Source organism: Lactuca serriola, chromosome 4 (assembly GCF_051521515.1).
Source record: "Lactuca serriola cultivar US96UC23 chromosome 4, Lser_US96UC23_V15, whole genome shotgun sequence".
In the NCBI taxonomy this organism is placed as follows: domain Eukaryota; kingdom Viridiplantae; phylum Streptophyta; class Magnoliopsida; order Asterales; family Asteraceae; genus Lactuca; species Lactuca serriola.
Window position 1 is genome coordinate 345,065,748 of NC_136411.1, and position 144,179 is coordinate 345,209,926.

Consider the following 144,179-nt stretch of genomic DNA (forward strand, 5'->3'; position numbering starts at 1 on the left):
TGTATGTTATGTGTTATATGTGCTACGTGCTTTTCAGTGCTATTATTCCGGGTTATTTTCCCGTGTTATTTTTATTCGCTATTTTTTTATAGCAAAGAAATACCTTTGACCATATGATCAGTGAAAGGACTTAGATTCACGTTGGTACTGGTATGTAGCCTTTGGCCATGTAGAATATGTCTCCGTTAGAGAATGATATCTATTCTATGGTATTGGCAGAAGGTTAGACAGGGCTATAAGCCTGAAATCTACCAAAATGTTAATCCGAAGTTGTATGTCTGTTGTGCCATTTGGGCCAAAGCTTTATTGATGTATATCAAGTATGGAAATTGTTATGTCTCATTGATTGCATATCTTTGAATCAAATCAATGATTGATATGGAAAGTTTGTGACATGATTCACATATGCCCTTGTTGTTCTTTGTTCCTCTTTGCTTCTGTCATATTGAAGTATATATATGGCATAACGTTATATTGTATCTATTATTGAACTCACTAAGCGTCACCGCTTACCCTCTCAATGTTTAACAAATTGCAGGAGATAAGCATCCAGTATAGTTATATACTGGTAGAAGATTTTTGAATAGTTTGAACTATTGTATTGATAGAAGCTTAAAAATAGTTTGAAACTATTGTATTTTGCACTCCCATATGTATAAAACTATATAATCCTGGGAAGTTATGTAATATATAGCACTTTAAAATAGTTGGTTTGTATCCAGTAGTTTGTAACCTCTTTAACAATGTAAAATATTGTTTTTTTTATGAATATGCAAGTAGCATGTTTTGGAGTAACTATATTTTCAAGTATGAAAGTTTGGGTCTTTCATAAGTATGAAAGTGAGCGTCTTTCAATCATGGTATCAGAGCAGTAGTTTGAGTGAAATAAATTCCACGGATTGGTATTTAGACTTTAACTATTGGAAGTTCAATATATGAACTCAATCATTGTAAGTATAAGGATACAAACCATAGGAAATATATAAGTAAAAGTATTAGGTAATAATAAACCCTAATATTCTAAAATACAATGTTACTCCGTATTGCAGAGCAATAGCTGAACAGGTTAGTAGCCATACCCCTGAGGTTGGTGGAGGTCCTCAACCCGAGGAAGTGAATACTCCATTATCACCTCGTGAGGAGCGACTTTTGGGTAAACTTACCGGTGTTATTCGACATACTCTCGAAGAACACAAAAATAATGGTGATAAGGGAAAAGAGAAGGCCACTAGAGAATCTTCAAAAGGAGAGGTGAAGCGTCCCTCGTTCAAAGATTTCAAGAGTAGTGGTGCTACAGAGTTTTCCGTTGTTCTCAATCCCATTATTGTTCTTAATTGGATCCAGAACACAGAGAAAGTGTTTCGTATTTCTCATGTGGATAATGAAGACAAGGCTAATTATGCTTCCGCAATGCTCATCGGAGAAGCCTTGGTCTGGTGAGAAGCAACATATGAAGCTCTTAACGGGTTTGACCAGGAGAATTTAGCCTGGGAAATGTTTAAAAATCGTTTACTAGAGAAGTATTTTCCTCTAGACATGAGGAGGAGATTGGAGAAGGAATTCCTCGAGCTTAAACAAGGAGGAATGACTGTGAATGAGTATGAAACTCCGTTTAATCAAAGAGCAAGGTTTGCTACAAAGTATATTCCAACTGAAGACGAGAAAATTCAGTTATTCATGGAGGGACTACGACACGAAATCCACAATGTCGTTGCTAATCGAGAAGTTCTATCATTTAATAAAGCCGTTGAGTATGCTCGAAGACGTGAGCGTGACATAGAAATACGTGGTGCCACTTTTACTGCTCCGAAGCATCCACGTACTGAAAGAACTGTTCTTGTTCCTTCTTTTCTACCAGCTCAATCCGTTCGGACTAAACCTGGTAATCAAGTTCAAACTCAAAATGCCTCTTGTGGACGCGGTAGATCACAATCTTTTTCTATGCAATCGCCTTCATGTCGTATTTGTGGAAGGAATCATCTGGGCCAATGCAAAATAGACAAGGAATCCATTGTCTGTTATGGATGTGGAGAAACGGGTCATATAAAGCCAGCTTGCCCAAGAAAGGATGTTACTTGCTATGCATGTGGTATTACTGGCCACAAGAAGCGTTTTTGCCCTACTCTTACTAGTCAGATGACGGGAAGTCAAGCTTCTGTTCAACAACCAGCGAGAAGTCAAGTCCCTGTTCAACAATCAAAGGGTACTCCAACTAAAAAGGAGGAGGTGCCAAAAGCTAAGGGTCGTGCATTCCAGATTACCTCAGAGGAGGCACGCGAGGACCCGAATGTTGTGACGGGTACATTTCTTGTCAACTCTAGACCTGCTCACATCTTATTTGATTCTGGTGCCTCAGATTCTTTTGTGTCTTATGAATTTGCGCATTCCTTTCAAATTTCTTGCTTTGTACTCGCACAACCATTTCACGTAGATACTGCGAGAAGTATATCATTACTTACTGATAAAGTCTATAGGGATTGTGTTATTGAAATTGAAGGCTATACTTTTCTTGCTAACCTAATCCCTATCTCCTTGCCCAACTTTGATATTATTCTCGACATGGATTGGTTATCAAAGAACCACGCAAAACTCATGCTATGAAAAGATAGTACACATTCCTATTGAAGGGGAGAATCCTATCTATGTCTACGGTGAACAAAGATTCTTAAAAATAATCTATTTCCTTAAAGCTCGTAAATTCATATCGAAAGGGTGTTCTATCTATCTGGCCTACACAGTTGATGTCTCAAAAGAGGAGAATAAAAATGTAAATGATGTTCTCATTGTTAACAAATATCCTGATGTTTTCCCTGATGACTTGCCTGGCCTTCCTCCGGATAGGCAAGTAGAATTCCGAATTGACCTTGTGCCTGGTGCTGCTCTGATTGCAAAGACTCCTTATCGTCTTGCGCCAGCTGAGATGAAAGAAATGATGATCCAACTGCAGGAATTACTTGACAAGGTTTTCATTCGACCGAGTACCTCTCCCTAAGGTGCTCCAATATTGTTTGTCAAGAAGAAATATGGATCGATGCGAATGTGCATTGATTATCGTGAGCTAAATAAGGTGACTATCAAGAACAAGTACCCACTACCTCGCATCGACGATTTGTTCGATCAACTTCAGGGTGTTAGCTATTTCTTAAAGATTGATCTAAGATCTGGCTATCATCAGTTGAAAGTTCACGAGCAGGATGTACCGAAGACTGCTTTTCGTACTCGATATGGGCATTATGAATTCCTTGTTATGCCATTTGGTTTAACAAATGCTCCTACTGTATTCATGGATATGATGAATCGGGTATGCCGTCCAATGCTCGATAAATCAGTCATCGTATTCATTCATGATATTCTAATCTATTCCAAGTCTGAAGCTGATCATGCCATTCATATTCGTGCGGTATTTGAGCTTCTTCGAAAGGAGAAACTATATGCTAAATTCTCGAAATGTGAATTTTGGCTTCGCCAAGTTCAAGTTCTCGTCCATGTTATTTCTAGTGACGGTGTATCCGTAGATCCTATTAAAATCGAATCTATTCAAAATTGGGAAGTGCCCCGTAATGCTTCCGAAATTCGTAGTTTCTTGGGTCTCGCGGGATATTACCGGAGATTCATTAAAGACTTTTCGCATATAGCCGTACCTCTCAGGAGTCTTACACGGAAGGAAGTGAAGTTCGAATGGGGTGAAGCCCAGGAAAAAGCTTTCTCAACTCTAAAAGATCTTTTGACTCATGCTCCAATCTTATCACTCCCAGAAGGTGATGATGATTTCTCCGTGTATAGAGATGCTTCAAGATTGGGACTCGGTTGTGTGTTGATGCAACATGGAAAAGTGATAGCCTATGCCTCAAGACAACTGAAAGATTATGAAAAGAATTATCTCACTCATGATCTCGAACTCGCTGCAATGGTATTTGTCTTAAAACTTTGGGGGCATTATCTTTTTGGTACAAAATGCCAATTATTTACTGACCACAAAAGTCTCAAGTACATATTCAGTCAGCAAACTTTGAATATGAGACAACAACGAGCCATGGAGCTGATCAAAGATTATGATTGTGAAATCCTATATCATCCTGGAAAAGCCAACGTAGTTGCCGATGCACTTAGCAGAAAGGTTTATCGCAATAGTATGTGTTATGCTATTCCTCAAACTACAGTAAAATTCACTATTTTAGATGAATTAGAGAAATGGCAAGAAGAGGCCCTAAAGCCAGAAAATGTGAAGAAAGAAGGGATAATACATTATAATGATGCTTTACTTGATGATCCGCAAGGATTAAAAGTATTCAAGAATCGGTTGTGGATTCCAAAGATTGGTGGATTGAGACAGAAGATTTTAGATGAAGCCCATAAATCTAAACTGTCAATCCATCCTGGTACAAGTAAAATGTACTATGATGTAAGAGCTGATTATTGGTGGCCTGGATTAAAGAGAGACATTGGAAGATATGTACAAGAATGCTTAGTATGCTTACAAGTCAAAGTAGAGCACCAAAAGCCTTATGGAACCCTAGAAAGTCTTAGTGTTCCTGTAGGGAAATGGGAAGAACTGCCCATGGATTTTATTACCAAATTGCCAAAGACTGCTAGACAACATGATAGCATTTGGGTAATCGTCGACCGCCTGACTAAAAGTGCTCATTTTCTTGCCATGCGTGAAACGGCTCCAATGGAGAAATACGCACAAGTATACTTGGATGAAATTGTTGCAAGACACGGTGTGCCACTAAAGATCATTTCCGATCATGATACTCGCTTCACTTCTCACTTTTGGGTGAGTATGCAATGTGAATTGGGATCTCGGGTTGCTCTCAGCACAACTTATCATCCCCAGACAGATGGTCAGACAAAGACAACAATCCAAACAGTTGAAGATATGATTCGTGCATGTGTCTTGGAGTTCGGTGGTAACTGGGATAAATACTTACCTCTTGTCGAATTCTCGTATAATAACAGTTACCATACTTCAATCAAAATGCCACCATATGAGGCATTATATGATCGCAAGTTTTGTACTCCATTATGTTGGCGAAACATAGGACAGAAGATCCTTGGAGGCCCTGAAATGATTCAAGACACCACCGACAAGATTCAAATTGTACGAGAAAGAATGAAAGCGGCCCAGGATCGACAGAAGTCCTATACAGAAAAGAGGAGACGACACATAGAATTCCAGGTGGGTGATTTCGTAATGCTAAAAGTATCCCCGTGGAAAGGCATTATGCGATTTGGGAAGGAAGGAAAACTAAGCCCTAGATTTGTTGGTCCATTCAAAATCATCCAGAGAATTGGAAAGCAAGCATACCGCTTAGAATTGCCTGAAGATTTGGCAAGTATTGATGATGTGTTTCATGTCATCTATCTGCGAAAATGCTTGAGCATCAATGATGAGACAGTTCCATTATCCGAGGTGAAATTGGATAATAAGTTAAGATATGTAGAAGAGCCGGAAGAGATCGTGAATGAAAGAACAACTAAACTACGTAATAAAGAAGTAGAATTGGTGCTTGTCAAATGGAAACACCACCGAGGCCCAAATTATACTTGGGAAAATAAGAATGAGATAAGAGCAAAATATCCCCATTTATTTTAATCGATGTAATTTCGGGGACGAAATCCTCAAAAGGAGGAGGTATTTGTAACATACACGTGTTGAAATCGTGTTTTAAGTAAATAATATTGTGAAATATTATGTGAATTTGAATGTTGAGTTCTAACAGATAGTTTTTACTATAAATGAAGTAAAACTATGTTTAGAATCACTCAGAAAATATTGGAAGTCTTATAATATTCCAATCAAAAACCAAATAGTGAAATTTAGCGAAAATATAAAATTTAAAATAAGTAAAATTTTATTATTGAAAGTTGTAAATAATCTCGTTAGAAACTTGTAGGCGAAAACATCATCGAAATCCGAGTTATAACGAAGAAATTATGACCAATTGAAGATTTGCGACAAAACCGGCACGACGCCGAATGACGTAAAAAGTGAGTTTTTGACAAACTACTTTTTAGCATTAGTAATCTAAATGAAAGTTTTAGTATTCGGTAAACCGAGAAGTTCGATAAACAGAACGCCAAAATCTGACTTCCTATGAGGAAGTTATGATTTTTCGAAATTTCAGCTTAACAGTAGACAGCTAAAAACTCGAATTTTAGATCGAGTGATTTTTAGCCGACACAACCTAAACGAGAATTGAAGGTCTCGTCATTAGTAGTACAACGGTAAAAAGTCTGACGAAAACAGATGTCTGATGAAGAAGTTATGAATTTTTAACGGATTTTCCTGTCCTGGTCTGTTAAAAATAATAATATTAAAAATAAAGTCAAAATTAGCCAACGAAGTTTAAATGAAAGTTAGAGCATAATTTTACCTACGCGTGCATATAAAGAACGTCAAAAATGGAGCCCGTATGTGAAAGTTATGAATTTTAGAAGATTTTGGCATAATTTTCGAGGAAATTCGCATGGATTGGAGCTGGTCACGTGATCCTCGCATGCCTGCCTCATGCCCGACTCGCGTGTCGCATGCTGATTCAATCGAGGGTGCGGTCCAATGGCTATTCGACGCGCCTCGCATCAGACTCCACCCCGCGTCCGAGCCGAAGACCCAGCCGATGACGCGCTTGAAGCCGATGACTCCTCGCATCCGAGCCTCACCGAAGCTGCCATCTGGTCCGAGCCTCGCAACCACCTGCCCTTCTCCCCTCGCTACGGATCCGAACCTCGGCCCTATATAAGGGGTGCGAGACCTCCCGGGTAAATGTTAGAAATTTGCCACTTTTTACCCCTAAACTTATATTTCTTCTACTTCCACTTCCCCCGAAGCCCCGGTACTAATTCCAAAGCCCGAAACACGCCCCGAGACTCCCGAGAAGCCCGAAAAAATTATCTTTTGGGTTTTGAAGCTCTACCTTCGCAGAGCCCGATTATCAAGAAAACTCCCGGTTTTCAGCGAAGAAAGTGATATTTAGAGCCGAAGTGCTGCCCGAATTAATATTTTAGCCCCCGGTTATTTCACGGTGAGTTTAATATATATATAAATAATTGTATGTTATGTGTTATATGTGCTACGTGCTTTTCAGTGCTATTATTCCGGGTTATTTTCCCGTGTTATTTTTATTCGCTATTTTTTATAGCAAAGAAATACCTTTGACCATGTGATCAGTGAAAGGACTTAGATTCACGTTGGTATTGGTATATAGCCTCTGGCCATGTAGAACATATCTCCGTAAGAGAATGATTTCTATTATATGGTATTGGTAGAAGGTTAGACAGGGCTATAAGCCTGAAATCTACCAAAATGTTAATCTGAAGTTGTATGTCTGTTGTGCCATTTGGGCCAAAGCTTTATTGATGTATATCAAGTATGGAAATTGTTATGTCTCATTGATTGCATATCTTTGAATCAAATCAATGATTGATATGGAAAGTTTGTCACATGATTCACATATGCCCTTGTTGTTCTTTGTTCCTCTTTGCTTCTGCCATATTGAAGTATATATATGGCATAACGTTATATTGTATCTATTATTGAACTCACTAAGCGTCACCGCTTACCCTCTCAATGTTTAACCAATTGCAGGAGATAAGCATCCAGTATAGTTATATACTGGTAGAAGATTTTTGAATAGTTTGAACTATTGTATAGATAGAAGCTTAAGAATAGTTTGAAACTATTGTATTTTGCACTCCCATATGTATAAAACTATAGAATCCCGGGAAGTTATGTAATATATAGCACTTTAAAATAGTCGGTTTGTATCCAGTAGTTTGTAACCTCTTTAACAATGTAAAATATTGTTTTTTTATGAATATGCAAGTAGCATGTTTTGGAGTAACTATAAGTTCAAGTATGAAAGTTTGCGTCTTTAATAAATACGAAAGTGAGGGTCTTTCGTTAAGACATATAAATACCCCATTATAGCCTCCCCTCTAGCCTCCTCACCAGCCCCTCACCATCAGAAAACCCTAATATGCCCTCATACTCCATTGTTGTATGTGTTTGACTTTTGAGCTCATTTTGGTGAAGAAAATCTTGGAAGAAGAGAAGAATAGTTAGAGAAGAAGAACTTGAGCATCTTGAGCTCAAGGATCTGATTTGCATCTTTTGGCACTCAAAGGAGGTATAAAGCTCCTATCTTTCCTCTTAGAAGATTAGATCCAGGGTTTTGAAGCTTTGGACCTTTTTAGGTCCAAAGAATGGATCTTGTTCATGCAACTTCGTTTTTGAGCTTAAGGTTGCCACCCTTGAAGCTCAAAGTGTGCCTTTAGCAGTAAAGTTTCAATATTTGAGGCTTTTATGTAGCCATGCATGAGATCTAGCCATTCTGCATGGAAGTGTATTGTTATTTTTAGAGTTGGGTTCATTTGGTGGGTTGCAAGCCACCAAGTGATCAACTTTATGGGTTAGGACGAAGTATTGGACTCAGATCTGTAGTTTGGAGTGTCTTAAGGGATTAAGTAGTTTTGAAGAAAGTAGTTTAACAGGGGAGTACGTTGGGTGTACACGCTAGTACGCGCAGCGTACAAGCCATTCAAGCAGTACATGCGGCCTATAGAAGGGTATACTAAGCGTACGCCTAGACGGTGGGCTTTATGTTATTGAGCCTCGGTTTGGGCCAAGCTTTGTACATAGCAGTAGTTAGGACGTGATGGGCCTTCAGGAGTTAGTCAAGGGCCTAAGGACTAATTGGGCTTGAAAGGAAATCCCACTTGAGGAGTTGGTCCCAATTTAGAAAATTGGGCCATTTGAGGAGTTTAATGGGCTTTAGTGGGTTTGGAAGGACTAGAAAGGATTGGGCCTAGGTCATGGCCTAAATTAGATCAAAGGGGTAAAATAGTCATTTTACTCATCGAAGGATTTTCAATTTTTGACTAAGTGGTTAATTGGTCATAATAGCCGAGGAGTAGTTGGAGTAGCGGACAGAGTTACCTTGCACGAGTTTCCGGCAACCAGATTGAGAGGTGAGTTTTCCTCCAGTAGAAACGGGTCGAAGGCACCAATGCCTACCCGTTTATGTATTTATAGTATGCCGGACTTCGGTCCGATGCCGGGGTTAGCCCGAGGTAGTTTATATGTTTCTGGACTTCGGTCTGATGTCGGGGCGGTCTTGAGAAGTTGTTATGTATGCTTGATGTCTCTGTGATTCATGCATGTTATGTGTTATGTGTTTCGGGCTTCGATCCGTTGTCGGGACAAGCCCGATGTATGCTAGTTTATATATTATATGTTATATGTTCCCGGCTTTGGTCCAATGCCAGGGCAAGCCCGATGTAGATTATGTGATTATGTTTTGTGTTTATGATATATGTTATGTTGTGTATGTGCCGGGGTGAGCCTGATGTTGGGGTGAGCCCGATGCCAGGCATTGTTTGATGCTGGGGTGAGCCCGATGTCGGGTAGGATTCCGATGCCAGACGTTGTTATTTATTAATAATCAAAATTACTCTAATAATTAATCAATTAGTAGTAACTTTCTATAAGGTGTGACCCTATAGTATCATATGTCATTAAAAATATCATTTTATAATGGCTCTTTGACAAAAAGATCTTTCACTGTTGAGTCCGTGGAAGCTTCACAATTTTTCACTCGTCTAGTCAACCTTATTCAATCATCAGTCTAATCCATCTTCATCAAGAGAGCTTATTGTCTCTTCACAATAACATGATTTTACTCCTTTAGCTTCCTTCCTTCAACACTACTTTGCGATGAGTAGTATTATCCTAGTAATGTTATTATACTTGTGTCCAGACTAAATCTTCAAAAACTATAAATGCATTCATCACAACACATTAAAACTTCATCAAAAGGAAATAATGCTTCTTCAACTACAAAATCATGAAAACTCGTCAGGAGTAATTGAAATTAAGCTTCAAGTGTATGTGTGTGTGTGTATACATACAGACACACACACACAAAATTTTACTCATGTAATTTTAAAATGTCGTATCTTTAGAATATGTACTAGAGTAACGGTAAAAATGGTACATGTTATAGGAAAAGCCTCAATGTTCTTAGGGATGAAGTAGTAGAGTGGTAAGGAGGATGAACGGGTAGAGTGGGTTTGACTAGAAAGGAATAGAAGATTAAGCAACTTGGGGGTATATTTTTCACATACCTCGCGTGTTGATATTGTTGGTGTGTCTTAGGGAAAATAGGCGATACATGTCAAGACTCATAACAAATCTTATGCCATTTGCCAAGTTCTGATGACCCATGTTAGGAAGTAATGCAAATAATTAGCAAAACTATGAGCACACAAGACACAATATTTATGTGGTTCGGTCAATGTGACCTACGTCCATGGGAAGGGGGAGTATTCTTTATTTCAGAGTTAGCAAATAGAGGTCACAAGTACAATTCACCAGAGATTCGTCCTACTCACTAAGGATACAAGATACCAGACACAAGACACTTGAAATGACTCTTCATACATCCTTATTTATACTTGAGGGATCAGACCTAAAACCCTAATGGGTCAAGCCCATTGGCCCATAGGCCCATGAATGTTGACAACCAATCATATTCCGTCATGCAACATCTTTTAAAACATTCTTCCATGACATACAACCCATGATGTAACGACCTAATTTTTCAAAGAAAATTTTCATTTTAGAATAAGCAAACACATTTCCATAATTTAAGAAATCCAATCGTAATTGTTTTCAAAACATATGTCAAATACAACTTTTATTCCAAACATCAGAGTGTCCATAAAAACGCATGGGAGAGAATGCACGTCGCGCCATCATGCCTTGCCTTTGCCCTTAGGATCTGAAGTACTTGAAACAAATCCACAACATGTAAGCTAATTGATTATTGAGTTCCCATAGCATACCACACATAATCCACATAACACATATCATATTAGCTATAAAAGCTACCTATATCACATACGTCATGCATACATAAACCTGTAAGGATGTCGTGGGCTCCCCCAGGGTCTTACACCATCGTACCATGGGCTACCCCACATGGTCTTTACCTGGGAAAGCCATGGGCTACCCCACATTGTCTTATATCCAATTGTCAGGGGCTACCCTCGAGGTCTTCCATGCAATAACATACATAATCAGATAACATATCATATATCACAGAAGCATCTACACATAACATATACATAAACCTATAAGGATGACGTGGGCTCCCCCCAGGGTCTTACACCATTGTGCCATCGGCTACCCCACCATGGTCTTTACCTAGGAATGTCATGGGCTACCCCACATGGTCTTATATCCAATTTCCACGGGCTACCCCCGGGGTCTTCCATGCAATAACATACATAATCATATAAAATGAGCCAGCCTTGGTGCCTTAGACTAATTGGTATGGTGAGAAGACTCACCTCTGTCCAAAGAATCCGAAACTGCTCTCCTAACTGTCAGTAACCTCTCGTGCTAAATAATAATATTAACCCATGTTAGGACATCACATAATCAAAGGGAAACCCAAACCCCAAGTCCTTCCATAAAGGCCAAAATATCCTTTCTTTGTTAATGGGCCCAAAGTCCATGTCCAAAATTATTAATGGGCCTCTTGGCCCAATAAGGCCCTACCATAACATCAATGGCCCAAAATAAATAAAATGGCCTACTATTCCCAAAATCCAACCAAGTCCAATAACCAAATGAGGCCCAACAATTCAAAGGCCCAAAACAGATTCAAGCCCATCTGTGGTGCGTACACTTAGCGTACCACCCTGGTATGCGCAACGTACTGGGGCTCTGGGACTTATGCACAGCGTACGCTAGGTTACGCCCAACGTACTAACAGATTGATCACTTTCTCCATTAAGTGCTTAATACTTGATTCCCTTATGTCCAAAAGTCAGATCTAAGCTTATTAAGACAACCTAGGGCATAAAGTTGGCAACTTTATGCCTTTGCATGTCTCATATGTTCCCCACACCCCCATTAAGACCTTTTTAAGGTTCTTAACCCATGCATGAGGTCAAAACACCCACCAAGACTCCATTTTTATGTTGCAAACGGACCAAAGGACCTCAGATCTGTCATTTCCATCCTCTAGAGTTGCTCCGCTCACATGAGGATATCCAAAATCAACAAAGGGTACAAAACTAGAAAACCCTAGCTAGATCTAGTGATTAAGGTGGAAAGGTCCAAGCTTTATACCTCCAGAAACTCCTCAAGGTCGACTATATGTAGATTCTTGAAGCCCAATGACACTCCAAGCTTCCTTGACAACTTCTCCTTCTTGAATGTTACTAAAAATGGCCACCAACATCCTTTTCTAAGCTCAAAATGGTTTCACAAGCTCTCTCTGGAGTAGAAGTACGTTCCAAGGCTATGGAGGCTGCTTAGGGTTAAGTCCAAGGGGCTTAAGGATGTTTAAATATGTCTCATGTCCAAAAATTAGGGTTTGTTCATCCGACACATACGCCCATCGTACTTCTAGTACGCCCAGCGTCCGTACGGCCCCTCCGCGATCATCCATGCATAGTACGCTAAGCATACTCATAAGTACACCCAATGTACTTAAGGGACTAGTATGCTAAAATTGGATTTCTTCAAGGGTTTCAAAGTAATACCTGATTGGGAGTGTTACAACTCTCCCCCACTTGAACTGGACTTCGTCCTCGAAGTCCATAGCTGTGAATAGATCTGGATAATGCTCCTGTATCTCATCCTCCAACTTCCAAGTCCATTTGGAGCCCCTACGGTGCTTCCATTGCACCTTCATCAGCTTCTCCTCCTTGTTCCAAAGCCCCTTTTTCTTCCTATCTAAGATGGAAATCGACCTCTCGATGTAGTTCAGGCTTTCATCCACCTGAATATCTTCCAACGAAATGACTGCGGACTCGTCAGTGACACAATTCTGAAGCTGAGACATGTGGAAGGTGTTGTGAATCTGGCTATGCTCCTCCGGCAGATCCAAGCGATATGCCACCTTGCCCACCCGGCCCGTGATCCTGAACGGGCCTATGTACCAAAGCCCCAACTTGCCTCTCTTTCGAAAACTGATAATCCCCTTCCAGGGAGACACCTTCAACAACACAAAACCCCCCACCTGAAACTCAAGACCTGATCGTCGTCAGTCAGCATAAATTTTCTGACGGCTCTACGTGACCCGCAGCCGGTCGCGCACCTGCTGAATCTGCCCAGTAGTCTTGAGCACTACCTCAGTGCTCCCCATGACTCGATGCCCAACCTCATCCCAACACACCAAGGTCCTACACCTCCGACCATATAACATCTCGAATGGAGCTCGGTCGATACTGGCATGATAACTATTATTGTATGAAAACTTTACCAGTGGGAGGTACATGTCCCAACTATTGGATTAGATGTCTAAGTCCATAACTATTATTGGTATGTACTCGATCCGAGAGTAGCATGGTCCATTTGGATTGCATATCATCAGGACAATTTGTTAGGATGGACTCTTGAGAGAAAGGTTATATATGATTTATTAATATATTATAATTTATAATATATTAATATGAAATCATATGTTTTAATTAGTATTGATCAAGACTTAATTTGGAATTAATTTAGTGATAAAAAGGGACTAATTAAATCTATGGGGACTAATTATGACAATTAGTTATATTTATATGTGTTGGGCTTATGATCCATGTAGGACCAAGTTTATGTATGGATACATAAAGAGTTGGGCCACATGAACCATGGATCATAAACCCATGGGTATGGATTTGGGTTATACCCATGACCCTTTAAATCCAACATATAAATACATGCTCTTAACCTAAAAAACGCCTACATGCTTGTTCTTGGAGTTCATGGGTGTTTTTGGGTGCATGGAATTCTCTCTCAAGTTCCACCTTTGTCCATGATGTGTTGTGATTCCATTTGAGGTGCAACACTTGGGGCACTAAGCTAAAGGCCAAAGTCTTTCAAGCAACACCAAATACATCAAGACTTCAAGCCACATAAAAGGTATGTTACTCTAACTAGTATCTTGTATTGTTTATGTCAATTGCATGATAGTTATAGGTTTATCCCTTTGAAACACCTTTGCATGTATAATTATTGAAAAATAGATCCAAGTTATTTAGGGTTGTATATGCACCATAAGATGTTGTAGTATACTAAAACCCAATAGTGGTATCAGAACCAAGGCTTGTTTTCAATTATACTTGATGCAAATTGCTGAAAAAAGCAGAAAAATTGAATTTTTTGCTATCTGGACAGGGGACTCGACGAGTCCATTGAGGGACTCGACGATTCCATGGATAAACTCATCCAACTCATCGAGTTGGTTCTTGCACTCGACGAGTTAGAGCCCTTGACAATATATATTCGAGTTTTTTTTGGCCTGTTTTGGATTAGAATCATTACCACAAAATGTTTTTGTTCATAAAATTTGATTTTGTTGTTATGGTAATGTTGATTCTCTTCCAATTCTAAGATAATTTTCATAATTTCAAGATTTGTATTAGTTTATATGTTCATGCTAATTTCTTGAAGATTGATGATTTGAATTATGTTGTTCTTATGAGTTAGTTTAAATTAATATAAAAATTATGTGATAATTTGTTTTCGATCCAAATTGATCTAAAAGTTGTTCATAATTTTTTTTGTAACTTATCCTCAAGTTATATGAAAAGTCTCATTTTTTTTTTAAAAACTCATACGATTTCCATAAGTTATGAACAATGAAGAGTCTCATTTTTAAATGTTTTAAAGTCTTCCATAACTTGTCCTCAAGTTATGGACTTGAAGAGTTTTTTCATTAAAACTACTTTAAACTCATAAGTTATGGAAACCAAAAGTTTTTGAATTATTCAAAACTTGCCCTCAAGTTTTGGAATTTGTATTTCCCCCTATGAATACTTTAATTCCAAGCTAAACCCTTAGAATTTTAAAAGTTAAAATCCAACCCTTATACTATTATAATATTAATAGTTAATAGTTGTATATATATATATATATATATATATATATATATATATATATATATATATATATATATATATATATATATATATATATATATATATATATGTATAAGAACAAAGTCAGTCTTACCGTTAGTAGGCCTCATTCACGAAGCCGGTCTATAAGGGGGTATAAGGTTACTGCCTATAAAATGGCAGTTTAATGGGTGTCCACTCTCATCCACCGCTTCCTTGACTGGTGGAGGGTCATTAGCCGAACGGGTTTGACAGGACATTAATTCTCCCTTCATTAAAAGTATAATGATAAATACTAAGTAACTAAACACTTATAAATTCTCAATCTTAGTTACTTAGGAAAATGTGAATTTGGTGCTAATCCATGAAATTACACTTTGTACCTTACCAAGTCGTTCGTGGAGCGTGTGTGGGTAACCGGTACACTAACATGGACTAGTAAGAGTGGCAAAGGGTGACTTAATATTTATCATAGATCGGTGGAGCGCGTGTGGGTAACTGGCACATTGATTAAGTGATAAAGATTAAGGGTACCAAGTTAATTTGCATGGTTATTCACACCTTGTTTGTGATCCTCGGCACCCCAGTCATAAACTTGAGAGGGCACAATCGAGATTTAAACATGCCAGTTAAAATTTCAATGAATCTCAAAAGATCTAGGAGTTTCAAACCAATTAAAACCTAATATTTATTTCGTTTTTCATGGTGGAAATTGGTGAATCGTCATTTGCCTACCTTCAAATATTTTATAGCTTGGATTACGGCATCCCTCTTCCAAGTTATAAAATATTGTGTTGGGTCCTAGCCTTAATATTTCATATTGGGTGTTATATTAAGGACTTAAATCAAATAACTTGAATATCTCCCATTTTAGATGTCTGTTTCAGACAACTATGATCTTCCCAAATCCTTTGGAACAAGCTTTCCTAATGAAGATGATATCATACTTCACTTCCTCCACCTCCTCCAATTATTCTCCCTAACCCACAAGTTCTTGAAAAAGTTCAAGGTCACTCAAGCTCTATTGCCAAGCAAGTCTATGTGTGCTCACATCTTGGAGATGAAGTCACATATTAACAAGCTGGGAGAGTTGGGTGTCAAATTCTTGAGGAAGTTGGTTGTTGACTAGGTTCTTCAATTACTTTCTAAGTCACATAGTGAGTTCCTTTAGGACTACTATATGACAGACCATGACATGAACCTTAATGATCTTACATATTTTCTTGATGCTGCTAAATTATCAATGATTTGGAGCACTGGTAAAGCAAATTTGATTGGAAGATCGACTTCCCAAACTTCCATGGACATTGACAATGGTAACATTGGAAATCCAGGAAAGCTTTCTCTTCCCAATGGAAAGGGATCGGCCATAGTCAACCCAGTTGACCAAATGGTAAAGAGAAAGGCTAAGTCTGAGATGGTCCCATGTACCATTACCAAAGAGTCCATATGTTTCTATTGCCAAAGGAAGGGGCATTGGTTGCGAAGCTGCCCTATTTACCTGAAAGATCATAAGGATGGTAAAGTCAAAAAGTTTGACTCTACTTCGGGTAAAGTCTACTATCTAACTCTATTAAGTTTCTATTTGTAGATTCTTATTACATGATGTGACTAGTTCGCATGTTGATGTATTAATAATCAAAGAAAAAAAGGAAGCTTAAAGGAAGAATATTTTAATTCTGATCGCAAAGATGAATTTCAATCGCATGGTTCGATGATCAGAATTTTGAGCTGTTGCTTAAGAGTTGCGATAGATTGTATAGGAATAAATAACAACATTGTTTTCATATGCATTTGCATTGTAAGGATATGCTTTTTCCGTAAGATTTAAAATAAAAGAATGTCACACCCCAAAACCGGAACGGCGGAAACGTTCTGGGGTGGATGACATCATGTCAAGTATCACAACACATGCATTATAGTAGTCAAAGTACAACAAAACATTGCATTAATAGTAATAATTTTACATGGTTACTTTACAATAATACAAAGTAATACAAGTAATAGAATAAATACAGCGTGGTACTAAGCTATCTTCATCAACAGCTCCGGGGGTGTACCTGTCTAATGCTAACCAGAGAATACAAGTTATTTGAAAAGCGAGTATCAGCATTTTTACAAATGCTGGTGAGTTCATAAGTATTTAGTGACATTTATTCAAATAAATTTATTAAGTAGTAGTTTAAGTGTTTACTGTGTATTAGAGTTCTTTCCAGAAAATCCTATATTTTCTTTAATAAAGCAGCCTTCTACCAAGACTGGTCAGTGTTATGTGGTAAAAAGTCATTTTCCCTAAATTGCTATCATTATCAAAATACTGAATTTGATTATTGAGGAAAGCAAACGACATCAGGGAATAACATATGCCTCAGCAGTGAGGACTGCTGACAAAGGCAAGGAATCATAGACTCCAGGAGAGTATCGAACAAACGACACGCCTGGTTCAGTCTAATAAGTAGAGACTCAGACCCCAGAAGGTACCAAATGAAAGGTACAACTGGTAAGGTCTAAAACAGTGAGAAACAGACCCCAGACAGTATCAAATGAAAGATACGTCTTGTAAGGTCAAAACAGAGTGACTCTGAAAATGAATTATCAGCATACACTGTAAATTGCCGGTGAAATACCGTTACCTTAAGGCCAAAGAATTATAAGGTAACCCGGGATACTCGTAACCGTACTGACTAGAGTACCAGACGCCCTACAAGCGTCCGAAATATGACATTTGTCACCCGTTGGCTTGGTAGGCCGAGACTGTAGCTAGCAGTCTAGGTGCGGGGTTGTCAATCCCGTATAGATCTATACACACAATGTCCGCTCTCCCTACAGGAGATTCTGGTTACCAATTAGACGACGGAGAAGGCCGTGTCCTGAAGATGCATCCCAAATAGTGGGTAGAGACTTCCAAATAGTGGGTAGTGTGTAAGTGTTGAACTAGAGGTAGAGACTTCCAAATAGTGGGTAGTGTGTTTCTAATGTAAGTGTAGACTAGAGGTAGAGACTCTTAACTGAACTGACTAGAGAATTCTTGTATGTCCATACTCATATACATAATATATAACTAATGAATCAAACGACCTTCGGACGGCCATCCGATCCCACCAGACCACATCTCAACGAAGAAAAGGAAATAGGGCGGACAAGCCTTCCTAATTCTTTCAATCATTACTTATATGTACCTATATAAGCACAGACATACATCTAACTACGACTGAGTGTGTATCAAGTAGAAGTGATTCTTGTGAAGTAGGAGTGTCTAACAAGTGAAGTGGGAGCGGTCACAAGTGAAGTAGGAGTGTCGAACAAGTATGAGCGTATCACGAAGTAGAGACGACATCAAGTGAAGTAGGAGCGTATCAAGTATAAGTGAAGTAGAAGCGATATCAAGTATAAGTGAGGTAGGAACGTATCACTAAGTAAGCGTGTGAACAAGTATAAGCAATATAGAGACAAGAACCGGTATAAGCACATCACGAAGGAAATGCATTATCAAGTAGGATTTTTAAATAAGTAAAAGCGAAGCAACAGTAACTAACAAGTAAAAGTATACGTCGTGAAAGGGAACTTTGATGAAGAACCTTTATACTCGGGGAAAATCACAATTTGTATTCTTTTGTAAAAACATGATTGAAAACCTTTGGAAATCTTTCATAAACTAGTTCAGAGTGAATTTAGATAAAACAATATAAGTAAGAGTTTTGAAACAAATGAAAACCTTTTAGAAAACCATTATATTGTCCTACTCGGTAAAACAGTGTAAAGTGTGGTAAAACCTTGTGCATGCGGGTTATCAATCACATGTGATTGATATGATAACTGGCATGTTTAACTTGTATTCCCCCCCCCCCCTATAAAACATGTAAAAACATTTAAAAGGTTCATTCAGGGGTATGAACTCACCTGGTATAAGTAGGTCCGACGAAGGTGCCGTTTGGGCGTTCGGTGTCATGTAAAGACTCGAACACACTCAATGACCTATTAAACATATGCTAACATATGTTCACATACAATTAGTATATTTAATACTAATTAAACACGTATACACGCTCAAAGGAGCGGAAAACACTTTGGTTAAGTGTTTGGGGTGTCCCGGGTAGCGTCTAAAGGTGTGTATGGCTTAGGAATGGAGTTTAATCTCCGAGAGTAAACTCCCAAAGCTTAGTTTATGGCCCAGGGACATCTCACCATGAGTTTATGGCCGTAAACTCATGGTGAGGGGATCTAGTGTGTTTTAAGGCTTCTAACTTGTTCATGGAATTATTCTAGGTCCAAAACTATATAGTATGAGTGGGTTTAAGGTCTTTAAGGGCATTTTAATGGAGTTTACGGCCCAGGGACAACTCCTAAGGGATTTTACGTCCGTAAACTCTCATTCCTTGAGTTTATTGATGTTTCAAGCCCCTAATACCTTGCTAGTAATTTATAATGATAGTCTAAGGCCATTTGAGGGGTAAAAACCAACATTTTAACTTGGTTTGGGGAGTTTACGGCCTTGACACATGTCTGGGCCGTAAACTCCTTTTCATCCTTCCATTCCTTGTGTTTAAATGGTCTAAACCCGAAAGGATAAGCCCCTAATTTATGTATTAAGTCCAAGGGTGTTTTAGGAGTGTTTTTGGGGCTTTTTGACATGTTTAAGAGGTGTTTACGGCCTTGGCATATGCCTGGGTCGTAAACTCTCTTTTACCCCCTAAAATCATGTGATTTAATGTTTAAACACTCCTAGGCCAAATCCCCAATTTATTTCCAAGCCTTTAGGGACTTTTGGGGGCCATTTTGGCCTTTATTTAGGGGTTTACAGCCTAAGGAGGAGCTTAGGCCATAAACTCCATTCTAACAGCTTCTAAGTCCGAATTTTAAGCTATACACATGAATCAATATGTTTAGAATCAGCTAGGGTAAGCGGACTTACGATTTGGAAGCGTTTGGTTGCGGATTCGGGGCGAAAACGAGTCTAGAGAGAGATTATAGAGAGAGAGTGGGTAAAAAGTCTCCAAATGGGGTTTACTCCCCTTTATATATGGGTAGGAGTCGGAGCTCAGTGGGATTCTACCCGATACTACCGTTAAACGGGGCTTTTGGTCGCACCCGATTTAGTGGTCGTAATAATAAAACTTAACATTTTCCAAATAAATGGAAATGTGTGTTATGTGTTTTTATTTCCTTTTTATCACGACTTAACGGCATATTAAATGTAAACAAATAAAACATTTAATTATTTGACGACCTCTAATTAACGGAATTTTTATAAACTGGAATATTCCGTTAACGGTAACGGGGAAGTGTAACGGAACAACTTGGGTTGTCACAAAGAAGAAGTTTTAATTTTATTTATTTTAAATAACCTTACAGTGGCATTTGTGAAAAATTGTTGTTTATATGATTCCATTGCTTATTTTACTGCCTCACAACCCTGTATTAACTAGTTTATGTGTTATGTTGTAGTGTTCTCTTGTATGTATATCCTTGTGGTGGAGTACTTTGTAGTGTAAAATAATTATACTCAAATAATTATTGTAGTAGTGTATACTTGTATCAATGTATTAGAGTAGTGTTTACCAAACTATACCTATTACTAGACGAATGTCCGCGCGTTGCGCAGAAGCATCTATATAGCTGGAATCTTTACAAATATATGTTTTTTTTTAAATATAACAATAATGTTGCTGTTAAATTTGATATAATAATTATATACTAAGTTGATATAATAGATTGATTATTTTGAATTATATGATAATATATATATATATATATATATATATATATATATATATATATATCTATTAAAACTACATAATCTAAATCTATTGATTGACCTCTACCCATAGGTTACTCATGAATAAAATTAAATATAATATATGGTTTAATGTTATTTATAGTTGTTGCTATTGTTAATTAATTTTTTTAAATTTCTTCGCTTAACGTTTTAATTTCTATCATTGTAATTATTTAAAACATCAAACAATTTTTTATTTTATTTTAAATGTAACATTATAATCATTTATATAGAGTTATTTTTAACTATTATTATTGTAAGTCATTTTAAGCTACTAATTATTTAAAAACTTTTAATGATTATAAAATATCTTTGGGAAATATTTTAGTTAAATTGATATTACAATTTAGTTTTTGCATTTAGCACTACAATTTATCACTTTTAACTATTCACAAAATATTCTTTGGGTTTTTTAAGTGGAAATGAAATCTATATTGAAATTTACCCTGTAATGTTATATTTAAATTAACAATTTAAGTATTTTGTCTAAACTATTCAAAAGTTGTAGCTTTAAACTAATAATGGTTTACATACAACAACATATTAAATCTAATAAATTAAGTATAATATGTTAAAACTTAAAGACAAAACTTTATAAGTAGAAGTAAAAATATTATTTTAATATTGAAACTTAGTTTATTTATGATTACACTTTAAGTTTGATATTTATTTAACCTTGTTAACCAACTTATAATCACTATTCGAAAGACACTACAATTTATTACTTTTAAATATTTACAAAATATTCTTTAGGTTGTTTAAATTGAACTAAAATTTATATTTAAGTTAATCCTGTAAGGTTATATTTAAATTGACAATTTAAGTTTTTTATACAAATTTTTCAAAAGTTGTAGTTTTAAAATGATAATTGTTTACATACAACATATTAGACCTAATAAATCAAGTATAATATGTTAAAAGTTAAAAACGTAACTTTATAAGTAGAAGAAAATATATTCTTTTAATATTGAAATTTTGTTTATTTATGATTACACTTTAGGTTTTATATTTATTTAACCTTATTAACCAACATATAATCATTATTAGAAAGAAATTGAAAAGTCATGGGAGTTTCAAATGAATGTGGTGAAAGGAAAAAATGAATGGTAGTTTCAAATGAATGTGGTGAAAGGAAAAATGCTTCCTTTATAAGTATATAATGATAATGATAGTTTGAATGAATGTTCTTATTCTGTGTATTGTACTTAGCAAAATAGTGTAGAGTTTTCCAAACTATACCAATTATAGTTTAATTGTAATGTACTGTAATGTACTGAACATGTTTGCAATCTAATTGTATGAAAGTAAAATACTCTTATGCCCGACATGTTAAAAAAGGGCTAAAAATATAAGAATATTTTTATGAATTGTATCGAATACTCGGTTTGAATCAATTGCAAAGGTTTTAAAAATTATTTGGAAAGGTTTGTATAAACACAAAAGTCCTTGTGTTTTACTTGTATCCCCCCACCTCCTAAAAACATTAAAAACATTGAAAATATAGGGTACGAACTCACCTCGTATATGTGTTCGTGTTTGAATAGCGAGCTGGTAGAGACGACCCTTGGACTGGCGTACATGCGAATAAAGTTATCCTAAAAATAATTATATTCGGCGTCATATTTAAATTAATAAGATATTAATTTAAATAATGTGTTAAATAATAAATTAATTATGCAAGGAAGACTTACAAAATTAATTGGAATTATTTGAAGCGTTGAAAGGTATTTTCGGTGGGGAAATAGGGTTTTCGGTGTGCTAGGAGGGGGGGGAGGTGTTTTCGGTGTGATGGTGTTAGTGGTGTATGTTCTTGGTGAATCACTTGAAGATATTAAGGGACTTATGAATGTTCTTTGGAAAAGTATGAAGATTTGAATATTGGATGAAGATCTAGGCGAGAATACTTGAAGATTGAAAGAATCTTTGGATGACTTTTGAGAGCAAAATGGGTGTGTATTCGGTGGGAAATGTGAGAAATGAATTGGGTATTCGGTTATATATATATATATATATATATATATATATATATATATATATATATATATATATATATATATATATATATATAAGGGAGGTGTTCTGTAACATCTGGACTTTCAGGTATATTATTTTGTGTTTAAATTTTGAAATTTATGGAGAGACTCGACGAGTTGTGAGTCCAACTCACCAAGTAGGGTCGAGTTGCCACCGTTGAATTAATGAGTGGACTCGACAAGTCAGAGAGCTGACTCGTTGAGTAGCTGGGAAGAGAAACCCTAATTTCCCGGGGTTGAGGCCTATATAAGGGAACTTATGCCCCTATTTCCGCCTCACCAGTTACCCTACACCCCTGAGAGAAAACCATAATCGCCATTAGAGCTAGAAAGTGAGTGAGGAGCTAAGTTGGTGGTTGTTGGTGCATTCTTTGAAGGAGAAGTGAAGAGTATTGAGGTTGGGGCAAGAGGAGGCTTTGGATCCACATGTTCGGCAGTGTTTGCTTGAGTTAAATATGTTGACTTTGCTCATTAAGCTTCGTGCTTACCGTGTTATGTGTTTCAGGTTTTTCTCAAGATCGCGGGAAGGCACCGGCTTGATTGTACACACTAGTGAAAGAGTTATGTTTTTGAGGATACTGAATTTTAATCAAACAATTATGGAGTTGCGATTTGTAAATTAAATAAATGAGATTTTTGTGAAATGTGTTATGAGAATTATGTGATTTTAAATGAAAATTTTGTTTTGAAAATTTTCGGCGTTACATGTTCGGAACTTAATGGGCCTCAAACTTGTGATTTCGGTCCTTAATTGGCCTCAAATTTGTGAACTCGGTCCTATATGACCGAAATCTCCTTGAATTCGGTCCTAAAGGTGTTTTCGGTGGGGAAATAGGGTTTTCGGTGTGCTCAGGGGTGTTTTCGGTGTAATGGTGTTAGTGGTGTGTGTTCTTGGTGAATCACTAGAAGATATGAAGGGACTTATGAATGTTCTTGGGAAAAGTATGAAGATTTGAATATTGGATGAAGATATGGGCCACAATACTTGAAGATTGAGAGGATCTTTAGATGAATTTTGAGAGCAAAATGGGTGTGTATTCAGTGAGAAATGTGAGAAATGAATTGGGTATTCGGTTATATATATATATATATATATATATATATATATATATATATATATATATATATATATATATATGAGGTGTTCGGTGCTTAATGGGCCTCAAACTTGTGAATTCGGTCCTTAATGGGCCTCAAATTTGTGTAGTCGGTCCTACATGACCGAATTCTCCTTGAATTCGGTCCTAAAGTGGGACACAAAGTGTGATTTCGGTTTCTTGGTCAAAGGAAGTGATGGTATTCAGTCCAAACTTTTCCAAATGGGGTGAATTCGGTTTCTTGGTCAAAAGGGAAAAAGGGAATTCGGTCAAAATGCTTCACACTTTAGGGTGTTCGGTCTTGGTTTTTAATTAGGATTCCTTGGACCGAACACAAAATTTACACTTTATATTTTCATAATTCACACTAAGTATTAGGCTCTAGAGTGAAGGATTTCAATCCTTATTTAAACTAGTGTAAGCTTTGATTTGAACTAGTGTGAATTTCATTGATTTTTATTGACTTGAAAGAATGGGTTGTTACAACGATGACCTTTCCCCCTAGATGCATATCCTAGAAATATGCACTTTATTTCTCTCCGCTGCAGTTTACCATCATTCAGATGAGCATAAGTAGAGCATCCAAAAATTCATAAACCAATGTTTTTAGAGGGTTTCCCAGACCAAACCTCTTGAGGAGTTTTACAATCAATTGCAGTTGATGGATATCTATTCGCCAGATAGAAAGTAGTATTGACTGCTTCAGCTCATAATTGTTCCGATAAATCAGTAGATAATCGCATGTACCGAACATGCTCCACCAGTTTTTGGTTCTTCTGTTCCGCCACTCTGCTTTGCTGTGGAATTAGCTATACATTGTGATGCCTCGATGTACCTTCTGATTCTGAAAGAATACAAGTAATAATGGTTAACAATTACATTTATTCTTAAAGAATAAAAATATGAATGGTTAAACATCAAATAAAAACATTGAAATCTAAGTAAAACACTAATACATTTTGATAGAATATTGTTGTTAATCCATTCTGATAGAAAAAAAAATGCTAATCTATTCTGAACGAATATTGAAGTGCTTCTTCACAATAGAAACATTTGTTTCCTATCAAACTTATTCTTTAACAATGCATAACCAATCTAACACTGCAACAACCAACGACGTGTTAGTAAAAAAATTCAAAACAAAAAAAAATCCCAAAACATATTACACCTTTTATGATTCGAAAAAGAACCTACCAATGAAAACCCTAAATGATACATTCTAACAACCTTGCTACATTCTGAGTGGTCCTTGGTGTATGTATGTGTGTATCATACTAACTTATAACCACTAACTGGCCATTCAAAAAACATATTATAAAATACCCTTACAAACATTAGTGATTACCATATAGTCATAATCAAAGAATTTTGTATGAGAATCAAAAAAGTAATATTGCTCTTCCTTATTTTGAAAGAATATTGGTCTTTGTCATTATAAAGTCTTAGCCATTTTAAAAGAATATTTGCAGGTTTTAAATAAAATTTATTAAGTAAATCAAATAAATTTCATTTAATTTACCAACAAAACGAATTCTTTTTACAAGAGCCTATAAAAGAAATGTAGAATAAACCAATGAAAAACTATTTTAAAATATTACGATCAACAATCATCCAAATACATATTCTTCTAAAGATATTACAATCAACTCTTCACAATTACATTAAGATAAACAACAAAGCACTTAAACTCCTTGAATGCATAATCAGTATCAACAAGTTGCTAGTTTGTTGGTGTTAGGCGTTAATGTTTCTAATAAGCTTCTCACCGAAGAAGCTTATAAACAAATAAAATAATTAAATTAATGCTAAAACTAAAGTTTTTGATATCGTTCCTATTAGTTCAAGGATATATTCAAAGGAATAACAGTTCCTGATTATTTTACTTAAAAAAAGATTGGACAATAAAGCTATTAAAAAGAATTATTTTTAGTTGAATATAAAAATCATTATTGATAGCTTGAAACATCATACATACGTTTCTTTATAAACCAATAAAAAAACTATAATCTATTTAATTTATAAACACGAAAATGTTATTGGATTTGAGCAATTTCATTAATTCATTTTCCAAAAAAAAAACGATAAATAACTCATATCTTGATATTCTAAACATACGCCGGCCAAAAGCAGAAAAAATAAAGAACTTACTAAACGTTTAGTGGCGTTTAGCTGTAAAATCCAAAATAGGTATGGTTTCGAAGACTCGGTTGTGGTGGCAATTGAGAAACCAGTGGTGGCTGATGGTTGTGCGACGAAATTAGGGTTTTTGTGGTGATGGAAGTGATGAACAAGGGATCGGTAGTGGTTTACGGTGATTAATTTTGCCACCATAGTGATAACGTGGTGAAGGTTTTGTTCCTTATTATAGGGTTTTGATTTGATTTCCCTTGTTTAAAAGCATAATAAATATTTCAATTATCTACCATAATTTTTTTTAGAACTTCATTAGGTCTTAAAAATATTATAGTTCAATACATATCGATTAAAGGCAAACGGACAACAAGCTGCGCCGTTAGCCCTTTCTGGATGGCAAAATCAATTCTTTTGAAAACAACATTTGTGGATCTAGGAGATATGACATTAGAATGCATGACCCGTTGGACTCTATTAAGGAGCTCCACTGCCTCTGGTGCGAGAAAACCAAATGTATCGAATGCAAAAGGAACAAACACATGTTGATTTTCTCTACATGCATTCTCGTGCTTTACCACTTTGCACGCAGCGGCTTTGAAAGCGGCATGCCCAGCTGTGAAACCCCCGCTCCCCAAACCAATGAGAGGAGAAACCCTAGTAAGATCCACACACACATGCTTCCCTCCTATCCATCCAAAGACCAAAATGTCAGCCAGTCTAAGTGTGGACCTACCATCTTGCGGGTCCGTCAAAAAGTTCACTTGCGCTTCTTTCTTCACAGAAATACCAGCACGCCGGCAAGCATCAAAGAGAACATCCCGAACCACATCATGTCTATACTTGAAACCAGGGAGCTCTCTACAATGAACCGCATGTTCCCCAAAGGTATCCAAACATGCCTTGCGACAAACTGGGCATATCTCGTCAATTGGGAATATGAGAATCATGAGGCGGTAACGAAGGATAGTTCGGTACTCCACATGAGACATATGTTGGCCAAGACCATTAATAGGGATAGTTAGCAGAAAATCCTGAGCATGAGGCACCCGCAGACACTCAAAGATTGCTTTCTGTCTGACAGTCATGTCGAAGTGAAACTGCTACAGTCAAAGCTTTTTGGGATTTAGGGGGGGGGGGGGTATCATTATTAGTGAAACTGCTACAGTCAAATCCCGAAATCGTATCGCGAAGACGAGTCATAGCACATAGGTAATCCGAGTCGATACCACATATGCCACTGTCACGTAAGATGTGGTCTTGTAATGCCCAAGATTGGGCCCTCGAGGCAAAAAATGCGTAGGAGGAAACCTCGTAGGGCGAGTACAAACCCAAACCACCGAAACGAATAGGTAAGGAAGCCAAGTGCCACTTAATGTATCCAAAGAAGGGGCCTCCACATACCACCATATCCTCGATAGACCTGCGCAATCCTTTGTCAAAGAATAAAGCTGCCTCTTCTATGTGTACCGGCTGGCATGTCCTTAAACCAAAGAAAAGTTTTGCAATGCCCATACATGATCGAAGCAAAAGAAGCTCACTCTGCAAGTCACATAGTTGTGGAAGAAGGCCCATCAAATCAACAACATTGACCGCTCTCTTCATGGCCAACCCGCTAATAAACCCCGTGTCTCTGCTAACAGCCCCCCCCCCCCCCCCCAAGGAGCTTCGCCCCCAAAGAAGGTCTCCCTATATCCGTTGGGAATAAATCGACACGAAGCCTCCTACCATCACATGAGGGCCAAAAAATATCCGTTTTCTTGATGTTCAACTCAAGACCCAAACCTGGACTATACAATCGAATTATGTTCAACACTCTAGCCACCTCCTCTGAATCCCCAATGACAGTCCCATCATCTAGATACCAAGCGTGGAGAAGGAGCTTACAATTGTCTCTAATCTTGTGCACAAGCGGGTGTAAAACGAGGGCAAAAAGAAGAGGGCCCAAGGGGTCACCTTGCTGCACCCCAAGTGGCAGACCATATATGTTGGTCTCCGATATAAAGTCTCGCTGCTTGCCCGTACAAGAAATTCACCCACAAAGAAATGGAAGGGCACATCTTCTTAACCTCGTGGAGCAATGCTGATCGATCCACCAGGTTAAAGGCATTCGAAAAATCCACATTCAGCATTACAAGAGACCCATCAGCATGGTGTTCACTCAACACCCTATGGGCACTGTGTAACACAGCCTCAGCACCGCCATATACACCAACCCCGAACTGAAAATCATTAAGGTACTTGGCCATTTCTTTACCCACACCTTTCATGGTGTGACAACCCAAAAATTTCCGTTAGTTTTAACGTCGAAATTAAGCACATCAAAAATTAGCCAAATTTATCCCAAAAATATTTTTGATCGGATTTAAACCCGTTGGAATATTTTAAATAATATTCGTCAAGCGAACCAAAATTTAGGAGGTATAATTTTAAAATTTGCCGTGTTTAACGGTAGTCGTGAAAAACCCCGTTCGCGGTTGGTGTCGGGTGAACCCCCAACCAGGCCATAAACTCCACCCTATATAAGGGTTGAGTGGGTTTCATCCCAACCTTTTTCCCACCTTAGAAACTTTCTCTCTCTACAAATCGGGTTTTGGTCAAAAATCGCCCCTTCGAGCTTCAAATCGGTAAGTTAACCTTCCTAGCTTGTTGTTTATCTCATCTAGCTTGCAAATTCGTGGCTTAAACATCCAAACCCCTTCTAATGCTTAGCAGTGACTTAGAGGCTTGCATGAAAGGACTTAGAACACCAAAATCGTAAAAAATGGGGAGTAAACATGAGTTTACGGTCTAAGAACATTCTTGGACCGTAAACCCATCTTCAAGGACCTTAAACACCTTTTTGGGTGTTAAACTACCCCTTAAACACCTCCAAAAGCTTCTATGAGCTTCCTTGAGTGCATAGAACCTTATATTCCTTCTTGAGATGCACCAAAACATACACAAGTGAGTCACACTTAAGTTTACAGCCCAAGAAGTTTCTTGGACCGTAAACACCCTTTCTTAGACCATAAACACCCCCAAAGGGTGTTAAAGTGCCCTTAACACTTTGTATGGCTTAGGATTGGACCTAGAACTTTATATGCTTAACCTACAACCACCAAAACACATGATTCATGGACTAACATGAGTTTACTGCCATAAACTCATGTGTTTAAGTTAGTAAACTCCCCAAGAACACCTTCATAGACCGTAAACACCTTTCCAAGGTGTTTAAGTGCCTTTAAGACCTTCCTATGCTCATATAAGTGACTAGAACCTTGCTTACATAGCCTAGAACCACCAAAGCACAAAAGAAATGGACTAACATGAGTTTACTACTGTAAAGTCATGTGTTTACGGCCGTAAACTCCTCAAGGAGTGGCCCATGGACCGTAAACTCCCTATTGTGTCCATTTTGAGCCCCAATCACTTCCTTAGCCCTTGATTCGACTCTAGCATGATTCTATGAGTGAGATAAGACCTTTAAACATCCAATGACACCACTACCATGAGTTTACGGCCGTAAACTCATGGGGGAAATGGTCTTGAAACCGTAAACACCCATAAGGGCCATCAGTTGAAGAGTAAACTCCAATGTGAGTCCATACACACCTTATATGAAACCCTTGGTACTCCTAACACTTGTAGCAAAGTGTTTTTATGTAATAGGACTTCATTACTTGCTTAATTGGTTATTAAATTACTAACTAGATACTTAAATGTACCATTACATGTTAAATAGGATTCACGTTTGTGGTCAAGTCCTCACTTGACACTTAGCATCCTATACCGTCTATTCATCCGAAACGCCAACAACAGGTGAGTTCATACCCCTGAATTAACCTTTTAAATGTTTTTACATGCTTTTATGGGGGGAATACAAGTTAAAATATGCTAGTTATCATATCAATCATATGTGATTGATAACCCGCATGCAAAAGGATTTATCACACTTTCAACTGTTTTACCAAGTATAATACTATAAGTGGTTTTCCAAAACGCCTTTACGTGTTTAAATCTTTTCTCAAATTATCTCTCGTGCTGTATGTCTTACTTCTAAACCAATTACATCAGTGTTTTAAACAAATGTTTTCGTTACTTATATTGTGTTATCAAATTATATTCAAAACGTGTTTATGAACGGTTTTCAAGCTTGTTTTACATAACTATATCAAGTCGTAAATTCTTATTTTTAAAGGTTTTCCAAAAGGTTTTACCAAAGTTTTCTTCTATACTTCTATACTTCTGTTTCGTTAAATGCATGCATGTACTTGTATAGTTATATAAATAATGTTTAAAAGACTTAGGAAGGCTAGTTCGCCCTATTTTCTTTTTCCTCGTTGGGATGTGGTCTGGTGGGTATCGGATATCCGTTCGAAGGTCGTTTAAACATTAATTATATATCATGTATACACGTATAGACATAAAGGTTTACATCGTCCAGTTCATTTCCCTTGGGTAGCAAGGGCATCCTTCCATTCATTATTCATAGATCAGAGACACTAGTAACTATTATAGGAATAGTTAGGAGGTTCGATTCACTCTTTCTAGTACGAGAATTCCATAGGAGTCAGTTCATACGCGATTCTATATCATTTCTCCAGCGCCTCTAATAGAATTCAGAATTCACTATACGATATGCATCTTCAGGACACGGATTTCCCCGTTGTCATGTTGGTAACCAGAGTCTTCTGTAAGGAGAGCGGACATTGTGTGTATAAATCTATACGGGACTGACACTCCCGCACCCTGACTGCTAGCTACAGTCCACGGCCTACCAAGCCAAGGGTGACAAATATCATATTTATTCCGACGCTTGCAGGGCGTCAAGTACTCTAGTGTCAATCAGTATGGTTACGAGTATCTCCATGTTTACCTTATAATTCATGGCCTTAAGGTAACGAGAATCTAACACTGTATTCTTGAAACAACCTACTTAGGATTTTCCCTTTGTTTTAGACCTTGCTAGCTGTATCTTTCATTTGATACTGTCTGGGGTCTGTGTTTCTTTGTTTTAGACCTTGCTAGCCGTATCGTACATTTGATACCGTCTGGGGTCTGTGTTTCCTTTTGTTAGACTGAGCCAGGCGTATCATTCATTCGATACTCTCCTGGAGTCTATGATTTCTTTTGCCTTAGTCAGCAGTACTTTCTGCTTAGGCAAATGTTATTTTCCCTAATGTTTTTACTAGTGATATTCTTCTACCTTCTTTAAAGTCAAATACCGTATTTTGGGTAATGATAGTATTTCAGGGAAAATTCTTTTTAAAACATAACACTGTCGAGTCTTGGTAGAAGACTGCTTTTAATTATAAAATATAGGATTTTCTGGAAAGGACGCTAATACACCGTAAATTCTAAACTACTACTTTTTATAAAGTTATTTTGAATAAAATGCTTACTTACACAAATGACACTAAATACTTATGAACTCACCAGCATTTATAAAAATGCTGATACTCGCTTTCAAAATAACTTGTATTCTCAGGTCAACGATAGACAGGTACATCCCAGGAGCTTTTGTGGAGACAACCTAGTACCAAGCTGCACCTATATTATTACTTGTATTACTTTGATGTTGCTATGAAATGTAACTTATGTAAAACTATTACTATTAATGCAATGGTTGTTGTGCTTTGATTACTATACTGCATATGTTGTGATACTTGACATGACGTCATCCACCCCAGAACGTTTCCGCCGTTCCGGTTTTGGGGTGTGACACATGGCAACCTTGGAAACCAGACGTCTCCATATAGTGCCTACTGCAATCGGACAGATCCCGTTGTCAGGTTTAAGTAGAGGCGTGAGAGGAGCGGATGCAACAAACTCTGCCAAAATGGTTGGACATCTTCCCGCTAACCATAAATTAACAACTGAAGTGATAACATGTATGAGATCTATGGAAATAGCAGACCCTTCTCCGCAAAGGGCGTCTAGTAAGTGTTGAATCCTCAAGCCATCTCTCTCGCAAGCAGTTCCTTTAGGGAAGGATTTGATGCAACCAAATACACAGTCAAAGTCTACTACAAGGGGAGGTTTAGAAATTATGGGGCTCGGCATGGATGGGGGTGGTCTGAAAGGGTGTTTGTCCTCCAAAGCTTTAATAGTATCATCATTATACGGTGCAACACCCGATGAGCATAACACTTTCACTGTTGCGGTAAAATGACCATCTGCAACCTTGTGGAGACACTGTCTGATGTTGGTGTTACTTGATGTAGCCTCCTTCTGAAGGATGCCTCCACCCTGTCTCATAACTCCAACCTCAAGATTGTCTAACATATTATGAACTAACTTCGTGATACCGCCCTCTTTCCCCCATGTATCCAAGGACTTCATGATGGAGCTTTGATGTATAGTAAAGATTACATCCACACAATAAATAGTTAGAACACATAAACTTCTTTCTCTCTCTCTCTCTATCTCTCTCCCTCCCTCCCTCTCTCTCTCTCTCTCTCTCTCCCTCTCTTTCTCTCTCTCCTGCCCAAAGCGGCGGCGACAATTATTACTTTTTCGACGAATGGTTTTTTTTTTTTCCAGAAAATGTTATTTGACTGTTTCAATAACTATAAATTTCCTAGCTAATATGTTGAAAAAATCCATGTCCAATCTTCGGACAAACATCATGCCTACATTAAAAAAGAAACAAAATTTAATTGATGTTTCTTCCTTAAATATTTTCATTGATTATTTTTTACCATAATTAGTTTTTGTTTATGAAAAGATAAATGGTTTGTGTATAACAGATTTGTACATTAAGTTATCAAACATGTATCTCTTAAATTTTTAAAATAAAATACAATATATATATATTCCCAAAGTTATATGTTGAAAGGCGGATCTTTTTCATGTCCTGTAGGATTACATATTAACAAGCATTAAAGAATCAAAAAGAAGGATTTAACATTTTGGTCTGTACATTGCCCTTTTAGGAAAAGAAAAATCGCATCTTTTAATAATCAGATATCAATGTATCCTTATTAAAAGATATCAAGATTTGCAAAAATAAATAAAGTGGATTGTGTTTGAGCATTTTTTTTTACATATCCACAAACGGATGACAACCAACCCTACAAAATCACTCGTGTCTACGTTTGCTTGCTCAAAAAAAAAATTTGGATTTCTAAATGAAATGAACATGTTTTATGTGTTATTCACAAATAATTGGAAGCTTTCGTCATAGGAATTATTTTACTAAAAACATACGTATTTTACTTCTATTGAACTTTGTCAATCAATTTTCAGAATTATTCTTAAAAATATATTTTTATTTTTTTATTAAACAATTATCTTTTCATATTATTTTATACATTTTAAAAGTTTCAAACAATTTTTACAAAACACTTAAAAATATTAAATAAAAACTACAGCAATTAGTTTTGCAAAAACACATATATTTTTAGTTATCATTGATTAAAATAAGCGTATAAATATAATAATCTACTTCTTGTGGAAAATTCACAATTATAAGTGGATACAATTATAAATGACACTTAGAAGCGTGTTAAAAATAAACTGTGTTTAATAATAATAATAATAATTATAATAAATATACTACTTTCCGCACCTTCATAATATTTCCAATTGTAATTATTTAATCAAATTCTCTATACTTTGTTGTTAATTAAAGGGTGTTAAGATCTTGATTACTTTTAGGTTTGACTTGTTAGAGCAAAAAGAAACAAATCTAGAAACACAAAAAATTCAAGTTTCTACAATAGAATTTATTTTCAAAAATAAATATAAAATACCATAAAATTACCGACAACTTTAGTAAACTGTTTTTTGATTACTTGATTTAATTTAACTTTTGCATATGATTTTAAACTTCATAAAGTATAACAACCACCTTGGAAATGCTAATATAAACTGGCAAAGAAGTAGTCAAAATTGCAATATTTTCTGCATGATGAAGGCAAAGATTTATTTTGAAGTACATGTAGATTCGATGAAGATATTCTCCATGGAAAAGTTCTGTGTTAGAAAGCTTTTTAATTCACATTTTGACCAACTCTGTTTTCGAATATGGGTGTTACTGTACGACCACCATAATAAATGTAATATAAATTTTTTATCATATTCATAAATATTAATACTAATTAATTAAATACTATAAAAGGTTAATAATGATACAAAAACCATTATAATTGGCTAAATATAAGAAAAGACATTGTTCATTTGATTTGGGGATTAATTAAAGCCCTTCCTGATTTAGGAAAATGACATAAAAGTGTTTTTAGTTAGAGCTAGTTGTTAAAAAAAAGTCATTTGTGATTTTTTTAAAGCTATATTAAGGCCCTAATGATGTTGGAAAATTACACATAAGTCATTGTTGTTAGAAGCATGTACATTGTATTGAAATGATTTTGTATTGACATATTACTTATGCTTCTTAATCTTATCTATCTTATGCTTATAAAAGTTTTTGAAATAATTTTGATAATTATAACTTGGGAATTAGGTAATAATTCCATTTTAAAGTCCACTTTTAGGTTACTCGGTTCCACAAGTCTAACATTACTATTATGAGATATACTAATGTTGAAGATTTAATGAAGATGATCGTAGAATTTGTCTTGAATATTCAAAACACCTGTAAAACTAGTTTTCAATGTTTGTCATCTTTTATATAAATTGTAGCTTTAATTCATTTGTTTCAAAATCGTATACCTTTGACTAAATTAAGATAAGCATACACATGTGTTTATCTTCACGATTTAATTAAAACAATGTTACATGCATATCCAACAAAACGGGTCGAAATATCACAGAATATAACATGAATCACAGCACATGGAATTGTAAATTTCATGAAATTGTAATAAATATATACTTTTTTATTTGATATATACGAGGTTCTGCCTCTATGACTGAAGCAATTTTAGAAATGAAGGAGACTTTGTGGCTTGTGCCACGTTCTATGCTATATTACATATGTGATTAATACTAAAAATGCATGCATGAACAAAAAAACTAAGAGAGTAGAGACCATACAATGGTCAATGGAGTCAACCCTCACGCATGTCTATCGTGTTTTATATAAACATCATATCAGACAAGATACGTAAAAATTCTATATAATTAAAGATTGATTCCTTCTCGTGAGCGCTTTCTCTTGTCCTCTACAACTCTAACTTGACCACACTCTAAGTTTGAAACGGCACCAAAGATTTTCTAACATATCTACGTTTGACTTTTCACAAATCTAAAGTCTTTGTCTCCTGTTTTATGAAATAGTATTCTTGTAACGACTTTGACAATGTAACGATTTTGACATGTACCAAACATCATACATACAAATAGTATCGTGTACAACTTAAAAATGCATCTTTTTATATTGAATAATATGCACTGTTGCATTTGTTAACTTCTAGAAATGCGTTATCTTACAACAAACCTTAAGCTACCACCATTCTCAAGAGCAATATGTGAGAAATAAATTACATATTGGCCTATAAGATGGCTAACATAATGTTCCTTTGAGAGGAGGCAAAATGGAGAGATATACAGGACTTAATTTTTTTTTATTATGTATTCTATATATTTTTATTTAAAAATAAAAACTTATAATAACATAATGTTTCTGTAACTCTTAACGAACCTGACTCGATTAGTGTCAGCCTCAACAAGACTCAGGGCCGTTTACATCTTTAATTAAAACTACAATTTCCACGTTGCAACTACCATTTGAAGATTATTTCGGTTAGACATTTTCTATAAATATATCATTTCGCAACCAACAATATTACTTGTTATAGGCTCATATTTTAGCTCCGAATAAATCCTCATAGCTACTTAGAATTGTACATTCTTGGTTTTATAGAAGTGGTATATTGGAAAAAGGAGTTGTTGGGTGCTTGAACAACTTGACCAAATACAGTACCAAAAGCAAGACACGTTAACTACATTTCAACCCTAACAAAGAAACACATTTGGTGCCATACAAATTCTCTGCTATAAAAAGTCGGCTAAGTTTTTTAAATTTGAATTCTAGATACATCGTATATCTTTAAAACTTTTGTCCATTATAAGATAAAGATACCATATACCTGTCGACATGTTTGTGAATAATAACTTCAAAATCTGGCATCAAAATTTGTACATCGTGATCATTATCCAGGGAAGAACCAACGTACAATGCCATGCATTAGTTCACTAGTGATAACGAAATATTATGATTAGATAATAGTTTACACCATTCACTTGTGCCTCATGCAATATTAGAACTAGTATACATTTACCTTTGTCAAGAAAAACCCGTTGTGTAATAGGGATAGGTGGCAGAAATATATGGCGTGATTGTTTAAACAGGAAACATTGGTCTTTTATTGGTTGTTACAGTATCTTTTAAGGGATAAGGGTAATTATAAGACTGACTCATTCCTCTGTAAAGGATGTGTGTCGTGGTGCAGGGCATTGTTGTCTTTATTAAGGTTGTTTGCAATAATGTTGTCAATTTTCACATAAATTCAAAACCTTTGAATTTTGTAGCCAAAAAAATAAAGTAAAGCAATTATAAATAAATTAACATCACTAACATGGTAGACTTGAAAATATACGATTTGAAATGATTCATTAATCTTTTATTTAAACTTTTTTTTAATGCATCATTACTTAAATCGATTATTAAAATAAAAATATGTTGTTATTTTTTCCATTTAGCTTGATACAAGAGAAAATGAGAAATATCCCAATTTACTTTTGTTTATTTCTCAAATTAGCATCTCATATATTTTTTTTAAAACATTTTTTGTATTTAAATTGTTTATTTTTATAGTAATTTACTTTTCAAATTGTTTGTTTTTATGGCAATTTATTGTATAGGAAATAGTTTAAAAAATTATTAAAAGTACACTACTATATTTTAATGTTAGAGGGGTCTTTCCTAATAAGACAATGATATTACCATGTATGACTAATTGTCTTTGTTATTTTTCAGTCTATTAAATTTTGGGCGTTTTTTGAAAAAATAGTTGTTAGCTGGAAACGGGTAGCAAATAGTGGAAAACGGTTAGCGGGTAACAAGTAATTGGTAACTTGATGCTATAACTTTTATTTGTTATTTTAATGTTTGGCAAAAATAGTTGGAAACTTCTAAAATACGTAAAATTACATGTAATATTTAAAATTACATAAAATGTCAATTATTTCAAAAGCTCAGTAGCGTTTTGTTAAACACTACATTAACTAGCATTTACATTTGGAACGTTTTTTTTTAAATTAAAAGCTAAACACTTATATTGTCAAACGAAATTTTTTGTTTAAAGATGAGTGTGTTATCAAAAACTAAAAGCTAGAAGCTCTCAAATATTTCGTGTCAAACACACCTTTTATATTTCATTATGTAACATGATGATTTTTATCATTAATCACGAGCTAAATAACATAGTTGATGTTTTGACTCCATTCTACATATTAATTAAAAATAACAAGGGTATACTTACGAACAAAATATCAAATGTTATAAAAATAATTGTTTGCAAAGTATGATTAATGATTACAATTTTTATATTATCTATGTTATTTAATTTTGTAAACTGTGTTCTACCATGTGACTAACCTAGTGTGTGTGTGTGTGTGTATATATATATATATATATATATATATATATATATATATATATATATATATATAGACACATAGACATACATACACACAGATAAGGGTTCAATCGAGAAAAAAAGTTTGAGAACGAATGGATGAATCCGAACCACTCATTTCAAATATGCCACTGAATTGTTCATGCGTACCGTACCGACGGAATAGATCATACTCATATATGAATACGAATATTCATATATAAAAAAGTGGGCCAACGGAACAGATCATATTCATATAAGAATACGAATATTCATATATAAAAAATTATATATATTCATATATGAATATGCATAACCATATACGAATAAACGTATTCATATGTGAATAAGTAATTATTCATATTTGAATATGACAGCGATGGTTGATGGTGGTAGTTGGTGTCGAAGGTAGTGGTCGTGGAGGAGGTGGTGGTTAGTGGTGACGACAGCATGGGTGGTGGTAGATGACAGATGGGAGGTGGTGGATTGATATATGAATATACTTTCATTTATATTCATATATGATTATTATCCATCCTCATTCGCGTCGTTTCGACGACGTGTTTTGCAGCAAAAATGAATGTTTGGCTGTGAATGATTCCCTCATTTTCAACATTTATTAATTTTTCATTTGAACTTATCTCTCTCTCTCTCTCTCTCTCGCTCTTTATATATATATATATATATATATATATATATATATATATATATATACACATATATACATATATACATATATACATATATATATATATATATATATATATATATATATATATATATATATATATATATATAAAGAGAGATAGAGAGAGAGAGAGAGAGTGAGTGAGTAACATCCCGATGATAAGGTACTTCTAATTTTAACCCTATAATTTTATTATGTTGCATTTTGGGTCCCTAAGTAGAAGGAAGTGTGCATAGGAAGCCCTAGTGGCATTTTCGTAATTTGGGAAGTTTGGGAGTACATCATGTGTATGTGTGTACGGTTAGCGTACTAAGGTGTGCCTTAGTACGCAGGACGTATGTGCCAGGTATACAAACCCTAATTTTTAGGGTTTGTCTCATATTAAAACCCCATTATAGCCTCATTTTCCCTCACCTTATCAGCCTCCAGCCTCTTGATACGTTTTTGCAACCCTAATCCCTCCTGTGAAGCATTTCTAAGCTTGAGTGTATGTGTTTTGTACTGTTGAAGAAGAAGGAAGGAAGAGGAGACCACCTTGAAGGAGTGAAGCTCTCTAGATCTAGGATCACACCACGATTTGGCATCATCTTGAGGTATCAAGTTCTTAACTTGGTGTTATTCTTGTAGATCTTGTTTTCGGTTTAGTTTTAGATTCTTTTGTCCCAAATGGGGTGTTTCATGAACAAAACATGTTCCTGACCAATTAAGTTGTCCTATCAGACCCTTGGGAGGGTCTTGGGTCATAAAAAAGGGTTTTAAATGGTTGGTTTTGCTCCATGCATCTTGTAGAATGTCTTAATGGATTAAGAAGTTGATTTAAGCACTTAATAGGCGTGTAAAATCATACAGTTGGAAACTTTATGACTCTTGATTGTATTTTAGCCATGGATCTGAAATATGGGCGTGAGTGCTTAAGTCATTAAGCACTTATTGAGTTTTGGAGCTTCTGGGAGTACGCCCCGCGTACTCGAAGTACGCCTTGCGTACGAGGTTAACCACCACAATGGTGGTCAACATGCGAGGATGTGAGTATGCCCAATGTACCTTCAGAGTATGCCCTGCGTACTCATTTTGAGTTGACTCGACTGGGTTGACTCAGTTGAGTCAGTAGGTTTGACCAAGTTTGACTTAAGGGTATTTTGGGATTTCGGTTATGATTGGTCATTTTGTTGGATAGGTGACAGTTTGAGCTGAGATTCGGAGTCGGGATCTCATCAGCTACCATTCAGTCTGTAAGGTGAGTTTCCTCACTGTATTTGCGGGTCGAAGGCACCAAGGCTGACCCATTGGATTAGATATACGATTATGTAATAGTATGTTTTATAATGTGGTGATTTGTTATAACGGTATCCTGGTATATAGGATGATACTATGCTTAGTCATTTGTAAGATCTGTTTGATTATTTGTTTACTGGTGATATGTATGCTTATCTGTTAGGTATATGTCAACATAGTTTATGTGTGTGGTTGGGTTAAGGCAAACCAGTGTAGACTAAAGGACAAGAGACCAAAGGCGTCCCGGATAAACTGCAGGCCCGAGGGACATACCATTCAGGGCGAAGGCCCAAAGAATGTTCTAGATAGGCTAATGGCCCAGTGTGGCGTACCAGTCATGCTGAAGGTTCTGTGAGCATACCAGATAGTCTGTAGGCTGGTGCGGCGTTCCAGTCAGGCTGAAGGCTTTGTATGCATGTTTTTTGTTATTATGCTTATGTTATGTGTTGGTACTCTAGGGTAACTCACTAAGCATTGACTTATAGTTTTGTGTTACGTTTCAGGTACATCGAATGACCGCAGGAATGCGAAGGCATGACCGTACACATCCTCTTGTTTTATGACTTATGATTTTTTGGGAGACTCTGATGTTTGAAAATGTTTTGAAAACAATGTTTATAAACAATTTATAATTTGGGTTGTTTTAAAAAGCGTAAATTTCTTGTGATTTTTATGTGTGTTATAGAGAGAGGGATAGAGGGGGAAAGAGAATGTGTTTAGGTTTACATGTGGATGGAAAAATATTGTATGCATGTAGAAACTGACTTAGACCAATAATTTCAAAACTTAATTAAGGGTAAAAGAGTAATATTACCTTTAACCCATAATATATCGAGGTAAAAATTGTTCCTATGTCCCCAAAATATCGTTTCGTGCAATCAATATGTAGAAATCAGTTGTATACTCATTAAACGACTTAGACCCTTTTTTAGATTCTATAAGCTTTAATATCAACCATTGAATGTTATAGGGGCAGAAAGTTCGACCACCGACACTTCTTCATCTTCCTCCAAGTGACAATCTTCAACTTCTTAAGTTTATCTCATGTTGGTTTTTATTATTTCCACCATGTAGATACCTTTCCATGTAGCTTAGTAGCGATCAATGATACTCATTTGGTTTTAGACATCCCTTTGAACTCAAACACCTCCTCAATTACAACCAACCAATCGATGAACTCCTCTTGATTAAAACTAACCCCATGAATTTATGGGATATCAATTCTCCTTCTGGATTCCCATCACCTATTTTTAGCCTCATAATCATGTCTTGGTTTCCCTTTCAGATTCTCATCGAAAGAAGAATTGTCACCATCCCCAAATGAAATACTAAACGCATCATCTTCTCTGTTGTTTGAATTTTTTTTTTGAAAACAGTACTTGTAGACAATTTATGAATTTGAGTTGTTTTTAAAAGATTAAATTTCTTATGATTTTTATGAGTGTTACAAGTTAGTATCAGAGCCTTGGTTTAAGTGAATTGGAGGAACACTCGTGTGAATCCAGTCTCAAACTAAGGAAAAAGATTTTAAAAATGAATTTTAAATTGCTTTCAAAATAATCAAAGGGGATGTGATGTGTACGATCAGCCGGAGATAGTAAGTAGACCCGAAATTACCAAACTGTTTATTTGATCTTGTGATATGTTAAAACAACATGCTAATGATAGGCTAGGGATTTTCAGGAATTTCTTGATAGAATTGCTTGATTATACGATTCCTGACAGCCTAGGGTTCTTCTTTATATGGAATTGACATCATTAGTGTAGTTGCTCAGTGTTTGCATCATAGTTGTACATAACTAAGATTCTATAGGTTGAGAATGTTCGGTTTGGCCTTATTTCGTGTTCTTGTTTGATGAAGTGCTTAGGGTAGAATCATGTATTTGACTATCTATAGGGTCCAGTGTTATGTATTATTAGCATACTCGAGGACCTTTCATTATTGGGACTTCGAAAATATGAAGCCCCCGACATTTGATGGAGTTCGGGATCTGATCATAGCCATGTGGTGGTTGTCCGATATCGAGATATGTTTCTTCAATTGCTCTTTCCCAGCTGATTAGGTAGTCAAGTGTGCTCTGAACCTTCTGCAGTTCGGAGCGAAGGATTGGTGAGACTTGTTGCTAGTTCGTATTCTTCTAAGCAGAGAGTTGTTGTGACTTGGGAGCAGAGTACTTGGATTTGAGACAAGGGGTTGATTCGGTGATGGAGATCACCAAGATGTTCACGGAGAGGGCCATGTTTTGCCCTGAGTTTCCTGCTTCTGAGCAAGCTCAGATGACCCATTACTTGAGCATGATCAAGACGGATATCAGGCATTTGTATCCACTCAGCGTTATGGTTCATTGTTGGAGTTTCAGGAGGCCGCCAGGCGGCGTGAGATTGAGATGGAGCTCCATTCACGAGAGAAGAGATTGGCCACGGCCCAGTCGTAGCCTCCCCTGAAGCGGTTCAGGGCCGTTAATTCTAGATATGGGTGTCAGAGTGGTTGTACTTGTAGGAAGTATGGTAAGGTTTATGAGGGGGCCTATCGATCAGGCGGTGTATGCCACAAATGTGGAAATGAGGGGCACTATGCGAGGTATTGACGCCAGTTGGACCTAGTTCCGAGTTCTAGGATTTTCTATCATTGTGATCAGGTTGGCCATATGAAGGTCAATTATCCATTGCTCGCCACCAAGTCGTCCCAGTCCTTGGCGCCAGCTACTTTGAGGATCAGCGATGGATGCCAGGGGAGGGCAGAGCCCAAGATGGCTTAGGTTCATGCTTTTCAGCTCACTGTCGAGAAGGCCAGATCAACTCTAGATGTTGTCATCGGTATGTTTCTATTTATTGTAGCGTTGATTATGTTTTATGTTGTGCTTATGTATATGCCGGAACAGATATGTTCTTAGTGAACTCTTTTCTCACTGTTGTGTTATTTGACTCGGGCGCGAGTTGGTCCTTTATATCTCAATCATTTAGTAAGGAGTTTGATATGCATATTGAGGAGTTAGAGTGTCCGTTGCGGGTTTCTATAGTCAACGAACACGTGGTTTCTACATTTCCGGTATATCAGGGTTGTGTATTAGAGATCTTCGAGGTGCCTTATCCGATCGATCTGATCCCTATCCCCATGGGGGATGTATGCATGATAGTGGGTATGGACTGGATGTGCAGGTTTGGAGCCATGATTGACTGTAAGGGCCAATGGGTGGTAGTTCGAACTCCATGTGGGGGAGAACTGGTTATCTATGGATAGGGAACCAGGTTTGGTTCAGGGTTTTATTCGGAAGTCAGGGCTCGACAGTATATATATAGTATGGGTGTGCAGGTTATTTGGCTTATGTAGCTGATCCTCGAGTTAGGGATCAGATTCCAGTTTCAGAGGTTCCATTTGTTAGGGAGTTTGCTGATGTGTTCCTGGAGGAGTTACCTGATGTGCTTCCTGAGAGTCAGGTTGACTTTAGGATTGATTTTGTGCCAGGTGTGGCCCCGATTGCCAAGGTACCATACCGCTTGGCACCGCCAGAGATGAAGGAGCTGTCATCTCAGCTGAAGGAGCTTCTAGGCAAGCATTTCATCAGACCGAGCAGTTTTCTGTGAGGATCATCGATATTATTCTTCAAGAAGAATGATAGTTTACACTAGATATACATTGATTATCGGGAGCTGAACAAGTTAACGGTGAAGAACTGTTATCCCCTTCTGCGGATTGATGACCTCCTTGATCAGTTGCAGGCTGCATCTTGGTTCTCCAAGATAAATATGAAGTTTGAGTATCATCAAGTGAGAGTGAGAGAGGAGGAAGTGGAGAAGACCGTGTTCCGGACTCGTTATGGGCATTACGAGTTCGTGGTGATGCCATTTGGGCTCACCAATGCGCCTGCTATGTTTATGGATTTGATGAATCGGGCATCCAGGCCGATGCTCGAACGATCAGTCATTGTGTTCATTGATGATATTTTGGTGTATTCCAAGACCAGAGAGTCGCATAAGGAGCACCTTCGAGAGATTTTGGGGGTTTTGAGGCGAGAACACCTTTATGCCAATTGAAGTGCGAGTTCTGGTTAGGAGAGGTTCAGTTCCTTGGTCACCTCGTTAACCAGGATGGGATTTTGGTCGATCCGGCCAAAATCGAGGCGGTGATGCAATGGGAGGTTCCAAAATCTCCCACAGAGATCAGTAGTTTCTTGGCTTTGGTCGGGTACTGTTGGAGATTCATTTTTGACTTCTCCAAAATTGCGATACACCTCACTCATCTGACGAGGAAGTGGTTGGATTTCCAGTGGGGCCCTAAGCAGCAGTCAGCATTTAAGACTCTTCGGTAGAGGTTATGCGAGGCCTCGGTGTTGACCCTCCTGGAGGCAGTTGAGGATTTTGTGGTATTCTGTGATGCATCCATCACTGGTTTTAGGGGCGGTCCTCATGCAGAGAGGACGAGTGATTGCTTATGCTTCGCGACAGTTGAAGCCAAATGAGACATGATATCCCTACACATGACTTGGAGTTGGGGGCAATGGTGTTTTCCCTCAAGATTTGGATACATTATCTATATAGGGTCCGTTTTACTGTCTACACAGGTCACAAGAGTTTGAGATATATGATGGACCAGCCAAACCTAAACATGAGACTGTTGGGTTTTGAGCATACTAACACTCCTATGGTGCATATGCAACCCTAGAAACATTGGATCTATGTTTTCTCTAAAATACATGCAAATTTGATTTCCAAGGTTTACAACCTAACTAGTATGTTATGGGGTACTTGTAATACAAAACTTTAAGTAGAATAACATACCTTTCTTTTGTGGTTGATTGCTTGGAATTTTAGAGCCTAGTACTAATAATGTGGATGCCTTATGTGGTGTCACAAATCACCAAAACAAGTTGGAAGCTATTGAGAGAATAAGAACACTATAGAAATCGGCTCACCCTTATGCTCACTAGTGCCAATTCTAGAACCAAGGGCCTCTTTATATACTATGGAGGATTAGGGTAAAACCCTAATACCCATGAGTCTTCATTTACCTAGGATCGATTGGTTAAAAGCTCCATGGACTATCCATGGACCTCATATACTCTTAGCCAATCCTAAATAAATCTTAGCCCAATCCATATATGTAAATAAGAGTCCATATTTAATTAGCTCCATTTTGATCACTAAATTAATTCTTGATCAATACTAATTAAATAATTACGACTTCATATTCATATATTATAACTAATAATATATTAATATATCATAACATCTTATTCTCAAAAGTATATCCATGCAAGTTGTTAGGTGAAGTGCAACCCAAATAGACCATGTTGGGTCGGGTCAAGTTGATACCAATTATAGTTACGGACTTAGACACCTTATCCAACAGAGGCAACACAGGTGGCTGGACATAGTCAAGGATTATGACTAGGAGATCCTTTACCATTCGGGTAAAACGAATGTGGTGGCAGATGCTTTAAGCCGCAAGTCAGTTGGGTCTTCAGTCGGGAAGATATGTATGAGGATATCTGTAGATTCTACACTTTTCTTATTGATCAGAGAGGCAAAAGTAGAGGGGGTTCAGAAAGAGAACTGGAAATAGGAAAGGATCAAATGTGAGATTGAACGATTTGTCATGGATAGTCGAGGGTTATTGACCTGGTGTGGTCGGGTCTGGGTTCCAGTTTCTAGTGGGGCCAGACAGATTGTGTTAGAGGAGTCTCATAAGTCTCGCTTTTCTATAAACTTGGGAGCCACCAAGATGTATCGGTATTTGAGATTGAGATATTGGTGGCCATATATGAAGATGGAGATAGCCTGGTATGTCGAGAGATGCTTGACCTGCAGGATGGTCAAGGCTGAGCATCAGAGGCTGCATGGCAAACTGCAGCCTCTGGAGGTTCCCATGTGGAAATGGGAGTAGATCACCATGGATTTTATAACCAATTTGCGAAAGATGGCAAGGGTTTTGATGCTATATGGGTCATCGTGGATCGATTGACCAAGAGTGACCACTTTTTGGCCATCTGGGAGAGCTCTTCAGCTGAAAAGTTGGCTGATGTTTATGTCTGAGAGATTGTTGCTCGCCATGGGGTTCCGGTTTCCATTGTTTCTAACTGAGATGTTCGGTTCACTTCCTAGTTCTGGCAGAAGTTCCATGAGGAACTGGGCACGAGGCTACATTTCAGTACTGTATATCATACGTAAACCGATGGCCAGAGTGAGCGGACGATATAAACCCATGAGGACATGTTGCGGGCCTGTGTTATTGATTTTGGTGGGAGTTGGGACTCCTACCTACCTCTTGCGGAGTTCTCCTACAACAATAGTTATCACTCCAACATTGTTACTCCACCTTTTGAGCTCTTGTATGGTCAGAGATGTCATACGCCAACTTGTTGGGGTGAGACTGGTCACAGGGTCATGGGAAGGACCAAAGTCGTCCTTCAGACCATAGAGCTTATTCAGCAGATCAGGTAGAGACTGAAGACAACACATAGTCGACATAAGAGTTATGCCCACCGACACAGATCGGAGTTGGAATTTCAAGTTGGCGATATGGTATTACTGAAGGTCTCACATTGGAAAGGTGTGATACGCTTCAAGAAGAGGGGGAAGTTGGGCCCCCAGTATATTGGGCCTTTTCGGGTGATTTCCAGTGTAACGCCCGTGTTTCTGGGCTTGCCATTTTTAGCAATGTAATAGTCTAGGTTAACCTTTGTAACCCCAATTTGAAATAATAAAAATGTATTATTTGTGAATTATGTGAATTATGTGATTTATGTGTGTGTTCTTAATTATTATAATTTAATGAATTAAGAATAAAATAAGCGTCAAAATTAAAGTATTAGATATGCCCGATATCTTTGCATAAAGTTGTAGTGGCCGAAACGAGGGTTCCGAATATATATAGAACGCCCAAATCTGACTTCGTATGAGGAAGTTACGAATTTCTGAAGTTTCGACTGGGCAGTATGCAGCCTGAATACTCGATTTGAGATCGAGCAGTTTTTAGCCGAAACAATCTAAACGAGAATTGAAGATCTCGTTGTTAGTAGCGAAACGATGAAAAGTTAGGCGAGAACGGACGTCGGACGAAGAAGTTATGAATTTATAACGAAATTTTCTATCCTGACCTCCTAAAAATAATTAATAAAAATAAAAGTCAAAATTAGCCGACGGAGTCTAAACGAAAGTTGTAGAGCGTAGTCTCACCTTCGCGTGGATATAAAGAACGTCGAAAACGGAGTTCGTACGAAGGAGATATGAATTTTTGAAGTTTATTAAATATTTAATATTTATTTTTTATTAAACCTCCGATATTATCCGAAGAGGAGTCAACCGGCCTATCTGAAGTACGCCCCGCGTAACCCCGAGGTCCAGCCTCTATAAATAGGATCCGAGGCAGCCTTAGTTCTATTGCAAATTTCTTCCTTCTTTCTCTAGCCTTTGCCTCGTTTTGCGTGCCGTTTGTACCCCGAAGCCCCGATAATATTCTCAAGCCCCGAAGCAAGTCCCGAGATCCCGAAGATCCCGAGAAGTGCGATTCCCGAGCCGAAGCTCTGCCCGTGAGGAGCCCGGTTTTTGTGAAGATCTTCCAGATCTACGGAGAAACACTACTTCTGCAAGCCGTAGTGCTGCCCGATCGTCTTCCGATCAAGTGAGTGTATAGTCCCTTTTCAATACGCGATATTAAACAAGTAATCGTTAAACATATTTAAGAATACGGGATGTGAGTGTGTAGTCATTTTCATTCCAACGCAATATTATGAAGTATTCTATATAAAATACGTGCTATGTGTATATATTTTGATGTCATATGTGTGAATGTATATTCACTCTCTTCTATCTCATAGATCTGATATATTCTCTATGAATTACGTGTTATGTGTGTATGCCTCATCTGTTATGTGGAGTATGTATTGATTAAAGCATGCTATACAGGTTTTTAAGCAATGTATAAAAATGTATATTTTTATCTACTAATATGTTGGGTAGAACATGGGTAGATAATTGGTGTGAAATAAACAGATGAGAGGCCTCGGTGTTATTGGTGTTATTCTAGTCATTCAGCAGAGTATGGATGACGACCACAAACTATTCTAGACTATCCTGTGGAACACTAGCAGGCTCATTACCTGTAGGTGTTGTGAACGACGTGTTCACCGGTGTACTCTATCCCCCACATGGTTGCCTTTAGGGCACTTATTGTTTAGGAAGCCCCTCTGCAGTAATGTCCGTCCCGATGAAAATCCTGAATTAGGTTCCTTATAATAGATGTTATTTTAGGGACGTAAAGTGAGGATAACGGGAATGGGTAATCGTGTTTATTGTGAGTTGTTGAAATTAAATATAATTATTGTGGGTTGAAAACCTATATGCTCACCAGGCTCCCAAGCCTGACCCACTCAGTTTATTTGTATTACAGGAAGTGGCGCAGGAGCTTAAGATGGGCGAATCATCAAGTTGTTTTGTTTACAAGTCTGTATATGTATATATTTATTGACTGACTTGTAATGTTATCGTTTATGTTTTATGATATGTATCGGAACATGACATCCCGACTTTTGATTATGAAATGAAATCATATTTCTATATGAAATGTTTTGATAAATATCTATTTTATCATGTTTTGTTTTTGGGAACAAATTCCGCATCTCTTTTAAAATTAAAAGGATTTACTCTGAAAATGTTTAAAAAGCATAAATGAAATCGGTCTTTTCTGGCCGAGATTTTGGGGATGTCATAGTTGGTATCAGAGCATTAGTTTAAGCAAACTAGGAATTTGTAGGATTTCTAGACTTAAAATTAAGATGCTAAGTGGAGATTGGGAGATGTGTGTCTGATAAATTTAGACACGAGCACTAGTTTATTTTAGGAGAGTTGCCTAAAATGCTTTTATGTGCTAAATGTTATATGTTGCCATACATGATATTAATTGTTCGGATCTACGGTTTGTTGCCAACCGGATCTGAAGGTTTTTGTGTTTAGGATTCTAAGCGTATGTATACGATATTAGAACTAGCATGTAATCGTTTGGAGTAATAAGGTGAAATTATTCGGTGTATAGATCCAAAATGGTGAGAACAAGAAGCGGGGTTGGAAATGCTGATGAAAACAGGAATCAACCGCTTGTAAATCAACAAGTACCTGTTGTAGCTGATGCACCTGAGCCGATAACAATGGCTGGTGTACAAATGATGATTCAAACCATGTTGGATCGTCAGATGGAAGAAACAAGACGCCTGCTTAGGCAGAATCGTGAAGAACCGTTAATTCAAGTGGAAGAGCCCGAGGAGAATGGAGGGCAGTCTGAAGGAGAAAACTTTAGTGGGATCATTGGTCAAGACGAACAACCAGTGGTTAGACGCAATAACCAGTATGGAGGAAATGATGGTCGTGGGTGCAAGTATAAGGATTTCATGGCATCCAAACCACCATGTCTATCCGTAAGCCCGACGCCGGTACAAGTTATGGACTGGGTATCCGAAATGGAGACTATGTTTGAAAGTTGCGAATGCAGCAACAGGCAGAAGACCGCTCTTGCGATCCCTCTGCTAAAATCTGGCGTGTTGAATTGGTGGAAGCTGTTAGCCGACTCTATGCCCAAGGGAGAAGCAAGCAAAATGTCTTGGGAAGACTTTGTGGAACAACTGAAACTGCAATACTGCTCCGAGCAGGACCTTCTGGAAATCAGTAATGAGTTTCAGAATTTGAAGAAAGGGAAATTGAGCGTTACTGAATACGCTTCAAGTTTCACAGAAAAGATGAAGTTTATCCCATATTTGGTTCCTACAGAACTCTCTAAGGTCAACAAGTTTGCCCTTGGACTACCAGCGGACTATGGTCCAATGGTTAAGCAAGCAACCACATTGAAAGCCGCCATCTGGGCTGCTAGAAATGTTGAGACCCAGATCAGGGAAAAGGGTCTGGAAAGGTCAGAGGTTGGTGAAAAGAGGAAAATCGATGGATTTTTAGGGTCCAGCAAGAAAAGTAAATTCTCGAAATCTGGTTCGAGAGGAAGTAGAGGAAAGGTAGAGGCGAAATGGTGCGACAAGTGTAAGAAGAAGCATCATGGGAAGTGTGGCGGGGAAACCACATGCTTCAAATGTGGAAAGCTAGGGCATTATGCCAATGACTGCACCTTCACCAAGAATGTTTGTTATAGTTGTGGTGAGGAGGGGCACATGTCAAGGGATTGTTCGAAAAAGAAGGAACCAGCAAGACCCAACATTCCGCCAAAGCCAAAGGCGAGAGCATTCCAGATCACACTGGAAGCTTCTAAAGATGAAGCTGATGTCGCTTCAGGTACCTTTCTCGTTAACAAATTGCCTGCCCAAATTTTATTTGATTCTGGAGCCAACTACTCCTTTATATCGCATGAGTTTGGTAGAAAACTAGCTTTGCCTGTTGATAGACTAGATAATGCCTTATTAGTCGAAGTTGCTAGTGGCAAGTTTGTACCTGTTAGCCATCGTATGAAAAACATCTTAATTGATCTGAATGGGAATAAGTTCCATGAGGAATTATTGCCTATTGAACTTAATGGTTTCGACATCGTTTTGGGAATGGATTGGCTTAGCGCCAATGATGCCGAAATTTTATGCAAGAAGAAAATAGTGAAAGTGAACCCTCCTGGAAAGGAATCATTTATGGTGTACGGAGATAAACGCAGAGTAAGTTCTGGAATCATTTCTCTAATGAAAGCCAGAAAATGTTTAACCAAGGGGTGTACATCATACTTAGCATTCGTGATCGACGCTAAGAAGGAAAAGAAGGTGATGCAAAATATTCCTGTTGTGTGTGATTATCCGGAAGTATTTCCAGAAGATCTTCCTGGATTACCACCCGATCGACAAGTAGAATTTCGTATCGACTTGTTGCCTGGAACAACGCCAATTGCAAAAGCACCTTATCGATTAGCACCGACGGAGATGAAGGAGCTAATGATGCAACTTCAGGAGTTATTGGACAAAGGTTTCATAAGACCTAGTTCATCACCCTGGGGAGCTCCGGTGTTATTCGTAAAGAAGAAAGATGGAAGCATGAGGATGTGCATTGATTACCAAGAGCTGAATAAGGCAACAATAAAGAATAGATATCCGTTGCCAAGGATTGATGACCTATTCGATCAACTACAAGGTTCAAGTTATTTTTCAAAGATCGACCTGAGGTCAGGATATCATCAGCTGAAAGTAAGAGAGCAGGATATAGAGAAGAATGCATTCAGAACGCGATATGGACACTACGAGTTTTTGGTTATGTCGTTTGGACTAACTAATGCTCTAGCAGCATTCATGGATTTAATGAACAGAGTTTGTAATCCGTTCCTAGATAAATTTGTGATGGTGTTCATAGATGACATTCTGATTTACTCGAAAATCCAAGAGGAGAATGGCAGACACTTGCGAGAAGTGTTAGAAGTCTTGAAGAAGGAGAAGTTGTATGCAAAGTTCTCTAAGTGTGATTTTTGGATTCGTGAAGTCCAATTCTTGGGTCACGTGGTCAACCAAGAAGGGATAATGGTTGATCCAGCAAAGATTGAAGCTGTAATGAAGTGGGAACAATCGAAAAGTCCCACGGAGATCCGAAGCTTTTTAGGATTAGCCGGATATTACCGAAGGTTTATCCAAGGCTTTTCTTCAATCGCTAGTCCATTAACAACTTTAACCCACAAAGGAGCTACTTATGCTTGGAGTGATAAGCATAAAGAAGCATTCGAGAAGCTAAAGAAGAAACTATGCGAGGCACCGATACTTTCTCTACCCGATGGAGTTGAAGACTTCGCTGTTTATAGCGATGCATCTGGGGTTGGATTGGGTTGCGTTTTGACCCAAAGGGATAAGGTGATCGCGTATGCATCTCGACAGCTAAAAGAGCATGAAAAGAACTACCCAACTCATGATTTGGAGTTGGCAGCGGTAGTTTTCGCACTGAAAATATGGAGGCATTACCTCTATGGCACGAAGTGCAAACTTTTCACTGATCATAAGAGTCTCCAATATCTCTTTAGTCAGAAAGAATTGAATATGAGGCAACGACGCTGGCTGGAATTACTTAAAGACTACGACTGTGAGATACTTTACCACCCCGGTAAAGCCAATGTTGTCGTTGATGCTCTCAGTCGGAAAGTCAATCTTGAAAGGAGAAGGCCAAGAGCGTTGAGAATTGAAGTTCTCTCGACTATTTTGGAAAGTATAAAGAAAGCTCAAAGCGAAGCTTCTGAGAAGAATGACCGGAAGGAGGAACGTTTGGGCAAAACGTTGGTGTTCGGTATAAACAGTCACGGACTAAAGGTGTTCCAAGATCGGATTTGGATACCTAAGACAGGAGGAGTCAGAGATCTTCTGATGGAAGAAGCTCACAAAACCATGTACTCGATTCATCCCGGTAGCACAAAAATGTATAGGGACCTGAAACCCTATTATTGGTGGCCAACGATGAAGCTCGACATTGCGAAGTATGTGGCCGAGTGTGTGACTTGTGCAAGAGTCACGGCACAACATCTGAAACCATACGGGAGTTTAAAACCATTAACTGTGCCTATGGATAAGTGGGAAGACATTGCTATGGATTTTGTCACTAAACTACCTAGAACAAAAAGTGGTCACAACATGATTTGGGTGGTCGTTGATCGATTCACTAAGAGTGCGCATCTCATAGCAGCCAATGAGAAATGGTCTATGGAGAAGCTTGCGAATTCTTACGTGAAGGAAATTGTGAGGCTTCACGGTGTTCCGTTAACGATTGTGTCGGACCGTGATAGTCGTTTCACCTCGAGGTTTTGGAAAAGTCTACAAGAGGAATTGGGTACCAAGTTGTGTTTAAGTACAGCTTACCATCCGCAGACTGATGGTCAGAGTGAACGGACGATACAAACACTTGAAGATATGTTGAGAGCATGTACCTTGGAATTCTTAGGTAATTGGGATGAACATTTACCTTTGGTAGAATTTTCCTATAATAATAATTTCATTCGAGCATAAAGATGGCACATTATCAAGCATTGTATGGACAGAAGTGTCGTACGCCGTCTTGTTGGCTTGAGGCTGGGGAAAAGCAGTTTATGGGGCCGGAGATAGTCCATCAAACTGCTGAAAAGTTGAGAATAATTAGGGAAAGAATGTTAGCAGCTCAGGACCGTCAAAAGAGCTATGCTGACAAAAAGCGAAGACCGATGACTTTTGAAGTTGGAGATTCGGTTTTGCTTAAAGTCTCGTCGTGGAAGGGACTTATAAGATTTGGTAAAAGGGGAAAGTTAAGTCCAAGGTTTATTGGACCGTTTAAAGTTCTTCAAAGAATTGGGAACCAAGCTTACAAGCTCGAACTACCAGAAGAACTGAATGGAATTCATAACACTTTTCATGTGTGTTACTTAAGGAAGTTCATGGGAGAAGTTCCCGACATAATTCCACTTTCGGAGTTGAGGATCGATGAGAACAAGAGGTTGATTGAGGAACCAAAGGCAATCGTTGACCGAAAGACTATGAAGTTGCGACGTAAGATGGTTGAGTTAGTGCTTGTCCGATGGAAACACGCGAATGGACCGAATCTCACCTGGGAGACGGAGAGTGACATGATGAGTCGCTATCCGCATTTGTTTGCTGGTGTGTGATTCCGTGGACGGAATCATTCTAAGGTGGAGAGAGTTGTAACGCCCGTGTTTCTGGGCTTGCCATTTTTAGCAATGTAATAGTCTAGGTTAACCTTTGTAACCCCAATTTGAAATAATAAAAATGTATTATTTGTGAATTATGTGATTTATGTGTGTGTTCTTAATTATTATAATTTAATGAATTAAGAATAAAATAAGCGTCAAAATTAAAGTATTAGATATGCCCGGTATCTTTGCATAAAGTTGTAGTGGCTGAAACGAGGGTTCCGAATATATATAGAACGCCCAAATCTGACTTCGTATGAGGAAGTTACGAATTTCTGAAGTTTCGAATGGGCAGTATGCAGCCCGAATACTCGATTTGAGATCGAGCGGTTTTTAGCCGAAACAATCTAAACGAGAAACGAAGATCTCGTTTTTAGTAGCGAAACGATGAAAAGTTAGGCGAGAACGGACGTCGGACGAAGAAGTTATGAATTTATAACGAAATTTTCTATCCTGACCTCCTAAAAATAATTAATAAAAATAAAAGTCAAAATTAGCCGACGGAGTCTAAACGAAAGTTGTAGAGCGTAGTCTCACCTTCGCGTGGATATAAAGAACGTCGAAAATGGAGTTCGTACGAAGGAGATATGAATTTTTGAAGTTTATTAAATATTTAATATTTATTTTTAATTAAACCTCCGATATTATCCGAAGAGGAGTCAGCCGGCCTATCCGAAGTACGTCCAGCGTACAGCGAAGGATGATGAAGTCAGCACTCGAGTACCTCCGATGATGCAAGCGCTTACGAACCGAGGCGTACGCCCCGCGTAGCCTCGTACGCCCCGCGTAACCCCGAGGTCCAGCCTCTATAAATAGGATCCGAGGCAGCCTTAGTTCTTTTGCAAATTTCTTCCTTCTCTCTCTAGCATTTGCCTCGTTTTGCGTGCCGTTTGTACCCCGAAGCCCCGGTAATATTCTCGAGCCCCGAAGCAAGTCCCAAGATCCCGAGAAGTGTGATTCCTGAGCCGAAGCTCTCCCCGCGAGGAGCCCTGTTTTTGTGAAGATCTTCCAGATCTACGGAGAAACACTACTTCTGCAAGCCGTAGTGCTGCCCGATCGTCTTCCGATCAAGTGAGTGTATAGTCCCTTTTCAATACGCGATATTAAACAAGTAATCGTTAAACGTATTTAAGAATACGGGATGTGAGTGTGTAGTCATTTTCATTCCAACGCAATATTATGAAGTATTCTATATAAAATACGTGCTATGTGTATATATTTTGATGTCATATGTGTGAATGTATATTCACTCTCTTCTATCTCATAGATCTGATATATTCTCTATGAATTACGTGTTATGTGTGTATGCCTCATCTGTTATGTGGAGTATGTATTGATTAAAGCATGCTATACAGGTTTTTAAGCAATGTATAAAAATGTATATTTTTATCTACTAATATGTTGGGTAGAACATGGGTAGATAATTGGTGTGAAATAAACAAATGAGAGGCCTCGGTGTTATTGGTGTTATTCTAGTCATTCAGCAGAGTATGGATGACGACCACGGACTATTCTAGACTGTCCTGTGGAACACTAGCAGGCTCATTACCTGTAGGTGTTGTGAACGACGTGTTCACCGGTGTACTCTATCCCCCACATGGTTGCCTTTAGGGCACTTATTGTTTAGGAAGCCCCTCTGCAGTAATGTCCGTCCCGATGAAAATCCTGAATTAGGTTCCTTATAATAGATGTTATTTTAGGGACATAAAGTGAGGATAACGGGAATAGGTAATCGGGTTTATTGTGAATTGTTGAAATTAAATATAATTATTGTGGGTTGAAAACCTATATGCTTACCAGGCCCCCAAGCCTGACCCACTCAGTTTATTTGTATTACAGGAAGTGGCGCAGGAGCTTAAGATGGGCGAATCATCAAGTTGTTTTGTTTACAAGTCTGTATATGTATATATTTGTTGACTGACTTGTAATGTTATCGTTTATGCTTTATGATCTGTATCGGAACATGACATACCGACTTTTGATTATGAAATGAAATCATATTTCTATATGAAATGTTTTGATAAATATCTATTTTATCATGTTTTGTTGTTGGGAACAAATTCCGCATCTCTTTTAAAATTAAAAGGATTTACTCTGAAAATGTTTAAAAAGCATAAATGAAATCGGTCTTTTCTGGCCGAGATTTTGGGGATGTCATATCCAGGGTTGGCAAGGTGGCTTCCACGTTGGACCTACCTAAGGAGCTCTGTCAGATTCACAACACTTTACTTGTTTCGCAGTTGCGAAAATGCGTATTGGATGATGAGGTAGTGGTTTCCTTGGATGATATTCAGGTCGATAGGCACCTTAACTACGATGAGATATTGGTGGCTATTCTAGAAAGGAGGATGAAGGTTCTACGCAACAAGGAGATACCTTGGGTAAAGGTACAATGACAGCATAAGAGAGGCTCCGAGTGGACTTGAGAGTCGGGGGCTGAGATTTGGGAGCATTATCCTGACTTATTTTCCACGGAAGACTTCGGGGACGAAGTCTAGTTCAAGTGGGGGTGAATTGTAACATCCAGATGATAAGGTACTTTTAATTTAAACCCTATAATTTTATTATGTTGCATTTTGGGTCCCTAAGTAGAAAGAAGTGTGCATGGGAAGTCCTAGTGGCATTTTCGTAATTTGAGAAGTTTAGGAGTATGACATGCATACATCTGTACGCTTAGGGTATTAAGGCGTGCCTTAGTACGCAGGTCGTACGTGCCAGACATGCAAACCTTAATTTTTAGGGTTTGCCTCATATTTAAACCCCATTATAGCCTCATTTCCCCCCACCTTATAAGCCTCCACCCTCTTGATATGTTTTTACAACCCTAATCCATATTGTGAAGCATTTCTAAGCTTGCGTGTGTGTGTTTTGTGCTCTTGAAGAAGAAGGAAGGAAGAAGAAACCACCTTGAAGGAGCGAAGCTCTGTAGATCGAGGATCACACCACCTTTTGGCACCATTTTGAGGTATCAAGTTCTGAACTTGGTGTTGTTTCTTATAGATCCTGTTTTGGGTTTAGTTTTTGGTTATTTTTCCAAAAATGTGGTGTTTCATGAACAAACCATGTTCTTGACCCATTAAGTTGTCCTTTCAGACCCTTGTGAGGGTCTTGAGTCTTAAAAATGGGTTTCAAATGGTTGGTTTTGCTTCATGCATCTTGTATAATGTCTTAATGGATTAATAAGTTGAGTTAAGCCCTTAATGGGCATGTAAAGTCATAAAGTTTGAAACTTTATGACTCTTGAGTGTATTTTAGCCATGGATCTGAAATATAGACATGAATGGTTAAGCCAATAAGCACTTCTTGAGTTTTTGAGCTTCTGGGAGTACATCCTGTGTACTTGGAGTACGCCCTACGTACGAGGTCAACCACCCTGATGGTGGTTAACATGCGAGGATACGAGTATGCCCAAAGTACCTTCGGATTATGCTCTACGTACTCATTCTGAGTTGACTCGGCTGGGTTGACTCAGATGACTTAGTGGGTTTGACCAAATTTCCTTTGACTTTGACCAAGTTTGACTTAAGGGTATTTTGGGTATGTCACAGTTTGGGCTGAGATTCAGTGTTGGGACCTCATCAGCTACTATTCAGTCTGTGAAGTGAGTTTCCTCACTATATTTGCGGGCCGAAGGCACCAAGGACGACCCATTGGATTAGATATTTGGTTTTGTGATATTATATTTTGTGTTGTGGTGATCTATTAGATCGGTATCCTGGCATATAGGATGATGTTATGCTTAGTGATCTGTAAGATCTGTCTGATTTTCTTTTGACTGGTTATATGTATATTTATCAGTTATATATATGTCGACATGGTTTATGTGTGTGGTTGGGTTGAGGCCGACCAATGTACACTGAAGGCTAAGAGACCCAAGGTGTCCTGAATAGAATGCAGGTCCGAGGGGTGTACAAGTCATGCCGAAGGCCCAGAGAACGTTCCAGATAGGCCTAAGGCTCGGTGAGGCGTACAAGTCATGATGAAGGTTCTGTGAGCGTACCAGATAGTCTGTAGGCCGGTGCGACGTTCCAATCATGCTAAATGCTCTATATGGATGTTGTTTGTTGTTGTGCTTATGTTATATGTTGGTACTATGCGGGAACTCACTAAGCGTTCGCTTACAGTTTTGGGTTATGTTTCAGGTACTTCGGATGATCGCGGGAAGGCGAAGACGTGACCGTACACATCCTCTTGTTTTTTTACTTATGATTTTTTGGGAGACACTGATGTTTGAAGATGTTTTGAAAACAATGATGGTAAACAATTTATAGTTTGGGTGGTTTTAAAAAGTGTAAATTTCTTGTGAGTTCTATGAGTGTTACAGAGAGAGGGAGAGAGGGGAAAAGAGAATGTGATTAGGTTTACATGTGGATGGACAAATATTGTATGCATGTACAAACAGTTGGATTAATGTCTAAGTCCATAACTAAAATTGGTAAGACTTGACCCGACCCGGCATGGTCCATTTGGGTTGCATGGCATCGGGACAATTGGATTGACAAAGATGAGGAAAAAGGATACTAGTGATTTATATTAATATATTTTAAGTTCTAATATATTAATATATAATCATATTATTTAATTAGTATTGATCAAGAATTAATTTATAATTAATTAAGTGATCAAAAGGAACTAATTAAGTATGGACTCTTAGATATATATATGTGTGGTGGGCCAAGTTCATTTAGGTTGTGCTAAGCTTCATGGATAGTCTATGGAGTGTTTAACCCATGGATCATATGAAATGAAAGGTCATGGGTTTAACCCTAGTCTCCACACTATATAAAGATGTCCTTGTTTGGTGAAATTGGCACTAGTGTGGGTACACTAAGAGGGCTAGCCCATTTTACTAGAGAGAACCAAGTATCTTTATTCTCAAGGTTATTCCAAGTGTTCATGGTGTTGTGTGATCCATTTGAGGTGTCACACTTGGGGCACTAGGTACTAAAGCTTCATTAAGACAAGCTACATCAACAAAGTATGTATTCTAACTTGTTTTATTACCCAAGTATCATAGATTGTATGCTAGATAGGGTAATACCTTGGAATATTCATATTTGCATGTATAATAGAGAAAACATAGATCCAAGGTATTTAGGGGTTGCATGTACACTTAGGAGTGTTAGAATGCTCAAAACCCAACAATGGTATCAGAGCCATGGGTTGTTTTCTGTTATATTGATGCAAATGTTTTTTTTTCAAAGTTGGAAAAAAAACATGATGTTTGTCAAATTTTAAGATAATTACTTGTTTTTGTGAAAAACTAATTATTTGTAAAATTTGAATCATTTTCTATATGAGTTAAATTAGGTTAAATTTAGTAAAAGATAAAATGATATGATTATTTTATTAGTTTTAAAAGTTTGATCTAAAGAGTTTTTTGAAACCTCCATAAGTTATGGTTATGAAAAGGTTTAAAAAAAATTAATTCAAACTTTTTTTATGGGGTTACAAAAATTGGTGTTAATGTTTTAAAGAATTCCATAACTTGTTCTTAAGTTATGGAACATGAAAAGTTTCATCATTAAACAAACATTAAACTCCATAAGTTATGGAATCCAAAAGTTTTTTTTTTGAATTATCTTGATCTTATGAGTTGATTTAGATTAATAGAAAATTATGTGATAATATGTTTTCAATCCATTTTAATCTAAGAGTTGATTCTAAAATGTGTTTTTGTAACTTGTCCTCAAGTTACATGAAAAGTCACATTTAAGTTTCTTAAAACTCATAAAAGTTGTCATAGGTTACAAAATGAAGAGTCTTGTCCTAATTAAATGGTTTTATGACTCCATAACTTGTCCTCAAGTTATGGCGGTTCAAGAGTCTCTTCATTAAATAAAAAAATGTGTAACCTTAATTAAATCCATAAGTTATTAATAAGGAAGTGTCACATTCTTTAATGGTTTAAAGTCTTTCATAACTTGTCCTCAAGTTATGGAACTTGAAGAGTTTTTTAGTTAAAACTACTTTAAACACATAAGTTATGAAATTAATTAGTTTTGAATAGTTTCAAAACTTGCCCTCAAGTTTTGGAATTTGAAAAGTTTTCACTTATGAATACTTTAATTCCAAGTTAGCCCTTAGAATTTTAAAAGTTAAAATTCAACCCTTATACTTTATAATATTATAAGTTAATAATATTTATATATATGTATAAGAGCAAGTCATCTTACCATTAATAGTCCTCATTCACGAAGCCGGTCTATAAGGGGGTATAAGGTTACTGCCTATAAAATGGCAGTTTAATGGGTGTCCACTCTCACCCACCGCTTCCTTGACTGGTGGAGGGTCGTTAGCCGAATGGGTAGGACAAGGACTATAATTCTCCCTTCATTAAAAGTATTAATGATAAATACTAAGTAACTAAACTCTTAGTAATACCCAATCTTAGTTACTTAGGAAAATGTGAATTTGGTGCTAATCCATGAAATTACACTTTGCACTTTGTTTAAGTCGGTTAGTGGAGCTGTGTGGTTAACCGGCACACTAACTCGTATTTAACAAGGTAGGCAAAGGGTAACTTAATTTTTATCATAGTATCGATGGAGCGTGTGTGGTTAACCGACACATCGATTGAGGGGTAAAAAATTAAGGGTACCAAGTATATTTGCATGGTTATTCACACCTTGTTTTGTGATCCTCGACATCCCAGTCACAAAACCTGAAGGGCACACTCGAGATTGAAACATGTCATTGAACAGTTCAATGAATCTCAAAAGATCTAGGAGTTTCAAATCCAATTAAAAAACTTAATAAATTTATTTCGTTTTTTCATGGTGGAAATTGGTGAATTGTCATTCACCTACCTTCAAATATTCTATAGCTTGGATTACGGCATCCCTCTTCCAAGTTATAAAATAATTTGTAGGGTCCTAGCCTTAATATTTCATATTGGGTATTATATTAAGGACTTTAAATCAACTATCTTGAATATCTCCCAAAATATGTCTAGTTCAGACATCTATGATCTTCCCAAATCTCTTGGAACTTCACTTCCTCCACCTCCTCTAATTATTCTCCCTAACCCACAAGTTCAAGGTCACTCAAGCCCTTATGGGAGGCAAGTTCTATGGGTGCTCACATCTTGGAGATGAAGTCACATATTGACAAGTCGGGAGAGTTGGGTGTCAAAGTCTTAAGAAAGTTGGATGTTCATTCACTTTCTAAGTCACATAGCGAGTTACATTTGGGACTACTTTGAAATAGACTATGACATGACCCTTAATGATCTTATCTATTTGCTTGGTACTTCTGAATCAGCAATGATTTGGAGCTTTGGTAAAGCAAATTTGATTAGTAGATCAACTTTCCAAACCTTCAATGGACATTGACAATGGTTGCATTGGATACCCAGTAAAAGCTTTCTCTTCCCAATTGAAAGGGATTGGCCATAGTCAACTCGGTTGACCAAATGGTAAAGAGAAAGGCTAAGTCTGAGATTGTCTCATGTACCATTCCCAAAGGGTCTATATGGTTCTATTGCCAAAAGGAAAGGGCATTGGTTGCGAAGCTACCATATTTACCTGAAAGATCATAAGGTTGATCAAGTCAATAAGATTGACTGTACTTCAGGTAAAGTCCACTATCTAACTCTGTTAAGTTTCTATTCTGAGATTCTTGTTACATGATGTGACTGGGTCACATGTTGATGTTGTATGAATCAAAGAAAAGTGAAGAAACTTAAAGAAAGAGTATGCTGAATCTGATCGCATAGATGGATTTCTAGCACATAGTTTGAGGATCGGATTCTTGAGCTACTTCTTAGGAGTTATGATATATTGCTTAGGAATAGATAACAACAAAGTTTTCATGTGCTTTTGCACTGTAAGGATAGTTTTTCCGCAAAGTTTTTAAAATAAAAGAAAAACATTTTGATTTTATTTATTTTAAATATCCTTACAATGACATTTGTGGAAAAAAATTGTTGGTTTTATGATTCCATTAATACAAGAGTGGAAATATGAATTTGATTTTTTTCATTTGCGGTAGTGTCTAAATTTACCAAATAAGGAAAGTTTCTCTTCACCCAAGTTTCAATTGACCCTAAACTTGGAATCATGCAAGTTGTATAGCATGATGAATGAGAAATTTCAAGCATTGGAAAATTAAGACTAACTACTTGTTCACATGGATGTGTGAGTCAAGTAAAGGACTAAGAGATCGAGTACACATTCTTGTGCACTGGTCAAGTCCACCACAAAAGATCGATAAGACTAGACTATTCGTCATAATTTACTAAAGCTCAATAAATATGATTATACTTTCAAGCTTAAGTGTAATTCTGAGACATTGGAAAAGGTTCCAATGTATGGCAGAGCAAATAAGAAGAATCAACTTAGGCAGAAAGATAAAAGTTTCTCAAATCTGAAAAGATGGGATAGTACTTTAGCATCATGTTTTGTGTCACACCCCAAAACCAAGAACGGCGGAAACGTTCTAGGGCGGAGGAGGTCATGTACAATATCACAATAATGAAAAGTAGTAAACAAGCAACAACATCATCCATTGCATTAATAATATAATTATTATACAAGTGTGTTCTATCAAATTTTGATAAACACTAAAGCATAAATCAAAATGAAAGATGAGTCTTGAACAAGCTCCATCTTCCCGAATCCTTACATCGGTACATGTCTATAAATGACCTGAGGATACAAGTAATTTTGAAAGCGAGTATTAGCTTTGAAGCTGGTGAGATCATAAGTATTTTAGTGTCTTAATTTGTATGTAAGAAATTGTTTGTAAATGAACTGTAAGTATGGAAAAATGTAGATGAACTGTAAGTATGAAAATGTTTGTAAAACAACTGTAAACGTTTGAAAAACCCTAGAAATCCCTATGATTCCTACTTTATATAAATGTGTCTTCTACCAAGACTTAACTGTTCTCAATGTAGTCTTCTACCAAGACTTAACTGTTCTAAATGTTCGTTTCTTGTAAAAGTGTGTAATTTTCCCAAGTGTAACTATCATTATCAAAATATAGATTTTACATTAAATGTTTAAGTGAAATGATCACTAAATATATGAAAAGGGGAAATTAATGTAGTACTGTAGTGTTGTATTATAGGAACTACTGCTGTACTAACTACCTTAAACCGGATTTATATTAAGGCATCATGTGATTAATTGCACCATACTATTGACTGGTAACAACGACATACAAATGGTCGTGAAACGGAATGACGTTTGGCACCCGCAGACCTGCAGGTCCGGTTGTAGCTAGCAGCAAGGTGTAGGATAGTCAATCCAGTATAGATCTATACGCAAACTCACGCTCTCCCTCCAAGAGAATTCTGGCTACAACTCGGGCCATGACATTTAAGGCATGCTCCGATACAGTGGATCACAATTATTAACATATTCATGTATATGTAATGTAATGAACTGTTCTAGTTGTAATGTACATGCTCTCTACCTAGCAAGTATAGTAGTGTAATCGTTCTAGTATCGTTGTATATATTCTCTTTCTAGTATAGTTGTATATGTTCTTCTCTAGTATAGTTGTATATGTTCTTCTCTAGTATAGTTGTATATGTTCTTCTCTAGTATAGTTGTATATGTTCTTCTAGTAGTAAGTATTAACTCATGAATGAACTGTGTGACATCCCCATTTTCACGGCCAAAAAAGACCGATGTTGTTTATGCTTTATAAAAATCAGAGTACTTCATTTTATAAAAATGTTGCGGAATTTGTTCCCAGAAAAACATGGTAAATACGTTATTAAAACATTTTCGAAGAAACGTATTTATTTCATTTTAAAACGTTTGGGATGTCATCGTTAATACAGAAACATAAGCATAAACAGAACTTACAATTATTTACACTAGTGATCTACATCTCTTTAAATCTCTCAGTGTAATGTCACTTCATATCAACACCTGTGATATAAATAAACTGAGTGGGTCAGGTTGGGAAACCTGGTGAGTACATAGGGTTTTCAACCCACAATAATATAATTATTATGTTTAAACAATCAAACAATCAACCTAATTACCCATCCCCATTATCTTCTTTATTCTTAAGGATCTACCCTAAGAATCAGCTATTTCTCATTCATTCATTCCTAAGGATCATCCTAAGGAAACAACATGAAGTCCATTGTTGCCAATGACACATTGGTCAAGCGCAGCTGCTAATATTGTCACTTAGGCTCAGCTGCCAGAATTAGCACATTTTCTATGAGGCGCTTCTGCCGGTATTGACCTTTAAACACTACTGTCATGGTCATAAGGCTCCTTATTAGGCGCAGCTGCCGATACTATCCTTGGAGCGCAGCTGCTAGGACGTTTACTGTAGATCTAAATCATCTACAGGTTGTGGCGCAGCTGCCAGTGCTCATCTATAGGGTACTAGGTCCACTGCTGCCAATGTATACCTATAGGGCACTAGGTCCGTACTACTAATGTTCCTCTATTTCAACTTTTATCCATCATCATTCATCTACCCATGTTTTACCCAACATATCTTGTAGATATAAAATACTTTATACAGTTTACATCATTTAAAACATGTATAAAAATCTTTCACCAGCATAGACAGCAAGTATTTAGACAATATGCACACATAGCACGTAAATTTATAATAAAATACTTCATATCTATGTGTAAGATGAAAGTAACTATGCACTCACTTGAAAGGTGGTGAGTCGGCACTCGGACAGCACTTCGTTACTCTTAAAACAATTATCCCTTGACGAAACCTAGTATCATTACCACTAGAGTTTAGTCTAACGCTTGACGAGACTAATTTAATAGTCTAGCTATTATTACTATTATATAAGCGTTAAATAACACTCAATATAACTCATAATAATAGCCTAAATAATTATTTTAAGGTCCTAATAATGTTACTATAATTAAATAAAATCTATATTAAATATAGTATAGGCGTAGCTCACTTACAGCGAGTTTTTATTAAAAACCGGTCTTCGCTGGAGCAGCGTTTCCAAGCCGAAAGCTTTTCTTCTCGGAGCCGTCGGGCGCTCCGGGGCTTTCTTCTCGTGCTAGGGAGGTTCCGTAGACTTGGGAGGGGTTTAGGGAGGCTAGAGAGAAGTTAGAGAGAGAAAGAGAGGCTTATGGTGTGAAGAAAATATGAGGAGTTCACCCTTGTATTTATAGGAGTTTTATAGTAAAGTAGTCTCTAAGCTTCGTCCGTAACTTTTGCATACGAGCTCCGTTTTTGTCTGTCTTTTTACCGTTGAGTTCCTATTAATGAGATCTTCAACTTTCATTTAGACCTCGTTGGCTAATTCTCATTCTATCTCGGATTTACAAAACTGTATCGAATTCGCCGCGCTCGAAAAGTAGGGACTAAGCTTCGTCCATAACTTTCGCATACGAGCTCCATTTTTGTCTGTCTTTTTACCGTTGAGTTCCTATTAATGAGATCTTCAACTCTCATTTAGACCTCGTTGGCTAATTCTCATTCTATCTCGTATTTACGAAACTGTATCGAATTCGCCGCGCTCGAAAAGTAGGGACTAAGCTTCGTCCATAACTTTTGCATACGAGCTCTATTATCGACGTTCTTTATATCCACGCGTTGGTATTTACGAGTACTACAACTTTCATTTAGATCCCGTCGGCTAAAAATCGACCGATCTAAAATTCAGATTTCGGGCTGTGCACTGCTATGCTAAATCTTAGAAAAATCATAACTTCCTCATACGAAGTCAGATTTGGGCGTTCTTTTTATTGATGTTCTTAGTTTAACATATTCTACGACTTTCTTTTAGATCGCTAAGGCTAAATCTCGCTCTATCGTAAATTCACTATTTACGCTTCCCGGTATCGTGCCGGTTCCGTCGCGAAACTTCAACGGGTCATAACTTCTTCGTTATAACTCGGTTTTCGGCGTTCTTTATATGTACGAAAACCTTGTAACATACTCTAAAACTTGGTTAAGATTATTTATTCTAAATAATCTTTTGTCGAAAAGTTGTTTTCGACCCCTATTGCCTCTAATTTGACTAGCCCAGATTTGCGGGCGTTACAAACTGACTCATAGTATGATATCGCGTTCTAGTAATAGTTCTAGTATCTTCCTAAACTACCCATATGGTAGTTTACTAGTAATCTAACTGGTACGTATGAACATGGATGTATACCATTGCTACCCAAGGGCATGGGATGAACTGGAAGGGCCTTTATGGCTATATATGTACATATGTTATATAACTAATATTTAAACGACCTTCGGACAAGTACCCGATATCCCACCAGACCACATCTCAAGCACAAAAAGGAAATAGGGTGGATAGCCTTCCTAAGTCTTTTAAACATTTCTTATATAACTATACATATAGAGGCATGCAATTTATAATTTAAAAGCATAAAATAAGATTTGTAAAACCTTTGAACATAAATATTTTCTAAGAAAAGACCGACTTGATGTCGATTTATAAAATGGTTTTGAAGGCATGGGTTTGATAAAGCAGTTTAGTATAAAGAACATTTGTTTGAAACACAATTGTAAATAAGTTTGAAATGTAATATACAAAGTAAAATATACAGTGTAATAAGGAGTTTTTAAACACATAAAGTGTTTATGAAAAACACTTGAAGGAAACTGTTTGGTAAAACGGCTAATGAGTAGCCAATCATTTGAATGCTGCTTATTAATCACATGTGATTGATATAATAATTAGCATAATTCTACTTGTATCCCCCCATAAAACATTTAAAAACAGTTTAAAACATTGATTAAGGGGTATGAACTCACCTGTTGTGGGTGATACGGATGAACTGAAGAGGTAGGACTGCTAGGTGTCAAGTGAATTCTTGAACACACTTATGATCCTAGTTAACATATAATTTCACATACATGTAACAAATTAGTCTATAAACAACTAATAAACAAGTCAAGACACCCTACGACATCCCTCTTCATAGTCAAATTTTGAGAACATGACAAATAAAAAAAATATTGTAGCAAAAGACTGGTTTAGAATAATGTTTTTATGTGAAACATCATGAATCGCGTCCCATTTGTTTTGGGTACAACATCGATTACATGTGCTATAATATTTGTCCTTTCTAAATTTTCCAAATGCTTGGGGCATTAAGAGGGAAAAGGTCTAGAATTGGATATGACTAAAATGATTGATTGGTTGCTCAGAGATAGTTGGAAGTATATTTTTAATTTTTGGAAGGACCATATTGACATATTCTGAAAAGAGGCAACTCTTGTTCAGAAGTGATAGTCAAAATGAGAATATGGGAAGGTGGAAGTTATCTGTGTAAGATTAGGAAACTTAATGCAAGAAGAATGTTCAAAGGCAATGAACTTTAAATATGAGAATGAGACTTCGGTTCCATGGGGTTGATCTCCATTGGAATACTCTGTAATGTTTGTTGACAAGTCTTTGTGACTTTGTGCATAATCGTTACAAGGAGACCAATGCATATAAGTTTAAAATCTAATAGATTTCAATAAATGAAAAGGATTTGGAATTCTTACATTTACAATAAGGATTTAGGAGTGTGAAATTAGAATCATGGTTCAATTGGTTTATTTCAAAATGTAAAGATCATAGACAAACATAGTGTGCATACATGGTGTATGGCATGACTAGTGTTTAGAAAACATAGTGTACATGCTTGGAGCATGGGACAACTATTGTTTTAATTCAAGAATAAAGTTGATAGCTGAAACAATATGCAATGAATAATGTGTAATCATGTGGTGATAAATAAAAAGGTGTTTTATTTATATTCAAAAGTTCTGAGACCATATAGGATTCAATTATTCTTGTGTTTCATTTTGCATGTTTTGACTTCCAGAATAAACTAGGTTATTCTTCCTGAATGACGAAGTTATTCAAACCATCCATAGTCGGTCATATGTTGGAAGTAGATATGAATCAAGACTGTCATGGGTTGGGTTGTAGAGGTCTAAGATGTTGGACAAAGTGGTGCTACAACACTCATGAGTGCTCATAAGTTCTGAGTATTGGATTCAACCCACACTCATTGGAATCACTTTATGGATTTTATCACGAGTGATCATGAGACGATAATATCTTATATTCTTCAAACCTAGAGATATGAGTTGGTTATACATTGATTGCACGAAAACGCATTCGTAACTTGATGTCATAAAATGTGCCTTTGTGTATGATTCGACAAGTAGTAGAACAAGCCATATGAGTCGAAGTTTATCCATTCCTTTTACCTTCAGGATAAAAGCGATATCTGTTGTGCCCTCGATGATTTAATGATGATACATGTGAGTGCTTGGCCAATCCATGATTGATTTGATTTGTTCAATTAGGCAGTCGTCATGAATCGGAAATCGGGAAACAACAAATGGACAGAGAGAATGATTTATAATCCATGTCTCAGTCCATATGATATCTAGAATGGAGGAATACATGATCCCTTATCTAATGGACAAGTTATTGAAAAAGGTTAGAGATCATTAGCAAGGTCAGAGTTCGACAGAAGCTTTTGTGAACTACGATTGCTAGTCGGGTTATGAAGTCATACTTGCAATAATAGTTTTAGACTTATCCAAGTGGGAGACTGTTCGATTAATGTCTAAGTCCATAACTATAATTGGTAAGACTTGACCCGACCCGACATGGTCTATTTGGGTTGCATGGCATTGGGACAATTGGATTGACAAGATGAGGAAAAAGGATACTAGTGATTTATATTAATATATTATAAGTTCTAATATATTAATATATAATCATATTATTTAATTAGTATTGATCAAGAATTAATTTATAGTTAATTAAGTGATCAAAAGGAACTAATTAAGTATGGACTCTTAGATATATATGTGTGGTGGGCCAAGTTCATTTAGGTTGGGCTAAGCTTCATGGATAGTCCATGGAATGTTTAACCCATGGATCATATGAAATGAAAGGTCATGGGTTTAACCCTAGTCTCCACACTATATAAAGATGTCCTTGGTTGGTGAAATTGGCACTAGTGTGGGTACACTAAGAGGGCTAGCCCATTTCACTAGAGAGAACCAAGTATCTTTATTCTCAAGGTTATTCCAAGTGTTCATGGTGTTGTGTGAAGTATTTGAGGTGTCACACTTGGGGAACTAGGCACTCAAGCTTCATTAAGACTAGCTACATCAACAAGGTATGTATTCTAACTTGTTTTATTACCCAAGTATCATAGATTGTATGCTAGATAGGGTAATACCTTGGAATATTCATATTTGCATGTATAATAGAGAAAACATAGATCCAAAGTATTTAGGGTTGCATTTACACTTATGAGTGTTAGAATGCTCAAAACCCAACAAAAACTAACGAAGACCAATAATTTCAAAACTTAATTAAGGGTAAATGAGTAATATTACCTTAAACCCATAACATATCGAGGTAAAAATTGTTCCTCTGTCCCCAAAATATTGTTTCATGAAATCAATAAGTAGAACTCAGTTGTATGCTCATTAAACAGCTTAGACCCTTTTTTATATTCTATAAGCTTTAGTATCAACCATTGAATGTTATAGGGGCAGAAAGTTCGACCACCGACACTTCTTCATCTTCCTCCAAGTGACAATCTTCGACTTCGTAAGTTTATCTCATGTTAGTTTTTATTATTTCCACCATGTATATGCCTTTCCATGTATCTTGGTAGCAATCAATGATACTAATTTGCTTTTAGACATCCCTTTGAACTCAAACTCCTCCTCAATTATAGCTAACCATTCGATGAACCCCTCTAGATTGAAACTAACCCCATGAATTTATGGGATATCAATTCTCCTTATGGATTCCAAACACCTATTTTCAGCCTCATAATCATGTCTTGGCTTCCCTTTCAGATTCTCATCGAAAGAAGAATCGTCACTGTAACAACCAGTTATTTCAAGTCAATAAAAGTCAAAGAAAGTCAATTAAGGTCAAAGGAAGTGAAATAAAAGTTAAAGCAGGTAAATAAAAGTCAGTTGTCATAACAAAAATCAAAAAGGTTAGGATTTAATAATAAAGTATACCCCATTTTTTGTGTTTTCGGTTTTTAGAATCAAAAACCACTTAGACCGAAATCACATTTGTGAAAGAAATAGGGCCGGAATCTCCTTGGACAAAAACTCATCTCCACTGAGATGTGCCCACTGAAAACCTTCGGACCGCAAACCCCCACTGAAAATTGCACCTAGACTGAGAACCATGCGAGACCGAGAACTCTTGGACCGAAATCTCCTTTGCACCGAAAACACAATAGTTCTCGGTTGGAACTATTGGATTGAAACCTTGTGATTTCGGTTAGGATAGGCTGAAAACACCACTTCTAAACGGTGGCACACAATTCAAGAGGATAAAATACACTCCCCTATGCACATGTCAAATCATATTTTATTCCATATTTATATATTCAACCGAAATCACTACTTCATTTCTCAAATTTAACTTCAAAATCCTTCATGTTTTACTCTCAAATATCACAATAACTCTTTCAAATCTTCATGTCTTCAAGATCCATTCTAGTGTATCTTAAAACTTCCCAAGAACACATTCAAACCATTTCCGACGAACTCCTTCATACCCTATAAGTAAATCTTACACAAATTAGCAATAATTAACATTTAAATGGTTAGTTTATCTAATATATATATATATATATATATATATATATATATATATATATATATATATATGAGTAGGATCAAATGAGAACACCTAAAAGGTTGAGAACGTGAGAACAGATCTGGACCATCTAATTCTTAGGATGTGTGGCTATAATCAATTGTTATATTTCTAATTATTAATACCTTTAAATTTTAAATTTTAAATTAAAGAAAATTATAAAGGCTATTAAGGTAAATAAACATTACCCTAATTTGGTAAACTCCTATAATTACTATGTGTTATTCTATTTTGTTGACTTAATCTCAAAGAACATTCAATCGACATCATCATCTCACCGCCTCATCTCATAGAATATATCAGAAGTCGACCAAGGCCATAGAGTCGGAGGAGGCCATAAAATCAATGAAAGAGAACTGATACAACTCGATTTTAGTTCATTAGTTTTCATTGGGGATTCTAGACCAGTGAAACGATTTCAATTTGGAAGGTATGGTCTCGATTTTGCTTGAATGTAGATGTGAAGATAAAGGCTGATGATGGAGGCTATGTCGATGGTGGTTTCCTAGTTATGAAGGGTGAAGGTTGTCGGCATAATGATAATGATGGGTACGATTCGGGCTTCCTTTATATTTCATTTATTCATAATCAATTCATTGATATCTCATGTTTCTCTGATACGACACCATACCTTTTATTTTCTCTTCATGTCATTGCTTCCATTTTAACCAGTCTCAAATTCTATTTCTTTTTTATCTCCATCTCTTTCACTTTAAATCCCTAACAGTTGGATCTACTCAGCCTTTGGATGTCATTTTTCTCATCATCTTTTTAACAGGTACATATAGAGCAATGAAAAAGAAGAGCTTGTGATGAATTGCAACAATTTAATTCTAGAGGTTGGCTCAGGTGGGCTCCCATCCCAGAAGATACACGTTTTTTTTGTCTGGGAGGCACTTCAATCAGAGACAAAACAAGGTAATTTTACTTTTGACTCCCTTTTTTACTAACATCTGTTTAGGCACATGGTTTAATGTCTTATTAGCTCAAGTAATCTGACTTGCAAGTTTTTTATGCTAAATTGAAATCTATCTATCTAATTATTATTGTCCAAATTTGGACAACAAGGGTATTGTTGTCCAAATATTTGTAATCTCCTTTCTATAATTATGATTATCAGTTGATCATGTTTTCGTTAAATCTGTGCTTGCAAATAACCTGTTACGTTTGAATGCTCGACAAAGGTAAACAATATTATCAATACCCAATGCTTTATTGCTAATCAGAGAGATGAGAGAGAATGTTTTGAACTGACTATGAAGGTTTTGAGAGTTCTTCCATATGGGTTTTGTGGAAGTCCTTTGGATTTTTTTGAGAAGATGAAAGGTGAAGAATTTGAGCTAGAGGAGAATGAAAAATTGTATTATGTTCTATATTTTTTTAGATGTATGTTATATTATATTTTTGATGAATTCATTTATGTTAGAATGTGTATTTATTTATGAAAAGAAGTGTATTCATTTGTGAATATCAGTGCATTCATGTATGAATGAATATATTTATTTATGATTAGAGGCATTCATACATTCATTTCTGAATAACAGGATACTAATTTGTTAATAGAAGTGTATTCATTTGTGAATAACAGTGTGATCATGTGTTAATCTGTGTATTTATTTATGATTAGATGTATTCTTTTTATGAAGAAATGATAATTTTTACACTCTTTTTATTTTCAGTTGATTGAAAAAATGAATTGGATTACTTATAATTTGATGTGTAATCATTTGTGATTGGAGTAGTATCAGGTTTTTTGAAAAACAAAATCCATTTATGAATACAAATGTATTAAATTGGGGTTCGATTTCTATTCATTTTTTTAAACACTAAAAAAACATGAAGTAAGAGAAAAAATTGATTTTTTTAAGAATTTTTTTTTTCAGTTCTAAAATAATTTTTGGTAAAAATGTTTTTTTTTTTATATTTCATTAATAAGAAAAATAAAAAATCGAATATTTATTTCATTATTGGTAACTGATCATAAATTTAAGGAAATTTAATTTAATTTAATTTTATTTTAATTTAATTACGACTATATACACGTGTTATAACCCAAGGATCATTGTTATCATTTCATTACCCAACCAAGAACACACCCAAGGTGAGTTCATACCCCTACATTTTCACGATGCTTATATGTTTTAGGGGGGGGGGGGGGGGGAGGAGGGGGGGGGGGAGGAATACAAGTAAAACACAAGATATATTGTGTTATTATACAAACCGTTACGTTTATGTTTTTATAACATATAAATATGCATACGAATATACATTTGATTTCAATAAAACTTTTACCCTTTTGTAACAGGTTGAGCAAAAGAGTATAATTATATAAACATATATAATTATTATTTCATTTCATTATATTATCATAGTAAAAATGATAATGTTTATACAAAGGATTCACTATGAAACGAAAAATTTTGTATAAACTACAATAGGTATAGTTTATGGAACATTCACACCATTTTACCATGTTAGGGACAAATATATAATTATTTATTTTAAATAATTACATTTATATTACGTACACTATAAAAGGGATATACATACAAATACAAGAACAAGAGTGTAACAACCCGATATTTCAACTCTTTGTAATGACCTAAAAAGTCAAGTATTGTAACCACCTTGGAGTTAATAAAATTAACTTTGATAATTAAATGCCCAAAAAGTATCTATTTAAATTCCTACTATGTTTAATATCATTAAACCGGGATCGTACGTAAAAAGAATGCCCAAATCCGGCTTCGTATATTGAAGTTAAGATTTTTCCAAGTTCGGCTTAATAGCAGACAGCTAAAAACTCGAATCGGAGATCGAGCGACTTTTGGCCGGAATGACCTAAACGAGAATCAAAGGTCTCGACAATGGTATTTCAGCGGTAAAAAGTCTGGCAAAAACCGACGTTCGATAAAGAAGTTATGAATTTTTTAAGAAATTCCTTAATCACGATATTTTATAAATAAATAATAAAAATAATTTCATAATTTGCCAACGGAGTCTAAACGAAAGTTGTAGAGCATAGTCTCACCTTCGCGTGGATATAAAGACCATAAAAACGGAGTTCGTATGAAGAAGATATGATTTTGTTGAAGTTTATTAAATAAATTATATATAAATTTAATTCAAAAATCTGGTAATATCCGAAGGAGGAGTCAGCGTCCTCATCCGAGTTACGCTGCGTAGCCTCGTACGCCCCACGTACGCGAAGGCCTTGGTCTCGGTCCGTCCACGTCGCCCCTATGCGAGTCGACGAGATCAGTCCCATCCGAAGCGAAGCAGTCGAGGACTCGGTCACGGGTGACGCACACGTACGCCCCGCGTACGAGCGTACGCCCCGCGTACCGAGGCTTCCCAAACCACTATAAATAGAGATGCGAGGGTTCCGGAAATTTCACCCCATTTCTCTCATTTCTCTCACGATATTGCCTCGATTTCTGTGCCCTCACTACCCCGAAGCCCTGATCATTTTGCTTGAGTCCCGAAGGTCGATTTTACTCCCGAGATTCCCGAGAATCCCGAGAAAAATCCGTTTCCCGAGACGAAACTCTGCCCGGTTTTTCATCTCGCTATCTTCAAACTTTCAAGTGAGTTCATAATCCCCTTCAAACACACTTTAAATACATTTTAAATGCTTTTATACTCTTTTAGGGGAGGATTACAAGTAAACATACGGTTATTATCGTGTATTTCATAAAATTTCACTTTACTCGTTTTTATCAAAATGAATCACTTGTGATTTAGTACTACTATGTGAAAACTCTTGTCATACTTTGCATGCACTAGATTTATACAAAGTATTTAGTAATTCCAAAGTATCCTTTGTTGTTAAACTGTTTTATACATTCTAAAAACTTATGATTTATGCTTTGTCAAACATTGTGAAAAAGGATAAACTTTGCACACGAAACTATTACTTTAATACAGACTTAGTTGAGAATCCATGAGACGTGTACATCTTCAAATACTGCCTTTTTATTAGAAGGTATCGCTACAAGTCCTGTCTATAACCAAAGTCTCCCGTTCGGAGAACGTGTCAAATGTGTATAGATCTATACGGTAAGTCATGATCCCGCGCCCTGACTGTTAGCTACAGTGCTTCCTTTGGGGTGACAGTTTGTCATAACGCTACGACGCCTGAAGAACGTTGCTACAGGCATATTATGTTTAGTATGGTTATAAAACTCATCGGATACACAACTATTATAGTACTTCTGATTGATGAATGAGTAGCTACTAAAGTTATTCCTTATCTAACAAACTGAAATCTTCTGATAGGTTTATTATATAAATCTATGTTTAAAATCTTCTAAAGCATGTGGATTGCTTCCAATTTTTAGTCTTGGACATTAAACAAACAACTATTAGGAAAATAAGGGATTTTCTTGGTTCAACTATCTACATTTTTTCAACATAAATACTCTCATGCACTACATACTTTTATAAGAAAATAAGGGATTTTCTTGGAAAATATACCCTCATTTTGGAATGGCATTCAATGTTTCTAAATCACTTATGAACTCACCAACTTAATTGTTGACACTTTTTCTTTGAAATAACTTGTATTCTCAGGGAACCGTTAAGCAGGTTTGGAAATCAACTTTTGGGGATTAACGCGCTGGCGTTAATTATTTCTTTTGAAAGATGTTTATGCATTTATCTTTTGAGCATATAATGAATACAATGATGTAAACATTTTAAAAACCTTTATATATGTATGGTGGTGTGTACTTTCCTTTCTATGAACTGTTATGATACCGGATATGACGTCCTCCGCCCCCGAACGTTTCCGCCGTTCTGGTTTGGGGGTGTGACAAAGAGACTTTCACTACACTATACGTAAACAGTTAATATAGCTCTGTGAGACACGTGTTCATGTACTTACTTATGTACCATCAAAAGTCATGTATTATAACTAGAGTCTTCTAGAGGGAGAGCGTGATAATTGTGTATAGATCTATACGAACCTGATAATCCCGCACCTAAGCTGCTTGCAACAGCTAGACCGACATGTCTGGGGTGACAAATGTCATAACATTCCGACACTTGAAGAACGTCGTAACAGGACAACAGTCGCTAAGTATGGTTATAATAACTCACAATTTGGTATTAATAATACGTTTGGTTTACAAATACATACACGTCTTCAAATGGTTTTATTTATTTTAAAACTACATTACAATACAATTATATTTCTGGAAACCTACAAAGGGTTTTACACATATACAATTACAATACAATACAGTTGAAATTGTTGGAAACATGCATTCAAATGGTTTTGTAAAGATATAAAACTATAATACACTACTACAAAATACAACAATACCAATACATTTTAGTCTTGGAACATTTAAGACTACTTTATATATACAAAGAAAATATTGGATTATCTGGAAGAACCTACTATCATTTTCAAGGAACAAAGACACATATTTCTCATACAAAATACTTGTGAACTCACCAACTTAATTGTTGACACTCTTTTCAAAACCACTTGTATTCTCATAAAATCAGTAGACAGGTACCTACTCAAGTTTTGATGAATACGAAGCTTAGTATTGATGAGTTTTGAGCACTACAATATTTTTATGGTGTACATGCAACCCTAATGCTTCAGATCTATGTTTTTCTCAAGTTATACATGCATATCAACTTATCCAAATCAAAAACCCTAACTAGCATACAATTTCCGAAATTGGTAACACAAAACAAAGTTAGAAGAATACCTTTAGCTTGTAGTTTGTAGATCTTGACCTTCAAGAGCTTAGTGCCTCAATTGTTGGAACTCAAATGGATCACAAACACCAAGTAGCAAGATGGAAGAATATGAGAGAGGTTTAGGAGGCTCAAAATCGGCTGGTATTCCTTCTAGGGTTCTAGTGGCCGATTTTAGGGATCCAAAAGGGGTTCCTTATATAGCTGAACTATTAGGGTTTCAAGTAAAACGCTAATCCAGTTGCTTAATCCTCAAGCAGCCCACAAGATCCTTCTAAAAGGGCCCTATGGACGAAATCTATGTGGACTCCCTAATAGAATTCGTCCATCCATTTCTTTGGGATCCATAAGCCCAACTTTGCAATTATCTTATAATTACAATATCAGTCCCCTTAATTTAATTTGTCTCTATTGACCACCAAAATAACTTCAAATTAACTCCTGGTCAATACTAATCGAATAATATGATTTCTCAATTAATATATTATTCTTATAATATGTTAATAAATCATAATTAACCTCTTTATCCATTATTTATCCAGTCAAGTTGCTATGGTGAAGGCAACCCAAAAGGACCATGCTACTATCAGGTCAAGTACATACCAATTATATTTATGGGCTTAGACACCTAATCCAACAGTCTCCCACTTGGAAAAGTCTAATAACTATAACTTGCACGTACGACTTCAAAATTCGATTAGAAATCGTAGCTCTCAAAAGCCGCTGTCGAACTTTGACCTAGTCAATTACGTGTCCTTTACATAAGGGATCATGTAGTACTCCGTTCTCAAGATATTGTGTGGACAACTACATGGAATAATATCATACTCATTGTCCAACAGTTTGTTTCCCGATTTCTAATTTGTCTGACATAGAAGTTAATTGAACACATCAATTCAGTCCTGACTGGGCCCGACACATAAGTCAACACAAAATCATCGAGGGGCCCAAAATATTTCTTTTGATCCTCTTAGGATAAAAGGAACAAATAAACTTTGACTTATATGCTTGTACTATTTACTCATTAAATCATACACAACAATACGTTTTATAACATCAAGTTACCGATGCGTTTACGCATTATCAATGCATAACCAACTTGTTAACAACAACTCATATATCTCGGTTTAAAGACTATATGATATTATCGTCTCACAATCACTCGTGACAAATTCCATGAAGTGATTCATATGAACATGGGTTTAATCCAATACTCAAATCTTATTTCGAGAGCACTCATGAACGTTGCAGCAAACTTTTGCTATGTCTAAATGCTTAGACAATCTACAAACCAATTCATGACAGTCTAAGCTCATAGCCTACTTCCAAAGTATGATCAACTGTGGATAATTTGAATAATCCTATTATTTTAGAAGTCAAAACATGCAAAATGAAAAAATAGTAAACAATTGACACAAGATAGTAACTTTACTCATAAATAAAACTCCTTTAATCAATCATCAAATGTCAATTACATTTTATCTATTACAAGTTTCTAATCACTAAAACTAATATCGTTCTTCAGACCAATGCTCCTCGCATGCTGTAAGTGCTTAACCCTACTTAGACCCTTCGTGAGGGGATTTGTTGGGTTCTCCTCTGACGATACTCTCTTAACTACGAGGAGTCCCTCTTCTACTTGATGTCTGATGAAGTGGTATTTTCTGTCAAAGTGCCTGGATCTCCCATGATCCCTCGGTTCCTTGGTCAAGGCAACCGCTCCTTCGTTATCGCATAAATCTACATAGGCTCCTTTATGGCTAATAGAACTCCAAGGTCTCTGATGAAGTACTCTGATTCACACGTTGAATCAACTACTGTTTCCTACTTGGAACTTTTCCAAGTTACTGCTCCTCCATTCACGGTAAATACCCAGCCCGAATAAGAGCGGAAGTTATCTCTATCGTTCTGAAAACTGGCGTCACTGTACCCTATCACTCTCAAGTCTTTATATCCACCAAGTACAAGACCCAGTCCTTCGTCCTTCGCAGATACTTAAGAATGTTCTTTACTGTAAGGTCTACAAACGGATCTTACCAGTGATCAAATAATAAATACAATCTATAATAACAAGAATAGGGTAGAAACAAGAATCTGAACAAGCATGCAAACGCTTCTATTAGCAAAAACATCTGGTACAACTTGTGGAATAGCAGCCAAAACTCTAAGGCATCAACAACCATAAAACGACCTAGCTAGCATCTATATATAGTGGACCTGGGCCGGCCTTGGGTTTACGGTCGTAAACAGGCTTACGGCCGTAAACTCTAGCTTGGCCGTAAACTATTACATAAGCTCCTAAAAATTTATATTTGTACAAAAGAACCTATTACAAATGAAATCTTAGACCAAACCATTAACTAGACCCTTCAATCTCCCCCTTGGTTTGGTGCCAGCTTGAAGTTAATCTTTGTTGACCACCATCACATCTGCCTGTCCCATTGCCCCGTTCCACAATCGCTTATTGATAATCTCGGCAACCATAGACGTGTAATCTTTTGCTGCTTGTTCAAAAAGTTCTCGGCAACTACTATTTGAGAAGCGCTTAGGTGATGAATGTCCCACCTCCCGAACTGGATAAAATCCCTTCGATCATACAGATGAATGCACCCATTTTTAAGCTTGATAACAGCAGACACCATAGTCTCGTCGAAAACCCAATACTCCATGGAGCTTAGAGATCTATCTGGTTAACTTTGAAGCACCGGAATTTGTTTGACCTGATTGGTTGCAGGCCACATCACCACTTGAAGAGGATGACCAGTCTTAGGATCGATGACATCTGGGTAATGCTTGATAATAGACTCAACAGTCTTCATTGAAGGAAAACCCTTTTTCACCTGGTCTTCTAGAAAGTGTTTGAACTGAGTTGCTTGTGGATTATCCGTGGGATTTGAAAAAGGAGATCGTGACAGCTCTGATAAATCCACCCTAGTCCATGAATTAAAATCATGACTGTCTTTGTAGAGCTCGGTATTGCCAATCTTTCTTCGAACAATCCACATATTAAGAGGATCTTGAAATCCCTAAGAAATAATCCCAGATCTATCACCATACGTATCTCTAAAGCAAACAGCTCCAAGATCCGTAACAACGATATTTGCTTGATCCGCAGGTACATTCTTGTCAGAACTCCTCTTGAATAAGAGTTGTCCTTTCTCAGCGGCTTCAGCTTGTCTATCACGCATGATTGCCTCAACATGAGGAGCTTGAATGGGCTCTTTTTCGAAACGATTAACAACCCGCGAAGTCTGAGCGGTTGGCATGGTAACAGGAAAAGCTTGAGCATGTAGATTGATCCTATACTCATTTGTAGATGTTTGGTATTTGTCACCAAGATCACTTTCAAGCTTTTTAAACTCAAAATAGCTGGAGGTCAGGAGATTGAAATGGTCTTGAAGATCAGATATCTGCTTTGACTTTGTTGCCCTATCTTATTGGAGATTAGAAACTTGAATCTTCAAATTTGTAATCTCACTCAAGAGATCTTCAACTCGAATGCTGAGCTCAATGTTTTTCTGATCCAACACATTCACTCTCTTCTGAAGTTCATCAATCACAGAATCATCTTCTCTTGATTGACCTTCTCTAAAAGCAATTCCTTTTCCCTTAGAAGAAGGTGCAGCGGTTTGTTCTTGAGCAAGATGCAAGGCCAAACACACAAAGGCCTCATCGAGATCTGTCCTTGGAGGAGAAAATCCTGGTGGAACAGAGGAGCCACCGGTTTCAAAAATGGTGCTAGAGACTTCATGAAAAGGTTCTGTAGTTACAATAGCAGGAGTGGTAGTTGTAGTAATTGGCACACCCTGAGACAAGCTAGAATCCAGAGGCCCGAACCTAGGATCTCGTCGTCTTCTTTTGGGTGGAGGCTGCAAGGTCTGGTCTGTTGAGTGATCACCCTGAAGTGTTTCAGAAGTAGGCGAAGCACTGTCAAGGGGAGGAATCCCTGACACTGTCACCATAGAAGTCGTAGAACCAACCACTTGCTCTTTAGAAATGGGTGTTAAGTCAAGAACGTCTTCAATATCCCTTATCTCCATTGTCATGTGAGCAACATCACTGAGATGATCAAGCAGCGAGTTGAGGTTGACATTCGACAGAATGTCATCATTAGTTCCAAAATTAGTTGGAATCTCATCTCTATCGAAACCTGTGAGATCAAGGTCTTCATATTGATCAGGCTCAACAGTATTCTTGGAAGACCCTTCATTGTAATCTCCTTCAACTTGGACTATTTGTAGGTCATGCTCCTCAGCTACTAATATAGTAGGAGCAACAGACTCTTCCCCTTCTTGATCTCATACGGTGATTACATCTCTTTCCTAGATCACCTTTTCTGACGAAGCGTGCTCTGATGATATCTTATCCGAAGATTCGTGGGACTTGGTTGCTTCATTTGGCTCAACGAATCATCCTAATTTAACCAAAGGATACAGTCCTTGAAAGATCACCTTCCCTTGACGGTTTTGTTTAATGAGCCCAATAGTGTGCGGGCCCGATGACTTCATATCGAGCGTTTCTCCGTCCTTTACCAAGTCAGGAAATTGTTTATTGAGAAGAGCTGAATGAACTGAGGATACATTAGGAAGGTATCCCGAGTGGTGACATTAATGTTGACCACAAACTCGTCCAGGATAAACCTAGAAAAGTTGAAGCCAGTCCCCGCAGCAAGAGAAACAATAGCGCCAATGTTTCGCAGGGATATTTCATCTGCACCAGACCTTCTGCCGGAGATGCAGCTCACGAACACGTGGGGTAGAAATCTCCAATAGGGCGGCAGAAGCTTCTTCATAGTAGGAGGAGAATCACCTTCATACCCCATCTTCTTTAATATCTTATGAGCATCTTCAATAACAATCTCCATGGCAAAGCTCGGAAGGTCGTTGATCATCAATGTTTCTCTGATGAACTGCTCATTGATCACAATTTTGCATCCTTGAGCAGTTGCGTCCACAGTCACAGCTCCATCGTCATCTCTCGTTATTTTGGTAGTCTGCCAGAACTCACGTATGATTTTATGATATACAACAGTGTTCATAGTGATAGCAGAGGCCAAGCAGCATTCTCGTAATCCATGAATCATTGTTTTGAAGTCCACATGAGCCATTGGAGGATCAGCAAGAACCATTGCCAAATTGTGCATATTTGCAAATTTTAAAGCTGCCATTTTATCTACACTAAAACATACTAAGTAAGACAAGAGAGAAAATTGAGCAAGTAATATTTTAAATGATTTAACTTTGAGCCCAAATATGAATTAATAAAATTTTAAAATTAAATCTTAAGTCAAAATGGAGTTTGCGGTCAACGTGGGTTTACGGCCGTAAACTCGTAACCGTAAGCTTATGGCCGCAAACGAAGTTTACGGCCGTAAACTCTTCACAGCCATAAGTTTGGGCCGTAAACTCCGACAAACCCTTTTTCATCGATTTTAGGCTCAAAAGTCATCTAATCGCTGAAAGAAACTCATATCCTTGGTCGAAAATGTGATACCTTCAAAGCTATCAGAACAATTTCACAAAAAAAACACAAATTTTTTTTCGTGGAGAGAGAGAGAGAGAGGAGAAGAGTTTGCAGTCGGAATCAGAGAAATGAGGAGGATTTCGGCTGTAAACTCCTTCAATACCCATAACCCTTTTACCTGCTGACCACACAGTGTAAGGCACAGTCCAATAAAGACCAATATTTTCAAAAAATTTAAAAAAAACAAAACTTTTTGAGGATTAAAATTAAAAATAAAATAAAATAAAATAAAATAATCTGCAAAATTTAAAATTAAAAATAACCGTTAAATTTTAACAATTAATTAAATAAAAATAAAATTTTAAATTTTAAAAATATACAACTTAAAAATTTAATTACTAAGAATAAATTTTTAACACTGGGATCAAAGTTGTTGGACAGTCCTATTCTACTTGTCGGTACCCTTATTTTCACGTCTTCGTCTGATCAATCGCCAGTATTGTGGTCCATTTAAGCACGAAGCATTTATGACAGAATTTGGACAATTTACCAATGACATGTCATTTTTAGCCCTTTATCTTAAATAAATTTTCCCTGTGATCATTTAACTAACTACAACCAGGGATATTGTTGTCCATCTAAATTGAGCAGCGAGATCTACAGACAATATGTATGAGTTCATTTTTAATTGTACTAGAACGTGTTTCCCGCTTCCTGATATGCTCCAACCATCAAGGACTTCCAGAATCCTCCTTACACCGGGTGAGCAGACAATCATTAAGAGAGAAAATAGATTTAGAATGCATATGTTGTACATCCAGGTTGGATCTCTTCCAATCACGCAAAGGATGAAACATATGACTAACTGAAGTTTTTAGAGGGATTGAGAAGAGAATGTTGCATATACTATGTACCAGGTTGGATTATGAGTCACGCAAAGGAGACAATATGTGGCTAACAGATAGGAAGAATTACATAGAGAGAAGATGCGGAGAGATAGAGTAGCATATGTTACAGTCCAGGTCGGATCTCTCGATCATGCAGAGGAGGCAACATATGACTAACAGACAAAAAGCAAGAAAATAACCTTCTATAGACGTAGTTTATCAGAATTCCCCAGTCACCCCATCAAAATCAGAATTAAGGACAGAATCCGCACATCGAGGAAAAGTTAATCCACAGTTCTAGATACGGGTTCTTTTAATGTGATCGGTAGATTCTCATGTATATCTCCCTGTTCAACCTATCCGAACGTCATAATGTCAGGCTAAACGGATCTAACTAGGTCAATGTTTGTCAAGTCCTTGAATTCCATAAGTCCAACTCTTCCTAGTCAAGTCCATTTAAAATCTTTCGTGCCTACCAGCGCATCGAACACAGAGCGTAGAGAATTCAATTTAGGTACTTTACGCAGATTTAGGTTGCCCGTTATCACTTGCTAATATCATTTTCCGTCACAACACCTACAATCAAAACTGTCAGCAATTTTATTTTCTGGATTTTTATTGTTTTTTGGATTTTTGGATTGTTTTATTGTTTTTGGATTTTTCTCCCCCTAAATTTGTGCATGGGTGAGAAAGAAAATAAAATGAAATAAGATGCGCAAATTTAAACTAACCTACCTACAAAAACAAAAATATATTTAAAAATTAAGGAGAATTAAGAAAACTTAAAAAAATAAAATAGAAAAACTTAATCCTCAAAACGAATCATTTTTAGAAATCCCACAAGCACATCGAAGCGAGCTTTGTTAAAAGGTTTAGTGAACAGATCGGCCACATTATTAGCAGTGGGAACCTGCTCCAGCCAGATAAGTGAACATTCATAACAATCTCTGATGAAATGAATCTTAATATTGATGTGCTTGGATTTAGAATGTTAGACAGGATTTTTGGCAATTTGAATTGCGGCCTCATTATCACAGTAGATGGGGTTTCTATGTAATTCAAACCGTAGTCCAACAGCTGATGTTGGATCCAGATAACTAGGCAGATGTAGCAACGTATTCCGCCTCCACTGTTAAGGTTGAGACAATGTGTTGCTTCTTGCACTGCCATGACACTAGCCTATCACCAAGATATTGACACCCTCCTAAAGTAGATTTCATGTCAAGCTCACAGCCTCCATAATTATTGTCAGCAAAAACATATAAATCAAATTCAGAATTCTTCAGATACCAAAGACCCAATTTTGGGTTGGCTTTGATATATCGAAAAATGCTTTTGACAACAATAAGATGTGAAAGTTTAGGATTAGCCTGATAACATGCGCATTGACAAACTGCAAACATGATGTCTGGACGGCTTGTAGTAAGATACATCAGCGATCCGATCATTGATCTGTAGAGAGTCTGATCTACAGAATCGCCATCAGTATCTGGAGTCAGAAGAGGTCTTTCAGCCATTGGCGTCGATGCACATTTCGCGTCGTGAAACCCGAACTTCTCAAGAATATCTTCCACATACTTGGCTTGATATAGCAGATTCCGGTTGAATTTTGTTTGACCTAAAGCCCCAGAAACATGGTCATTTCCCCCAACGAACTCATCTCGAGCCTCTTTTTCATAACACCTTCGAATTCCTTGCAAAGTTGCGGACTGGTCGACCCAAAAATAATGTCGTCAACATAGATTTGAACCAGAATCTGATCATTACCGACATGCTTGATAAACAAAGTTTGATCGATAGTGCCACGAGAGTATCCATGCTCGAGCAAGTGCTTTGTTAGAGTCACATACCATGCTCGAGGAGCTTGATGTAATCCATACAGTGCCTTGTCCAACTTGTAGACATGATTAGGAAACTTCGAGTCTACGTAGATTTCATCCTCTGCTTTGCCATACAAGAAGGCTGTCTTGACGTCCATTTGGTAAACAGTGAAGTTCATGTAAGAGGCATATGCAAGGAAGATACGAATGGCCTCCAAGCGAGCTACTGGAGCATAAACCTCAGTGTAATCAAGACCCTTGACTTGTCGAAACCCGCAAACCACGAATCTAGCTTTATTTCGCACAATAACCCCTGAATCGTCCTACTTGTTTCGATAGACCCATCGTGTGTCAAGAGACTTTTTGCCCTTTGCAACTCAACCAACTTCCAAACCTCAAGTTTTTCAAATTGATGTAATTCTTCATGCATTGCATCTACCCAACTGGGCTCATTCAGAGCCATTTCAACATTCTTGGGCTCTATTTGAGAGATAAAGCAAGAGTAAAGACAAGTATTGACATCTCCACTCTGACTTCTGGTTTTAACGTCGTCGCCCAGCTGACCAATGATGTTTTCGATCTGATGATCACATTGAATCCTTGAGGGTATCTCTTGGCTGATATCATTATGAGAGACAAGAAGATTGTGAATGTTGACACCTCCTTTCATTTGCTGATTGAGCCGCTCCAGACGGCTTTGCTACAAACTCATTTGAAATGTTTTCAGGAAAGAGTAGTTCCATAAAGGTTGAAGAGACACGGAAGCATCTTTAGACATGAACTCTCTTTCTATAGGAGTGAGTAGTGTAGTTTCAGCATCAGGAGTATCATTCTGAGTTGGAGATTTTGGACTATCAGTTTGTATAGATGACTCCCCCTCAGGTGTAGCTGAAAACTCTCCTCAGGCGAAGCAGAGGGCTCCCTGTCAGACGGTGAAAAGGATATCGTTGGAGGTCTGTAGACAACTTCTTCGTCTTCTTCTTCAGAAACATTCTTCAAACCGGAGACAGATCCAGATGAGCTACCTGAAGACACATTTATGGATTTGAAAAGCGATGTGTAATCAAACAACCAATTCGGACCCACTCGAGCATCTGTCTCATTTTCTTCCAACCAACGCACGTCATAAGATTCCACAATCTACTTTGTCTTCTTATTGTAGACCTTATAAGTAGTGCGAGCAGCATACCCTACGAAGTAAAAATCATCGGCTTTGGAATTAAACTTCGGGTTGGTCTCTAAGTGAAGAAGGGTGCAAGGGCAGCCAAATACACGGAAATGACCGACTGAAGGCTTGTGACCATATAGAATCTCATCCGGGGTCTTCATCTGAGCTTTGTTGATCAACACGCGATTCTGAACGTAGCAAGCAGTGTTTATCGCCTCGGCCCAAAAGAAAAATGGTAGTTTGGAGTCACACAGCATAGTCCTTGCAGCATCTTTTAAAGTTTTGTTTCTCCTCTCAGCAACACCATTTTGTTGAGGAGTGTGAGCGGAGCTGTATTGACGCATAATACCCTTTTATGCGCAAAAATGATCGAGAATAGAATTCTTGAACTCTCTTCCGTTGTTGGTACGAAGCGCCTTCACCCGGTTGTTAGTTTGGTTCTTAATTAACACAATGAATTTCTTAATTAGATCAGCAACTCTAGCTTTGTTGGATAGAAAGAAAACCCACGTAAAACAAGAGAAATCATCAATCACAACCAGACAATATGAATTTCTGTTTATACTGAGAACATTGACTGGTCCAAACAGATCCATATGTAGCAATTGAAGCACCTGACTAATTGAGTTAACCTGTTTTAGCAGGTGTGGTTTTCTGTGATGTTTACCTTGGGCACATGACACACTCCTTTCAAAAGTTGTAAAGTCTTTGACAGGAAGACCACGAACCATCTCATTCTTTGCAAGACGATTCAGGTTCTTTGCGTTAGCATGACCGAGTCTTCGGTGCCACAACATTACACTTTGTTCTAAGATCTTTGAAAAGAGGCACGTAACTTGTTCTGGAAGATTGCTATTCATATCAATGATGTAAGCATTCCCATCCCTTTTAGATTTTACAAGAATCCACTCTTATGGGATGACAAAGCCTGGCTTGAGAATCATGCATTCCTTATTAGTGAAATGTGTAGAATATCCTTTGTCGCATATTTGAGACACACTCAACAAACTATGCTTCAATTCGGGAGCAAAGTTGACATTCTCGAAACTTAACACCCCATTTGTGACGGTTCCTCATTGAGTGATCTTGCCACCTTCTCCACCTGTAAAGGAAATATATCCCCCATTAAAAGATTGAATGTTGTTCAGTTGGGCTGTATCTCCTTTCATATGCCGGGAGCAGCCGCTATCGACGAACCAAGGTCTGACGACATTCCCCCGCAACTGTCCCTGCAAAATGTGCGGGTTCATTTAGATTTGGGAACCCAGGTCATTACATTCCTGGGTTGTCCCGATGCCTTTTCAGATTTATCATTATTTAATAATTTTTCAGATGATACAGATGATGGATTGGAGGCTATTTTGGGCAACCATTAATATTTAGGTTTTCTAACAGTCCCGGGTGGTTTTGAAATAGGATTTTTATCAGTTTGCCTTGAGCACTTCGGTTTTCTACCTGAATTGGTTGAAGACCCATTGCTTCTTCTTGACGAAACCGACCTTGGCTTAGCCATGTTCGGTTTTGGCAAACTGTTTGGGACTTTGTTATGAATGACCTTTTTATGCTTTTGAAAAACAACCCGTTTTCTACCACGATTATCCTTCCAATCAGCATTCCAAGAACAAGTTCTAGAGGACTTTCTAGTTAAAGACCTTCCTCTGAATTCGTTCTCTCCTCTTGGTAACTCAAAATGTACAAACATTCTATTAGGACAATTCCTAGCTATATGACCACTAATACCACAATTGAAACAAATCAGTTTGTTATTGTTAAAACCTATACTACATTTTTCAGATTTTTTTTCCATACCAACACCCTTGCTTTTCTCACATGAACATGAACAAGAATTAGGTTGTGAGACAAGTGAGGGTGCATCAGATGGAGAAACTTGTGAAACTGGTGGTCTTTCATTAGTATCATCAAAAACATTAGAATTGCCAACCACATCATCAAACACTTTATAAGCATTCAAATCAGTACCAGAAGGTGCAGAAACATCACAAAAAATATTGTCACTTTCAACATTAGAAAATTAAAGTCTTTATTTAAAACTAAAACTTCAGGTTCAGACTCAGTTTTATTTTCAGAAACAGATCCTTCAACTTCGTGCTTTGACTGATTTAAGGATTTATCTGCAGGAGAAGTAGAAATGTTAGTACTTTCAACATTAATAAATCCTCCCGAAACAAAACCAGATGGCTAGCCATAAACCATGGATGGTTCATTGGCAATCTCCTCCTTGGACAAAGGTTGAAACCGATCTGAATGATTGAAAGGAGGACGCACTTTATTATACCCTAGACCCTTTGACTAATTATGTTTAAATTGCACGCAGTGGTCTATCATATTGGCAACTACCTCAATTGATACATCAAATTTTCGAAAATCAAAATCAGCAGTTTCAAATTTGCCCTTCAATGTTTCAATTTTAGTCAATAACTCAACGTTCTGTCTCTTTATGTAGTCATAATTTTGACATTTATTACTATAGTCTACCTGAAGCCTTTTAAAGTCCTTTATTTTAGATTCTAACTGGGCCTTGAGAGTTTTTTTTTCCTTTTCTAAGTTGGTAACCCTCATAGCTAAGGTCCTCTACTTCTCTACATAGTGTTTCAATTTCCTCATGGAGAATTTTAACATAATCAATACGAGCTTGAGAGCATGAGGGTAGACTTACCTCGGTTTTATTTGGTTCAGGAGAAGAAGATACCATCAACGCAAACTGCAGCTCCATCATTTGATCTGCAGCTGCAACAATCTCCGCGGGAGCATCATCACCAGCCTGAGTGAAATGATCATTTTCAGGTCCTGATATGTTCAGGGCCTGCATCTAATCCTCCCAGTCAAATGATTGCACAACCATAGCCTTCTCGCGGTTGACTTGTGCACTGATCCGATTGTTTCCTACTCCAACTATTGTCCGATCACTATTTAATCTTCTGTCTGGCTTTGGGCACTCACGAGCAAAATGACCTGGCTCGTGGCAGTTGAAACAACGTAGCTTTCCCTTGTTGAATCCTACCTTCTTATCAGCACTCATCCCCCAGTTGTTCTTCCCGGTCTTCTTTGCAAACTGTTTTGTCCTGAAAACTGCCATGGCAATTTGCCATGTGATATCCATTTCTTCTATGTCTTCAGGATGAATTTGATCGAGATCAGCAAAAGATAATTGGGGCGGAAGATCTCCAGCTACAAGTGCGTGGGTAGCAGTTAACAAGCCCTGTAGAAATAGCAAGATTTTCATCACCCTCCTTTCCGTTTGATGAGGAAGCCATATTAGAGGAAAAAGCAGCTTGCGTAGCAACAAATGACTGGTTCTGTGAGAATGGCATGGCTGATGCAGCAGGAAGTGAAGTAGCTAATGGAGTGGAATAGGACTGAATTTGAGCTTGCTGAGCAGCAAAGGGCTGACCTACAGAAGAAAAGGTAAGAGAAAAAAGAGCATTGTTAAATAAGATTCTAAGGTTTGCAGTTGAGTACAAATTCACATGATTTATCTCCCGCTGTTTGTCATCAATGTAACATGCCTTGATGATTGCCATCACTTCAGTGAGAGTACGGCGATTTAACTCTTTGGTCTTCCAGCTATGTTCATCTCAGTGGTGAGAGTTGTGAATCGTTGAAGCTGCGCCTCCACGGTCTCACCAGGAATGTAATTGAACATGTTGAACCTTTGACGCAACATGTCATGGAAACTCTCCTTCATATCTTCATTCCCTTCATATACTTTAATTAGGGCTTCCCACAAAGCCTTTGCAGAAGTATACTCCCTAAAACCTTGAGCTATATCCGGAGACAGAACCATGGTTAGAGTGACCAAGGCCCTTTCTTGCTCTTCAACCTTCTCGAAATATTTATCAGTGTAGTTCTCAATTTTCTTGTCAACCACTTGCCCTGCAATAGTGGTGGTTATTCTGACAGGATCTTTTATGATGCTTCTCCAAATTTTGAAGTCCTTCATTTTGATGTACTTCTCAATCTTGTACTTCCATTTAGGGAAACCTTCAACGGACAGCAGTCTTGGAATTCGAGTGGTTGTGCCCATTACAGAATCCAGGTCGTGGTGGTGAGTTTGACTTTGTGAATCCATTTAATATTAAATAGAAATTAGATTATTTATTAAATAAATTTAGTTTCCTGTCAATAAACAGTTCACTGTCAAGGAATGGTTTACGGCTGTAAACTTGGTTTACGGTCGGAGTTTACGGTCGTAAAAGTTTTATGGTTGATGAGTACGGTCAATGAGTTCAAGATTCTGGTTATTGAAGATGCTCTATTTACGGTCTAAGAACCAAGCTTACGGTTCAAGAACAGTCAAAGTGGTCGTAATCACAGTTTACGGCCGTAAGCTTGGGCCATGAACTCCTAGAAGTTCGAGAAAACTATGATTTCCTGAATTAATCTTGAAACTCTTTCGCAGTAGAAACCTATTTCAATCGTAAACAGTCAAAACCTTGATTGTATTCCTATTTGACACCGGTTTTGCTCTGATACCAATTTTAGGGTCCTGAAACGGATCTTACCAGTGATCAAACAATAAATACAATCGATAATAATAAGAATAGAGTAGAAACAAGAATCTGAACAAGCTTGCACACGCTTTTGTTAGCAAAAACGTCTAGTACAACTTGTGGAATAGCAGCCGAAACTCTAAGGCATCAACAACCATAAAACGACCTAGTTAGCATCTATATATAGTGTACCTGGGCCAGCCTTGGGTTTACGACCGTAAACAGGCTTACGGCCGTAAACTCTAGCTTGGCCGTAAACTATTACACAAGCTACCAAAAATGCATATTTGTACAAAAGAACCTATTACAAATGAAAGCCTAGACCAAACCATTAACTAGACCCTTCATTTACTGCTATCCAGTGAGCTCTAATAGGGTTCCCTTGATATCGGCTGACCATGCTCAAAGCAAAAGCCACATCAGGGCGAGTACATGTCATAACGTACATGATCAAGCCAACGGCCGAAGCATATGGCACTCGACTCATTTCCTATATCTCAGCATCGATACTCGGACTTTGATTCTTACTCAATTTGGTATTGCTTTGGGTTGGTAACTCCCCTTTCTTGGAATTCTCCATGCTAAAACGTTTGAACACTTTATCCAAGTAAGTACTTTGACTAAGTCCTATTAGCCTCTTACTCATATTTCTCAATATCCTTATCCATATAATATAGGTAGCCTCTCCGAGGTCCTTCATAGCGAAACACTTCCTAAGCCAGGACTTAACCTCCTGAAAGGTCGGGATGTCGTTTCCTATGAGTAGTATGTCATCCACATACAATACCAAGAATCTAACTATACTCCCACTAGCTTTGACATATATGTAGGATTCATCCTCGCTTCTCAAAAACCAAACTCTTTGACTTTCTCGTCGAAACAAAGATTCCATCTGTGAGATGCTTGTTTCAATCCATAGGTGGATTTCTCAAGCTTGAATAATCTATTAGGGCCACTTTGTATCCACAAAACCCTCTGGCTTATTCATGTAAACATCCTCATCCAACTTTCCATTAAGGAAAGTGGTTTTGACGTCCATTTGCTATATTTCATAATCATGAAACGTAGGTATGGCTAGCATAACCTGTATAGACTTGATCTTGGCCACTGGTGAGAAGTTCTCATCATAGTCAACCCCAGGGGTTTGAGTAAATCCCTTCGCAACCAATCGTGCCTTGAATGTATGCACTTTCCCATCCTTGTTGGTCTTCTTGAAGATCCACTTGCACCCAACCGTCTTACGACCTGGTACATTGTCAACCAAGTTCCAAACTTGATTATCATACATGGACTGAATCTCGATGACCATTGCCTCTTTCCACTTTGCAGACTCCGGACCCGCCATGGCTTCCATGTAGTTGTTAGGTTCATCCATATTTATTAGTGTACTATCACTAATAAATGTATCACCCTCAGCAATTACATGGAAACAATATCATATGGGCGGAACACTAACTCTACTGGAACGTCTAAGAGGTATGGAGTTATCAATCGGTTCAACAGGAATTTCCTCCTCAGGTTGAGCGTTAGTGTTTAAGGTTCCTTCATCACTCGATTCTTGAATCTCTTCAAAGTCAATTTTCCGCCCACTGTCCTTTTTGGCATATGAGTTCTATCTCTCTCGAAAAACCCATTTCCTCGCAACAAAGACAACATTTTTACTCGGTCCATAGAAGAGATATCCAAAGGACTTCTACGGGTAGCCGATGAAAATACATCACTCACTACAAGGTTCAAGCTTTTTCGTGAGTCTCTCATCTTACAAAAGCGTTGCCACCCCGAACCTTGATATGTGCCAATAAGGGAACCTTCCCTGTCCATATCTCGTGAGGTGTTTTGCCAGCCTTCATAGTTAGGAATAGATTAAGGATATGGATGGCAGTCTCTAAGGCATACCCCCATAATGATATAGGTAACAAAGCTCGAATCATCATGGAACGAACCATGTCCAACAAGGTTCGATTGCGCCTCTCATCCACACAATTCAGCTGTGGTGTCCTAGGCGGCATCAATTATCAAACAATTCCAAATTCCTTAAGATAGTCGTGGAAATCGATACTAAGATACTCACCACCTCGATCGGATTAGAGCATCTTTATCTTCCTTCCCAATTGATTCTCCACTTCTTGCTTAAAATATTTGAACTTTTCAAAAGTTTCTGACTTATGCTTGATTAAGTAGATATACCCATATCTGCTATAATCATTGATAAAAGTCACATAGAAGCGGTTTGCATCCCTTGTGGTGGATCTAAAAGTACCACACACATCGGTGTGTATGAGATCCAATAATCCCTCACCCCTTTCACAAGTGCAAGTGAAGGACGACTTAGTTATCTTTCCAAGTAAACAATACTCACATGTATCATCGGACCTACGGTCAAATGAATCCAACACTCCATCCTTTTGGCGTTGGGCTATGCGCTTCTTGTTAACATATCCAAGACGACAATGTCACAAGCATGCCTTGTCCAAACCATTGGACGAATCAATATTCAATACATTATTTCCTAAGTTGTCTACAACCATCACAGTTTCATATATACCATTACAAGGAAATGCTTCAAAATAGAAAGTACCATTAAACTAAGCATTAATAGAACCAATTTCATTATTAAACGAAAATCTAAAACCTTGTTTATACAAACCATGAAATGAAATAATATTCATTTTCATTTCTGACGAGTAGCAACAATTATTCAACTCTAAAGCTAACCCACTACTAAGCAATAAAGAATAAACTTCAATCTTGGTGACATGCGACGTTTTCCTATTCCCCATGATCAAGTTCATCTTCTCGTGCTCCACATCCTTACTTCTTAGACCCTGCAAATCAGAACAAATGTGAAAACCACATCCTGTGTCAAGGACCCAAGAACTAGCATGTGATGAGTTATTAGATTAAATAGTGTAAATACCTACGAAGGTGGGCTTTATCTTCCCATACTTGATGTATTCCAGATACTTCGCGCAGCTTCGTTTCCAATGCTCCTTTTCATAACAGTGGAAGTACTCTGCATCTTTCAGATTAGACGAGGGAGTAGCAGAACCACCTTTGGTTCCACTTGAAGAACCATCATGATACTTTACTTTGTGGCTCTTAGAAGGATCTTTCCTTTCCTTCCCTTTCCATTGCCCAATAGCCAAGACAGGGGTAGCAATAGTAGGAGTTGATGCGACAGCTTTGCCTTTCAAGCCAGTTTTAGCAGTTCTTAACTACCCTTGAAGTTTGCTCATGGTCACCTCGTCCTTGTTCATATTATAAGTCATCTTGAACTGCACATAACAAGGAGGTAAAGAGTGGAGGATAATATCATTGGCGAGCTCTTCATCGAAGTTGACATTTAGTTTGAGCAAACGATCCACGTATCTTTTCATTCCTTTCAAGTGGGTCATGATGGACTCTCCATCCTTTATTTTAGTCGTGATTAACGAGGAAACTATCTCGTAACTCTCTTGACGTGCACTTTGATGGTACTTTTTCATCGAATCTTGGTGCATGTTATAAAGCCAATAGTCCTCATAGAACTTTTGAAGCTCGGGAGTCATAGTGGCTACCATGATGCATGACACCTTTGTCGCTTCTTTGCATCGTGCCCTATACTCGGTGATTTCTTCAGGAGTAGCAGTAGATTCATTGATCTCGACGAGTTCTTTTTCGAGAATCTCTTCCTTGTCCTTATACCTTAGGGCCATGCGGATGTTACGAATCCAATCGTTAAAGTTGGATCCATCAAATGTGACCGTTCCACAAATACCCAAGAGAGAAAGCGGGTTCGAGGAGTTGGTGTTGGAGGAGTTCGAGCCTGACATCTGACAACGAAAAGAGACAAAGATTAGATTAGATAAGAATCATTAACATAACACCCAAATGAAATATTAAGGCTAGGACGCAACACAATATTATACAATTTGGAAGATGGATGTCGTAGTTCAATTGTAAAATATTTGAAGGTAGGTAAATCACGATTGATGTGTGTGAAATGCACTAGTTTTAATCCTACTAACTTAGACACAAAAAATGAAAGGCAGTGTACCTATCGATTAGTAATATAGTTCAAGCAAGTAGGGTATCGAACATAGGTAACGGTAAACAATTAAAATAAATGCTAATATTATCTAAATAAAACAAGTAATAGAAAGGTTTTCTCTAGTTTTGCAAGACTAGAAACTTAAATACTTAACTAATACTCAACTAAGCAACTAACAGCTAAGCAAACGAAAATCCACTAAATTCAATAATGGAAACGACTTATGTTTAGGTTTTGATTCATTTATTCCTATGGTTGATTTTATGACAAGTGCGATGGATTAATTAGCACTGCCTACCGATTAGTGTGATTAGGTTCATGTTCGCTATTACTAATTCTTAGAAAACAAATCAGTTTTAGCAGTGATCAAGTGATTAAACTAGTAGATTTTCTAGTTTATTGATTCGGGTTAAGTAAAACTTGTAGTAGCTAATCGAATTGCTAATTCAACTAACCTCTTGTTGATGGTTCGTCACACAAGAACACACATTAGTTTACCTATTTTCTAATTAAACCTAGTTTCATGTTCGCTATTCCTAGGCATATAACAATGTTTTCACACAAATCATATGATATTAGCAATTAAGAGATGTTCATGCAACTTAATATGCTGGTTAATTAACAAAAAATAGTTTTAATTAACACATAAGGTTCTTTAACAAGCTTAACAAAACAAAATTACCAAATTAAATTAATCTAATCATAAAATCAAACCATATTCATAAAGTCATCTATCCTAAATAGAATTTATGAGTTTTTAGCTCATAATTATAGCAGAAAACAACTAAAAAACGAAATCAATTGAGGCAAACATAGTTTAAACAAAAGATTCAGTAAAGAGTACACTTGAATTGCCTTGATCTCCCCAAAATCGAATGCTTAGACTCGATATTCAAGTTCCAGAGCTACAGCAACAATTTGAATCGCAAATTAACCTTTAAGGGTTCCAGAGAGAGGTCCCAAATTCGTGAATTAAGGCCCTTTATATAGTTTCCGAAAACAGGGGCTACTCGTCGAGTCTATAGACCGACTCGGCGTCTCCCCCACTTAAAATTCGTATGCGTTAAGGAATCTTATTTGTTCGCGAATCTTTGAACCTACTCGGCAAGTAGGCACCCAACTCGTCGAGTTCTTCAGGTTTTTTTTTCTTTCTTTTGTTTCTTTCTTCAATTCCCGAGCTTCCTATCGCTTTTTCTACTTCCTTTTGCTTCCGACCTCATCTTTTAGGCTACAAATACATTTTAAACATATTTAAGTACCTTTTGTTCATAATTTGCAATAAAATAGCCAAAAATTATTAAGATTTAACTCAAAATATATGACTAATTATGCACATAACAAAATTTACGAATTTCCACCATGAAAAACGAAAATGAACATTAGGTTTTAAATGAATTGAAATTCCTAGATTCTTTTGAGATTCATTGAACTTTTCAATGTCATGTTTAAATCTCTATTATTCCCTTCAAGTTTGTGACTGGGATATTGAGGATTACAAACAAGGTGTGAATAACCATGCAAATGTGTTTGGTACTCGATGTCATGTATCGCCTAATTAATGTGTCGGATAACCACACACGCTCCATTGATCCATGAAAAACACCGAGCTACCCTTTGTCACCCTTGTTAGTTCAAGTTAGTACGCCGGTTAACCATACACGCTCTGCTAATGTCTTGGTAGGGTGCAAAGTGAAATTTTATGGAATAACATCATTTTCACGTTTTGCCTAAAGTAATTAAGATTCAGAATTTTATGAAAAACATTTAGTTACTTTATAATAATCATTATACTTATTAGTGAGGAATTACTTGTCCTATCCTACCTGTTTGCTAACGACCCTCCACCAATCAAAGAAGCGGTGGGTGAGAGTTGACACTCATTCAACCGCCATTTTATAGGCAGTTTCCTTATACCTGTAACAACGTAAATTTTCAAAACAATTTTTCATTTTTAAACATATATTTTCTCATAAAATAATGTCAAAACATATTGTATCAAATGTTATCATCACAAGACATCTCTCCAGAATCTCAACCATAAACTCCAATGCGTGTGTGTGTACAAATCATGTCGGCGCCTTCCCGCGCTCATCACTAGTACCTAAAACACATAACACAACAACTGTAAGTATAAATGCTTAGTGAGTTCCCCAAAATACCGCATACAAGATATACACCACTCGAGGCTATAATACGACCTTCCGGTCGATGTTTCTCAGCGGGACCCTCCAGTCCCGTAGCTCGTTGGACCCTCTGGTCCAATCATAGCTTGTTGTGACCTCCGGCCCGGTCTATATCGTTGGACCCTTCAGCCCGGTCTATAACATCATACAACATACATATAACACATAGCACATAATCTCATACATAACACATAAGACCCTCTGGTCCACACAATATACCACTTTAGGTAACGTATAGTGAGAAGACTCACCTCGGTGTCTCGGTAAGTGTCTGACTCGGTAAGTGCCTCCGCCTAATCACATAAAGTAAATACCCTCATAAATACAACTGTACTCAACCCTAAAAGTCAACAAGGTCAACGGTCAAACTTTGACCCGACTCGTCGAGTGCACTAGGGCGACTCCGCGAGTCTACACGTGTCCACCGACTCTCTTAGACCCTCTCTTGGCACGTCGAGTACTTCCCCTGACTCGACGAGTTCCACCTGGCATGAATCGCGGGCCCACCCCGACTCAACTCGTCGAGTCTCAAGAACAACTCGGTGAGTTCCAACTTGAACTCAATCCCCCTTGACTCTCCCTGACTCACCGAGCTATTCCCCAACTCGGTAAGTCCACTCACTGAGTGATTTACGGGAAACCTTCATACTACTCACCGAGTCTGTTCTTTGGACTCGGCGAGTTCATGCCATGCACAAACTCCATACAACTCAGGTCAGATCTGTTCCATACATTCATAGATCTGGCCTTCCCAAGCATGATAATCACGTAAAGTTCAGACCTTGACACTCATACAACATCAAAATGGTCTAACTTGGTGATTTAGCCCCAAAAATAACATCCCAAGCTCATGGCTCCCAAAATGACTCATAAAGCTCCAAGGATTAAGGTCTCTGGACCTCTTTGGGTCCAGATCCAAGACACAAACTCGAGAAGGGACCAAATGCTCTACTTAATCAACCTCAAAAAGGGTTAGAAAACCCTAAACTAAGAATCAACACCAAAACTGAAGAAGGTCTGAGAGAAATACCTGAATACAATCTCTATGAACTCAAAAACCACCAAAATCTCACCTCCTTCAGCCTCCTCTTGCCTTGGTCACTTCCTTCTTGCAAAAACACCCACAAAAGGATCAAGAATGGCCTATCCTTCCTCACAAACGCTCTAGATCTCTTAGGGTTTCTCTCTGGGGGTTGGTGGCCGCAAATGACGGCCCTAAGGGCCTTTAAATAGGTCCCAAACCCTGAAAATTAGGGTTTTATTAAACAACGTGGACTCGCCGAGTCCACTCGTGAACTTGCCGAGTCCAGCTGTGAACTCGCATACGAATCCGCGACCATACTCGGCGAGTTTAGACACCAACTCGCCGAGTCTCCTCACAACTTACAAAAATAAGAGAATAAAATATAATACCTGGGAATCCGGATGTTACAATTCTCCCCTACTAGAATCAGACTTCGCCCTCGAAGTCTCACTCTGCAAACAACTCTGGATGCTGCTCCCGCATCTCACGCTCCGGTTCCCAAGTCAACTCTGACCCTTTCCGATGCTGCCACTGGACCTGCACCAGAGGCACCTCCTTATTCCTCAAAACCTTGATCTTCCGATCCCTGACCGCCACCCGTCTCTCAATATAATTCAGGCTCGCATCCACCTGTATATCTTCTAATGGCACCACTGCCGAGTCGTCGGCTATACACTTTCGCAGTTGCGACACGTGGAAAGTGTCATGAATCTGACCCAACTCTGCTGGCAACTCCAAACGATAGGCTACTCTGCCTACCCTGGCGATCACCCTGAAAGGGCCAATATATCGGGGTCCCAACTTGCCCCTCTTCCTAAATCGGATCACTCCTTTCCAAGGAGAGAACTTCAGGAGAAAGAAGTCGCCGACCTGAAACTCGAGCTCGGACCGGCGTCTGTCCGCATAACTCTTCTGATGAATCTGAGCGGTCAACATCCTCTGTCTGACATGCTGGATCTGCTCTGTCGTCTGAAGCACAATCTCGGTACTACCCATCACACGCTGCCCTACTTCTCCCCAACAAATAGGGGTTCGACACCTCCTCCCATACAACAGATCAAAGGGCGGCATGCCAATGCTCGAATGATGGATGTTGTTATAAGAAAACTTCGCCAAGGGAAAATACGTGTCCCAACTCCCGTTGAAATCCAACACACATGCTCGGAGCATGTCCTCGAGTGTCTGAATCGTCCGCTCACTCTGCCCATCAGTCTGTGGGTGGTATGCGGTACTAAAATGCAGTTTCATACCCAATTCCTCATGAAACTTCTTCCAGAATCTGGAAGTGAAACGTACATCTCAATCTGAGACAATCGAGATTGGCACTCCATGCCGCGATACCACCTCTCTCACGTATATCTCTGCCAACTTCTCCGCGGAAGAGATCTAGTTGATAGCCAGGAAGTGAGCACTCTTCGTCAACCTGTCCACAATCACCCAGATCGCATCGACACTCCTCGCAGTCCTTGGCAATTTGATGATGAAGTCCATGGTAATCTGTTCCCATTTCCACTCGGGAATCTCTAATGGCTGCAGCTTACCATGTGGACGCTGGTGCTCGGCCTTCACCCTACGACAGGTCAAGCATCTCTCTACAAACCATGCGACATCCCTCTTCATACAGGGCCACCAATATTCCTTTTTCAAGTCCAAATACATCTTAGTGGCCCCGGGATGGATCGAGAATTTCGATCGATGAGCTTCTTCCATCAAAATCGTACGCGTTCCGCCCACAGACTGTACCCATATCCGACACTGAAATGTCATAAGCCCCAGGCTATCGGTAACTAATTCCGATACCAGCCCGACAACTCGCTCTCTCTTCTGGCTTTCTGGCTTCACAGCCTCAGCTTGGGCCCCACGAATAGCATCCAACATCGGGGTCATCACTGTCAATCTCAAACAAACACCTCGTATTGGGGCGCCCTCCGCCCTACGGCTCAGTGCATCGGCTACAACATTAGCCTTGCCCGGGTGGTACAGGATCTCACAATCATAATCCTTGACCACGTCCAACCACCTCCTCTGGCACATATTCAGGTTGGGCTGATCCATCAAATGCTTCAAGCTCTTGTGGTCCGTGTATATCATACACCGAACCCCATACAGATAATGTCGCTAGATCTTGAGAGCGAACACTACCGCTCCCAGCTCCAAATCATGAGTGGGATATCTCGACTCATGAGGCTTAAGCTGCCTCGATGCATATGCTATCACGTGCCCCCTCTGCATAAGCACCGCTCCCAATCCGGATATCGATGCATCACAATCCTCATATACCACAAAATCCGGATATACCACAAAATCCTCCATCCCTTCCGGAAGGGCTAACACTGGGGCTTCGCATAATTTCTGGTGAAGTGTCTCAAACGAGGTCTGCTGCTCCGGACCCAAAGAAAACGCAACACCCTTCCGGGTCAACTTGGTGAGTGGAACAACGATCTTGGAGAAATCCTTAATAAATCTCCGATAATATCCGGCCAAACCCAGAAAACTCCTGATCTCGGTGGGTGATCTCGGCACCTCCCACCTCATGACCACCTCAGTCTTGGCCAGATAGACCAATATCCCATTCTGGTTAACGAGATGCCCCAAAAACTGAACCTCTCGTAACCAGAACTCACATTTGGAGAACTTGGCATAAAGCCTCTCCGATCTTAGAACTCCGAGGATCTCCCTCAAATGCTCTTCATGCTGCTCTCTGGATCTCGAATACACCAATATGTCATCGATGAACACGATCACTGAGCGATCCAACATCGGTCTGCACACCCTGTTCATGAGATCCATGAACACCACCGGTGCGTTGGTGAGTCCGAAAGGCATCACCACGAACACATAATGCCCATAACGAGTCTGGAATGCTGTCTTCTGGACGTCCTCCTCCCGCACCCTCACCTGATGATACCCACATCTCAAATTGATCTTGGAGAACCAAGATGCTCCCTGCAACTGATCGAACAAATCATCAATCCTCGGCAATGGGTAACGGTTCCTCACTGTTAGCTTATTCAACTGACGATAATCAATGCACATCCGGTGCGAACCATCCTTCTTATTGACAAAAAGAATAGGCGCCCCCCATGGCGAACTGCTCAGCCTGATAAACCCCTTCCCCAGCAGCTCCTGGAGCTGCGAGGATAACTCCTGCATCTCCGGAGGCGCAAGGCGATAAGGCGCCATGGCGATAGGCGCAGCTCCCGGAACTAACTCAATACCGAACTCTACCTGCCTCTCCGGAGGCACACCCGGAAACTCATCTGGAAACACATCCGGAAACTCACGCACTATCGGGACCTCATCAACTGACTTTGGTCTCTCTGAATCAACCTTCGCATCCATCACATATGCCACAAATCCCCTACAACCCTGCTGTAGACTTTGTCTCGCTCTGGTGGCCGAGCAAAATGCTGACCCCGTACGTGTACCCTTGCCGTACACCGTAAGAACTCCCCCACTAGGGTCTCGAATCGTCACCAATTGACGCTCGCAGTCTATCACAGCTCCATATCGGCTCAACCAATCCATACCCACTATAACACACACATCCCCCATTGCGATCGGAACCAGATCTATCGGAAAATCCACACAGAAGATCTCAAGGACACATCCTCGAATCACATCTGAAGCATACTCTGCTCGCTCATCAGCTATTGAAACTCGCAGAGGTCGATCCAACGCCTCTCGACAGATACTAATGTACTGACTAAAAGCTACAGAAACGAACGACCGACTCGCACCCGAGTCAAATAAAACCAGAGCAGGCACAGAACTCACAAGAAAAGTACCTACGCATATCATCATATAAGTATAAAAACTCAACTCAAATAAAAGATGAAAAGAGAATACACACCGGCCACAACATCGGGCGCCGTGCGGACCTCCTCCGCAGTCAACTGAAATGCTCTACCATGAGCCTTCGGGGCTTCAGCCTTCACTGACCGAACCTCAGTAGCCCTAGCAGCAGGCACAGATCCCTGCACTGACCCCTGAAGAAGCTAAGGGCACTCGGCCTTCCGATGGCCGGTCTGGTTGCAATGAAAGCAAACCGAAAATCCCTTGGGGCAATCCCTCGCGATATGCCCCTCTTTCCCACACTTGTAGCATACCCCAGCCCTGCACGACCCCTCGTGACTCTTGCCGCACTTCCCACAAGTGCGGCCCTTCGCGCCCCCAGATCTCGAATCAGCGGGGCTAGCCCGCTTGGCTGCCGGCTGAGACTAAGCCGGTCGTCGATCCGCCCTCTCTCCCTAGCCTGAGTCTCCAACTCAATCAACCTCTTCCGGGCATTTTCCTGGAGCTCAGCAAATTTCCGGTAAGTCGAGTTCGCCAAGAACTCCCGAATATCTCTCCTCATAACACTCAGATAACGGCTCATACGAGCCTGCTCAGAAGACACCTGCTCAGGGCAAAACATCGCCCTCTCATGAAACTTCCTGATGATCACTGCCACAGAATCAATACCCTGCTTGAGGGTCAAGAACTCCTGAATCAACCGTTCCCTCTCCACCGGGGGAACATACTCCTCTCTGAACATAGCGGTGAACCTCTCCCAAGTCACCTCGGAAATCTCAGCCAAAGTGAAGTTTGCTGTCACGAACTTCCACCAATCCTTCGCTCCCAGGCGGAGCTGGTTCAAGGCGAACCGAACCCTCAAGTGCTCTGGACAAGAACACGTATAGAAACATCCCTCGATGTCAGAGATCCATCTCATAGCGGCAATCGGGTCCTGCGTCCCGTTGAACTCTGCTGGCTTGGTGTTGCTGAACTCCTGGAACAACAACGAGTCACCTCCCTGAGGTCTGGCAGCATCAACAGCCTCAGTCAGCGCTACATACCTCTCATCAAAAGTCTCAATCAAAGTGGTCTTGATGTCCCCAACACTAAGAATCAACACCAAAACTAAAGAAGGTCTGAGAGAATTACCTCAATACAATCTTTATGAACTCAAAAACCACCAAAATCGCACCTCCTTCAGCCTCCTCTTGCCTTGGTCACTTCCTTCTTGCGAAAACATCCACAAAAGGATCAAGAATAGCCTCTCCTTCCTCACAAACGCTCTAGATCTCTTAGGGTTTCTCTCTAGGGGTTGGTGGCCGCAAATGACGGCCCTAAGGACCATTAAATAGGTCCCAAACCCTGAAAATTAGGGTTTTATTAAACAACGTGGACTCGCCGAGTCCACTCGTGAACTTGCCGAGTCCAGCTGTGAACTCGCATACGAATCCGCGACCATACTCGGCGAGTTTAGACACCAACTCGCCGAGTCTCCTCACAACTTACAAAAATAAGAGAATAAAATATAATACCTGGGAATCCGGATGTTACAATACCCCCTTATAGATCGGTTTTGTGAATGAGGCCTACTAATGGTAAGACTGACTAATCTTTATATATATATATATATATATATATATATATATATATATATATATATATATATATATATATATATATATGTATTAAGCTTTTAATATTATATAAGTATAAGGTTTGTATTTTAAACTTTTAAAACACTAGGGTTTAGAATTTAATATTTCAAAATTAAAACTTTTTAATCAAATTTTAAATTCCAAAACTTAAGGGCAATTTATGAAACTTTTCAAAACTTTCTAGATCAAATTTAAAATAATTAAAATAATTATATAATTTTACCATTATCTAAATTTGAGCTAATCAATTTTATTTTGCAAGATAATCACAATTCAACATTTACAAATAATTAGTTTATTATATAATCTAGTAAGTAGCTTAAATTTTAATCATTATCTTCCAATTAGATTAGGATATCCATTACCATAATGTAAAAATCGGATTTTGACAGAAAAATGGTTTATGGTAATTATCCAAATCTAATTTATGCTAAAATCCTGCAGTCAGACGAGTCAACTCGTGAGTCGGGCTTTGGACTCGTCGAGTTCATCTTTCAAGGGCCATAAATCGATTTTATTCAGCTTTGAACAATTAAACATAGCATCAAATACAACAGAAAAACAGTCTAAGCTCTGATACCACTGATGGGTTTTGAGCACTACAACATTCCTATGGTGTACATGCGACCCTAATGCTTCAGATCTATGTTTTTCTCAAGTTATGCATGCAAATCAAGTAATCTAAAGCATAAACCCTAACTAGGATACAATTTTAGAAATTGGTAACACAAAAAAAAGTTAGAAGAATACCTTTAGCTTGTAGTTTGTAGATCTTATCCTTCAAGAGCTTAGTGCCTCAATTGTTACACCTCAAATGGATCACTAATACCAAGTAGCAAGATGGAAGAATATGAGAGAGGTTTAGGAGGCTTAAAATTGGTTGGTATTCCTTCTAGGGTTCTAGTGGCCGATTTTAGGGATCCAAGGGGTTCCTTATATAGCTAAGCTACTAGGGTTTCAGGTAAAACCCTAATCTAGTTGCTTAATCCTCAAGCAGCCCACAAGATCCTTCTAGAAGGGCCCTATGGATGAAATCTATGTGGACTCCCTTAGAATTCGTCCATCCATTCCTTAGGGATCCATAAGCCCAACTTTGCAATTATCTTATAATTACAATATCAGTCCCCTTAAATTAATTTGTCTCTTTTGACCACCAAGTTAAGTCAAAATTAATTCCTGGTCAATACTAATCAAATAATATGATTTCTCAGTTAATATATTATTCTTATAATATATTAATAAATCACGATTAACCTTTTTATCCATTATTCATCCAGTCAAGTTGTTATGGTGAAGGCAACCCAAAAGGAGCATGCTACTATCGGGTCAAGTACATACCAACTATAGCTATGGGTTTAGACACCTAATCCAACAAGTATTTGTTACGTCTTATATTTTGTTGTATGCTTTTGGAGTCAAACAATGATTCAAATACAATGTAAACATTAAATTATCAATACAATGGTTGTGTTTACTTTGATCTCTATTATACAAGTGTTGTGATACCGTACATGACGTCATCTGCCCCCGGACGTTTCCGCCGTTTACTCGGTTTGGGGTATGGCAGATTGGTATCAAAGCATTGTTTATAGTGAACTAAGTATATCAAACCACATAGGATATACAACTATAAATACAATGGGGCTGAAACGCTCTGACTAAAAGTATACTTTTAAAAATACAAGTATTTTTGTAAAAGTATACATACATGCATACATACCATAAACAGTATCATAGTAAGAACTACATAAAAGTATTTAGATAAGTTGGACACTGTGGTTAAGCCTAGACAGTTATGTAATCATATGTGGGATAAATATAGCCTGATCAACTATATTTATTTGAGATACAACCAACATGTGTTTGGGAATAGTCGTGGTGAATAACGAGTCTAAAACTTACCAACACTACATACCAAGAAACACTAAAACAGAACATAAAGTTAAAAATAATATAGGAGTATTTTATGACACTATAGAACTATACAACTAGACCCTTCATGTGTCTTATTACTGCTATTCTTGAGCAGTCAATATAGCTAAATAGTTAAGACACTCTGTTTTGGTAATACTCGATTCATAGCCATTATCAAAGACTTATCATTATTCCACTCTTAAACATTATGTTAGAAAGATGCCATCATGCAAATCTATCAGACGTGTCAACAACAGATCACCAACTCCGCCACCACCACCACCACCTCAGTAGATGGATACTACTATCTTCCAAGCTGCTGTAACAACCGTTGTGGCAGCCACGATGGCGCAAATCAGCACAAATGGCGCCAATGGGTCAGGAGGTGGCACCAATAACGCTAGTCAGGGAATCCGAGGGAATGTTCCTACAATGACTTTACAAATTGCAAACCTAAGTCTTTTGATGGCACCGGAGGTGTCATTTCTCTAACACGCTGGTTCAAAAAGACATAATCAGTGTTCAAAATCTGTGCATGTCCCAAAGCAAGCAAAGTCAAATTTGCAGCTTGCACTTTCTATGACAGGGACTTACCTAGTGGAATGGCTATGTCAAATCGTTGACTCTCCTAGTAGCCAATGCCATGAGCTAGGAAGACTTAAAGGTCTTGATGCTAGCGGAATACTGCATCAGGGGCGAGATGCAGAAGCTAGAGCAAGAGCTCTGGAACATGACGATGATGGACTATGATATTACAGCTTACACTGCCAGATTTGGTGATCTAGCAGTGCTATGTCCCGGGATGGTTACCCCAAAAAGTAAGAAAGTGGAACGGTACATCTGGGGACTATCTCCCCAGATCCAAGGAAACGTGATAGTTGCAAACCCACTTACTTTTGACAGTGCCAAGCTTCTGGCACAAACATTGGTGGATCATGGAGTCCGCCAAGGCTTTATGACAGCTACTCTCGAGCAAACAAAAGGAAGTGATAACAAGAAGAAATCATGGAAGAAGAGAAAGGAGTGGCCAACACAAGAGCTCGTAAAGAAACAACAACTTGTGGCAGTACATGCTGCTACTGTTCCTGTCGCTCTAGCACCCACCAATCCATATGTTTGGAACCCTCCCGAAGTGTAATCAGTGTAACTTTCATGACAACGGAGCCTGTCGGGAAATGTATTGTAAAAATTGCAAAAAGAAGGGGCATAGTGCCCGTTTCTGTAGGACACCGGCACAACCAACCGCCCAAACCACAAATTCCGAAATGAAACAGGCTTGCTATGGATGTGGAAAAACTGGACATGTCAAAAGGGATTGCCCGAAAGCGAGGAATAGTGGAGGCACGAGAAGAGTTTTAATGATGGGGCAGGAGGAGGCAGTGAATGACCCTACTTTGGTGACCGGTACGTTCCTCTTCGATCATTCATATGCATGCATAATTTTCGATAGTGGTGCGGAGAAAAGTTTCGTGAGCCACAAACTTAACCACTTACTCAAACAAAATCCCCAATCGCTAAAAGACACCTTCACCGTAGAAATGGCAAACGGAAAGCCAGAGAGCACTAACGATATATACATAGGATGTATCCTCACTCTAAACAACTACTATTTCCAATTCGACCTAATGCCCATCACAATAATAAGTTTCGAGATCATCATTAGCATGGATTGGTTAAGTCCTCGTCATGCCGATATCCCATGTTACGAAAATCGATTCACCTTAATCTGTCAAGTAGAGAAACCCTCATTATTTATGGTGATAAACCCACACGAACCTTCAAATCATTTCTTGCGTCAAGGCTCAAAAGTATCTTTGCAAAGAATACTACGCCTTCTTAGCTCACGTGGTAGATAAGAAACAAGAGGCAAAAACATCAAGGATATTCCTGAAGTCTGTAACTTCCCCGACGTATTTCCCGAAGATCTTCCAGGAGTACCTCCTGAACGCCAAATCGAGTTCAGAATCGACTTGATTCCCGGAGCTACCCCCGTAACTAAATCCCCCATACCGTTTAGCACCGACCGAAATGCAGGAACTATCCAGTCAACTGAATGAACTGCTAAGTAAATGATTCATCAGACCGAGCTTCTCTCCTTAAGGGGAGCACCAGTCCTATTCGTGAAGAAGGATGGATCGTTTCGCATGTGCATAGATTATCGGGAACTAAATAAACTCACCATCAAAAATCGATACCCATTACATTAAATCGATGACCTCTTCGACCAATTACAAGGAGCAAGTTTCTTCTCAAAGCTTGACCTAAGATCAGGATACCTTCAACTATGAGTCCAAGGGAAGATATTCCTAAGACTGCATTCAAAACTCGCTACGGTCACTATGAATTCGTAGTAATGCCCTTCGGATTGACAAATGCACCCGCGGTGTTCATGGACCTAATGAACCATGTGTATCGACCTTACTTAGACAATTTCGTAATAGTTTTCATCGATGACATTCTAATCTACTCCCAAAGTAAGGAAGAACACAACCAACACTTACGACAAGTCTTAGAAACTTTAAGGGCGGAGAAGTTGTATGCGAAATTCTTGAAATGCGAATTCTGGATTCGAAAGGTGGAATTTTTGGCCATGTGGTTAGCAAGGAAGGGATTCATGGGGACCCCTCCAAAATCAAGGCAATCGAAAACTGGGCGACTCCAAGAACGCCAACCGAAATTCATCAATTCTTAGGCCTCGCCGGATACTACAGGAGATTCATTCAAAATTTCTCAAAGATCACAAAGATACTCACCGCCTTAAACCAGAAGGGTATAACCTTCAACTGGGAAGATAAGCAAGATACTGCTTTCCGGACACTAAAGCGAGCCTTATGTAGGGCCCCGATCTTGTCCCTCCCAGAAGGGACAAAAGATTTTGTAGTCTACTGCGATGCATCCAAGCAAGGGCTAGGTTGTGTACTTATGCAATGAGGAAATGTCATATCCTATGCCTCGAGACAACTCAAGAATCAAGAAGTCAATTATATTTCACACGAACTCGATCTAGGAGCAGTAATATTTGCTTTAAAGATCTGGAGGCACTACCTATATGGTACGAAGTGGACAATCTTCACGGATCATAAAAGCCTCCAGCACATCTTCGATCAAAAAGAACTTAACATGAGGCAGCGACAATGGGTAGAACTACTAGATGATTATGAATGAGAAATTCACTATCATCCAGGCAAAGCCAATGTAGTAGCAGATACACTTAGTCGAAAGGAATACTCAGGCCGCCGAGTAAATTCATTAACTATGACCATCCAATCACACTTGTCCATGCAGATCAAATAGGCTCAGCTGGAAGCCTTGAAACTCGAGAATGTGGCAGGTGAAGCCTTAAGGGGAATGGATAAAAACCTTGACGTCAAGGATTACAGAGCTCGCTATCTCATAAATTGAATTTGGATACCGAGATTTGGCAGATTCAGAGACGTTGTCATGAACAAAGCTCACAAAACTAGGTACTCTGTCCATCCCGGTTCGGACAAAATGTATCTAGACCTCAAGAGACTTTATTGGTGGCCAAGCATGAAAGCAGAAATCGCTACCTATGTGGGCAAGTGCCTGACTTGCGCCAAGGTCAAGGTAGAATACCAGAAGCCTTTGGGTTTATTACAATAACCAGAAATACCCGAATGGAAGTGGGAGCGGATAACTATGGATTTCATAACCAAGTTACCCAAGACAACAAGTAGTCATGAAACCATTTGGGTAATCGTTGACAGATTAACCAAATCTGCACATTTCCTGCCAATAAAAGAAACCGACAAGATGGAGAAGTTAACTAGGACATACATTAAAGAGATAGTACGATTGAATGGTGTACCAATATCCATTATTTCCGATAGAGATAGTAGATTTACCTCGTGGTTTTGGCAATCACTGCAAAAATCCTTGGGAACTAAACTCGACTTGAGTACAGCGTACCATCCCCAGACTGATGGAAAACGTGAGAGGACCATTCAGACGTTGAAAGACATGTTGATAGCTTGTATGATAGATTTTGGTAAAGCTTGGGATACCCATCTGTCAATCGTTGAATTCATGTACAATAATAACTATCACACTAGCATCAAGGTTGCTCCATTTGAAGCCCTCTATGGCCGTAAGTGCAGATTCCCTCTGTACTGGTTTGAAGTGGGTGATATGCAACTAGCAAAGAAACAAGTTCCTGACAGCATTCTCACCGGTCCCGAGATCATACGAGAAATTACAGAGAAGATCGTCCAAATTCGGGAACGATTGAAAGCATCTAGGGACAGACAAAAGAGTTATGCGGACAAACGACGAAAGCCCTTGGAGTTTCAGGTTGGTGACCACGTCCTGTTAAAGGTATCACCCTGGAAAAGAATGATACGTTTTGGAAAACACGGAAAACTAAATCCAAGGTACATCGAACCATTCGAAATTCTTGCTAGAATCGGTCCGGTGGCTTACAAACTCAAACTACCGTAGGAACTCAGTAACATACATCCAACTTTTCATGTATCAAATCTAAGGAAGTGTTTGTCCGATGAAACTCTTGTAATCCCACTCGATGAAATCGAGATAAACAAGAGTCTACACTTCGTAGAGGAACGTGTGGAAATCATGGACAGGGAGATCAAGAGAGCGAAACAAAGTCATATACCAATAGTGAAGGTTCGCTGGAATGCCAAGCAGGGACCTGAATTCACTTGGGAACAGGAAGATCAGATGAAACAAAAGTACCCACATCTTTTCCCTAGTTCATGAGTACCAAGTTAGAAATAATTTCGGGACGAAATCCCCTCTAACGGGGGGATAATGTAACAACCAGTTATTTCAAGTCAATAAAAGTCAAAGAAAGTCAAAGGAAGTCAAACAAAAGTTAAAGCATGTAAATAAAAGTCAATTGTCATAACAAAAATCAAAAAGGTTAGGATTTAATGATAAATTATACCCCATTTTTTGTATTTTCGGTTTTTAGTATCAAAAACCACTTAGATCGAAATCACATTTGTGAAAGAAATTGGACCCGAATCTCCTTGGCCGAAAACTCATCTCGACCGAGATCTGCCCACCGAAAACCTTCGCACCGCAAACCCCCACTGAAAACTCCACCTAGTCCGAGAACCATGCGAGAACGAGAACTCTTGGACCGAAATCTCCTTTGCACCAAAAACACTATAGTTCTCGGTTGGAACTATTGGACCAAAATCTTGTGATTTCAGTTAGGATAGGCCGAAAACACCACTTTTAAACGGTGGCACACAATTCAAGAGGAAAAAAATACACTCCCCTATGCACATTTCAAATCGCATTTTATCCTATATTTATATATTCAACCAAAATCACTACTTCATTTCTCAAATTCAACTTCGAAATCCTTCGCATTTTACTCTCAAATATCATAATAACTCTTTTAAATCTTCATATCTTCAAGTGCCATTCCAGTGTATCTTTAAACTTCCCAAGAACACATTCAAACCATTTCCCAAGAGCTCCTTCATACCCTATAAGTAAATCTTACACAAATTAGTAATATTTAACATTTAAATGGTTAGTTTATCTAATATACATATATATTACATGTTAAATATTATTAGGAATTACGACTATACACACATGTTGTAACCCAAAGATCATTGTTATCATCTCATTACCCAGTAAAAAACACACCCGATGTGAGTTCATACCCCTACGTTTTCACGATTTTTTTATGCTTATTTTTTTGGGAGGGGGGGGGGATACAAGTAAAACACAAGATATATTGTGTTAATATACAAACCATTACGTTTATATTTTTACAAAATATAAATATACATACGGATATACATTTGATTTCAATAAAACTTTTACCATTTTGTAACAGGTTGAGCAAAATGGTATAATTATATAAAAGTATATAATTATTATTTCATTTCATTATATTATCATAGTAAAAATGATAATGTTTATACACAGGATTCACTATGCCACGAAACATTTTATATAAACTATAATATGTATAGTTTATGGAACATTCACACCATTTTACCCTGTTGGGGACAAATATATAATTGTTTATTTTAAATAATTATATTCATATTATGTATACATTATAAAAGGGGAATACATACAAATACAAGAACAAGAGATTTTCACTACACTATACGTAAACAATTAATATAGCTTTGTGAGACACGTCTTCATGTACTTACCTAAGTACCATCAAGAGTCTTGTATTATAACTAGAGTCTCCTGGAGGGAGAGCGTGACAATTGTTTATAGATCTATACGGGACTGATAATCCCGTACCTAAGTTGCTTGCAACAGCTAGAGCGGCAGGTCTGGAGTAACAAATTTCGTAACATTCTGAAACCTAAAGAACGTCGTAACAGGCCAACAGTCGCTAAATATGATTATAATAACTCACAATTTGGTATTAATAATACGTTTGGTTTACAAATACATACACGTCTTCAAATGTTTTATTTATTTAAAACTACATTACAATAAAGTTACATTTTAGGAAACCTACAAAAGGTTTTACACAGATACAATTACAGTACAATACAGTTGACATTGCTGGAAACATGCATTCAAATGGTTTTGTAAAGATATAAAACTATACTACACTACTACAAAGTACAACAATACCGATATATTTTAGTCTTGGAACATTTAAGACTACTTTACATATACAAACCCAAAATTATAGAAAATTATAAAAATGTCTAAACTCTACTTAGAAAGCGTTTTTGGGTAATGGCCCTCAAGGACCATAGGAGGTCATGCTCCTCATTTCAATCTTCCTTTTGGCTTATCGTGAGCCGAAAACGAACCCTTGTAGCCAAACTTATTGTCTTTTACACGAAGTCTCTTTAACTCGATCATGAGCCTATAAGTGCACAAGAACAAGATAATATAGGCAAAATTTTGTCATTATGATATGCTACTTTATTAACTGACGTGTGTTCTCTTTAGTAACTCGTTCACGAGCCTATAAGAACATCAGTTAATAAAGTAACACTTCATAATAAAGCTTTTATAGACATATCGACCAAATAATGTAGCCTTTAGAGAGACTTGGGTTTTCTTTTGATAATTCAAACTACTTTTTTCTACAATAAACAACCACCTCTCTCTTTCATCCTTTTTAGCAACTTTGAGATGCCTTTATTTTTTCACAAAACACATTAGTAGTTTGATGCCTCTAGTAATTTGATTTGTCCTTCACTTGAGCTATGTTGTTTTATGTCGATCAATATTTAAAAACTCACAAGGGATCATACAACTACATTGGAGTTTTGAATATAGTAACATGAGTTTTTTCTCGGAGAGGCTACAATATACACGTATCTATTTTATATTCTTGACGGTTCAAGTATGAATAAAAAATATGCATATTTCAGGTTTCTGGTGATTAACACAAGTGCTTCGATGTATACTTTTAGGCTTGTAATATTAATTTGACGGAATTGTTATATATTTAAATAGGAAGCATATTTGATTAGAGAAATAAAGGGGTGTTTAGCTTAGCTTTTCACAGCCAAAAAGTCCTTTTTGGAAAAGTAAAAAAGAAAAAAAAATGTTTGGCAAAATTAGTTTTAAAAGCTACTTTTTGAGTTTTTATACAAGGAAAATGAACTTTTTGGAAAAGTTAGGAAATCTTGACTTTTTGTAACTTTTCCAAAAAGGACTTTTAGGCTGTAAAAAGCTAAGCCAAACACCTCCTAAGTCTCCTTATGTGCGCGCTCATGGTAAATAACGTTGGACTGAGTAGCTTCCCCGCTACTTCCAATTCACATTCTATCTATTTGTGAAATGAATCAATAATGATTGTTTTGATTTCATGAATAGTAGATTTGTTACAAATTTTCCTTATGAAAGAAAATACATTGAGAAAGATAAAGCTATTTCATGCGTTTAGCCATTCTATTATTTGTGTTGTCTTTTATGTCCAAATGAAATGTATTCTTGTCTTTGTTTGTATAGAAATAATTACAATTAGCTTTGTCATATCTTATTTTTCCATATTCATACATTGGAGAACAATCAAATGAGTCATGTTTGTCGAAACTCCCAGGTGTTACTCACATTTTTCCTTGAACGACATTGTAGACATGGGTGACTCAATAAGTTTGGGGGCACTAAGCGAACCAAAAATATAAGGCCCTTTGGATAATGGAAAACTAGCAAAGAAGTGAAATGCATGCTGTTTGGCATTGGGGATTTGAACAATTGAGAATCAAGATAAAAGAACAGAAGATAAATGTGTCGTTTCAGTTTTCATGATCGCACTGATGTGTCGAATGCATTTCGTCTTCAAGAATCAAGATCACTCACTGTGACTTGCCCTATTGGGAAATTAGTAATGAACTAATTGAGATTTGAGATATATTAATATTGGGTTAACTTTGGATAATATGGGGCCCTTTAAAAGTGAGGACCCTAAACCCTAATTTAAAAAAAAAGTAAAAGGTTAAGTTGCCCCTGATTATAAAATCCACTCAATTATAACATTGTATCTTTTTTTTTTCTTATTAAGCCGTATTTTGAAAATCTATTTTTTTTTCTGTAATAGAACTCATTTTTCCCTTTAACTAGAATCTTTGACCAATCATTGCGGTGATTGACACCGCCTTTATATTGGACATATCGGGTCTATGTATTGGACATATCGGGTCAACATGACACTGGCACATATCGGGTCTATGTATTGGATATATCGGGTCAACATGACATTGGCCTTGCCAAAGCCTATATAGATTGTAGTGTAATTTATAATTTTTTTACTTTATATATCAGACATTTCGGGTCTATGTGAGTCAAGTCATAGAAGTAACACCCATGTATACGACATGTCATGACATCAAATTGTTAATATTATCTTATTAAGTTAAAGCTCACAAGAAAAGGCTCATGTAGGTAACAGAATATTTATGTAATTTACCAAAAAAAATTAAATTAAAACCCGGCAATGCTGAAAAATAGAAGTCCAAATAAAGGAATTTGTGCTTGAGGAGTTGAGGGTAGAAAAATTAAATATTCCCACTTATCCATTCAATCTACTCTATATTATAGAATTTTCTTTATTGTAAAAGAATATTAAATAACAAGACCTGATTTAAGTTTCATAAGCCCATAAAAGTCATACAATGACAGGTAGACATAGAACAAGCGTGCTGAGCCCAATACCAAATGTACTAGACTTGCAAGTTGCAAAGCCTAATATCAAACCCATTACCCATGGATAGATATCCTTTATGCTCTTCTTTGCTAAATTTTAGTCATTTTCTAAAGTGTTTTATGAGAAATAAGAATTTAAATTTGAGACACATGTATAAAATATATTTATCATTCTAACATCACCCTACTGTTAGGTAAATTATAATGGTGAACTTTTCTTTCTTTATGGACCTTGAGTCAGTAACATTGGAAGAAGCATTTCAAAGCCCATAATGGATGGTGGCCATGAATGAAGAACTTCAAATCTCTCTTCTTGTTTCTTTTTCTATATCTTAAACTCTCTTTTAAGTAGTGCAACCTCTAAAAGAAAGGTGGTGATCGTATACAATATTTTTTAGCTATATATAACAAATTGTGATTATGATTTATAGAGTTGTAGAGTACAATCATCTAAAACATAAATTGTTATGTATTTCTAAAAAATATTATGTAAAAATCACTAAAAGAAATACAATTTACCAATTGTCCCTATACTTCTTCTCTATATCACACTACCTATCTTCTAATACTAATTTTCCTTGCATTATTGATTTGTGATTTTTCAAATTTAACCCTCTTTAAGTTTCAGTAAATTGTCACTTAAACCCACCGACAATAGCTTCTTATATCATAACGGTCATAGTAGGAGTATTTATAATAAATGTGGGCTTACCAAAGGGCAAAGGACATGGATCTTACAAACACCAATGAACCAAATACAATGTGATTAAAATCCATTTTTTTCATGAAATAATTGCTCTAAATCATTTTGAACAACTCTTAGTCTTCGACTACTTTACCAAGGGAGACCTATAATATCTCTTCATAGATTCTCCATACAATTTAAACAATTAGTAAACTACGCAGGATCACAAACGTTAACGTATTTTAGCAAAGTTTATTATGTTCCAATAGAGGATCTACCCTTTAAGAAGTGGGGGACGCGTCCCTCGATGAATGTATGTTGACTAGGATTTTCTTAGGTAAAAGTTGGACCTTCATTTAAAATTAAGAAGGTATTAAAAAGAAAAAACTGCATAAAAGGTCCGTGTGGAGTATATTTTTTCTAAGTTTAGTTCAAACCTAGATATTTTTGATTTCATGGTCTTTTTAAGCTACTTTGTTAGTAGTTTTGGTCCTTCAGAAAACTGAAAAGACTCAACCGCCCTTTCATTTTTATATTTGTATTTTTAATACTTAATTTTATATTTTATTAATTAAAAAAAGAGATGACTCTCTCTCTCTCTCTCTCTCTCTCTCTCTCTCTCTCTCTCTCTCTCTCTCTCTCTCTCTCTCTCTCTCTCTCCTTTTACCCCTATATCATCATTACTCACCTTATTTCTTTCTCTTAACACTATCCCCCCCCCCCCCCCCCCCAAGACCAACACCTATTGCCGTCAGTCTTCTAACTCCGCCTCTATTGCACTTAACCGCCGACCAACCACAACCGACGTCTCTCTTCTCTTGTCAGAAAAAAGCTAGCCAGAAAACTCATCCACCTCATTGGAAAATCAAAAAATCACCACAACATCCACCTTCTCCTTCCATTCGTATCGCCACACAACCTCTTGTCTCCACCACTTGTTGCGACGACAACCCTTACACAAACCGCCAGGTAAATTGCAAAAGCTGCCATGGCCTTTGGAGTTGATCGATTAAAGAATTGAGTTGAGCAAAATGAAGATATGCAACTCTCAATCTCCATCTCCTAGATCCAATTTGTGTTCTTTTTCTTATAAATCTAGTTTTGGGAAGAAAAATATTGTATTGGATCCGATCATAATGCTTATGGCATGCCATCTTTACTGCTAGCCATAAACTCTCCACACCCATCGATGACGCTTGAGAGACCAGTCCATAAATTTGATCTAAGCCTGGTTTGACTTCCTTCCAAGTCTTTTATGTATGTAGGCATATTTGATATGTTCTTTACTGATAATGATTGTATCTGGATTTTTTTGGTTTGAAATTTCGCACATGGGTCGCCGAGAAAATGAATCAGATGGGAAAAGGAGGCTGGTTATTGGTCGGAGATGACTGAAAGAGGGGAAAAACCACAACCTGGATCGATGAGTTAACATTTAGATGGGTTGGGGGATGTCAGATCAATGAATCAAAAAAGGGGAAGGATAATGGAAGGGAATTGTAGGATTAGTATGTGTGTGTTTTTGGAGAGAGAGAGAGAGAGAGAGAGAGAGAGAGAGAGAGAGAGAGAGAGAGAGAGAGAGAGAGAGAGAGAGAGAGAGAGGTGGTCCACTCTTGTTTTTTAATTAATAAAATATAAAAATAAGTAATAAAAATATAAAACTAAAAATAAAATGACATTTTAGTCTTTTTTTTTAGTTTTTCGGGGGAGCAAAACTACAAACAAACTTAGCTCAAAAGGACTATGAAGCCAAAAAAAAAAATCAAGGTTTTGATTAAATTTCGAAAAAAAATGCATACCATAGAGACTATTTTTGCATTTTTGTCTATTAAAAATAAACACGATAACAATGGAACACAAAACAAGATTCAGAACTATGATCGCACTATCGAAGGGGGACTCAACATTACCTCTTAGTCTCATCTTTTCTATATCACTCTGTTGTTTTGAGCTCTCTAGCTTTTCGAATATCACACCGTCTAATAAACAAATGGCATGTAAATTCAAGTTATAACCTACGTTTTGTTTGGAAATTTTAAATACCCTAAATTAGTTGATTGGTTGTTATGTTTTATATATTTATATAATATGTGAACCAGTTGTTTTTGTAATTTTTTTAAGGTTGTAAATTGTATGATATATTGTACTTTCAAGACTTATCTATTTATCATTTTATCTAGCATCTTTGTTAGGATTATGTTTGACAGACTACTTGTAAACTTAGTTGATGTCTAAAAAGCTAGCTGCTAGCTAATAAAAATGATTTTAGTAAAGCAAGTTGGTAAGGTAGCTAAAATATTTAATATGACGTAAAAGGGCATGGAGAAGATTGAGTGTTTTTTGATAATTAATAAAGTCTATATCTCAAAGAATATATATATATATATATATATATATATATATATATATATATATATATATATATATATATATATATATATATAGGGTGAGGTTCAATAGAGAATCATAATTAACCAAGGAACCAATCTTTTTTTTAACTTTTAGAACTTATTTTTTATCAAAAAAAAAAAAAAAAACTAAAAATATAGAAATTCATCATTTTTTTTATCCTTTTTCCAATAATATAAAATTCAATTTTTTTTACGTCAAATTCACAACGTGAATTCGAAAAATATTTTTCACATTCACAATGTTAATATATGAATTTAGATATATATTTTTTTTCGATAAAGAATAAGCTCTAAAAATTGATAAAAAAGATTTGGTTCCTTGAATAACCCATAATTATGGTTCTCTATTAAACTTTTTCATATATATATATATATATATATATATATATATATATATATATATATATATATATATATATATATATATATATATATATATAGTAAGTTCATTGAAACATTTCCCATTTTTCTGAAAACTTTTTATAAATAGCATTTTGGTTTGCCAAAATTACAACATAAAATATTTAAAAAGTAAGTTAGTTATGACATGCCAAAGATCAACAATTAGACCATGCAATCACTTTCTTTAATTTTTCTGTGTTGAATACTATAAAATAATTCAAGGAAATTATATATATATATATATATATATATATATATATATATATATATATATATATATATATATATATATATATATATATATTGGCAAGTATGGTTGAGTGTGGTACTGGACCGGTACCGAACTGAAAGTACCAAAAACCAATTTTTCTGGATTGAGGGAACTGAATCCCAAACCGAATGGTAGGTAACGACGTCGTTACCGGTACTTCGATAGCATTACCCATAAGTACCAAATTTTGATGAGCACCAACATGCTATGTTTGAAGGTGTAACTCATCTATTACAAATCCAATTAAGGTGATTTTCAAGCTTGACATGTAGCCAACACAGATGACAATATGCACAGAAAAAATCAGCTCATTTCGAACTCATATGGGAGATATATGGAAGTTCAAATATGACGAAAATTTGCATAAACATAAAATTATTGAAAAAACAGCAGTAGCATCCATGTTTAGTACATTATAACTCGTCTAATACTAATCCAATTAAAGTGATTCCAAAGCCTAACATATAAACCACAAATAGGAGAGTATGCACAAAAATAATCGGCTTATTTTGAGCTCCTAAGAGAGAAATATGATAGTTCAAATATGACGAAAAATTTCGCATAAACTTAAAATTGCTGAAAAAACATAAATAACATCCTCTATTTAAGGCACTGTAACTCAACAAATACTAATCCAATTAAGGTGATTCCTAATCCTAACACGGATGAAAATATGCATGAAAAAATTAGCTTATTTTGAGCTCGAGAGAGATATGGCGATCGGAACCGGTACCAGTACCAAATTTTCCTTAACCCAAAGGTATTGGAACCAGAAGTACTAAGAACTTACTTTGTTGATGGGTGTTGAACCGATTTATCATGTATGGCACTAGTTCGGTTCGATACCAATGATAATTTTTCTCATCCTTATTGCAAAGTGCTAATTAGGTAAATAATATATATATATATATATATATATATATATATATATATATATATATATATATATATATATATATATATTTGAAAACAATTAGGTTATCACACATTTCCATTTGAAAAGTGTTGCCACTTAAAACACATCTTCACTTAGATACTACAATCCTAAGAAATACCACTATTCCACATCACCACTTGAGAGAAAGAGAGAGTGTGTGTAACGTCCCAAAAATTCCGAGTAAAAATTTTATTTTAAATAAGTTAAGACCATTCAATCATTGTTCCAAAAAAATTCAAAGTTAAGTATTCTCAGAACATCAGAGTAATTCATAAACATTCAGTGCGGTATAAATTTCCAGGGGATGAAGTGCGATCAAGTCAGGCCCTTCATTTGAAAACAGAAATAGCTGAAACCATAAATATAAAACCGTAAACGCAAAGCTTAGTGAGTTCCCTAAAATACCACATACCAAACATACATAACAACTCGAAGCTAAATTGGGTCTATTTCACCCCCTTCGGTATCTTTCAACCAATACTTGGTCTATTTCACCCCTACAGCTAAGCATATAGTCATATCAGCAAGATTCGCAAACACAACAATTACATATTGTATATCAAAAAGTGTCACAAAGATAACTGTCATCCTACAACAATAATCCAGTGAGTCATCATTGGTGCCTTCAACTCATGAGTACAGTGAAGAGACTCACTAAACAATTCAATAGAAGCCGAATAACTACCTCAGTAGAAGAACATTCAATTCAAGCTTCCTAAAGCCAAACTGAAACCAATCCTTAGCCAAATTCTCAAATCTACTTAAGTTTGCCCAATAGTCAAATTGGTCAAAAAGTCAATGGTCAAAGTCAAATTCACAATTGCCAATTAGCAACTCTCCACATCGTGCCCTTCCTTGACCACGTCGTGGACACAAAATGCCAAAACAGTCACTAATCCCCCAATCACCACGTTGTGGTAGCCTAAGGCCACATTATGGGGACTGGTCTGAACAGCTCAAACGGCTTAATCCATTTTCTTCCGATTCCAAGAGCTCCAAAGCTCAAATTCGATCCTTTCTAAGGTCTTTAGCTCAAACCATAGCCACTATCCTCCTCATGTAACTGAAAGGCCCAACTCCCAGTGAAAACCACTCAAACCGGGAAGCTTCTCAAAAATTGGAACTATAACTAACTCCATCAATAAACCCCTAAAACTTGGAACCCATCGGTCTAAACTCTAGAACCCAATAAAACATGTAGAAAGAATACTCAAAACATTGATCATGACTTTCAACCAATCCCAAATCCGGAAGTTGTGCCAAAGAACCCTAAGTACATACTTGACTTCCTGACAAGTCATTGCTAACCCACTGCTCCCACGAGCATGATGATGGTTCATCCAAGAATCTCACGTTGCATCCAAATCCCTTATCAGCTTAGGTGTACATTCACCTAACAAATCACTCGATACATCTACAACGAACTTCATGACTTGGGATTTCAGAACCAATACCTACATTGGTAACCAAAACCCTAACATCCTCAAGAAAATGAGGTCCACAATGGCAAACATTCATCAAGTGACTTATGATACACAACTAATACTCCTAATAAACTTTTTACTGTCCACACGATCCAATAAGACTAACGATCCGAGACCTAAGACTTTCAATCAGATGACTACCGGGTCCCTCCCATATGAGTCATACAATCACTGGTTCACGATACATCGTGGCACCCTCAAGCCACTAGAACGATAAGCTCACGATACTACGTCGATCATATTGTTATTCCATCAATGCCCTGAAGATTCACGACTAGCACCACAGGGGCCTAAAAATACTCAACCATCAATTCAATGACTTGTAGGAACCCAATCAACATCCCTCTCATTGCTAACCGAGCACAACATGGGTCATACCCTTTTATCATGTATAGTTCCTTTCATAGTACAGGCTGCTACCAATGCTAAATCAGATGAAAAAAAGATTATATGTAAGTCCCTAATCTGCCTGTGTATCAATCAGATACGTTTGATGGTGCGGAATCCCAATCAAACGGATGATGCCAGATCACAATAGAAGAGAAGGAAAAGAAGAATAATATGAATCTTTGTATGTATTGATATGAATGAAGATCCGGATACAAAAGATTCACACATACATAAAAGCTCCTGTTTCTCTCTGGCTGTAAACTCTCTAGGGTTCATCAATTTCTACTCCTCACCCTAACACCTCTATTTATACTTGGAATATGGGCCGGATACAAATGGGCCGTAAATGAGTTTACGGTCGTAAGGTGTTTACGGCCGTAAACTCAGCCGTAAACTAGACCATAAATTCACAACTATTACACAAAAATATAATTGCCCAGAAAAGCAAAGTATAAACCATATTTTGACCTAACAATCTCCCCTTTGGTTTATAGCTTTCTTTTCTTAATGACCCAACAAGCTCCCCTTAAAAAGTATCTGGCTCTTCTTGTCAATCTTCAATGGGAGCTTGGCTTCAGCTTTAACCTTCGATTTCTTCATAGCATCAGGATAAACATATGAATCTTCAATGAATGACTTCATCTTGAGCACTTGAGCTTTTTCTTCAAGATTTGACATTGAACGCACATTGGGTGAGGAGGCTTCTTGTACCGATTCTTGAAAGATAACGCTTTCAGCTTGAGAATCTTCAGAGAGAACATTAGAGAGAACTGAACTTCTAGATCACTTCAGCAGGTACAAAGATAGCAGCAGACTGATTGAGGAGGCTTCAATGCAATCCGTCACATAATCTTCAATTTCAGATTCACCTTGCTTTTGGGGTTGAAAGACTGAATGTCGAAAGAATAATCTTCATTTCTTGCTCCTCCGAATGTGAATTCTTCGATGCTCACGGATGAGGCTTTGGCTCAGAAATCTTCAACACAAACTCCATGAGTCTTATCTATACCTGAAATCACTATTCAAGACAAAAACAAAACTAAAAGAAAACTTAGCACAAAAATTAAAATAGAAACAAAAATATTTTTGGATTTTTGATTTTTCTGAACAAGAAATAAAACAGAAATAACACTACTTTTGGATTTTTAATTTTTCTGATTTTTCTTTGATTTTTGAATTTTTCTGATTTTTTTTTTATTTTTAATATTTAATTCTCCCCTAATATTTAAATTAGACGAAACTATGACAAATTTAACAAAAACAAAAATGATATCTAACTTTAAGAGAGATTTGGGATCAAAGTTTTTAGACAACCTTTATCCACTTGTCGGTACCTTTCATATTCACATCTTTGTCTGGTCGATCGTCGGTATTGTTGTCCACTTAAACACGAAAAATTGTGACAAATTTAGGACATACTATTTGTTACAATACAGGTGAACTTAAATTCCTCAAAAATTATATCTGATCCTAATTTCTTAGATATTATATCTTAAGGACCATTCATCTGACGACGATCAGGGATATTGTTGTCCACCTAAATTGAGCAGCGAGATCTACAGACAATCTGTATGAGTTCAATTTTAAGTGTACTGGAACGTGTTTCCCGCTTCCTGATATGCCCCAGCCATCAAGAACTTCCAGAGTACTCCTTACATCAGGTGAGCAGACAACCATTCAGAGAGAGAAGAGATTCATAATTCTATTGCTAACTACTTCAGAGGGGTTGAGAAGAAGAAGGTTGCATATGTTGTGTACCAAGTCGGATTAGAAGTCGCGCAAAGGAGATAGCATATGGCTAACAGATAAGAAGTATTTCACATATATATAGCCTGCAGAGAAATAGAGTTGCATATGTTGTGTACCAGGTCGGATTAGAAGTCGCGCAAAGGAAACAACATATGACTAACAGATGGAAAGAAAGAAAATGATATTCTACAGACCTAGTTTATCGGAAGTTACCAGTCGCCCCATCCAACCAGAATTAAGGACAGAATCCGCACATCGAGGAAAAGTTAAGCCATGGTTCCAAGTACGGGTTCAATTAATGTGACTAGTATATTCCCATATATATATATATATATATATATATATATATATATATATATATATATATATATATATATATATATATATCGCTGCTCAACCTATCCGAGCGTCGTATTGTCAGGCTGAATGGATCTAACTAGGTCAATATTTGTCAAAGTCTATAAATTTCCTAAGTTCAACTATGCCTAGTCAAGTCCATTTAAAATTTTTCGTGCCTACCGACGCATCAAACCAGAGCATAGACCCTTCAACTTTGGGTACGTTACGCAGACTCAGATTGCCTATTATCACTTGATAATATCACTTCCCAGAACATCTCCCTCAAGCACATTTCATAACCAACATATTTTTTTATTTTTTATTTTTTATTTTCTATGTTTTTGGATTTTTTAAAATTTTAAAATTTTGTTTTGTTTTTATTTCTCCCCCTAAATTTGTGCATAGGAGAGAAACGAAAGTAAATGCGCAAATTTAAACTATCCTAAAACAAAAATTAGTCTTTAAAGCGAATCAACTTAAGACAAACTCAGGAGTATAGAGAAGAAAACGCAAACCGTAAGTCACCGATTGAATTTGCATCCAGAAGGTCTGAGAACAGCACACGTAATCTCAGAACAGATCCGAAAATTCTTCATGTCGTTAAGCACTAACCCCTTTTGATCCCTTCTTTTCTTCCTTTCCCGCAAAAGGACACATACTCTCAAACAAAGGTCTGAATGTTGTATAGTTGAGAGATGTCCCCTATTATGTGCCTGGAACAGCCACTACCAACAAACCGATGTTTGATGATATGCCTCCATAGCTGCTCCAACACAGAGCGGGATTATTTGGTCTTTGGAACCCAATCCATTTTGAAACTGGGTCGACCTTTGTCATCAATTCAGGTTACTCTCTCCCATGACATATCCTACTTATCACAAACAAAAGACGATGAAATATTAGAGTCATTAGAAGAGTTGGGAGTTTTCACCTTTGGAACCCATCTATATTCGGGTTTAACCCATTTCTTGTTCGATCCGATGGGTGCCTCGACACTTGATTTGGAACTTGAAGCCGGCTGCCTAGATGACTTTGACCTAACCGGTCTTGGCTTCACAGGAGCATCTCTTGAACTAGACTTCTGGGCCAGCATTCCCTTCTTGTTCTTGGGAGTTGGATGCTTGGCCTTGGGAGTTGAATTCTTGGCCTTCATGGCATTCCAGTCAGCATTGTATGAATGTGACTTTGAGGGGTTTCTTTTGAAAAATCTCCCTCTTGGCGCGTTCTGCCAGCCTTGTGCATAGTAGGGAACATATGTGCGATTAGGACAATTTCTTGCAATGTGTCCAGGTGTTCCACAGTGAAAACAAGTCTTTTTCTTCACTGTGAAGTTATCTATTCCTGCCCCTGGTGGCATTTCTTTGCCTTGTCTCTTGTTGTTCCCACATGCACACTTGCCACAAGAACTCTGTTGCGTTGGAATTGGTGGCCTGTATTTACCAACGACAGGTTGATTAGGAGTAACAGAATTTGAAGCAACAGATTCTGAGTTCAAGGAGATGTTGGATTGTTCAATGGTTTTCTCCTTGTTCTCATCTTCTGTTACTTTGCCTGCACAAGAAGTAGCAACATTAGAATTTTCTACATTAATAACTCCTCCTAACACAAATCCAGCTGGTTTTCCGTATTTAAGATGTGCCGTCAATTTCTTCTTGTTTCATAGGGATGGATGTGTAGTTATGATTGTAAGGAGGAGGTACACTATCATACCCTATACCCTTGTTTTGATTCCTTTTAAACTGCATGCTTTGGTCTATCATATTTGCAACCACCTCACTTGAGAAATCATATTTTCTAACATCAAGTTTGGCGGTTTCAAACTTTTCTTTCAAAGATTCAACTTCAGCCACTAGCTCAACATTTTTTTTGACTACATAATCATAGTTTTCACATTTGTTACTGTAGTCTTCCTGAAGTTTTCTAAAGTCCTTGGCTTTTGCTTCTAACTCAGCCTTTAGGGGTTTCTGTCCTTTCCTGAGTTGATATCCTTCATATCTTAGGTCCTCAACTTCTCTTTTAAATATATCAATTTGTTCCTGAAGAAATTTAATCGTGTCTTCACATGATTGAGAACATGAAACTTCACATGAATCAGAACATGACACTTCATTGACCGGAAGGTTTACAGAACTCTTTAAAGCGTCAAGCTCTTCAATTACTTCAGCAATACTAAGACGATTGAGATCTTTTGTCTTCTTGATGACAACTACGTTCATATCCCACGATTTCGGAAGTGAATTTAGCAGCTTTTTGTTTATCTCTGATTTGGACAAGAAGATCCCGGCTATATTTATCTCAGTAGTGAGTGTAGTAAATCTCTGCAATTGAATTTTGAGGGTTTCTCCAAGGATATAATCGAAAATGTTGAAATTTTGTCTTAACATATCCTGACGACTCTCTTTCATGTTTTCAACTCCCTTGTAGACCTTAAAACCAATTAAAAGCACAACTAGAAGCTAAAATAAAATTTAAAAGTCAATTTTTTTTTTTAAAATCAAACTCAAAAATCAAACATGAAAAAGTCAACCTTGAAAAAGTCAAATTTAAAAAGTTAAACTCAAAAGGCAAACATGAAAAGACAAACTTAAAAGTCAAACCAAAAAACTAAATTTGAAAATTTAAAAGTTAAACGAAAAAGTCAAAGTTCAAAGTCAAGGTCAAACTTTAAAGTCAAAGAAAAATTTAAGTAAAAAGTCAAAAATAGAATTAAAAAATTAAAAATTAAAATTTTTGGTTGAAAAAGATATTTAAAAAAGAAAGAAATTGATTTTCGGGTTAAAAGTGTCAAATTTCGAAATTAGGGAGCGACTAGTAGTGTTTAAGTTTAAATTTTCGAAGGGAAATCACAAGATCTTGTCTAGCCGAGATGGTAAGGCGCGTTGACAGTGAATTAGAGGTCCCGGGTTAGATTCCCGGCAACCCCCAAATCCGCTTCTATTTTTGCTGAAGCGCTGATGCAAGCTGGCTGCTGAGCCGAGCCGTCTTCCACCGAGCCGATCTACCGAGCCAATCTGCCGAGCCGAGCCGCAAACACCGGAAACCCTAGCCGTAAACCCGAACTCTGCCGCCTGCCGTGAACAGTTTCCGGCCGTAAACTGTTTCCGGCAGTAAGCTCCGACCGAAAACCCTTCAACGATTACGTGAAAAACAGCGATTTTTCGACTTTGAAGCTCCAAAACTCGATCAAAAACCCTTTTTTTATGAAAAACACGAAGAACAAACCCCCCTTATTTTTGCGAGGTCTATCCAAAAACGCAAAAATATTTCGAAACTAATATCAAATAGTGCTCCAAAATAGGGTTTACGGCCCAAGAATCTAGACTTCACGGTTGATGAATTTGACAGGTTTACGGCCGTGAACTCAGTGTTTACGGCCGTAAGCTTGGACCGAGAACACATAATCTTCGATTTTTGGATGAAACAATAAATCCTTTTGACTGATACAACCAGGATCTGATACCAATTGTAAGTCCCTAATCTGCCTGTGTATCAATCAGATCCATTTGATGGTGCGGAATCCCAATCAAACGGATGATGCTAGATCACAATAGAAGAGAAGGAGAAGAAGAATATTATGAATCTTTGTATGTATTGATATGAATGAAGATCCGGATACAAAAGATTCACACACATATAAAAGCTCCTGTTTCTCTCTGGCCGTAAACTCTCTGGGGTTCATCAATCTCTACTCCTCACCCTAACACCTCTATTTATACTTGGAATATGGGTCGGATACAAATGGGCCGTAACTGAGTTTACGGTCGTGAACTCAGCCGTAAACTAGAACATAAATTCACAAATATTACACAAAAATATAATTGCCCAGAAAAGCAAAGTATAAACCATATTTTGACCTAACATCATATGCAAAAGAGAATGAGATAGTCGGTTTCACTCTTGTTCCAATTCAAGAGCTATAAATCCAATAAGAACCACGCCAATAACCCGAGCCAAGTGTTCCCATGCTATCATACTAAGTCCACATACATTTCTCATGGGAAATACATAACCAAACCTATATCTAATATACTCATTCTTCCCTACAACTTTACCCAGAGGGTGTGGTACTGTTAGATCTAAACGAAATGGTGAACCTCAACTGCTAATAGAAACATCCACATGAACAACCGATACAAGATCCCACACCTTTATTGAAACTAAACAGATATTACCAATATGTAACTCAACTTGATAAAACTTCCAAAATTATTCAGAAATGTTGTCAAAACCTTGGTCGGGTCAATCTAGATACCAACCCTGCCGACACGACATGTCAAACTTGGGATCTGCACAGATCTAAAGCCATACCTGAAAAATTAAACAACATTGCCCCAACATCCGAACTGCCAATAACCAAGAACATTTGCCAAACTCGAGCCTGCTATGAACAATAATTCAATAACCGATGATTTAGGGTACCCATACTCAGAAACCAATTCACAATGTATAGAATTTGATGATAGGTTGACGCATCCATTGAACTTCAACTGATACAACTTGAAACTTTAGAAGAATATCTGCTCTTGGAGATAAATGAAATGACCAACGATAAATAATGCATTGAAAACGAATCCAATGATCCAATACACTACTGAACCAAAAACCATGCAGATCTAAACACACCAAACTCTAAAGCTGGTTTACCGATCAATAATCGCGCAACCTAGACTATAGATATCAATTTATACAACGATGTGATGAATCCATCAACAACCGATACTCAACCTGAGCAACCCAAACACATCTTGATTTATTCACTGGCATCTCGAAGGAACCATTGGCTACAATGAGCTACTTGTCCAACAGCTTCCTGCTGCAAAGACAACTCATATGTTCCTAAGCACATACATCTGATCGAAACTTGCTCTGCACCCTCGTCTTGACCAAATCTTGAACCAAAGTCTTGCATACCTGAACCACAAATACCTATGACTCATTCCTCTGAAACCATAAATTCGAATAGATCGATAATCCTATAAGAAAATTGCACAGTTCTCCCACACTTAGGGTTCAAACTACCACTAACTGACATTGCAACCAGACCAAAACTCAAATTGGCTCATTTAGGTACATAGCATCCGTAGCCCTTGGAATGTATAACACAACGCAAGGTGATATTGCATATAAACACCAAGTAAACTCAAAGAGATGTTGAATCTCATATGGAGACCTCGAAAACCTCCCAATCATAATCTGCCTCTAACATCGAGAATCACATGCAGATGCACAAGCAACAATTTTGATAGTCCATTCATAGCACCGATTCTCTATCTGGAAACAAATGGACTACCACTCACCTCGACCATAAATCCCCAACCATCAACTCATTGCGAGGATCATTCATAAGTTCAAGAGGAATCATTCTCTTAGTTAGGATACACCAGAGACAACAAAATTTTTGTTCCCAATTCGCCTACCTTGATCATATGGAATACTCAACTAGCACATGAGCTGCCTATATTCACAGAAAGTAGACCCTTGATCTCATCTTAAACAAACTCAACCAGAAGAATCCTCTTGTGCATTCCCACACTGCCATATGTGTCACCAGAAAACTGAAGGGTTGTGAGCATTCTAACACTTCCTAAGTGTACATGCAACCCTAATAACCTTGGATCTATGTTTGTCTAATAATCATGCAAAGTTGTTTTCCAAGGTTATGAACCTATCTAGCATACATGGGGTACAATTTTCTTTGTATAAAAGATAGAACTACAAACCTTGTTGTTGAAAGTGTTCCTTGAAACCTTGTGAGCCTAGCACCTTAAGTGTGATGCCTCAAATGCTTCACACAACACCAAATGCAAGGAATAAACTTTAGAGAAAACTCTAACACATGAAAAATCGGCCAAGCCCTCTTGTTTCTTAGTGTAGCCAATTTTGGGGAGAAACACATTGCTTATATAGTGTGTTGCATTAGGTAAACCCTAATGTAACATGACTCTTCATTTCTTGATCCATGGGTTAACTCCATGGAGCATCCTATGGGTGGAACCCAACTTGAGAATCCATGGAGCCTCTTAGCCCACTATATAAGATATGGAAGATTTACATAATCTACCCATATATCTAATTAGTTATCTTTTGATCACTTAGTTAATTCTAAATTAATTCTTGATCAAAACTAATTAAATAATATTATTAATACATTAGAACTTATAATATATTAATAACCATAAGTGTTATTTCTCTCATTTAGTTTATTCAATTGCATGATGCCATGCAACCCAAATGGACCATGCCGGGTCGGGTCAAGTACATACCAAAAATAGTTATTGGCTTAGACACCTTATCCAACAGTCTCCCACTTGGATAAGTCTAATAACTATAACTTTATTACTTCAGGAACCGATCAACAATCGTAGCTCTTTCAAGGTTTCTTGGAACTGAGAAAATATTGATACGCCATTTAAGATAAGTGATCACATAATCCTCTGTTCTAGATATCAGCCGGAAAAATACATGGAACAATGTCTTACTTATTGTCCAACAGTTTGTTTCCCGATTTCCGATTTGTTTGACAAAGAACTTAATTGAACACATCAAATTAGTTCTAACCGGGACCGGTACATAGGTCAAAACAAAATCATCGAGGGGCCTAGATATCAGCTTCTAATCCAAGAAGGAACAGATAAACTTCGACTCATATGTTTGTTCTACTACTCATTGAATTATACACAAGAGCACGTTTTATAACATCGAGTTACCAATGCATTTATGTACAATCAATGCATAACCAACTCATAAGTAACAAATCATATCTCTAGGTTTGAAGACTTATGTGATATTACCATCTCACGATCACTCGAGATAAATTCCATGAAGTGATTCCAGTGAGCGTGGGTTGATTCCAGTACTCAAAACTTATGAGTACTCATGAAGTGCTATCCTTAACCTTGACACCTACAACCAACTTTATGACAGTCTTAATTCAAATCTACTTCCAACATATGACTGACTGTGGAGATTTGAATAATATGTAGAAACATAACATAATATTCTGGAAGTCAAAACATGCAAAAGAAATTATAGTAAATGATTGATAAAAGATAGTAACACTTTACTCATAAAGAAACAACCAACTATTATTTATCATTAAATGTCAATTACACTTTACAAATTTCATAATTTATCTAACTACTAAAACTTATATCATCCTTTAGCCCTATGCTCCGAGCATGCTGAAGATGGTTTGCCTTACTCAGTCCCTTCGTGAGGGGATCTGCTGGGTTCTCATCTGATGATACCCTCTTTGCAATGAGGATTCCTTCTTCTATGCGATGTCTGATAAAATGATATTTTCTGTCGATGTGTCTGGATCTCTCGTGATCCCTTGGTTCCTTAGCTAAGGCAACATCACTTTCACCATCACAAAAAATTTCCATAGGCTCCTTTATAGTTGGTACAACTCCAAGGTCTCCAATGAAGTTTTTCAGCCATATTGCCTCATTTGCTGCTTTGCTCACTGGTATATACTCTGATTCACAAGTGGAATTAACCATTGTCTCCTGCTTGGAACTCTTCCAAGTGATTGCTCCTCCGTTTAGGGTAAAGACCCAGCCCGACTGAGAGAGGAAATTATCCCTATCAGTCTAGAAGCCAACATCACTATACCCTAAAACTCTCAAGTCATCACTCCCGCCGAGGGTAAGGACCCAATCCTTAGTCCTCCGTAGGTACTTGAGGATATTCTTTACCGCAGTCCAGTGTGCCTTTCCAGGGTTCCCCTGATACCTGCTAACCATGCTCAAGGCAAAGGCTCCATCAGGTCGAGTACACGTCATATCATACATGATCGATCCTACAGATGAAGCATAAGGTACTTGACTCATTTCTGCTATCTCAGCCTCAGTACTTGGGCTCTAAGCTTTACTCAATCTGGCATTACTCTGGATAGGTAACTCTCCTTTCTTGGAGTTCTGAATGCTGAATCTCTTAAGCGCCTTATCCAAGTAGGTACTTTGACTAAGTCCAATTAGTCTTTTACTTCGGTTTCTAAAAATCCTTATCCCTAGAATATAGGAAGCTTCTCCTAGGTCCTTCATGATCGGTTTTGAGCATTCTAACACTTCCTAAGTGTACATGCAACCATAATAACCTTGGATCTATGTTTGTCTAATTATCATGCAAAGTTGTTTTCTAAGGTTATGAACCTATCTAGCATACATGGGGTACAATTTTCTTTGTATAAAAGATAGAACTACATACCTTATTGTTTAAAGTGTTCCTTGAAACCTTGTGAGCCTAGCACCTCAAGTGTGATGCCTCAAATGCTTCACACAACACCAAATGCAAGGAATAAACTTGAGAGAAAACTCTAACACATGCAAAATCGGCCATGCCCTCTTGTTTCTTAGTGTAGCCAGTTTTAGGGAGAAACACATTGCTTATATAATGTGTTGCATTAGGTAATCCCTAATGTAAGATGACTCTTCATTTCTTGATCCAAGGGTTAACTCCATGGAGCATCCTATGGGTGGAACCCAACTTGAGAATCCATGGAGCCTCTTAGCCCATTATATAAGATATGGAAGATTTACATAATCTACCCATATATCTAATTAGTTATCTTTTGATCACATAATTAATTCTAAATTAATTCTTGATCAAAACTAATTAAATAATATTATTAATATATTAAAACTTATAATATATTAATAACCATAAGTGTTATTTCTCTCATTTAGTTTATTCAATTGCATGATGCCATGCAACCCAAATGGACCATGCCGGGTCAGGTCAAGTACATACCAAAAATCGTTATGGACTTAGACACCTTATCCAACAGTCTCCCACTTGGATAAGTCTAATAACTATAACTGTAATACTTTAGGAACCGATCAGCAATCGTAGCTATTTCAAGGTTTCTCGGAACTGAGAAAAATATTGATACGTCATTTAAGATAAGTGATCACATACTCCTCTGTTCTAGATATCAGCCGGACAAATACATGGAACGATGTCTTAGTTATTGTCCAGCAGTTTGTTTCCCGATTTCCGATTTGTTTGACAAAGAACTTAATCGAACACATGGAATTAGTTCTGACCGGGCCCGGTACATAGGTCAAAACAAAATCATCGAGGGGCCTAGATATCAGCTTCTAATCCAAGAAGGAACAGATAAACTTCGACTCATATGTTTGTTCTACTACTCACTGAATTATACATAAGAGCACGTTTTATGACATCGAATTACCAATGCGTTTTCGTACAATCAATGTATAACCAACTCATAAGTAACAAATCATATCTCTAGGTTTGAAGACGTATGTGATATTACCGTCTCACGATCACTCGAGATAAATTCCATGAAGTGATTCCCGTGAGCGTGGGTTGATTCCAATACTCAGAACTTATGAGCACTCATGATTGTTGTAGCCATGTCCAACACCTTAGACCTCTGCAACCAATCATGATAGTCTTGATTCATACCTACTTCCGACATATGACCGACTGTGGAGGTTCGAATAGTATGATATACCAAACATAATATTCTGGAAGTCAAAACATGCAAAAGAAATTATAGTAAATGATTGACAAAAGATAGTAAGACTTTACTCATAAATAAACAACCAAGTATTATTTATCATCAAATGTCAATTACAGTTTACAAATTTCATAATGTATCTAACTACTAAAACTTATATCATCCGCTAGCCCTATGCTCCGAGCATGCTGAAGATGCTGTTCCCTACTCAATCCCTTCGTGAGGGGATCTGCTGGGTTCTCATCTGATGATACGCTCTTTGAGATGATGATTTCTTCTTCTATGCGATGTCTGATAAAAAGATATTTTCTGTCGATGTGTCTGGATCTTCCGTGATCCCTTGGTTCTTTAGCTTAGGCAACAACAGTTTCACTATCACAGAAAATTTCCATAGGCTCCTTTATAGCTGGTACAACTCCAAGGTCTCCAATGAGTTTCTTCAGCCATATTGCCTCCTTTGCTGCTTCGCTCGCTGCTATATACTCTGATTCACAAGTGGAATCAGCCACTGTCTCCTGCTTGGAACTCTTCCAAGTGATTGCTCCTCCGTTTAGGGTAAAGATCCAGCCTGACTGAGAGTGGAAATTATCCCTATCATTCTGGAAGCCAGCATCACTATACCCTACAACTCTCAAGTCATCACTCCCACCGAGGGTAAGGACCCATTCCTTAGTCCTCCGTAGGTGCTGGAGGATATTCTTTACTGCAGTCCAGTATGCCTTGCCAGGCTTCCCCTGATACCTTCTAACCATGCTCAAAGCAAAGGCAACTTCAGGTCGAGTACATGTCATAGCATACATGATCGATCCTACAGCCGAAGCATAAGGTACTTGACTCATTTCTGCTATCTCAGCCTCGGTACTTGGGCTCTGAGCTTTACTCAATCAGGCATTACTCTCGATAGGTAACTCTCCTTTCATGGAGTTCTGCATGCTGAATCTCTTCAGTACCATGTCCAAGTAGGTACTTTGACTAAGTCCAATTAGTCTTTTACTCCGGTTTCTCAAAATCCTTATCCCTAGAATATAGGCAGCTTCTCCTAGGTCCATCATAGAGAAACACTTCCCAACCCAGGACTTGACTTCCTGCAGTGTTGGGATGTCATTTCCTATGAGTAGTATGTCATCCACATACAATACCAAAAAGCTAACTATACTCCTACTAGCCTTGACATACACACAATATTCATCTTCACTCCTAGAAAAGCCATTCCTTGACTTTCTCATCAAAGCAAAGATTCCATCTGCGAGGTGCTTGCTTTAATCCATAAATGGATTTCTCAAGCTTACACACTCTATTAGGGTACTCGTTGCTGACAAAACCTTCTGGCTGACTCATGTAAACATCTTCAGTCAACTTTCCATTAAGGAAAGCGGTTTTGACATGCATTTGCCGTATTTCATAGTCATGAAAAGCAACTATGGCAAACATAACGCTAATAGACTTAATCTTGGCTACTGTAGAAAAGGTCTCATCATAATCCAATCCTGGAGTTTGAGAGAAGCCCTTGGCAACCAGTCGCACGTTATAAGTGTGTACATTACCATCCATGTCGGTCTTCTTCTTGAAGATCCATTTGCACCCTACAGTCTTACGACCTGGTACATTCTCAACCAAGTTCCAAACTTGATTTTCATACATGGATTGTATCTCGCCGCCCATTGCCTCTTTCCATTTAGCAGACTCGGGGCCTGCCATGGCTTCCGCGTAACTGTTAGGTTCATCCAGACCTACTAGTGTCTCATCACTAATTAGTGTATCACCTTCCGTAGTAATATGGAACCCATAGTAGTGCTCAGGTGCATTCCTAACTCTTGTGGATCGCCTTAGAGGTACATACTCGTCAATTGGTTCAACAGGAGTTTCCTCCTCAAGTTGAGGGCTAGGGTTTGAAGTTCCTTCACCACTTGACTCTTGAAGTTCTTCAAGGTCAATCTGCCTCCCACTATCTCCTTGGCTAATAAATTCTCTCTCTCGAAAGACTCCTCTTCTTGCTACAAAGACCACATTATCACTGGGTCTGTAGAAGAGGTAACCAAAGGATTTCTGTGGGTAGCCGATGAAAATACACCTCTTTCTTCGGGGTTCAAGCTTATCATGAGCCTCACGTCTCACGAAAGCCTCACAACCCCAAATATTGATGTGGCCTAGTTTTGGTACTTTATCAGTCCACATCTTTTGAGGAGTTTTGGCAACTTTCTTTGTAGGAACTATATTAAGGATATGGGTGGCAGTCTCTAAGGCATACCCCCAGAATGAGATTGGTAGCGAAGCTCGACTCATCATGGAACAAACCATATCTATCAAGGTTCGATTGCGCCTCTCAGACACACCATTCAACTGCGGTGTTCTGGGAGGTGTCAATTGTGAGACAATCCCACATTCCCTAAGATAGTCGAGGAACTCTGAACTAAGATACTCACCACCTTGATCGGATCGAAGCATATTAATGTTCCTGCCCAATTGATTCTCGACTTCCTGTTTAAATTCTTTAAACCTTTTGAAAGTCTCTGACTTATGCTTGATTAAGTAGACATATCCATATCTATTGTAATCATCAGTAAAAGTCAAATAATAACGATTAGCATCCCTTATGGCATGTTTGAAGGGCCCACACACATCCGTGTGTACAAGATCCAACAAACCTTCACCCCTCTCACAAGAACCTGTGAAGGGTGACTTTGTCATTTTTCCAAGTAAGCATGATTCGCAACTATCATCTGACTTTAGATCAAATGACTCCAAGATTCCATCCTTTTGGAGTTGGCTTATGCGTTTCTTGCTTATATGTCCAAGACGACAATGCCATAATGATGTTTGATCCAAGTTATTATTATTAACAAAATCAATACACAATACATTATTTCCTAAGTTATCAACCACAGATACAGTTTCATACACGCCATCACAAGGTATTGCTTTAAAATAAAAAACATTATTAAAGAAAGCATTAATCGAACCAACTTCATTATGAAATGAAAAGGTGAAACCTTGTTTATACAATGCATGAAAGGAAATAATGTTTCTTGCCAAATCTGGCGAATAACAACATTTATTCAAATCTAAAATAAACCCACTACTTAGAGATAAATTATAAACTCCAGTCTTGGTGACAGGTGAAGCTTTCCTGTTTCCCATGATCAAGTTTATTCTTCCTTGCTCCACATTCTCACTTCTTCTTAGTCCCTGTAAATCAGAACATATATGAATACCCCAACCGGTATCAAGGACCCATGAGTTAGAATGGGTGAGTTATTAGAGATGATATTGTAAATACCTGCATGGTTGGGTTTAACTTTCCCATCCTTCACATCTTGCTGGTACTTTGGGTAGTTCCGCTTCCAGTGTGCCTTTTCATGGCAATAGAAGCATTCAGCCTCTTTTGGGTCATAAGAAGGAGTGACGAAACCTTTCTTGGTTCCACTTGAAGAAGAGCCATCAAGGGTCCTAGCCTTGGTACCCTTCGAAGAACTCTTTCTCTTCTTCCCTCGTCCTTTCCCGATTGCCAAGACAGGGGCGGAGTTGGTAGGAGTAGGAGTAGTAATAACTGCCTTACCCTTAAGACCACTTTCCGCGGTCTTTAAGAGTCCTTGAAGTTTGCTGAGAGTGACCTCTTCCTTGTTCATGTGATATGTCATGCGGAATTGGTCATAGCACGATGGTAAGGAGTGCAAAATGATATCTATTGCAAGCTCCTCGGGGAAGTTCACATTGAGCTTCAGCAACCGGTCCACAAGTCTTTGCATTTTCTACATATGGCCTGTGATGGGTTCACCATCCTTCATTCGGGTTGTTATCATGGAGGAGATGATTTCATACCTCTCTTGTCTTGCACTTTGATGGTATCTTTCCATAAAATATTGGTGCATTTCAAAAGGGTAGATGTCCTTGTAGGACTTTTGGAGATCGGCTGTCATAGTAGCCATCATGATGCATGCCACCTTGGTGGCATCCCTTTCATGTGCGCTAAAGTCAGCGATCTCTTGAGGAGTAGCAATTGTCTACTCAATCTCCTTAAGATCCTTATCGAGAACATATCCTTTGTCCTCGTAGCGGGTAATCATTCAGATGTTTCTGATCCATTCATTAAAGTTGGACCCATCAAAAGTGACTTTCCCACAGAAGTTAATTAGAGAAAAGGAGCCATTAGGATTAGAGCCAGAAGCAGCAGTGTTTGCAGACATCCGAAAAAAGAAGAAAAAGTTTAGTTTAGATATTGAGATAGTCTTTAATAAAACACCCAAATATAGTATTAAGGCTAGGACCCAATCACAATATATTATACTTAGAAGAGGTATGTCGTAATCTAAGTAATAACATATTTGAAAGGTAGGTGAATGACGATTCACCAATTTCCACCATGAAAAACGAAATATTGATATTAGGTTTTTTAATTGGTTCTTAGAAATACCTAGATTCTTTGAGATTCATTGAACTTTTCAATGGCATGTTTCAATCTCGAGTGTGCCCTCCAAGTTTTGTGACTGGGATGCCGAGGATCACAAAACAAGGTGTGAAGTAACCATGCAAATCACTTGGTACCCTTAAAGTATTACCCCTCAATCGATGTGCCGGTTAACCACACACGTTCCATTGATACTATGATAAACTTTAAGTCACCCTTTACCTACCTTGTTAAGTTCAAGGTAGTGTGTCGGTTAACCACCCACACTCCACTAACGACTTAAACAAAGTGTAAAGTGTAATTTCATGGATTAGCACCTTATTCACATTTTTCCTAAAGTAACTAAGATTGGGAATTTAATAAAAGCATTTAGTTACTTTAATATATTCATCATAATTTTAATGAGAATTTTTAATTCCTTGTCCTACCCGTTCGGCTAACGACCCTCCACCGATGAAGGAAGCGGTGGGTGAGAGTGGACACTCATTAAGTTGTCATTTTATAGGCAACAACCTTATACCCCCTTATAGACCGGCTTCGTGAATGAGGCGTACTTGCGGAAAGACGACTTGATCTTATATATATATATATATATATATATATATATATATATATATATATATATATATATATATATATATATATATATATATATATATATATATATATATATGTCATCCACTTCATAGTTATGGACTAGAAATAGTTATGGACTTAGACACCTTATCTAACACTTCATAGAGAAACACTTCCCAAGCTAGGACTAGACTTCCTGTAGAGTCGGGATGTCATTTCCTATGAGTAGTATGTCATCCACATACAATACCAAAAAGCTAACCATACTCCCACTAGCCTTGATATACACACAAGATTCATATTCACTCCTAGAAAAGCCAAATTCCTTGACTTTCTCATCAAAGCAAAGATTCCATCTGCGAGGTGCTTGCTTTAATCCATAAATGGATTTCTCAAGCTTACACACTCTATTAGGGTACTCGTTGCTGACAAAACCTTCTGGCTGACTCATGTAAACATCTTCAGTCAACTTTCCATTAAGGAAAGCGGTTTTGACATGCATTTGCCGTATTTCATAGTCATGAAAAGCAGCTATGGCGAACATAACGGTAATAGACTTAATCTTGGCTACTGTAGAAAAGGTCTCATCATAATCCAATCCTGAAGTTTCAGAGAAGCCCTTGGCAACCAGTCACGCCTTATAAGTGTGTACATTACCATCCATGTCGGTCTTCTTCTTGAAGATCCGTTTGCACCCTACAGTCTTACGACCTGGTACATTCTCAACCAAGTTCCAAACTTGATTTTCATACATGGATTGTATCTCGCTGTCCATTGCCTCTTTCCATTTAGCAGACTCGGGGCCTGCCATGGCTTCCGCGTAACTGTTAGGTTCATCCAGACCTACTAGTGTCTCATCACTAATTAGTGTATCACCTTCCGCAGTAATATGGAACCCATAGTAGTGCTCAGGTGCATTCCTAACTCTCGTGGATCGCCTTAGAGGTACAGACTCGTCAATTGGGTCAATAGGAGTTTCCTCCTCAAGTTGAGGGCTAGGGTTTGAAGTTCCTTCACCACTTGACTCTTGAAGTTCTTCAAGGTCAATCTGCCTCCCACTATCTCCTTGGCTTATAAATTCTCTCTCTCGAAAGACTCCTTTTCTTGCTACAAAGACCACATTATCACTGGGTCTGTAGAAGAGGCAACCAAAGGATTTCTGTGGGTAGCCGATGAAAATACACATCTTTCTTCGGGGTTCAAGCTTATCATGAGCCTCACGTCTCACGAAAGCCTCACAACCCCAAATATTGATGTGGCCTAGTTTTGTTACTTTACCACTCCACATCTTGTGATGAGTTTTGGCAACTTTCTTTATAGGAACTAGATTAAGGATATGGGCGGCAGTCTCTAAGGCATACCCCCAGAATGAGATTGGTAGCGAAGCTCGACTCATCATGAAATGAACCATATCCATCAAGGTTTGATTGCGCCTCTCAGCCACACCATTCAACTGTGGTGTTCTGGGAGGTGTCAATTGTGAGACAATCCCACATTCCCTAAGATAGTCGAGGAACTCTGAACTAAGATACTCACCACCTTGATCGGATCGAAGCATATTAATGTTCCTGCCCAATTGATTCTCGACTTCCTGTTTAAATTCTTTAAACATTTCGAAAGTCTCTGACTTATGCTTGATTAAGTAGACATATCCATATCTACTGTAATCATTAGTAAAAGTCAAACAATAACGATTAGAATCCCTTGTGGCATGTTTGAAGGGCGCGCACACATCCGTGTGTATAAGATCCAACAAACCTTCACCCCTCTCATAAGAACCTGTGAAGGGTGACTTTGTCATTTTTCCAAGTAAGCATGATTCGCAACAATCATCTGACTTTAGGTCAAATGACTCGAAGAATCCATCCTTTTGGAGTTGGCCTATGTATTTCTTGCTTATATGTCCAAGACGACAATGCCATAATGATGCTTTATCCAAGTTATTATTATTAACAGAATCAATACACAATACCTTATTTCCTAAGTTATCAACCACAGATACAGATTCATACACGCCATCACAAGGTACTACTTTAAAACAAAGAACATTATTAAAGAAAGCATTAATCGAACCAAATTCATTATCAAATGAAAAGGTGAAACCTTGTTTATACAATGCATGAAAGGAAATAATGTTTCTTGCCATTTCTGGCGAATAACAACATTTATTCAAATCTAAAATAAACCAACTACTTAGCAATAAATTATAAACTCCAATCTTGGTGAACGGTGAAGCTTTCCTGTTTCCCATGATCAAGTTTATTCTTCCTTGCTCCACATTCTCACTTCTTCTTAGTCCCTGTAAATCAGAACAGATATGAATACCACAACCGGTATCAAGGACCCATGACTTAGAATGGGGTGAGTTATTAGATAAGATAGTGTAAATACCTGCATGGTTGGGTTTAACTTTCTCATCCTTCACATCTTGCTGATACTTTGGGCAGTTCCGCTTCCAGTGTGCCTTTTCATGGCAATAGAAGCATTCAGCCTCTTTTGAGTCAGAAGAAGGAGTGACAAAACCTTTCTTGGTTCCACTTGAAGAAGAGCCATCAAGGGTCCTAGCCTTGGTACCCTTCGAAGAACCCTTTCTTTTCTTCCCTCGTCCTTTCCCGATTGCTAAGACAGGGGCGGAGTTGGTAGGAGTAGGAGTAGTAATAACCGACTTACCCTTAAGACCACTTTCCATGGTCTTTAAGAGTCCTTGAAGTTTGTTGAGTGTGACCTCTTCCTTGTTCATGTGATATGTCATGCGGAATTGATCATAGCACGATGGTAAGGAGTGCAAAATGATATCTATTGCAAGCTCATCGGGGAAGTTCACATTGAGCTTTAGCAACCGGTCCACAAGTCTTTGCATTTTCTGCATGTGGCCTGTGATGGGTTCACCATCCTTCATTCGGGTTGTTATCATGGAGGAGATGATTTCATACCTCTATTGTCTTGCACTTTGATGGTATCTTTCCATCAAATCTTGGTGCATTTCAAAAGGGTAGAAGTCCTCGTAGGACTTTTGGAGATCGGCTGTCATAGTAGCCATCATGATGCATGCCACCTTGGTGGCATCCCTTTCATGTGCGCTAAAGTCAGCGATCTCTTGAGGAGTAGCAATTGTCTCATCGATCTCCTTAAGCTCCTTATTGAGAACATATCCTGTGTCCTTGTAGCGAGTAATCATTCGGATGTTTCTGATCCATTCATTAAAGTTGGACCCATCAAAAGTGACTTTCCCACACAAGTTCATTAAAGAAAAGGAGCCATTAGGATTAGAGCCAAAAGCAGCAGTGTTTGCATACATCCGAAAAAAGAAGAAAAGGTTTAGTTTAGATATTGAGATAGTCTTTAATAAAATACCCAAATGTAGTATTAAGGCTAGGACCCAATCACAATATATTATACTTAGAAGAGGTATGCCGTAATCTAAGTAATTTCATATTTGAAAGGTAGGTGAATGACGATTCACCAATTTCCACCATGAAAAACGAAATATTGATATTAGGTTTTTAATTGGTTCTTAGAAATTCCTAGATTCTTTGAGATTCATTGAACTTTTCAATGGCATGTTTCAATCTCGAGTGTGCCCTCCAAGTTTTGTGACTGGGATGCCGAGGATCACAAAACAAGGTGTGAAGTAACCATGCAAATCACTTGGTACCCTTAAAGTATTACCCCTCAATCGATGTGCCGGTTAACCACACACGTTCCATTGATACTATGATAAACTTTAAGTCACCCTTTACCTACCTTGTTAAGTTCAAGGTAGTGTGTCGGTTAACCACCCACACTCCACTAACGACTTAAACAAAGTGTAAAGTGTAATTTCATGGATTAGCACCTTATTCACATTTTTCCTAAAGTAACTAAGATTGGGAATTTAATAAAAGCATTTAGTTACTTTAATATATTCATCATAATTTTAATGAGAATTTTTAAGTCCTTGTCCTACCCGTTCGGCTAACGACCCTCCACCGATGAAGGAAGCGGTGGGTGAGAGTGGACACCCATTAAGTTGTCATTTTATAGGCAACAACCTTATACCCCCTTATAGACCGGCTTCGTGAATGAGGCGTACTTGCGGAAAGACGACTTGATCTTATATATATATATATATATATATATATATATATATATATATATATATATATATTATTAACTTATAATATTATAAAGTATATGGGTTGATTTTTAACTTTTAAAATTCTATGGGTTGGAACTAAAGTTTTAATCAAGACTTTACTTGTTCCAAAACTTGAGGGAAAGTTTTGTAAACTTTCAAAACTTTTCATTTATTGTAACTTATGAGTTAATAGAGTATTAAAAAATGAAGACTCTTCATTTTTTTTGTAACTCATGCAAAGTTGATTTCCAAGGTTATGTTCCTATCTAGCATACATGGGGAACAATTTTTCTTTGAATGAAAGATAGAACTACATAACTTGTTGTTGAAAGTGTTCCTTAAAACCTTGTGAGCCTGGCACCTCAAGTGTGATGCCTCAAATGCTTCACACAACACCAAATGCAATGAACAAACTTGAGAGAAAACTCTAACACTTGTAAAATCGGCCAAGCCCTCTTCTTCTAGTTAGTGTAGCCAATTTTGGGGAGAAACACATTACTTATATAGTGTGTTGCATTAGGTAAACCCTAATGTAACATGAATCTTCATTTCTTGATCCATGGGTTAACTCCATGGAGCATCCTATGGGTGGAACCCAACTTGAGAATCCATGGAGCCTCTTAGCCCACTATATAAGATATGGAAGATTTACATAATCTACCCATATATCTAATTAGTTATATTTTGATCACTTAATTAATTCTAAATTAATTCTTGATCAAAACTAATTAAATAATATTATTAATATATTAGAACTTATAATATATTAATAACCATAAGTGTTATTTCTCTCACTTAGTTTATTCAATTGCATGATGCCATGCAACCTAAATGGACCATGCCGGGTCGGGTCAAGTACATACCAGAAATAGTTATGGACTTAGACACCTTATCCAACAAAAACCACAACTATATAGCCCCATGTTGGGTCTGTATCCCAAATCTGAAAATTACATGTTTGCTCTCTCCTTCCTCCGAACATGGAAATCTGGAAGGACATAACCCCATCGAAAATAGTGACATCCCTATCTGTCTGCCAATCACTCACCCTTTGGCTTCAATCCTCGAACCGATCATCACATGCGCTTCCTTCTTGAGTCCTGTGATTCAAATAGCACTACCTAAAGCAAGGCCCTCGAGACCTCAAATCAACTAACCCACGTTGTTCTGCACCATTTCAAACACAAACTGATATGGCCACTAAGGCCCAAAGAATCACTAGACTCATCCTCAGCCTGAACAATCATAACGTATGTCTACACCATTCAAACCCAAACCGATATGGCCACTAAGGCCCAAACAATCACTAGACTCATCCTCAACTGAATAATCATAACCGATAAACTGAAAAAAGAAGGAAACACACTCAATGAATCATGGTGCCAAACCATACAATCTACCCCCAATCAGGTCCTTAGAATCCCTGAAAGTTTCCACGATTCGAGTATAGATCATGTGCTTTCAGTAGTACGGGCCCAATACTACCTTCCAGACCTATCCGTACTTTCCTCAAGAATCATTCTAGATCCTTTATGTAACTACTCATGTCCACTAGCGTCTGATCCAATCACATATACCCGCTTTCAAACGAGTATACAACACTAGAGAATTCACCAAATCCTATAAGGCACTTCCTAGGCTCTCGTAGGATTCCCACCTCACCTTGCCATCAGCTGCTAAAGAACCTTTACTAATATTAGCTAACTACTTCATGAATATAATTACATGCAACAAGACTTAAATAATCTTTCAAATAAAAGACCCAACTCTACAACGATTAGACTCAACGAGAGTTGTATAATAGGGCCAAATCAATAATTCTAGAATTATTTAACCTTTTCATCATGTAACTTAACATATTCATTTAATGGTTAGTCCACATCAATATGGGTCCCACAAAGCAAAAAGCAAGCAACATTTGGACAGTAAAATTCTATAGATCACAAAACATACAAAAGGCATCCTCCAACTAACTTGCTTCTTTGATGCTACAAACTTCTACCAACACTGCTAATCTTCCTAGATTCTCCTTCTAAGATCTCTCTTCCGAAAATGCTCTCACAAGCACATTCTAACATTCTTCCTAAGCCTTCCTAGGGTCACCTTCATACCACTCTCACCCATCAGCTATAGAAGATACTCCCTCTAATACCTTTTAACTACCTCACAAACACAATTACATGAAACAGGCACTAGATAATTCTTCAATTGCAAGGTCTCATACTACAACGGTTGGTCTCAAACAAGAGTTGTGCAATAGAGTTAAACCTAGTCCTCTAAAATTATCTAATAGTTGCAACATGTAACCTAACATATTCTCTTAATAGTTAGCCGATATTAGTGGAGTTCCCTAAAAGCACAAAGCAAGTAGCGTTAGAGCATCGAGAAATCTAAACCAATGCCTCATTTCATCAGGCCAGTCTATCAATCAATCTGAAATCCGTACTAGCATGCAATTCAAAAAGCTCAATCAACAGGAATATAAAGTCATATCTACTAACATTCTATCATGCAAATCCTGAGCAGATCCTTAGCCCTAATCTAGCATGCAATTATCATATACTAATACCAAAACAATAAGTACAACACATTTATGGGTATTTTGGAAAATACTTACTTCAGCTCAACTGATTGCATGCATCACACACATTTTCTTTATAGAAATCTTCATAGAATTTTTATTTATTTTTCGAAAAGAATACTAAATCCTCAGTTTGAGTTCATACACACTCGAGAATGTGCCTGAATCCCTCAAACCAAGGCTCTGATACCAACTTGTAACGTCCTAAAATTTCCGAATATAAATTTCATTTTAAATAAGTTAAAACCATTCATTCATTGTTCCAAAAGATGATCATAGTCAAGTACGCTCAGAACATTAAAATAATTCATAAACATTCAGTGCATAATAAATCTCTAGGAGATGCAGTGCAATCAAGCCAGACACTTCCTTTGAAAACGGAAGTACCTGAAACTATAAACATAAAACCACAAGCACAAAGCTTAATTAGTTTCCTAAAATACCACATACCAAACATACATAATAGCTAAAAGGTAAAATGGGTGTGACATCCCCCTTTTCACGGCCAGAAAAGACCGATTTTGTTTATGCTTTATAAAAATCAGAGTACCTTTTTTAATAAAAATGTTGCGGAATTTGTTCCCAGTAAAACATGATAAATACATTATCAAAGCATTTCTGAAGAAAAGTATTTTTAATTCGTTTTAAAACATTTGGGATGTCATCGTCAATACAGAAACATAAGCATAAACAGAACTTACATTTATTTACACTAGTGATCTACATCTCTTTAATGTCTCAGTATAATGTGACTTCATCTCAACACCTGTAATATAAATAAACTGAGTGGGTCAAGTTGGAAAACCTGGTGAGTACATAGGGTTTTCAACCCACAATAATATAATTATTATGTTTAAACAATCAAACAATCAACCCAATTACCCATCCCCATTATCTTCTTTAATCTTAAGGATCTACCCTAAGAATCAGCTATTCCTCGTTCATTCATTCCTAAGGATCATCCTAAGGAATCGGCACAAAGTCCATCGTTGCCACGGTTTACACAACGGGCACTAAGTCTGCATAGTCGCCAGGGTTTAGGCATCAAGTCTGCATGATCACCAGGGTTTAGGTATCAAGTCTGCATGATCACCAGGTTAGGCATCAAGTCTGCATGATCACCAGGGTTTAGAGTACACCGGGTGAACACATCGTTCACAACACCTACAGGTTGCGAGCCTGCTAGTGTTCCACTGGACTGTCTAGAATAGTCCGTGGTTGTCATCCATACTCTGCTGAATGACGGGGCCATCGTTTGGGAAAAGGCTTCTCACATCGTCCACCTCTCACCCTCACCTAGTGGTCAATAATACCTCTCAACTCATCATCTAACTCATATTCCATCTATTACATCTAC